At 43.0% G+C, this 128,380-nt stretch overlaps 3 protein-coding genes across 3 annotated transcripts; 2 read left to right on the top strand and 1 right to left on the bottom strand.

Moving 5' to 3' along the window:
• The first annotated feature begins 8,739 nt into the window (after window positions 1–8,739).
• BCL7B (BAF chromatin remodeling complex subunit BCL7B) lies at window positions 8,740–26,042 on the top strand. The gene is made up of 6 exons (XM_084881635.1): window positions 8,740–9,745; window positions 12,822–12,897; window positions 21,261–21,357; window positions 23,423–23,593; window positions 24,651–24,730; window positions 24,994–26,042. The coding sequence occupies exons 1-6, from the start codon at window positions 9,654–9,656 to the stop codon at window positions 25,084–25,086; spliced, it is 609 nt and encodes a 202-aa protein (XP_084737761.1). The 5' UTR covers window positions 8,740–9,653; the 3' UTR covers window positions 25,087–26,042.
• Window positions 26,043–35,738: 9,696 nt separating this feature from the next.
• Window positions 35,739–105,773, top strand: BAZ1B (bromodomain adjacent to zinc finger domain 1B). Its single transcript, XM_084881605.1, has 19 exons — window positions 35,739–36,247; window positions 46,305–46,421; window positions 48,975–49,119; window positions 55,042–55,243; window positions 57,850–57,971; window positions 61,078–61,275; window positions 71,307–73,005; window positions 77,832–77,970; window positions 78,482–78,615; window positions 82,292–82,397; window positions 83,355–83,453; window positions 88,697–88,874; window positions 90,794–90,976; window positions 95,378–95,525; window positions 96,567–96,714; window positions 98,509–98,627; window positions 101,932–102,080; window positions 103,220–103,323; window positions 103,624–105,773. Exons 1-19 carry the CDS (start codon window positions 36,141–36,143, stop codon window positions 103,979–103,981), a joined length of 4,455 nt encoding a protein of 1,484 aa, XP_084737731.1. The 5' UTR covers window positions 35,739–36,140; the 3' UTR covers window positions 103,982–105,773.
• A 4,773-nt stretch (window positions 105,774–110,546) lies between these two features.
• FZD9 (frizzled class receptor 9) lies at window positions 110,547–112,813 on the bottom strand. The gene has a single exon (XM_084882043.1). The coding sequence runs from the start codon at window positions 112,680–112,682 to the stop codon at window positions 110,892–110,894; it is 1,791 nt and encodes a 596-aa protein (XP_084738169.1). The 5' UTR covers window positions 112,683–112,813; the 3' UTR covers window positions 110,547–110,891.
• Window positions 112,814–128,380: the final 15,567 nt, after the last annotated feature.

Below are 128,380 nucleotides of genomic sequence, written 5' to 3'. Positions count from 1 at the left end.
TTTTCTGTTACCATCCTGGTCCTAGCCACTGTCACCTACTGATAATATAGCTTCCTCATTAGTCTCCCTGCTTCTTTTCTTGTTTCACTAAATCACTTTTCCACATAACAGAGTGATCTTCTGAAAATGTAAACCAGATCTCATTGTTCTCCAGTTAAAACCCTCCAAAGGCTTCCCATCGCACTTGTAATAAAATCCAAAATTCTCAACACGGTCCACTAGGTCCTATGCAATCTGGCTTTTTCCTTCCTGTGTGTTCTTTTTTTTTTTTTTTTTTTTTAATTTTTTTTTTTTTTTTTTATTTTATTTTATTTTATTTTATATTATTTTTTTTGGATTTTTTTTTTTAATAAGTTTTTATTTTTCATATTATTACAAATGTTCCTTCCCCCCGCCCCCCCACCATTGCTCTCCTCCACCAGGTTCCCACCCCACCCTCTGCCCTTTCCCCTCTCCCCATTGTCCTCATCCATAGGTGCACAGTTTATGTTCAGTCTCTTCCCACGCCCCCCTCTCCCCTTTTCCCCAAGAATCGTCAGTTCACTCCCCTTCCATACCTCTGATTCTATTATATTCAACAGTTAATATTGTTCATCAGATTTTTTTAATTTCCTTGGTTTTTAGATTCACTTGTTGATAATTATGTATTTGTTGTTCATAATTTTTATCTTTGTTTACTTTCTCTTCTGAAAGAACCCCCTTCAGCAATTCATATAATTCTGGTTTGGTGGTGATGAACTCCTTTAGCTTTTTTTTATTAGTGAAGCTCTTTATCTGGCCTTCGATTCTGAGTGATAGCTTTGCTGGGTAGCTTATTTTTGGCTGTAGGTTCTTGCTATTCATCACCTTGAATATTTCTTGCCATTCCCTTCTGGCCTGCATGGTTTCTGTTGAGAAGTCAGCTGACAATCGTATAGGTGCTCCTTTATAAGTTACTACCTTCTTTGCTCTTGCTTCTTTTAATATTCTCTTTTTATCTTTTGCTCTTGGAATTTTAATAATGATGTGTCTCGGTGTGGTCCTCTTTGGATTCCTTTTGTTTGGAGTTCTGTGCGCTTCCTGGACTTGTAAGTCAAATTCTTTCACCAGGTGGGGGAAGTTTTCTGTCACTATTTCTTTCAGTATGTTTTCGATATCTTGCTCTCTCTCATCTTCTGGAACCCCCATAATTCTGATGTTGGTTCGCTTGAAGTTGTCCCAGAGGTTTCTTACATTATCTTCAATTTTCTGGATTCTCTTGCCTTCTAGCTTCTGTGGAGGAGTGTCTTCTGGCTCTTTATGTTCCAAATCTTTGACTTGATTCTTGCGATCTTCCCTTTTGTTTTTAGGACTCTGTAAAATATGTTTTATTTCAGACAATGTATTCTTTATTTCTTGTTGTTCCCTTATCATTTCTTGATGGTCTCTTTTCATATCCTCATAGGTCTTATCCATCTTTTCTAGGAAATTCTTGAAAAACCTTATAAGCGTAGATTTGAACTCTATATCCAGACGCTTTTTGTCCTCCATTTCTTTCGTTTGTGATCTATTTTGTTGTCGCATTTCGCAGTTACAGATGGGACGGGGTTTCAGGGTGGAGCCTGCAGCTTTGGCTTCCGTCAGCCCCGCCCTATGCGGGTCCTTCAGCTGCCGGAGCCTCTGAGAGAAAGGTGCCCTCGATTTTCGCCTTCTGCCAAACAGTCTATGCTCTCCCACAATGAGCCCGGTATTGGGGTTCAGTTCAGTTGGAAGTGGAGTTGGAGGTGGCGTTCACAGCAGTCTGGAGCCCCAGTCTCCTTCCCGTCAGGGCAATCCCGCGGCACAGCCGACCGTCCCTTCTCTGGGGGCAGTGTGCGCGCCTCCGGGACCTCCTTTCTCCGCTACCCCGGGGTTCCGACTTACAGCCCAGCTCCCTATGGCTGAGCCTGGGTCCCCGGGGTCTGGCCCAGAACTGGAGTTCAGAGCAGTCAGGGGCCCAGCACAGTCGGAGTGTTTATCTCCTTTCCGCTAGGGAACGCCCGTCAGGCACTCGGCCTCCCTCCTCTCCGGCTCCGTCCTCTCCGCGCGCCGCGTGTCTCCGTACCTTGGGCTTTTACAGCTCCTCCGCGCTTCCTTCTGGTTTTCTCCTTGCTTCTCGTTGTAGGATTTCCAGTCAGTCGACTTTCCTGTAGTTCTGGGTATTGTCCATTTTATATTTTAGTTGTATTTTATTAAAATTGTTGTGTGCGGCTGCGGCTAGTTGCCTACCCGAGCAGCCATCTTGGATTCTCCCCCCTGTGTGTTCTTTATACCACTTTCTCAACCACCACAACCTTGTTGTACCTCAACTAAGCCAAATTATTTCCAGCCTTAAGGGGGACTTGAGCCTATGATGTTCCCTCTGCTTAGAAGCATTTTTCTTTTCTGTTGGTTGACTTGTTATGTTTGTCATAATTCAGGTCTCAATTTCAATTACACTTCAGAAAGACCCTCCCTAATCACCCCGTCTGAAGTAGCCCTTTCTACCAACCACATAACATCCTTCACATTAGGGTATTTTATTATTTTTTATTTCTTAGTGCTATTTGAAATTATCTTGTTTGGATATTTGTTCGCTTCAGGGGTTTCAATTGAAATGCTTATAGATGTCAAGTGGTTAATGTAGATGTAGTGTGAATTGGTGTTTTCTGGATATAAGACAGTAGGAAATAGGGACCGAAGTAATCCCTAGAGGGCATGTATTCTGGGTAAGGGACAGTGGTGGCTGCTACTTATTATTCAGGAATCCAGCAGAAATTGCCAATTTCAGAGAAGCTAGAAGTTGACAGATGATTATTTTTTTAAAAAAAATTAAGCACTGTATGGACCAAACAAAACACTAATGTGAGCCAGATGCAGCCCACCAGTCTCTTACTGGCAGCTTCTGGGTGGTTCATTAACCCACTCGAATGTGAACTCTACAAAGACAAGACTCCTTGTCTATAGATTTGCTCTATATCCCAAACACAGTACCTAGGCCAGAATAAGCTCCTCAATAAATGAACTCTAACCAGGGCAATTGACAGAAATGTCAGTATCTTCTGTAACTATCCTACCATTCCAGATTTCCACACTGGTTTTATGTTCCTAATAACAGATTTCTGATTGATAATGCTATGCATATGGGTCCTAGTGGATATTAGCTTTCTGATTGTCAGAAGAATAACACTAAAATACTCCTTTCATATCTACTTAGCTCTGATCTTACTCGTTGTCTATCCAGGAAGCAAAGTGACCATAGAATGTTGAGTTACTGAAGTCAAAAGTCTTTCTGGTTTCAGTTGGATCATTGACTGACTTCAGACCTTGAGGAGGTAGCTTATTTGGCCATTCTGCGTTTGTTTCCTCATCTGTAAAATGGGAATAAGTCCTGTCCCATGTTTCTAATGAGCTGAGTGAAAGCACTACAAAAAGTCATTATATAAGTCTATGTAATGAGGACGGGAAGCTCCTCTCACTAAAAGTGGGCCTTCTTTTCTTGTAAGCATGGAGAAGGTATCTAGATATTAATGTAGAGCAGAGGCCACTGTGTTATTTCATAGCCTTGTGTATGAAGGCAGCATTAATATTTTATTATTACTATTTCAACTTTGTGGGTTTGAAATTTTTTTAAATAAAAAGTTGGGGAATATTAAAAATGGTGGTATTGAAGTGGGAATTTGGGGGGAACATAGGCAGACTTAGGGATTTTTTAGAATTGGGGTCCATGGAAAAGCTTGGGGCTACATACTGGGAGAAGGTACATTTCCATAATGCAAGGAATCCTGGTGCAGTTACATCTCCTTAAGACAAGGAAGCAGCAAAAGGATATTTCCATAAGATAAGGGAACTGGAAGTAGCTAAGAAAGGTCTATATTTACAAAATAAAGAGAAGGAAGCCCTTCTTTCTGAAGGAGGAGAAGAAGCCAAAACCTGTTTGACTCAGTGAATAGAGTGTCGGCCTGGGGACTGAAAGGTCCCAGGTTCCTTTCGGGTCAAGGGCGTGTACCTTGGTTGCAAGCACATTCCCAGTAGGGGGTATGCAGGAGGCAGCTGATCGGATGATTCTAACTCTCTATCCCTCTCTCTTCCTCTCTGTAAAAAATCAATAAAATATATTAAAAGAGAGAGAGAGAGAGAGAGAGAAGAAGAAGAAAGCCCAGAGTGAATAGAGGAACAATGGGGAAGGAGGGGAGAACCTCAACCTTTGAGCCCAGGAGTTAATTATCCTAACCAGTTTAAGGGAATAGTGACCAGTCTAAGGGGATATCAAGGCACCAGGATCTGCAGCCTATAGAAGCCATAGGAAAAGGGAACCCAGTGGGACCCTTTCCCCCCCTCTCTACATGGGAGTTTGCACTTGTTCTTCAATAAATCTCCACCTATGCTATACCACTTTCTGTCTGTGGATTCATTCTTCGATTCTGGCGGACAAAGAATCTGGGTTCCAGTCCAAAAATTCAGTATAGAGCATATTTTTATTATCAAAAATAGAAAATATAAGCCATCAGTGTATATATAAAGGCCTATTGATAGTCTTGGTCAGTTTCCATTAAGATAATTAATTATATTCATATTTAAAGATTGTTCTATAATTGGAGATTATAGAGGCTAAGCAGGAAACACATACAAATATGAAGAGTTCTCAGTGAGGTAGGTTACTTCATATAGTGCTAGATAGACCCAACACTAACAAGTTGGCCCCATATCTAGGAACTTAATTTGGGGATTCATATACTCCCTACAAATTCCGAAAATATGGGACTTTCTAGTGAGCACAGCTTAGTTTCAGACCACAGCTCTTCAGGGTGAGGTTCATGGATGGGCACAGGTTGGCACTGCAAAAACAGCCACAGCAACTGAAAGCTTAGTTCATATACACAAAATTGTGAATGTCCTCTGAGATTGTGACTACCTTTCCAAGTCTTCATTTTAGGCTATCAACTTCCAGAGCTCAGGGCAGTTGGAAAATGAGTGTGGTTTCTACTTGCCTTCTATTCATTATACAAACCCAATTTGAGCCCATTTGCATTTTCTTGATCATGTTTGTGTTTTTGGCAGAATGCACGGGAGAACGATCAGCCAGCACTCTGAGGGAGGAAAGTTTAACCTTATTTCGCAGATCTGCTAGTCCAGGAGAATTCTGGATCCAAAGCCTGAACTCAACTTGTGGGGAGGCTCGGACTTATATACCTCCTGTGGTGGGCCCCTGAGGGTCCCCACAGCTCTGCCCAAGTCAGCTGTGGAGGGGCCCTGGGGTTAGGCTCTGCAGCGCCTCCCAAGTCAGTCAGAGTGGGGAAGTACGATTACAGTTTTAACCAGATACTGAACTAGATTGCAAGCGCCCCCCCACCCCCCATTTTCCTTTTCATTGGTATTGGCTAACAGTGCTAAGCATTTATTCCCTACCAACTTGCTACTGTTTTTGCCTCAGCTCTTCTCCTAGTAACCACATTTTTATTTGGTGAACTACCACTTCCCTGACTTGACCCATATGATTTTTAGGGGCGTAGACCCAGACACTTTATAGTGGGCATATAACCAATCAGCAGCTCCCTGGACTTCTCCAGAATTTGAGAAAAGTTCTGCTGAGATCACTTAGTAAGTTATAAGCTTATTATGTGTAGTCCTGCCTGAGAATGAAGCCAACAGGAAAGTAGGGCCAAAGATAGACCATACACTGAGGATGCTGTTTAGACTGGCAGATCGAGACACACCTGAGTTTTTCACCATTGGACTTGTCAGTTATAATTCCTGTTTATGATTAAATTCCTGTTTATGATTAAGTCAACTTGAGTCAGATACCCTGACTTGCAGCTAAAAAAGCCTTAACGGCCCTAGCTGGTTTGGCTGGGTGGATAGAGCATCGGCCTGTGGACTGAAGGGTCCCACGTTCAATTAGGATCAAGGGCACATGATCCCCAGTTGGGGGTGTGCAGGAAGCAGCCAATCAATGATTCTCTCTCATCATTCCTCTCTGAAATCAATAAAAAATACATTTAAATAAAAAGCCTTACTAATGTAAATTGTCCAAGACCCACAACTTATAAATGGCATGCCCAGATATTTACATTTAGGCCTGTCTGATACTAAGATAGGTACTTTAACAACCAGGCTCATAACCAGAGGCAAGAATAGAAATGGATGCCCATAAGCCACATCTTAATATTTAAAAGTTATAATAAACTGAGCTCAAGTATGCTCTATCCCAGTTGTCTGCAAACTCTAATCAACAGAGCCAATATCAACAGTACAACAATTGAAATTTCTTTTGAAAGCTAAATTTTTTAAACTTAAACTTCTTCCAATGCCACTTCTTCAAAATAGACTCACCCAGGCCGTGGTATTTTGTGGAAGAGCCACACTCAAGTGTCCAAAGAGTTGCATGTGGCTCGCGACATCTTGGAAGACCAAGTTTGAGTTTAGAATTCTCAGACTCAGTCTATCACAATGTGGTACCAAGGCAGCCATCCCATGGTCAAGGCTGGTTTCTCTTTTCTTCCTACCTGGTTCTTTTCCACATTGCAGGGGTTACCCCAGTGCACACCTCCAAGTGCTGTCAGATCCCTGAGAACCATCACCCCTTCACCCACTACTTGAGCAGCACTGCCTTTATAGGAATGGAGCCAGGGGAGAGGCTCATACCGGCCCTGAAAGCAGATTTGGGTCTGTGTGGGCAGGGATTCCAAGGTCTTAGGTACCTGGACTGTGGTCTGGTGGGTAAAGTGGCAACACAAGCTCTGGGTAGTACATTTCCTTGGTCCTCCAAGGTCTGTGCCTCATGGCAGTAGGAGAGCCAAAACAAGTCCTAGAAGGAGGCTTCTTGACCACATCTAACACTGTTAACCTCTGTGTTAACCACACTTTGTCCCCCTACCCCCCACTGCAGTTTCAAGTTCACTAAGCTCTCGTTAAAACATCAGAAATACAGTATTTTATTGGGAGTTCAGCCAGGTATATCTCAGAGTTCTAAAAATTCTGGACATGTGGAAGTAGTCTTGTATGTTTTTATAATTGGCATTTATGGCCCCGATTACTGGTCTCCATTCTCACCTTTAAGTTCTTCCAAATATCCCACACACCAGCTGCAGCCTGGGTAGCAGTATGGAAACAGTTCAGACCTTCATCATTCCTCCATCTCATCGCAGGACCAATATAGGGTTAAGAAGGAAGCCATGGAGAGCGGAGCATACCAGCTTTCTCTCTGATAAACCCAAAGAGCTTTCCCTCCTGCTTTCATTGTAGATGCTGTCACTACAGCAAGTGAACTCAGCTTTTTTGTGCTTAAACCTACTGGTTTGTAAATTATGCTAATTAAGTAGGGTTTTTTGTTTGTTTTTGTAAAAAATCAAATTTCCTATTGAATATCTTGTTTTAAGCCCTCACCCTCTCCTTTACTTAATTTTTTTCTTCCTTAATGACACCTTTCTGTCACAGCTGACTTCCTAAAGACTTGCTCACTCCATACAAGAACATGGAGAACTGCAGGAGGGTTTTGAGAGGCAGTTCCAGATTAAACTGATACATTCTAGGACTCAACACTTGTGCCCTGACCAGGAATGGAACCATGACCTGGTTCATAGTTAGTTCAACCACTGAGCCATGCTGGGCTCACAATGGACTTTTGATGTTTGTCACCGATCCTAGATGTTTGTCATTGATCCAGTCACTAGAATCACTACATGGGAGACAATGGCTCTGGGTGTAGCTAATTTTAAAAAATATTGATTTCAGCTAAAACCGGTTTGGCTCAGTGGTAGAGCGTCAGTCTGCGGACTGAAAGGTCCCAGGTTCGATTCCTGTCAAGGGCATGTACATTGGTTGCGGGCACATCCCTGGTAGGGGGTGCGCAAGAGGCAGCTGGTCGATGTTTCTCTCATCGACATTTCTAGCTCTCTATCCCTCTCTCCTCCTCTCTGTAAAAAGTCAATAAAATATATTTTTAAAAATTTAAAAAATAAATAAAAAATATTGATTTCAGAAAGGAAGGGAGAGAGAAACATTTATGATTAGAATCATTGATCGGCTTTCTCCTGCATCACCCCTACTGGGGATCAAGCCCACCACCCGGCATGTACCTTGACCTAAGGAATCGAACCATGACTTCCTGGTTCATAGGTCGATGCTCAGCCACTGAATCACACCTGCTGAGCTATCTCAGTATTCTAGAATCATTCCTTCCCTGCACATGGTTCACCAATTCCACTCCGCAGTCAGGCAGACACTATTCCTAGGCTTCTCACCAGCAAGACATTTGCTTATCAAACCATGATGTGTTGGTCAGTCATGAAAGGCTCAACAGTCATAGTCAGAGGCTGTGTCAAGTTCAGCGTTAGCTAGGCATTTCTCTGCGGCATATAGGAGGAAGTTTTTTTAGAGGTGAGAGAAGTAAATGCTACCAACCTATGCAAACTGTCACCTGCTTCCTTTGTCTCCTGAAACTGCTACAGGACCCTCCTTGCATACTGTAAGCATCAATAAATGCCTATCTCGTCGGATCTGCACTGTATATTCAGCATTCATCCAAACATTTATTGAGCATCTACAATGTTTGTGGACAGTTTGCTTGAGCAATTGCATCTACCCTATTTGCAGAAGTCAGCTTCAAGGTCATTTCCCCCCCAGAAGCTTCTGGAAACCTCTCAATTAGATTAGGATAGTCATGGTACCTTGTACTTCCCTTACCCTAGCATTTATAAAACGCATTTTTATTTTATTTTTATTTTTATTATTTTTTAAAATATATTTTATTGATTTTGTACAGAGAGGAAGGGAGAGAGATAGAGAGCTAGAAGCATCGATGAGAGAGAGTCATCAATCAGCTGCCTCCTGCACACCCCCCACTGGGGATATGCCCGCAACCAAGGTACATGCCCTTGACCGGAATCGAACCCGGGACCCTTCAGTCCCCAAGCCAACGCTCTATCCATTGAGCCAAACCGGTCTCGGCTAAAACGCATTTTTAATGCCTGTTTTCTGATCTGTGAGTACCATTAAACTGAAAGAAAAACCCAGATTTTGAATTAAAGACAATGAGTACAGTGCTAAGTATGAACAAGTGGAACCCCAGGATGGCAGGTAAAAGCTTCTTTGAGTTCAATGAGATGTTGGAAGAGTACCAAAGAGGTCAGATCACCAGGTGCAGAACGTGTGTACAAGGTTGTAAGGCATAGTGAAGAAAGGTGTGAAATTCGGAGACTGGAGTACAGCGGCTTATCTGGGGAGCTAAGGCGCCAGACAGGAGGGGCAGCAGGAAAGGATGATGCAGAACAGCAGTCCCCTAAAGGTCAAGTCCATAAAACAGGTAAGGGCGGCAACCCTGGCTCAAAACGAGACGCCGACCTCCAAATCCTCTGGGAAAGTCCCAGATTCCACCAGCAGTGCCTCGCATCTCGCCCTGCCCACCGCACATGCTGCCCGCTCACCCCGCACTTCCCTTCGGGCCAAGGGGTCTCCCGGGGCACCCAGGGGTCCTGGAAGCCGGGAGCGGGGCGCGCAGGCGCGCTGAGACCTGGAGTCCCAAGGGGCGGGCGAGTGCGCGCTCTTTCTCGCGCACGCGCGCACGGAGGGGGCGACGGCCGCGGTGACGCTGCTGCTGCTGCGGCAGGCGGGTGGCGGCGCGTGAAGCGCGCGATTCCCCGCGTCTTGGGAGCAGTGCCCCGGTTCTCGCCGCCGCCATGTCGGGCAGGTCAGTCAGGGCCGAGACCCGCAGCCGGGCCAAGGACGACATCAAGAAGGTGATGGCTGCCATCGAGAAAGTGCGGAAATGGTGAGGGGCCGAAGCCGGGGCCGAGGGTGCTGGCGGGGTTCGCCGGTCCAGGCCCAGAGGAACACCAGACCGGCAGGCGGGGTGCGAGTCCACTGGCGCTTAAGTGGGGGGAAGGGGGAAGTCGGAGAAGGCGGGAGGAGAGTGCGGCTCGCGTCGGCGTGAGTTCAGAGGGCGCGCCAGCCCTGGCCAATTAGCGGCTCGACCGGCTCGTGGCCACGCCCACCTGTCAGTAGGCGGTGCGTCGTCAGAGGAGATGCCGGTTTCCGGTCGCTCTGGTCTGGAAGATCTTGCTCCTCGCACCAATCCTGGTGGGCTTTTGACTCCGCGTACGCCCGCCTCTGTAGTCTTTTGCTCTGTGACCTGTCCCATATATTTACCAGCAATCTGAGCGTCCCCTCCGCCAGACTGAGCACTCTAAGATTGGTGAGAGGTACGTGGTATCTACCTGCCACAGGAACAAATTTGGTGTGGAAATCAAAACTCTACCCCCTAAATGCCCGACGCACTCTTGTGAATTGTGTAGGCATTTCCTCTTGGTGCCCTGGGAGCTCTGGGTAAAGGAGTCGAGACCTGCTCCTCGTTGAGAAACGACTCCTGTAATGTTCTTTGCAGACGCTGGTTGACTGCCTATTTTGTATCAGGAATGCCGATGTGCTATCACATTAAAATTTCACAACCAACTCATTATGCCAACTTTAAAAATATATTTTTAAAGTATATATTATAAAGTATATATTATATAAAAATATATAAAAAATATATATATTTTTAAGTATTACATAGGTTCTCCTTACCCCCCTCCCCCCCCCCCCATTAACCTCTTCCATCCCGCTCCCGTCCCTTCTCCAGCCCCCCTCCGCCCCAGGCCCTTACCACCCCATTGTCTGTGTCCACGGGTTATGCATATATACATATATGCATATAAGTTCATTGGTTGATCTCTTCCCACTCACCCTCCGCTGCCTTCACTTTGAGGTTCAACAGTCTGTTCATGCTTCTATATCTCAGGGACATAGTTATTCCACCCATCAGTTTACTTGGTTCATTAGATTCCACATATGAGTATCATGTGATACTTATCTTTCTCTGAGTTATGCCAGCTTCTGGAGTGCTTTTCTCTAGTTGAAGATTATTAATAACTTTAAAGCACCAGTAGGTGTTAACTCCCTCCAGGAAGCCTTCCCAAAGCCCTCCTGTCTTTCACTCTCCATCCCTTTTAGGGGTTTCTTAACTTCGACTTTGCATGTTTGCTCATTTCCCCACAAGATCAAGTTCTTTATTCCTCTATATCCAAAGGCTTCGAGTATAGTTGGGACCCATTATAAACATTGGTTAATCAATCATGATATTTCCTCTCAATATGTAATTCTGGGGGTTTTTTGGTGTGAAATCTAAGAGTTGGCACACCTTTCTTTCTCTTCCAGCATTCTCTGCCCCAACTATTATAGTAGCCTAAGCCAGCTGACATCCTCTCTCCCCGTGATCTCCCTGTGTCAGCTCTGCTGATTCCTTGGTCCATTGCTCACATTTCAGTCGGCATGATAATATTTTTCTCAAGTGCAAATATCAGAGTACGTCCCTGCTAAGAAAATAATGCTTTGGTGACCTCTTCTTGCTTGTAAGACCAAACCTGGTCCTGCCTGCCTGACCTGCCAGGCTCAAACTGCCCTCTTTCCCAGGATGCTGGCCATCTTTCAATTAGAGCCACACTACTATTCCAGCTGCCCGCACCCTTCCTCAAACTTACATCCCTCTTGCCTAGTTAACTCCTGGATCAGCTCAGAAGTTGGTTCCTCAAGGACACCTTTCAAGACCCCAATCTAGATCAGATCCTCTTCATAAAACTTTTTACAGTTGTATTAGGTTAAACCATAAGACATTTCTGACAAAAGTGGCAATTTGATATGGTTAACCTAATGATGAAGTGATTGACAATGAAATGAGTTGTTTGATGTCTGTTTCTAACTGGAGTGCATGCTCTGTGAGGGTAGGGACTATGCATATTGTTCCTTGTGTGCCTAGGGCCTAGTACAAGGTCTTGTATATTAAATATTTGTTAAATAAATGAGGAAATGGAGTATCTTGTCCAGGAATTAACTTTAAATAAACTCTAAATCTTCAATTCATTCTTTCTGTTATATCACAGTCTCTTTTTTATTTTCCTGTTATGTCATTTGCTGAATAACATCCTCCATAGCAAAAGAACAACAGTTGTTGCTTTTTTTATGTTATCAGATGTGGACTTGAAACTTTCAGAAGTCATTTCAGGCACCCACACTCCTACTCCCCACCCCACTCGTCCACAAGTTTCTGCCTTATTCAGGAATGTCACTTGCCTTTCCGTAGGTATGTGCCTGGGAAAAGATTAAGCTTCTCTTTTGTTTAAGGCTTACCTCAAAAGTTACTTCCTCTGGAAAATAAAACCTTAAAACACTTCTTCCATGGCTTGGCCTTCACCTCTTCCAGAAACCAGTGTAAGGCTTTGTTCTGTGGGCTGGAATCATCCTGGCCTGTGATTATTTTTAAATGGAGTGTGTGTTTCCACCCTGAGTTCCACAGGAGTCAGGAGTTCTCCCATCCATGGGAGATCCTAGTCTTACTCCGACTTTCAGCCTTCTCATCCTTGCCATCTTCATTCTTTTTCCTATCTTTTTCGTTCCGATGAGCTCCAGGTAGGAACCGTATCTTACTAGTATACATCCTTTATATCCTGGGGGGCCTTATAAGTATCTGTGAAATTGAATTATGTTTTGAAAAGAAAAGTATGCTAGAGAGACAACTGAGTTTGGAAATGTGCTGGTACTCTATATTGGTGTAGTATATGAGGGGTGGAAAGGCTTCGGTATTCTGTAAATGAGGAAAAAATGACAAGTAGAGAGTTCAGAGCCAAAGGAATTTGACATAAGTTTTTTGAAAGGGATGATTTTGCACCAAAAGTAAGGTAATTTGGCCAGAAGGAAGTTTAGAAAGCATTTAAGATTGAAGGAATGATTTGTTGAGAAGTAGGAAAGCCCAAGTTATGAACAGAAAATCTATTTTATTGTTTTATCAGTCCTAAGAAGTGTCTTTCTTTTAGGGAGAAAAAATGGGTTACTGTGGGTGACACATCCCTTAGGATATTTAAGTGGGTTCCTGTGACAGACAACAAGGAGGTAAGTGTGGAAGACAATCCCAACAAAAAAAGGTACTGTTTTCTTTCTTTGATTGCCTCTTAATGATAAAGGAGTTTATTTCCCCAGAATTGAGTTGAAAATATGTAAAGACATCCTCTGTCATTGGCCCACACAATGCTTCCCTTTATTTTTTCCCTTTTTATTCCCTTTCTTTAACCTATTTCTCTTTTCCAGGGCTTGGTGAACTATAGCCCAGGCCTACTGTGAGTGTCGGTGTAGCTTTATTGGAATTCAGCTATGCCAATTGGTTTCCTTCTGCTTTTGGGTTATAATGATAGAGTTGAATAGTTGCCATTAGACCTAATGAATGGTCTGCAAAGTCTAAAATATTTATTTTCTGGCCCTTTAAGAAAAAGCTTGCTTGTTTTATCCAGTTAGCTATTCACTGCAGTGTATTTTTATGTGTTTTATATGTATATGCCTTTTTAATTCCTCTTTCTTTTTTTTATTGATTTTTTACAGAAAGGAAGAGAGAGGGATAGAGAGTCAGAAACATCCATGAGAGAGAAACATCAATCAGCTGCCTCTTGCACACCCTCTACTGGGGATGTGTCCGCAACCAAGGTACATGCCCTTGACTGGAATCGAACCCGGGACCTTTCAGTCTGCAGGCCGATGCTCTATCCACTGAGCCAAACCAAATTCGGCATTAATTCCTCTTTCATGGATTTATTTGGATACCTGTGTATTCTTGAAAAATACATAGCATTGTTTCATGGTGGTGTTTTTAAATCTTTACATCTAAATGTAGCTTTGTGCTATAAACCTCCATTCTCCTTTGTTCAGCCTTATTTTTGAGAACTCTCCATGTTTCTATAATTGTAAATACAGTTATTACCTTTGACCCTTGCACTGTATTCTTTTATAAAGTGTTCACATTCATGTACACATTTCCTTGGTAATAAAAATATATTTTATATATCCAGTGATCAAAAGGTGGAACAACCGGTTAGTCAGTTAGAACGTTGGTCCACGCACCTGAGGGTTGCAGGTTTGATACTGTCTGTGGGAGGCAACCAATCTATGTGTCTCTCACATCTAACCAGTGATTAGAATTTGTGACCAGCCGAAACTGGTTTGGGTCAGTGGATAGAGCGTCGGCCTACGGACTGAAAGGTCCCAGGTTCGATTCTGATCAAGGGCATGTACCTTGGTTGCAAGCACATTCCTGGTGGGGGGGTGTGCAGGAGGCAACTGATCGATGTTTCTCTCTCATCGTTTTCTCTCTCATCGATGTTTCTAACTCTCTATCCCTCTCTCTTCCTCTCTGTAAAAAATCAATAAAATATATTTTTTTAAAAATCATTTTAGCCCTAGCTGGTTTGGCTCAGTGGATAGAGCATCGGCCTGCAAACTGAAAGGTCCCAGGTTCAGTTCTGGTCAAGGGCACATGCTTGGGTTGTGGGCTCGATCCCCAGTGGGGAACTTGGAGGAGGCAGCCAATAATGATTCCCTCTCATCGTGGATGTTTCCCTCTCTCTCCCTCTTCCTTCCTCTCTGAAATCAATAAAAATATAGTTTTTAAATAATCATGTTAGCTCTAGCTCGTTTGGCTCAGTGGATGGAGCATCGACCTACAGACTGAAGGGTCCTGATTTCAATTCTGGTCACGGGCACATGCCTGGGTTGTACCCTTGGTCCCCAGTAGGGGGTGTGCAGGAGGCAGCCAATTGATGATTCTCTTTCATCATTTATGTTTCTATCTCTCTCTCCCTTTCCCTTCCTCTCTGAAATCAATAAAAAATATTTCTTAAAAGTATTTTAGAGCCCTGGCTGGGTGGCTTAGTTGGGTGGAATGTTGGTTCAGTGCACCAAAAGGTTGGGGGTTTGATTCCCACTCAGGACACATACCTAGGTTTCAGGTTTCTCTCCCTCTGTTTCTCTCTCTCTCTCTCTCTCTCTCTATCTCTATCTCTATCTCTATCTCTATCTCTATCTCTGTCTTTCGTCTCTTCTTCACTCTTTAAGAAAAGCAAGGGAAACATTCTCTGGTGAGGATTAATAATAATTTTAGAGAGTAGTGACTCTATTCATTTTACTCTTTTTAATTAATTGTGGTAAAATACACGTACCATAAAATTTATCATCTTACCATTTTTTGTGTTTAGTTCAATACAGTAGTGTTACATATATTTACCTTGTTTTATAACCAATCTCCAGAACTTTTTATCTTGTAAAAAAAACTTCATACCCATTAAAGTTCCCCATTTCTCTTCTCCATTTTTAACCTATTTCAAGGTTAAGCGTTAGCCATTCACTCAGCACATTCAGGTACCAGGCAGCAGGAGGAGTGGGAAGAGGGCAAATGATATATTCAGGAGTTTAAGTAGTTTCCTAGAAGTTGCCTCAGGAAATACTGTAAGTGTTCATAATAGCTTGTGGTATATCTAGTGGCTGGGAAGACTGAGAAAATATGACCACCTAAAAATTCTATTAATATACCCTGGCTGGTGTGCTCAATGGTTGGAACATGGTCGTCATCCTCCCTCACCCCCCACCCCAGGTATGGTCGAGGGCACGTACCTGGGTTGCATGTTTAGTTCCCAGCCCTGGTCAGGATGTGTGCAGAAGGCAACTAGTCTATGTCCACCTCTCTCTATCTCCCCCTTTCCCCCCTCCCCATTCCTTTCTCCATTCCACTTTTCTCTTAAAAAAAAAAAAAAAAAAGGCAATGGAAAAAATATCCTCAGATGGGGATTAACAACAGCAACAAAAAATTCTATTAATATGGACAAAGATGTCTACCATAATATACTTGCCCTTCCCTCCACCCCCCTTTTTACCTTCTGGTGACTAGATAAATTTTCTTCTGGTGACTTGAAGTTCTTTTTTCTATTGGCTACCTCTTAACTTAAGACTTATTATATTTCCCTGTAAAGTGTATCAAAATCTGTATTTTCCCTCTGAACCTGGTAATACCCACAACATTTTCCCCATCTGTGATCTCCACCCTTCCCCCTTCCATCCTTACCTTGTCCTTAGTTGTTATTGTTTTTAATATATAAATATCTTTTCTAAGGAAATATTTTTTAATTCTTTTTTTCTAAATATATTTTTATTGATTTTAGAGAGAGAAAGGGAGAGGGGGAGAAAGAGATACAAACATCAATCAGCTGCTTCCTGCCTGCCTCCTATCAGGGGATCGAATAGAGCCTGAGAGCTGGGCATGTGCCCTGACCAGGAATCAACTGTGATCTCGTGATTCATGGGCTGATGCTCAACTACTGAGGCATACCAGCTGGGCCCTTGTTCTTAGTTTTGACTGGAATTTTAGATTATACTAGAGGCACAGTGCACAAAATTCTTGCACGGGGTGTGGCAGGGTGTCCCTCAGCCTGGCCTGTGCCCTTGGGGGATGTCCAACTGCCAGTTTAGGCCTGATCCCCCTGTCAGACATCCTTCTCGCAATCCGGGATTTTACATGCACCAGTGACCATGCTTTTCATACAGGTGAAAGGCATCCTGCTGTTGTATGGGCAGCTGTATTTTTTTTGCCCTGATTATAAAAAGGAATACAAAACATGATCCTTTTGAGGCAGTAGTACCATTTGAAGCAGAGAAAAGTTAAGTAATTGGCTTTGTCACACAGTTATAAGTGTCAGAATCAGGACTAACCACAAAATGTGCAAGCCAGAGTCCATGCATGTTATCACTGCATCATCCTGTTTTTTCAATGTTAGAGTAGCCTTGCCAGGTTTTAATTTTTAAACCTAAGAGACTGTTCCCAATATATAGGGTAGGGTCCCTAGGCCTGGTCAGCGATCAGGGCTGATCTGTGGGGTGACTGGTGGGCAGGACGATCAGGCAGCCCATGCTGGCACCCACCTTGGCTGGCGGCCTGGTGCTGCCCACTGGCCAGGCCTCCTCCTTCCCCCTCTTCCCCCAATCACTGCTGCTGCCGGTCACCTCCCTCTGGGGGGGGGGGGGGGGGAGAAGAGGGGCAGATGTTCCAAGCAGGAGCAGTTCCTGCATTGAGTGTCTGCCTCCTGGTGGTCAGTGCATGTTATAGTGACCAGTTGTTCTGTTTGGTCGATTTGCATATTAGGGTTTTATTATATAGGATATTCAGCTAATATATTTCAGTTTTTGCAGATATTTCTTGTTTTAGTCATTGCTTAATTAGCCAAAGTTAACATTACTAATTATTTACTAACCCTTTGCCACTTGTTTATTATTGTTTTCTCCTAGACTCATTTCTCTTGCTGTAATCCATCCTTCAAAATTTTTTCCAAGAGGGCTTTGTAGAACTAACTTTCTGAAAATATCTTTTTATTCCTAAAAATATCTTTGTTTTACTTTTATGTTTTGTTGATCATTTCATGTTAAATTGATATTTTTAGGAATAAAAAGAAGACCTCTTTTTATTCCTGAAAATATCTTTGTTTTACTTCCATGTTTAGTTGACCTCTATATGAAATTCTAGGTTCCAAGTTATTTTCTTTCAGCATTTTAAAATTATTACTCAGTTGTGCTTCTGTTGAGAAATCTAATGCCAGTCAGATTCTTGATTCTTTGTAGGTTATCCTCTTGTATTTCTGGGAACTTTTAGAATTTCTTCTCTCTCTGATCTTCTAGAACTTCTTTAAGAATATCCTGTAATGTTCACATCTAGCTTCTTTATTTCTGAACTTTTCTCTCATTTATTTCATCTCACTATTCTTTCCTCATTTCCCTATTCTAATTTCTCAACCCAGTTTTTGCTTATTAGTCCTTTCTTCAACTATATCTATTTCTGCTGCTAATCTTATTTACTTTTTATTTTGAACAATTATACCAATTTTCTGTTTTGATTCTTCTTCAAAACAACTTTCCAGTAACATCCTTATCTTTTGAGCAGATTCGCTATGTATTTTATTTAAATTCTTCTGTGCCATTACCATTCTGTATAGTTTGTTCTGTTTATTGTCTTTCATGGTGCTTGTTATCCTCCAATATCTGGTTAGTTTTTTCTGTACACTTATCTTTTATTCCCTTGGGACTCTACCTTGCCTTGGCTAAAATAATATGTAACTGAGGGAGTATATAAGCCTACACTCGGGTTTCCTTCCTCTAAATGACTTTAAGGGATGGAGTTAGCCTCAGGGTTCAGTCTTTTCCCTCTGATATCTTTCCCTGCCTCCCCGGGAACTCCCTAGTACCATTCTTCCATGTGCTACCTTAATATAGGAGCAGCCACCCTCCCTTGTCATTGCCAAGCCCAAGGAGTTGGAAGGTGAATGTTAGGAGGGCTACGGAGCCACTCTTTATTCTTCATACATCCCTGGCACCTGTGAGGCCATTATTGCTAGAATCAACCCCTCCATCCCGACCCCCAACTCATTTTTCCCATTTAAGTCCCTGGTCCTTTTCCTATTCAAATTCTCTGTGGGACTCAGCTCCCTTTGTCTCTCTTGAGGGCTTCTTGCAGTGTTTGTGTTGCTTTCTGAGCTGGGCCCAGAGGTCCATCAGTTTATCTGCCCGCTAATGATTCATGGTAGTGTGCCATCTTCTAAGGTACTAACATAGACCTGTTAGATTAGGAAAAATGGAAAATGATGATCAAATTTGTAAAGAAAAAACTACAAAGGATACAAGGGAGTGGGACACTCACTGCTGATGGGAGAGTTAATTGGCACAAACTTTACAGGTCATGTTGATCAAAAGAGCTTTCAATGATGGATGTATTAGTTAACTAGACTGTTGGCATCCTTTCACAAATGTATATAGTGTGTCCCCAAAAAATGTGTACACATTTTTAACAGCTGATCACTCAGTTTTGAACATAAAATTTACTAAACACTGCCTTTATAATTATTCAAAGTGTGTGTGTGTGTGTGTGTGTGTATATATATATATATATATATATATATATAATTTTTTTTTTTTGGTGCGGGGAGAACACCCTATATGTATATCAAATCACCATTATGTACACTTTAAATAACTTACAGTTTTATTTGTCATTTATAACTAACTCAGTAAAACTGAAGGGATAAAAAGTTTTTTGTTTTTTTGTGTTTTTTTTTTTTATATTTTATTGATTTTTTTTTACAGAGGAAGGGAGAGGGATAGAGAGCTAGAAACATCAATGAGAGAGAAACATCGACCAGCTGCCTCCTGCACATCCCGCAATGGGGATGTGCCTGCAACCAAGGTACATGCCCTTGACCAGAACCGGAACTGAACCCAGGACCCCTCAGTCCAGAGACCGACACTCTATCCACTGAGCCAAACTGGTTTCGGCGGGGTAAAAAGTTTTAAATAATTATTCCTTAAATCTACAAGCTTTATCTCTAGGAATTTATCCTCAGGAGATAATCATATGTATACAAGATATGCTTAAATATAACTAATGATAAAGCCAAATGTTCAGCATTATTTTATTGTTTATAGTGTTTCAAATTGCAAGCAAAATAAAGATCTTAATATAGCCCAGCCGGTGTGGTTGAGTGGTTGAGCGTGGACCATGAACCAAAAAGTCACTGGTTTGATTCCTGGTCAGGGCACATGCCTGGGTTGCAGGCGTGATCCCCAGTATGAGGCGTGCAGGAGGCAGCCGATCCATGATGTTGCTCTCTTACCAATGTTTCTATCTCTCTCTCCCTTTCCCTTCCTCTCTAAAAATCCATGAAAACATATACATATAAAAAAAGAGAACTTACTGTATAGAATTCATTAAATAAGTTATTGTGCACCTGTATTTTGTAGATCTTTGTAACCATTATAAAAAAGATGTAGCCGGGCTGGTGTGGCTCAGTGGTTGAGCCTTGACCTATGAACCAGGCGGTTACAGTTCAATTCCCGGTCAGGGCACATGCCCCAGTATAGGGTGTGCAGGAGGCAGCTGATCAATGATTCTCTCTCATCATTGATGTTTCTAAATCTTTCTCCTTCTCTCTTTCTCTCTGAAATCAATTTAAAAAAAAAGAATAAATAAGAATTTAAAAAGATGTAGAAGATTACCCAGTTGCATAGAGAAATGTTTAATGCAGTGAATGAGGAAGGGGAAGTAAGTTATATGACCCATTTTCACACAAATATGTGTAGGTTGTCTCTGGTTTGTTTCTTTTACTGTACTTCCAGAATTCCCTATAGTGAATATATATTTTACATGAACACAGAATCATTAAAATGAAGATAAAATAGAGATCAGAAAAAAATAATGATAAAGCCAAATGTTGGCATGGATGCTGTGAAACTAATACCCCAAGTATATTGCCACCATCCTTTCAGAGAGTAGTGGGGTACAGTGTATTTCAAGGAAAGTAGTATGTTTATATTTTCTGATCCAGAAGGAATATTTTTGTGTGAGTTTTATCTGAATAAAATAATCCAGGAAAAAAATAAAAGTTTAGCATTGTGGTTTTATTTCTAGTAACAACAAATAAACACAATCCTAAATAAGTTAAAGCTAAATGTCTAATTGTTGAGAAGTTAAGTGAATTATGGTATATGGAATATTATGCAGCTATTAAAAATCATGTTTATGTAGCTTATGTAGTAAAATGGTCAAGTGTAATTACACTAAAATTATGTCTGTATAGGAAAAATGAAGGGAAGGACATACATAAATTGTACAGTTGATTTGTTGCAGAGATAGGATTGAGAGTTATGAACAAAAATTATATTAGTAGTACAATGCATATACAATAAAGAGACATGTATGAGCAGTATGAATTAGTGAATTTGAAATTACCAGATTTAAACTTTGGGCTGTTGGGATGCTGGCATTTGCAAATTTCCTTTCCTGTGGGCCTGTTTGTTGCAGGCTAGTTTATCTTCCCACTGTGGTTCCCCAACATGTGCAGGGGGATGATGTATAAACAAAGATTGAAGTAAGGTGAACATTTTGAATGGATGGGGGTTTTTGGTAAGGAATAGAGCTAGCAGGGGCCCCTTTGTCCCATAAATTCTTACATTACATAAAAATGACTCCTTCCTTTTTCCAGTCAAGGTTCCATTCTTCTTTCACTTGTTTTTTTTCCTGCTGTGCTACTAAAATAGGAATCTTTTTCAAAATTAATATTTTGTGCTTCTCACCCATCCTCGTGAGGAAGGGTTGGATCGAACATTCTGATCAGGGCAGAAAGCAGAGGAGTACCACAGGGAAATCTAGTGGAAGTATATGTGTCTGTCTTTTACATTTGATTCATGATATTAGCGCTGGAAGGGTCCATTTTACAGATACAGACACTGAGACTTGCGGACACCTTGTCCAGGATTCCATTATGCCTTGGCCCCTGGATTCTCAAAACCACTGTCATTATTCCTGTTCAGTCTGTGGTGTCTCAAAAAGCACTCTTCTCTATCTCTGCGAGTCTCCTCGTTGGCTCTGTCATATCCCTCTTTTTTTCCTTTTCTAGAAAGAAAAGTCAAAATCGAATGGTTCAGCAGCCCGGGAACCTAATGGCTTTCCCTCTGATGCCTCAGCCAATTCCTCTCTCCTTCTTGAATTCCAGGGTGAGTTGCATCCATATGTCTTCTTGCAGGAAAATGAAAATTTAGATGAACCCATTCATAATAAGAATAGTTCTATGTATAATTTCAGTGCCTACTGTTTTGCTGGTATCTTGCTAGGCACTATACATAAATCTTCACTTTTATACTTCACAGGCACCCTGCAAGATAGATGATAGTATCCTTATTTTCCATTTAAGGAAACAGGCTCAGAGAGGTAAAGTTACATATATAAAGCAATATAACTAGTAAGTGATAAACCTCACATTAATTCCTGGTTTTCTGGATCAGAGGCTCTTTTCTTTAGACTGCATACTTTATGATAGTGCCTGAGAGTGGGCCACCCAAAGCTAGGGCATCTGCCTGTCCCCTGTTGGCACAAGTTCTGCTTCTTAAGTCAATGTCCTGCCTGTGTCAGGACCACATTCATGATGTTCCCTCTTACACCTACGTGGCAGTTACTGTTTGTGAAGCACTTTCACTTCAGTTTCTCATTTTTATCCTAACATCAGCCTGTGATATAAACCAGGCAGTAACCATCATCCCTAGTTAAGAAAATTGATGCTTCGAGAAAAAAAGTGTTCACCTAAGTTCAAAAGTGACAAAGCTTTATTCTTACTTTTTCTTTCTTTCTTTTTTTTTTTAGAGCTCTATTCTCTTTTTATAATAAAATGCAACTTCCATTTTAGCATAGAAGGTAGTGATCTTCGCAGAAGTAAAGACTAGAAAGGGCTTACAATTTTCTCTTTAAAATCAGTCTGGGAGCATGCCTGCCAACTTTCCCCCAACCCTCTGTTGCTGCCCCAGGGTCAGTGTGATATAGGAAGGAATACAAGAGGAAGGTTTTCTAGTTATGTGTGGGGTTTTCAATAACTATAGAACTCTTAGAGACACATATGAGGCCCCAGTTTCTCAGTCCATTTAATTCTTTTCATTCGGTGAACATTTAATGAACTCCTACTGTATGCCAGGCACTATGCACAAGAAACGCAAGGACCAGTAAGCCACAGCGCCTATCTGCACAGAGCATAACGGAAGGAAACTGGTGTGTAAAATAGTAAACTCAGGTGTGCACAGGACACTACAGGAGCATAGAAGAGAAGGTGGTCATTTTTACCCAACAGAGCCCGGGATATAGGGATATAGGTCATTATGCTTGAGCTCAGTGTTGGCCTGAAAGGCTAGAAAGAACAAGTGGTAACAGACACCTGTACATGAAGCAGCTCTTCGCTTAGGGTCCAGCTTGGTGTGGACTAACAACAGGGAGTGAGACTGCAGATCAGAAAGGACTCTGTATGTTATGATAGGGCCATCTTCTGCCTGTCCAGAGAAGCAGTGGGGTTTGAATTTTACTGTTTTGGCAGCAGGCAGCCATCGAAGGGCTTAGAAATATCATGCCGGCAGAGGTGTGAAGTAAGTGGGAGTACATGGTACTGAAGGAAGGGCAGTGGTGGCTTTTGGAGGCTAGGCCTGAACTAAGCCACCAGGAGAGGAAGCAGTGAACACAACGCCTGTGTTTTTAACTATTTCTAACTTAGGTGGTGATTTTAAGCCTTCAGACAGCTTCCCAGGTGGGACTCCATTGGTCCTTGAGGCCTCAGGTAGAACCTAGACCACTGAAGGGTCTGAGCTGAATACCTCCCAACAGATTTTTATCATTTTCTACACACCTTGTGTTGTGAGAAAGGTTGAGAGCCATACTGTCCATCTCTTCCACTGGACAATAAGAAAATGCAGGGTCTAAGCTATAACTGGTGGATAATAATTAACTGTATCCTCATCTTCCTGAAATGTACATGTTGCATAAATTTGAAAATTCTAGCTGCACCTGGTGCTTAGAATATGTCGTGAAATAGGAAATGCTTAAATTAATCAACAAAGACAGGTTCAGTGCATAGAAGCCCATGGACCTCTGCCTTGGGTTCAGAGTGCATCTGCAGCAGAGATCATTGCACCTGGTGTGTCTGTGGCTGCCTAAGAAGACACCAGGTCTTTGGCTCTATACAGAGTTACTCTTGAGGAATAATTACCACCCTCAGCCGTTGCCTTTGTCATGTTTGGTTTTCAGATGAAAACAGCAACCAGAGTTCTGTGTCTGATGTCTATCAACTGAAGGTGGACAGCAGCACCAACTCAAGCCCCAGCCCCCAGCAGAGCGAGTCCCTGAGCCCAGCACACACCTCTGACTTCCGCACAGATGACTCCCAACCCCCTACTCTGGGCCAGGAGATCCTGGAGGGTAAGTCTCGGTTGAGCCAGGACATGCATCTTGGAGGGGCCTTGCCTCTTGCCTCTCTTCTTTAGAATAATGGGATAGAAAAAATGCCACAGAGTCTGGCAGTCTCAAGCTATTTGTTAACAGTTTGGGCTACTTTGGAGAATGGTTGTATTTTCCCCTTACAGAATGAAAGAAGAAAACAAACACCACAAGTGAGTGCCAGGATCTGTGTGAGGCACTTTCAATATTTAACGCCTGGTATAATTCTCTCCCAAATCCTTGAAATAGAAGCTATTATCTCTGTTTAAAATATATATTTATAAAATATATATAAAATTGATTTTTTTACAGAGAGGAAGGGAGGATAGAGAGTTAAAAACATCCATGAGAGAAACATCAATCAGCTGCCTCCTGCACACTCCCTACTGAAGATGTGCCCACAACCAAGGTACATGCCCTTGACTGGAATCGAACCTGGGACCATTCAGTCCACAGGCCCACACTCTATCCACTGAGCCAAACTGGTCAGGGCTGTTCTTTCCATTTTATAGATGAGGAAGTTAGAGTCTTAGAACGTTTTAATTGCTCTTAAAGATCACATAGTAACTGGTAGAAGTGGGTATCTCCAATTATATTCCTTCTAACTTCAGAGTTTATTCTCTGCATTATCTCCTATGAATTTCTTCTTATATAGTGTTTCTAAAATATATGTATGTTGATTCTTTTTAAAAATATATATTTTTATTGATTTCAGAGAGGAAGGATGAGGGAGAGAGAGAGAAACATCAATGATGAGTGAGAATCATTGATCGGTTGCCTCCTGCACACTCCCCACTGAGGATTGAGCCCACAACCTGGGCATGTGTCCTTGACTGGAATCGAACCCGGGACTCTTCCAATGCTCTACCAACTGAGCCAAACCAGCTAGAACTGTATGTTGACTCCTCAGCCTGTGCTGCCTCTTCACCAAGGCACCTCTAGATAGCCTTAGGAAAGCTTCCCCAGCTTGAAGGCAGATTCTACAGGAGTCTCCCCGTCAGGAGGCCTTGCAGTTATGCTGACCATGTTGCTTTTGCAGAGCCCTCCCTGCCTGCCTCAGAAGTGGCTGATGAACCTCCCACCCTCACGAAGGAAGAACCAGTTCCACTGGAGACACAGGTAAGGAAACACTTTGGGTTTCCCAGTTTCTAAGAAAAAAGGAAGGATTTCATTGCTGTGAATTGCATATATTGTGTTGGATGTGCTATAGTGTAGTAGAGTGGAGAAGCAGCAAGGAAAACTAGAGTCTCCAGGTTATAAGGTAGGGAAATGTTTGGTTATGTACGAGAAGATGGGCATTGGGCTTCTGGGTTGTAATTAGGGATGGGGAGGTTCTGGTTCAGAGGGATGGCCCTATAATTCCATGTTCTGGCTGCTCCTAGATTGCCACGGAAGAGGAAGACTCAGGTGCCCCACCCCTGAAACGCGTCTGTGTGGACCAACCCGCAGTGCCGCAGACAGCCTCAGAAAGCTAGCAGCATCCTGGCACCCTTCACCTCCTGGCCCCTGCCTCTATTTATTGCATTCTGGTTCTGGCTGTGCTGTGTTGCTGGGCTAAGGGCAAGCACTGGGGTCCAAAGCCTGCCTATAGGAGCCTTCTGTTCTGGAAGGCTGACATAGACTTGGGGTTATAGCATCATCTTCCCTCCCTGGCACCTGTGTCTGCTTGTTCCTGAGAAGAGGAATGCTCATGTCCTCTTTGTATCCCAAGTAGGCTGGAGCATCTGCCATCCCAAGGTTTATGTGTCACCTCCAGGTAGCAATCTCTGCTCCAGAACCTCTGGACTGAGCTGCTGGCGCTTCTATAAGAGGAGAGAGATGTGGAAGGCACCCTTTGGAGAAGAGAGTGCCAAGAGTTACTTGAATTTGAGTGGCGACTGTAGATGTCTGGCCTTTCTCACAGGGCTAGGTGCCCTGGAGGCCATTATTGAATGCCTAGGTAGAGACTTTGGAGGGAAGATGCTTTTCTCCACATGAGGGCAAAAAGTCCATATAGATTTCTTGCTGCCCTGGCACTTCTGCCCATTCCTGAGGTTATGCTGCCTCTAGTGGGCTCTCTAGCTGCTGACAGTTCCCCTCCCCACCACCACGAGAAAACTAGCTCCCCCCACCCCACACATGCAGCTTTCTGTTCTCACCCGTACATTTCATTCCAGCATTCTCTGCCTCCTGCCACAGCCCCCAGCATTCATGCCACAAACTGCCCCAGCAAGAATTTGACGTCTGACCACAGTACCCATCCCCCAAAGTACTCCTTCAGCTCAGACTTTCTAGAAAGATCCCCTTTCTTTAAAATCTGCATGTTTAATTGAACTTCGTGATTTTATTTTTTGTTCCATAAAAGTTTAAGAAATGGAAATGGCTAACAGTGAGTGAAGACATATTTTAGCACTGAATAGAATATTTTTAAAATTAAACTATTTGAAATATGTCTCGCTGGTATCTGAGTGCTTCATTCTTGAAGGTTGTGGGGTTGGGGCTGGGAGTGCTTGTGAAGCCCCTGTGGACGAGGCTCTGCCCATTGTCCTACTCGCAGAGAATGACTGGGATGGAATGATTTGTCGACTCCCTTTGAGGTTCTCGTGCAGTTGGAATTCTATGACTGTTTCTGAGTATACTGAATGCAACCTATAGTTTTCCACAGCTGCTTAGGAGGCATTCATGAGTTCTTTTTTAAATTTTATTTATTATGGCAAAATATACATAACATAAAATTTATCATTTTGGCCAGTTTAAAGTATACAGTTCAGCGATACTAAGTACATACACAATATTTTGCAATTATCACTGCTCTCTACCTCCAGACTTTTCATTACTTCAAACAGACCCCCATACTTAGTAAGCAGTTGCTCCACACTTGCCCCTTCCTGGAGGCCCTGACAATCACAAATCTATTTTCTGTCCATGAGTTCCTTCTAGATTCCGAAGGAAAACTAGAGTCATGGTTGAAAAGAGTTCTATTATACATTCTACCTGTTAAAGAATTTCGTTTCAGTATTCCCTAAAGTGATTCACTTCTCTCAGGAGCTCCAGGTTTCTGGGATGAGACTAGAACCAAGTTCTGCTGCCCTGTTTTATCATCCCTAGTTTACTTTTTCTTAAAATTTTAACTTAACATGTACTATCAAGTTGCCAAATGCATGTCACAGATGCTGGAATTGTATGTGGTACATAAAATAAGTATCCTATAAAATAAAAGCCCAGTGACCTAACAGTGGAATTACCAGAATGACCGGTCCACCAGTCGCTATGACGTGCACTGACCACCAGGGGGGCAGACACTCAACGCAGGAGCTGTTACCTGATGGTCATTGCACTCCCACAGTGGGAGCACCACAGGGCTTAACAGGATGAGCAGCTGCTCCGCAGGAGGCCAATTCCCACAGGCCACGTCCCCCACCGGTGCATGAATTACAGCACTAAACGCTGGTGAGTGAAGGTCGGTACTCTCCACCAGAATCTCAGATAATCCCAGAACCCGCCTCACAGGGTTGATCTAAGGGTTTCTAGTCATAGTTGTTTTTTTTGTTTTGTTTTGTTTTGAATATATTTTTATTAATTTTTTACAGAGAGGAAGGGAGAGAGATAGAGAGCTAGAAATGTCGATGAGAGAGAAACATCGACCAGCTGCCTCTTGCACACCCCCCACCGGGGATGTGCCAGCAACCAATGTACATGCCCTTGACCGGAATCGAACCTGGGACCTTTCAGTCCGCAGACCCACGCTCTACCACTGAGCCAAACCAGTTTTAGCTCTAGTCATAGTTTTAAGAATGGAATGAGATCATCAGCTTTTAAATAGTTGAGGGAAAACACACACTACTCCTTTTTCATTCTCTTCATCCCACCTTGAACACCTACTAGCTCCAGTGGCCCTGCCCTGAGCACTGTGAGAGCTCACTGGCCCTGGGCTCTGAATGAGTCTGTAATGTTAACTTTAAAAAAACACACATTGAAACCTGTAAAGAATTTTGTGAGTTTATTTGAGCCAAACTGTCAACAAATGCTGGAAAGCAGAATCTCAATGAATTGAGATAAGGCTTTGGAGAATGGTGCCTCACATCAACATTTATACATTGCAATCAAAGGAAGGGATGTTAGAGAGGCGGGAGAAAGCAAAGGGGCGGAACCCCTGGGATTGGATAAAAAGTAAAATGGTAGACACATACTTAGGTGGGTGCAGGAACAATTAACATAACAATGAAGGAATTTGTGGTATTTGTCCTGGAGCCCAGGCACATTAGGCTGTGCCCCAAGGGCTCCAGAAAAAGCAAGTTACAAGTTACCCAGACATTTCAAGGGTATGTTGTCATAGATGCAAAAAGACAGATAGGCTCGGTTAGGATAAAGGTTGACCTTGTCAGTGAAGATACCCATCACAACTGGTTTTAGTTAAAGTGTAATTTCAGACCATCCTTTGTGGATACTTTAGGTCTCTGAGCTTGCAAGACTGCCAAGCAGGCCTTCCTGAGCTTGTCAGGTCAGCATGTGGCCCCTTTTGTCCACACTTCTAATGGCCTTTACACCTAGTGCCTGCCTTACTCAGCCTGTATCACCCACTGAGCACCCGCTGTGTCCCAGGCGGTACCCGGTGCTCGCAGAGCAGCAGGGAGCCAGCACCCTGTCCTATGGAGCGGGCGTCCAGCCAGGAGAGGACGGGGGTGCGGGGAGGAAACAGCCTTGGACAGACATGAGGTGCAGCTGTTAGAGGACATGGGCACCATGAAAACATTGGAATGAAGCCACACAGGGGCTACTCGAGGGAGGGGCAAAGGGAGGCTCACTGAGGGAAAGGATGGATGGAGGAGAGCATCGGGCAGAGGGGACAGCCCATGGAGGGGCAGCAGGATGAGCAAGAGGCCGAGTAGAAGGGGGTGGAGGCTTATGGGGGTTGGGGGAGGGAGGAGGACGCATCCTGCAGGGATCGAGGGCCGGTGAGAACCTGGCATCCCCTGAGTGCAGGGGTTGGCGCCAAGGCTGTAGGTGAGGGCCGGCTGGGCTGATGCCGTGGGGGCAGACCCTCTGGCTTCTGTGACAGGAGCAGACTAAGGGGGAAGAGGAAGCAGGGAGACAGTAGGAGGCGACAGCACCCTCACAGAGGAGGGATAAGGAGACAGTGGAAACACGACTGGGATTTGGGGGGAGGTCCCATGCTCTCCTCTGCCCCTGGGAAGGCAGGGTCTCCGGCAGCTGCTGGCGGGGGTGTCTGAGGTCAGATCCTGTCCGTTCTGAGGGTCTGACTGTAAAACCCAGACCTTAGTTTGCGCTCCACACAGGGATGTGGAATGTTCACGACCAGCCTCCCACCATGAAGTCCAGGCAGCAGGTCATTTCTGCCTCACTGCCCTACTCCCTCCATGTTCCCTCTCCTCCAGCTCTCATCAGTGATGACAAGTATTTATTGTAAACAAGCAAATGGTTTTATTTTTGGTACAAAAACAAAACAACAGCCGAAACCGGTTTGGCTCAATGGATAGAGCCTCGGCCTGCGGACTGAAAGGTCCCAGGCTTGCCAAAACCTGTTTGGCTCAGTGGTAGAGCGTGGGTCTTCGGACTGAAAGGTCCTAGGTTCAATTCCGGTCAAGGGCATGTACCTTGGTTGTGGGCACATCCCCATTGGGGCATATGCAAGAGGCAGCTGATCGATGATTCTCTCTCATGGGTGTTTCTAACTCTCTATCCCTCTCTCTTCCTCTCTGTAAAAAATTAATAAAATATATATTTTTAAAAAACAACAAAACAGAATGTACAGTAGTATGGAAAGCAAATGTTGAAAACCATGAAAATGAAGCTCCCTTGTATTATAGACACACAGATCAGCCGAGTCCAGAACCTGGGTCAGCATGACACAAAGGGCTCCGGGTCCAATGCAAAGGGCTTACCCAGGTGGTCCGACCCCAACCCCTGACTCCAGTGTCCAGGACAGAGGATCCTGCACCACAGAACAGAACGGCCTAGACCAGTAGGGGGTGCTTAGGAAGCAGCTGATCGATGATTCTCTCTCATCGATGTTTCTAACTCTATCCCTCTCTCTGCCTCTCTGTAAAAAAATCAATAAAATATATTTAAAAAAAAGAAACATCGATATGTGCCCTTAACTGGGAATTGAACCTGCGAAACTTTGGTGCAGGCTGACAATCTAACCACCGGGAAATACTGGCCATTGCCTGTTTTTCTTTTTGCTGAGTATTATTACAGGCTCGTGGATTTCCTTTATATTCAACTAGTAGATCCGGTGCATGGGTTTGTGTACACTGAAAGGAAATTAATTAGAAGGTGGCCAGCGAGGCGGAACTGGGCCTGAAAATATTAAATGAAAAATTCCAGAAGCAAATACAAGCGTTTTAAATTTCATGCCTTTTCGGAAATTGCTCTGTTTTGCTCAGGACATGAATCATCCCTTTGTTCATGGTATCCACATGGTACAAGCTTCTTACTTGACAGTCACTTAGTAGCCCTCTCAGTTACTGGCGAAGTGGCCGTGTTCAAGTAACCTTTATTTTACTTAACAATAACCCCAACGCGAATAGTATGCAGGCAATTCATATATACCAAAGAGAAGCCGTTAAAGTGTTTCCTTTAAGACAGTGAAAAGGTATGTATAGGAGGGAAAAGTGTAGGCTGTGTAAACAAAAACTTTCATGGCTGAAATCCTCTCTAAAAGAAAGGTTTAGCCAAAACCGGTTTGGCTCAGTGGATAGAGCGTCGGCTTGGGGACTGAAGGGTCCCGGGTTCGATTCCGGTCAAGGGCATGTACCTTGGTTGCGGGCATATCCCCAGTAGGGGGTGTGCAAGAGGCAGCTGATCGATGACTCTCTCTCATTGATGTTTCTAACTCTGTATCTCTCTCCCTTCCTCTCTGTACAAAAATCAATAAAATATATATTTAAAAAAAAAAAAAAAAAAAAAAAAAAGAAAGGTTTATTGAGCCAAATGTTAGCCAGAAGGACCAGGCCCCGGAGCATGAATTCTAAACCAACTGCAGCAGAGCTGGATGAAGACAGCATATTCGAAATCCTTGGGTTTAAAGGGTCTTCTAAGTAAACAGTTTGGCAAAGAAAGATGTAAACTGTTTTGAAAGAATTTACCTTGGCTGTAAAGGGGGTAATGGAAGGTGAAGTGGGGCTAGTTCAGAGTCTTGTAAGGAAGAAGCATTTGCTTCTTTGGATTGGTTGTGGGCAACTGTGGGGGACATTCAAGTGTAAACAAGTGGATTTACCTGGCAGTCATACTCAGCTATTCTCTGTAGATAATCCAGTGGAAATAGCCACTTGAAAGTTAATTCAAAGTTTTAGCATACATTCAGGAATGCAAGTAGTCTTTTGTTGATCTTGTCCTTCACTGTTAACTGTTTAACCTCTGTCTCCTCCTTCTACCCTCAGGTCTGTAAATTAATTTAGCACTTCTCAGAATTTTTTGTCTCATATAAAGGTTTGGTACTACCTGCCGTTTCAGGCATCCACTGAGGGTCTTGGAATTTTTCCCAGAGTATAAGTATCTGGTTTATCCTGTAGCTGTAGAGCTCAAGAGAGGTCAAGGCTGACCCTTTGAGGTTATGAGGAAGGTGGAGCCATTAATAGAAATAAAAAAACACCCAGACTTGGCTGGTGTGGCTCAGTTAGTTGAGCTTCATCGCATGCACCGAAAGGTCCCTGGTTCAATTCCCAGTTAAGGCACATACCCAGTTTGCAGGTTCGCAGTATGTGTGTGGGGCAACCGATCGATCCTTCTCACATTGATGTTTCTCTCAAATCAATAAAAATATACACATTAATAAAGTAAAATAAAAATGCCCAGAGAAAGCCAATGATGGAGGACAGGGAAATAATAAACTGTGGTTTTGGCCCTGGCCAATAGCTCAGTTGGTTAGAGTGTCATCCCAATGAATCAAGGTTGCAGATTCCTTCCTGGGTCAGGGCACATATAAAGAATCAAACAATGGCTCAGCTGGTGTGGCTTGGTGGATGAGCTTCAACCTATGAACCAGGACGTCACAGTTTGATTCCCAGTCAGGGCACATGCCCGGGTTGTGGGTTTCGTCCCCAGTAGGGTGTGTGCAGGAGGCAATGATTCTCATCATTGATGTTTCTATCTCTCCCTTTCCCTTCCTCTCTGAAATCAATAAAAATATTGGGAAAAACAAGAATCAACCAATGAATGCATAAATAAGTGGAACAACAAATCAGTGTTTGTCTCTCTCTTCCCCCTTCCTCTCTTCCAAATCAATAAAAAAAAAAAAAAAAAAAAAAAAAGGCCCTAGCCGGTTTGGCTCAGTAGATAGAGCGTTGGCCTGTGGACCGAAGAATCCCAGGTTTGATTCCAGTAAAGGACACATGCTTGGATTGCAGGCTTGGTCCAACATGCAGGAGGCAGCCAATCAATGATTCCCTCTTGACATTGTTTAATATTGATGTTTCTATCTCTCTCTTCCTCTCCTTTCCTCTCTTAAATAAAAATATATGTATTTAAACAAATTGAACTGTGTTTTTGGGCTGTGTTTAGTTTGAGGAACCAACAGAATGGCCAGAAGACCAGCCAGAAGCTGAAAGTGTTTAAGCATCAGTGAAGCACCAATGTGTGGCAGAGTACAGCTCCATAGGACATAGACCACAAAAACAGACCCTGCTCATTGAGCTCCTGTCAGAAAACTACCCAGTGGAGATGTGCATGGGGAAATGTGCTATACATCTGCAGACAGAGTTATGTGGTTATGTCGCCATTTCCCACTTATTTATAAAAAAAAAGTTCTGTCATTTTGACATATATGTGCTTTATGTTTTTTATTATTTATTTACCACAAGTAAAGGTCAGGAATTGTTATCTTTTAAAATTTTTTTACTGTTTCACTTCATTACTGCTGTTATGTGCTCCATGTGAGTGACATAGGTGCTTATGTAGGTGGGTTCCAGCGAAAATCGAGTTGAGTTGTAAGAACAGATCTCCAATGTAACCTGAGAACCTAGTTTGTGTGTATACACACACACACACACACACACACACACACACACACACTAATAAAAGGGTAACATGCTAATTAGATTGGGAGACCTTCCCGGATATCCTTCCGGACAAGGGGCCTAGGCAGAGGTGGTTAGGGGTGATCAGGCCAGGAGGGGAGGGCAGTTGGGGGTGGTCAAGCCAGCGGTGGGAGGGGACAGTTGGGGGTGACCAGGCTGGCAGCCAGAGTGGTTAGGGGCAATCAGGCAGATAGGCAGGCGGGCGGTTAGGAGCCAGTGGTCCCAGATTGTGTGAGGGACATCCTGTGCGATCAGGCCTACACCGGTAGTTGGATATCCTCTGATATCCAAGGAGTCCCAGATTGGAGAATGCAGGCTGGGCTGGAGGTCACGCCCACCCCCCACACAAATTTCGTGCACCGGGCCACTAGTGTGTGTATGTGTACATGTATGTATATACACAACCCTGCTATGTGCCCTTGACTGGAATCAAACCTGGGACCTTTTAGTCTGCAGGCTGAGGTACTATCCACTAATCCGAAAGGGCATGGGCTCCCTTTTTTTAAAATATATTTTTATTGATTTTGTACAGAGAGGAAGGGAGAGAAATAGAGAGTTAAAAACATCGATGAGAGAGAGTCATCGATCAGCTGCCTCTTGCACACCCCCTACTGGGGATATGCCCGCAATCAAGGTACATGCCCTTGACCGGAATCGAACCCGGGACCCTTCAGTCCCCAAGCTGACACTCTATCCATTGAGCCAAACCGGTCTCGGCGGGCTCCCTTTTTTTTTTTTTTGACATCTTCAGTACAAATGTTAAAATATTGTGTTAGTCAGTTCCATTGTTTATAAATTTGAGACATAGAAATAGAGGACATACACCAAGCAAGAGTCACATTAAAGGTTTTCTTAAAAATATTGTAAACGGCCGAAAGCAGTGTGGCTCAGTGGATAGAGCGTTGGCCTGCGGACTAAAGGGTCCCGGGTTCGATTCCCGGTCAAGGGCATGTTCCTTGGTTACAGGCACATCCCCAGTGGGGGACGTGCAGGAGGCAGCTGATGGATGTTTCTCTCTCATCAATGTTTCTCACTCTCTATCCCTCTCCCTTCCTCTCTGTAAAAAATCAATAAAATATATTTAAAAAAATATATTGTAAACGAATACATATTCACTATAGAAAACAAAAAAGAAAACCAACCATAATTACACCTCTCCAAGGTAAGCACTGTTCTTTATTTGGGGAGGCCCTTATTAACTCATTTTGGGGCTCTAGCTGATAACCCATCCTCACAAATCTGCATCTCTAGCTTCAAAAATCCCAACTGTGTTCTGGATGGCTCTCCAGTGAGCTCATTATTGAGTCTCCCTTTCTAGAGCTCTGCCAACACTAGGGCTGGCTTCCAGCCCATATTGCGCCCAGGTGCTGAAATGATTATGGTGCCCATTCTTGTGGACAATTAGATGCTGTTTTTGAAATACAAAAATTTTTCCAAATATTTGTTTTTTAATTTTTGTTTTGTTTTGTTTTTCTTAATGTTTCTGGAGTACTTACTATGTGTGTAGTCAGCTCTTAGCTATCTAGTCCTTCAAATGTCTATCCCATTAGTCATCTAGTCTGTGCCTCTCAAATCTTTCTGCCTGTCTCCACTGATCTTGTTACATTTGAGGCCCTTGGAATCACTGCCCCGAACAACTGCGGTTCTCTTCTAAGTGGCCACTCCAACCATCACATGCTGTGGCCAAGGGGATCACTTCTTTGCCACTTCCATCTCTTGGTATTTTTTGCCTCAAAACCCCTATGTTTTAGGCACATGTCCTGAATTTACCAACACTGCCCTGCTGTTCCCTCTACCTACAATGTTTCTTTCATTTCTCGGTCTAGTCAAGTGCAACTTAGCTTTTTACAATCAACTCAAATACCACATCCCCTGAGAAGAAACCTAATCCTCTCAGAAGAAATGGCTACTAAAGGAAGATGACCTTCCTTTTCTGCTAGGTGAGCAGAGAAGGCTTCACAGAAGTGGCCTCTGGTTTGATCAAGAACGTACCTTTTACTGGGGGTACTCTTCTCACCTCAAGGTGAAAACAAAAGGAGAATAAATCTGGTATTAGCATGCTGCATTCACGAACACCCAGCAGTCTATTCCTGTTGAAAAGGTTGCAAAGGATGTCTGGGGCCACTGAAGATCTTTGAACCAAGGGAGACAATTTAATAGGGAGAAAATTATAGTCAATGTGTTTCTGATTGCATTGAATACCCAAACAGACTTTGGACTATGTGGGTATAGTCTGCATGGAGAAGCAGCTTAAATGTCATTTCCAGGCAGTTATTGCTTCTTCTTACGTTGGTCAGTACTCATCACATAGAACTACAATATAATCGTATTTATCCCCTATTTTTTTCAGGAGAGTCTAACACAGGGCCCTGAACATTGTAGGTGCTAGTAATTATGATTTGAAGGAATGGGTGTCTCTTTAATAAGTATGTCCTTTAGTACATTTTTCCGAGAGATTCCATATTATCCTTTCCAGCAAGCCCCTAGAAAGTAGCACCATACCAATATCCAGATCTCAACCACATTCTCATCCAGCAGTAAACTCTGGGGTGAGCAAAGCTGGGGCTCAAGCTGTCCTTCTGGAGAACCTTTACTTGGACAAGGTCTTGGGGTTACTTCCCGCCAAACCCTCCTCCCATCTGCTCCACGCGCGCATCTCCGGGCGTGGCCGAGCGCGGCGCCTTTAAGAAGGGGGCGGAGCACAAGTGGAAAGACAAAGCCCCTGGTCGCGCGCTCCCCTTCCCCCCTCCAGCGCACCACACGGACAGTGATGCCCGGATGTCGGTGTCGCCGTCAGTGTCACAGATGGCGTAGTGTGTATACGTGTTAGGGGGCTTCTCTTGTCTCACCTCCTTGAATTTCCGACTTTTCGGTTCAAATGCTACCTCCCACTTTCAACTCCACTGCTGGAGGCCTCCGCGCCAGTCACCGGTGCTTACATAACGTGACCTTTCACCTCTTCATACTGCCCTCTAGTGCGTTGCAACCCAACTACGCAGTCGGGGAAGGGGGCTGGACCCGAGCGCAGAGCGGCAGTTCCTCTGAGCCAATAGGCTGTGAGCGCTGGCTAGCCCTCCGCCTATTGGAGCATTCGCCACCGGCGCCACAGGCGAGCAAGTTAGTGTGTGTCTCGGCCGGCGGGGGGGTGGGGAGGAGGGGAATCTCCCGCCATTTTTCAATAATTTCCTCCTGTGCAGCTAAGGAGTCGTGACTGCCGAACGCGGGGACCAGTAGCGAAGGTTGGCTGGAGGCTGCCAGCCTGCGCAGCGGTGCGCGCGGGAATTCTGCGTCCTCGCGTCCCGTTCCCGGGCCCTCCCGCGGCCGCGCCACCAGCGAGGGAGCTGATTTCTCGCCGCCCTCTCACCCCTCCCCTCCCCCACTCTACTCCCGGGATCCTGGCGCTCGCTCCGGGCCGCGGGGCCTAGTGTTGCTCCGCGAGCTCGCGGAGCAGCCGCTGTCTCCGCCGCCGCCGCTGCTGCTGCTGCTGCCGACATCACGCCGTCACCGCCGCGATGGCGCCGCTCCTGGGCCGCAAGCCCTTCCCGCTGGTGAAGCCGCTTCCCGGCGAAGAGCCGCTCTTCACCATCGCGCACACTCAGGAGGCCTTCCGCACCCGGGAGTATCCTTTTCCAGCCGCGCCGGCCTGGCCGCCCGCCCGCCCGCGGGGTGGGCAGGGGGCTCCTCGGGCCCGGGGCCCTGCAGCCCCGCGCGGGCGGCAGCTGTCAGCGTGCCGATGCCCCGGGCCTACGCCGTGAGTCCGAGCCCGCGGCTCTGGGCGGGGAGGCGGGCGGCGGGGTGAGGACCGGCGCCGGACCGGGCGCTGCGGAGCCCCGCGCCCTCCATTCCCCGGCACCGCACTTTGTCCCCGGGCCTCGCGGTGGAAGAGCGACCCCCCCCCCCCACCACACCCCTTCCCTCGGGTTGCTTTCGACCCAGGAGCCACAGGGAGCGGGATTTCCTTTGCTTTTTTTTTTTAAATTAAACCTTCAAGTGAAGTTTTTAAAATGGTACCCATGTGGCCGCGTGATCCGGCTTGTACGAGTCTCGACTGCGTTTTACCCCGGTCTCTGCGGGGGCACTTGTGCTTTTTTCCTGGTGGACTTTTAGGTGACAGAATAGTGAAGCACAAAAAAAACAAGAATAAAGTTCCAGATGTACAGGGAAAGTTACTTTGGAGGAGCTGATGTCTTTCCGTACGCATGCACAGGTTTGGAATTTTGACGATGGAGAAGATTGGTGATTGTTTTTAAGTAAAATTAAGAAAATAGATACCAAGACATCCTTAGAGTTTTTATGTTGTAGCTTAAGATCACGAGGCTGCCGGGACTGGTTTGGCTCAACGGATAAAGCGTCGGCTTGGGGACTGAAGGGTCCCGGGTTCGATTCCGGTCAAGGGCATGTACCTTGGTTGCGGGCATATCCCCAGTAGGGGGTGTGCAAGAGGCAGCTGATCGATGACTCTCTCTCATCGATGTTTCTAACTCTCTATCTCTCTCCCTTCCTCTCTGTATAAAAATCAATAAAATATATATTTAAAAAAAAAAAAAAAAAGATCACGAGGCTGATGCTTTATATACTAAGCATCCTCTCTAATCATTGTCTTCTTGAACAGGCTTAGTTTTTTGGTTAAAAGTTGTAGAACTTTTATTATTATTTTTTTAATGGATACCATTTGAGTTCTTTTGACGCTTCTGTGTAAAAAAGAAAAAGAAAAAAGATTTTTGAGTCAATCTTTGATGTACGGAAAGCTTCAAGAAGGCTAATGTAGTATTTAGTTTTGTCAGCCCTTTACTTTTGGTAGGACTTGCTTTATTGTAGTTTCTGCTTGCTTTTGTACAGAGAAGGAAGTGCCTAGGTGAGGGGTATAATTTGATTTCATTTTTTTTTTTGTTCACCCCTTTAATGTACTTAAAAAAGTCTTCACCTGAGGATATGTTTTTATTGATTTGAGAGAGAGAGAGAGAAACACTGCCTCCTGTATATGCCGGTAGGTAGTAGAGATCAACTGCAACCTAGGCTAAGTGCCTTGACCTGCATAGGAACCCCAAAACCTTTTGGTGTTCCAGAGGAACACTCCAACTACCTGAGCCACCTGGCCAGCGCTAATGTAGTAATTTGTAGGGTAATTTCATTCTTGTTTGATTGCAGTTTGTGACTATTGGGTGTTTTACGTATAAAGAAACTTGGAAAGTGAGTCCATGCTGTAGGAAGGCTCTTAAAATATAACCATAGCATCTTAGAGCTGAATGGGTCTGGGAGATGTTCAGTTCTCCTGCCTGCTTTGCCAGGTGGTCCCAGAGCGTTTAGATGGACACACACTGTAAATCAGGGGTCTTCAAACTACGGCCCGCGGGCCACATGCGGCCCGCCGAGGAGTCTGATCCGGCCTGCCAGGTTTTTTGGGCAGTGAGCGCAGCCGAGGTGTTACAGTAGGAATTAGTAGTTCATATAGTCCGGCCCTCCAGCTCTCTGAGGGACCGTGATCTGGCCCCCACTTTAAAAAGTTTGAGGACCCCTGCTGTAAATGATGAGAGTCAGGAGTAGAATCCACTGCTTTTCCTACCTCCTCCCTGTACCTAAATTAAAACCATGGAATACTTCTCCTTTATTTATTTATTTATTTAATATATATTTTTATTGATTTTGTACAGAGAGGAAGGGAGAGAGACAGAGAGTCAGAAACATCGATGAAAGAGAGTCATCAATCAGCTGCCTCTTGCACACCCCCACTGGGGATATGCCCGCAACCAAGGTACATGCCCCTGACCGGAATCGAACCTGGGACCCCTCAGTCCCCAAGCTGACGCTCTATCCACTGAGCCAAACCTGTCTCGGCTGCTTCTCCTTTTTAATGTTGTTAGTCCACGTTTGTGTCAGTTTGTGGTATAAGATCCATTTAAGGGAGGGGTGGTGATCCTAATCTGGCTCTTTTTTTTGTCCTGTTGGGATTTTAAGTATATTATTCTAAAGTTGCCCTCCTTTTATTTTATTATTTATTTATTTATTTATTTTTTAAAAAAATATATTTTATTGATTTTACACAGAGAGGAATTGAGAGGGACAGAGAGTTAGAAACGTCGATGAAAGAGAAACATCGACCAGCTGCCTCTTGCACACCCCCTACTGGGGATGTGCCCGCAACCAAGGTACATGCCCTTGACCGGAATCGAACCCAGGACCTTTCAGTCCGCAGGCCGACGCTCTACCACTGAGCCAAACCGGTCCCGGCATAAAGTTGCCCTCCTTTTAAAAAAAACAACATTCCAAACATTGATAGAGTGAAAAATTACTTGTCGGAATCTGTTATATCAAATGTCATTCAAATGTCATCTTTTGAGTAGTTGATTCCTCACACAAACATATTATCAGATGTTAATTTTTCAGGTATGATTCTAAAGGAGTATAAGAAACATGATAGAGAAGAGATAAACTATAAGTCCTTTAAGTACTGAGCCATATAAAAGTGGCTGTAGCTAGCTAATTTAGAACTGGCAGCTCAGGCTTTTTCATATAATTTACTAAAATCTTTGAAATATGATATATATGAAGTGTTCCTCTTAATAATGACAGTTGAAAACTGAAGCCTGGAACTTATAAAGTGGCATGTGTTTAATAAAAAATTCCCATGCCAGTATTTGTAGAACCTTTTTAACAAAGGAATTCATAAATTGTGTTACATATTGGGTATATTGCCCACTTGGGAGTGTCTACAAGTGGAAGCACTTTAGGAGGGTTTTTAAACTATTGTATTTTGTGTTTATCAGGTTGGCATATTTTTTATTAGACTATTAGGGATTTCATAGAGGAGAACAAGTAGATGGTTGGGTTTCAACTGCGTTTGAAATACTGTTACTTCCAGATATATATTATATATATATATGTGTATATATATATATATATATTATTCAACTGTGTTTGAAATACTGTTATTTCCAGATATATATTATATATATATATATATATATATATATATATATATATTTATTATTATTATTATTATTATTTTTTTTTTTTACAGAGGATAGAGTTAGAAATATCCATGAGAGAGAAACATACATCACCTGCCTCCTGCACACCCCCTACTGGGGATGTGCCTGCAACCTAGGTACATGCCCTTGACTGGAATCGAACCTGGGACCCTTCAGTCCCCAGACTGATGCTCTATCCACTGAGCCAAACTGGTTAGGGGTTAATTTATATTTATAATTATGTTTTTAATAGGATTTGAGTAGTTCCCTTCTAAGTACTACCTTTTAATTGCATGTATATTTTGTAACAAATTTATATGATGTTTTATTGACTTAAAGTGGTATGTTGTTATGTTCTTAAAAACGTTATTCATCATCGTTAAATTTACAGCGGTAGTAGTGAATGATGCACACACTTAATGACTGGGTGTTATATATTGATGATTACGTATTTGTACAGTGTCTGAATCTGTTCTACATTAACTCCCTACTATAGTACTTCAGGCAGGACAGTAGATCTTAGTTGGGAAAATTCACTTTATCAGAACACTTTTAGTTAATTTACTTATTGATTTGAAAAAATATTTTTTATTTTTTCTATTCTTATTATTATTTAAGGTGTGCAATTCTATAATACATCATCTCTATATTGTATTGTGTGTTCACCACCCAACTCATGTCTTTTCCCATCACCATTTCATTTGATTCTTTTTTTTATAAATATCTATGTTTTTTTTTTTTTTTTAATTTTTACAGAGAGGAAGGGAGAGGGATAGATAGCTAGAAACATTGATGAGAGAGAAACATCGATCAGCTGCCTCCTGCACACCTCCCACTGGGGATGTGCCCGTAACCAAAGTACATGCCCTTGACCGGAATCGAACCTGGGACCTTTCAATCCACAGGCCGACGCTCTATCCACTGAGCCAAACCGGTTAGGCTCTATGATCTTTTTTTTTTCTTCTAAATATATATTTTATTGATTTTCCACAGAGAGGAAGGAAGAGGAATAGAGATCTAGAACCGTTGATGAGAGAGAAACATTGACCAGCTGCCTCCTGCACACCTCCTGCCGGGGATGTGCCCGCAACCAATGTACATACCCTTGACTGGAATTGAACCTGGGACCTTTCAGTCTGCAGACAGACACTCTATCCACTGAGCTAAACCAGTTTCGGCTCATTTGATTCTTGTATGTGCTCTGACAGGATGGAACCAGCAACCTTGGCTTATAGGGATGATGCTTTACACTAGGGGTGTCAAACTCAATCAGAGAAGGGGCCAAAATCTAAAATTCTGCCTAAATCGCGGGCCGAATGGTTTACTGAACAGTCATAAACTGACAATGTCATAAACTGATAGCGGAGTGCAGTTATGACAGCGCAGTGCGGGCCACATTGCAAGGCCTGGCGGGCTGGATTTGGCCCGCGGGCCTTGTGTTTGACACATGTGCTTTACACACTGAGCTACCCAGCCAGGGTCTATCAGAATCAATTCTACAAGGTGTTGGTGTTATAGTGGTGAGCATAGCTGCCTTCCAGAATCAATTCTTGATGTGATTATTTGACAATAGTATGTTATATTGACTGTATTTAAATCAAGGTGGGTTTTTTTAAGGAGAAACTGAACCTATAAGCAGCCTATTGTAGGTTAATATTTTTGTTGTATTGCTTTAACTATCTTAGTTTCTAAAGCCTAGAAACAACTGGTTATTCATTTTTGGCTACATCAATATATGAGAACTTTTAGCTGGTGTAATGAGGAAGGGCTATTAGAATATGGCCAGAATAACTTGCTTGCTTAGAAAACCATGACTAGAGCAGGTTGCGTTTTTTATTTTCAGAGAGAGGGAAGGAGAGAGGAAGAGAAGGGTAGAAACACCTATGATGAGAGAGAATCTTCCTGCACGCCCCCTAGTGGGGATTGAGCCTGCAACCTGGGCATGTGCCTTGACTGGGAATCAAACCAGTTACCTCCTTGGTTACCAGTCTACTCTCAACCACTGAGCCACGCAGCCAGGCATTCTATTGACTTTTTAGAGAGAGTGGAAGAGGGGGAGGGAGAGAATGAGGGAGATATCTGTTGGTTGTCTCCCACACTGTTGGGTCTGGGCATTGAGCCTGTGACCCTTTGGTGCTTGGGCAGAAACTCTACAGTCTAACCACTGAGCACCACTGGCTAGAGTTATTTTTAACTTAAGGACAAACTGGTCCAAAGAGAAAAAAATAGGATGAAAGCAAATCTTGTTATCAGGGTTGGTACTTAGAGCTCAGGGTTATAGTTGGGCTTACTTAACCTCCATACTTTTCTGGGTCACTTCCTTTTAGGCTATCAAGGCCCTCTCTTCCTCCCTTCCTTCCTTCCCTCAATTTTTTAATTTTAACTCTCACCTGAGGATATTTTTCCCATTGATTTCTAGAGAGAATGGAAAGTTGGGGACATATCAACTGGCTGCCTCCCAAAAGCACCCCTGCCGGGGCTGGGGAACCTGCAACCAATGTATGTTCTCTTAACCAGGAATTGAACCCAAGACCCTTTGTGGGCTGAGGCTTAAACCACTAAGCTAAACTAAAATTGAGATAAACAATTCTTACAAGGCAAAAGAGGACAAAGAAGCAGTATATTGTAGGGAGGGGTATTCCTTGAATTCATGAAAAGTAGATGCATAATGAGATAGTCTAGGACTTGAAAAGATCTTATTATTTATAGTTTATACAACCTTTGGAGAATTGCTTTGACATTTTCTCTGCAATTATATGTGCAACAGTAGCTGGAACATAAAAAACATCAATTGGCATTTGCTCTGAATGGTTAGTTGAGAGAGAATGAAATCTGAAATAGGATTTAGAGGCAGCTGTCTCAATATCCTCTAGTCAAGCTTTTCTTTCATTTTCATTTTTTTCTCTTGCTTTCTTTAAACAGAGTAATAACCAGAATAAAATTACATAAACTTAAAAAATACCCAGTGTTAAGGGATATTTTAGGAATTTCAGTTTTAGTCTTTTTAAAAAAATTGATTTTAGATTCTTCTCTCCGAAACCAGTAAGCACATATGTTTAAAAAATGGAGCTAGAGAAAGGGGGAGGATGAGAAAGAAACATCAGTTTGTTGCACTTACTTCTGTATTCACTGGTTGATTCTTACATGTGCCCTCACCATCGAACCACAACTTTGGGGTATCGGGATGATACTAGAACCAACTTAGTTTTTAAAGTAATCAGAAGAAAGGGGTTAAAAACAAACAAGGCTGAGAAAAAAGGAAGTTAGGTGAGAAGCACAAAGCACCAGAAGATTATCAGTGTGGCCAATTAAAATATTTTGCCTGGGTCAGAAACAGATCAGAGGCTGAATTTATTAATGGCTCTGTTTGCTGTTGGCGAGAACTGACTTGAGAAATGTGTAAGTGGCTGTAGTTGGGGACTGTAGAAATGAGGATTTCTGATTAGTGCACGAGGGCCATTCAGTGAGACTGGAAATATCTGATAAAGTAGCAAGTGCAGGAGGATGAGGTGGGGTAATAAGAATTTAGATTAGAAACAGTTGGGTTTGAGATATTACTGAGGTGCCTAGGCCTGTGGTCGGCAAACTGCGGTTCGTGAGCCACATGTGGCTCTTTGGCCCCTTGAGTGTGGCTCTTCCACAAAACACCACGGCCTGGGCGAGTCTCTTTTGAAGAAGTGGCATTAGAAAAAGTTTAAGTTAAAAATTTGGCTCTCAAAAAAAATTTCAATCATTGTAATGTTGGTATTTGGCTCTGTTGACTAATGAGTTTCTGACCACTGGTCTAGGCAATACTAATATGTTGTTGACAATATGGGTCTTGATCAGGAGGGCCATTTGTATATTGATAACATTCACAGACCGTACAAAATTATCAACTTAAAAATTAGCTTGTAATATTTAGTCAAACTTTTTTTTTTTTTTTTGCATGTACAAAGCTGTTATTTTATTCAGCCGCAAAGTTGGGGAAAGGCTTCCAGTGAAACAGGTCATAATCTTTAAGTCCTGGCTGCTTAAGAAAAAAAGGGGTCCTCATGTAGGCAAGCTGATTTTTTTAGCTTGGTCTCAACTGGCCATGATACTGTGAAGAGTCACTTGTGTCCTTTGTTTTGTTGTCAGGGATATTATATCTAATTGGTAATGAAAAGAAGCTCATTGGTTGGGTTTATTGTCTGCTCGTGCAGCAAATTTTCTGCAGGGGACGATGGGATGAGTTGTCAAGGGAATCTGGTGCGCATGGATCTAACGTTTTCCATAAGTGGTGCAAATGCCCTTGGAAACTAGTGATTTAGCTATTGGACTGTCTGGAAAGGTAGCCTTAACCTATAAGTGAGAAGACCAAGGAGAACATATAAGGGTAGGATCCCTAGGCCTGGCTGGCAATTAGGGCCGATTTGTGGGGCAACTGGTGGGCAGGAAGATCGGGCAGCCCCTGCTGGCACCTGCGTTGGCTGGCAGCCTGGTGCTGCCCGCTGGCTGGCCCCATCCCCTGATCGCGGCTGCCAGTTGCCTCCCTCGGGGAGCAGATGCTCAATGCAGGGCCATCTGTGGGGTGACTGGTGGGTGGGGTGATCGGGCGGCCCCCGTTTGGAACCTGCCTTGACTGGCAGTCTAGTGCCACCCTACATCGAGCATCTGCCCTTTGTGGTCAGTGTGCGTCATAGAGATCAGTTCTGCTGTTTGGTAGATTTGCATATTAGGGTTTTATTATATAGGATAGAAGTCTGACTTGTGGTTTTCAGTGTTACTGTATTTTGTGTAATCCTTTAAATACTAGAGGCCTGGTGCACAAAATTTGTGCATAGGGTAGGATGGGTCTCTCAGCCTGACCTGTACCCTCTCCAATCTGGGAGCCCTCAGGGGATGTCCTACTGACTGCTTAGGCCTGTTCCCTGTGGTTCTCTGCTTTCTGCAGACCTGCCTGCTCAACACTGCTGCAGGCCCTGGTGTCTGCTCTCTGCAGGGGCCTGCTTATCCCTCACCGCAGAGAGGGTAAAAGGGTTACGGAGGGTAGGGGAGATACCAGTGGGGCTGAGGGGACTGGGCGCCGCCATCTTGTGGCTATGGGCACCATCATCTTTGTGACAGAGTGATGGTCAATTTGCACATTCCCTCTTTATTAGATAGGATTAGCACCATCCCCAGAGAGGGAAATAGATTTGTTGCTTCATTTTTTTCAGATCTGGAGGTGGTGCTTTTACTATGGGTTAAAACTATTGTTTTGGATTCTCTGTGGTTTTGTCCCTGTTTGTCTTGTTATTGATCATAACCCTAGAAAACCAAGAATTTCAAATATTAAAAAGGAAATTACTTGTTGTGAATTAATATCACATAGGGAGCTTTTTGAAAACTTTTATTTCAATTGCTATAAAATAAAGTAACTTGGAAAGTACAGAGATTGGCAGCAAATTCTTTATTTCTGTCAATTTATTTGCTAGCTTAGCATCTGTTGCTGTGCATAAAAGTAAATTAGCCATAACTGGTTTGGCTCAGTGGATAGAGTGTCGGCCTGTGGACTCAAGGGTCCCAGGTTCGATTCTGGTCAAGGGCATGTACCTTGTTTGTAAGCACATCCCCAGTAAGCAGGAGGCAGCTGATTGATATTTCTCTCACATCAGTGTTTCTAACTCTGTCTCCCTCTCGTTTCCTCTCTGTAAAAAAATCAATAAAATATTTTTTTAAAAAGTGAATTAGCTGTATTTTGAATTTGAACATAGCTGACTGATAATGAATTCCTGTTGGAATATTGTAGAAAGTTATATACATGGTACTAACTTGTGAAGTCCTTTTCATCTTATAAAGACTGAACAGTGAATGTATTGTTATTGTAAGTAACATAAAGATGTTATAGATGTTAAAATTATTTTTAGGATTTTTATGGAATTTTTAAATTCTAAGAATCAACAGGTGTTCCTATGGTACTAAAATCTTCCAGTCTTTTAGTAAATGGGTCATTAGATGCACAAAGTTATTCCAAACTATCTGTAAGACTGGTATAGTAATCTTATCCTCCTATGAAACTGAGTCTTAAACTTGATGACCATCTAAATCTATATGCATAAAAGCCTAAGTGCTCGAATGACCAGTCAGTATAATGTGCACTGACCACCAGGGGGAAGACGCTCAGAGAAGGAGCTGCTCCCTGGTGGTCAGTGTGCCACCACAGCCAACCTGCAGCCCATCCACCCAACCATCCTCCCTCTGTCCCGATGGATCCTGATCACCCGCCAGGCCGAGGGACCCCACCTGTGCACGAATTCGTGCACTGGGCCTCTAGTTGTGTAATAATTCCACAGACCTTAAATTCTTATTTCTTATGACTTTTTGTCTTATTTTGCCCCACCCCCCCCTTTTTTTTTTACAATGCTCAAATCTTTATTTTTCTCTCAATAAATTGGAAATTTTGTTTTTTTGCCTTTATTTTTTCTTATGCATTTTTAGTACTGTTTCAGTCTTGGGAATTTAAGAAATCACATTTGTAATAAAGTATTCATGTTTTATTTGCAAAGCACGACAAACTATTCTGATCATACTTAGCCTTACTTGTTTGGATTCACCAATTGAAAATTAACTTCAATTTTATCTTCTCAATATGTATATCATAAAAAGGATACTGTGGGTTTTTTTCTATATGTTAAAAGTATTTTATGGATATGGATTAGTTGTCTCTGTTGCTTGAATATTGTTTTCCTGAGCCACTGCTAACAGAGAATATGAAGCCCGCTTGGAAAGATACAGTGAGCGCATTTGGACATGTAAGAGTACCGGAAGTAGTCAGCTAACACATAAGGAGGCCTGGGAGGAGGAACAGGAAGTTGCTGAACTGTGAGTAATATAAGCATTGGTTTTCTAGTACCATTTTCACATTATTAGGAAAGGGTGGATAGAGAGTAATGCAATATTTTTTTTTAAGTATATCTGCTTTTTTTTTTCTTTTTAATATACTTTATTGATTTTTTACATAGCGGAAGAGAGAGAGATAGAGAGCTAGAAACATGAGTGAGAGTCATCTATCAGCTGCCTCCTGTACATCCCCCATTGGGGATGTGCCCGCAACCAAAGTACATGCCCTTGACCGGAATCGAACCCGGGACCTTTCAGTCCGCAGGCTGACGCTCTATCCACTGAGCCAAACCGGTTTTGGCATAGTGAGACTAATGCAATATTTATATTAAAGTTTATGGGGCAAAAACTGGAATTTATATTCTATTAGTGTCTAAGTGCCCTGGCCTAGTGGAATTTTGCTAGTAACAAAGTGTGTGGAATACATGGTTTTTTAGGTAGTTATCAGGCTTTTGAATATTCTTGCTCTATACTACTTTTATCCTGTAAATATTTTGAAAATGGTGGTTCTAAACAATGGATACAAATATGATCTAGAAGTAATATAGAGGTAGCAAATAAGTGGAAAGATTTTTTAAATTTTGTGGTCATTTGAAATTTAAGATAGTATTTACAGCAACTACCAAAAATAAATACAATTTAAAAACCATTTATCTAAGTGAAGTAGTTGAATGAGGAGTCTGTTTTTAAAGAAAAAAATATGTTCTTACTAATTTTTAGAGAGGGAGAGAGAGAAATATCAATCAGCTGCCTCCTACACTACCCCTATTGGGGATTGAGCCTGCAACCCTGGCAGTGCCCTGATCAGGAATTGAACATGTGACCTTTTGTGACAGTGCTCAACCAACTGAGCCACACCGGACAGGGCTGAATGAGGAGTCTTTAAAATTCCTTTCAGTATTCAAAGTGCCTACTTGTTTTGGTATTCTCTCAAAGAAAACACTCAGAATTGGGCATTAGGAACATAAAAGATAAATAGAAACTAGGGATGTCAATTACTCTTGGGAATTTGGAATATAAGTTTTTACTGTGGACTTCTCATTGACTTTTCCTGATAACCCATAAGCAGAGAGCATATAATTCTGTTCTTTTGCTGGTGTAACAACACTGGGTTTAGTTGAGGTCTGGGTTCTCGTTGAGGTCTTTGCCTTAGCTATTTAATTCTGAGGTTGTATAGTAAAAATATCCATAGTTAATAATACATAATTGAACGGGAGTGACTGTGTTCAATGAGACACATTGATTGGCTGCCTCCCGAATGCCCTGAAGCACACAACCCAGGCATATGCCTGACTGGAAATCGAACCTGGGACCTCTTGGTCCATGAGATGACACTCAATCCACTGAGCTACATCAGCCGGACTCAAACTGTTTTTTCTTGGCGCTTTTCTGTTCCAAGCTCTAGGATCACAGATCCAGGACATAGTCTCCATTTTAATTTTATTTTTTAAAATATATTTTACTGATTTTAAGGAGAAAGGGAGAGAGAGGGAGAGAGAGAGAAACATCAATGATGAGAGAGAATCATTGATTGGCTGCCTCCTGCATGCCCCCTACTGGGGATCGAGTCTGCAAACCAGGCATGTGCCTTTGGTTGGAATCGAACCTGGGACCCTTCAGTCCACAGGTGGACGTTCTATCCATTGAGCCAAACCAGCTGGGGTTCAAACTGCTTTTTAAAAGAGTTGAAACGTAGGCTATCAGCAGTATATGAGTATTACTTGGCATTATTTATATGCCCATATTGAGTATGATAATTAAAATTTTTTTATTAGGTTAATAAGTGAAAAGTGGTACATCATGGTTTTACTTTGCCAGGGCATTGGAGTTTAAATCATGGTTCCATCATGTTAACTTCCTGATTTATTTTCCTTATCCATGAAATGAAAATTCTAGAGAACTAAATGAATGAAAGCATATTATTGGTTTAGACATAATACAAACACAAGCGTTATGATGTCCTAACTAAAAGATGGGAAAAGGCCGAAACCGGTTTGGCTCAGTGGTAGAGCGTCGGTTTGTGGACTGAAAGGTCCCAGGTTCGATTCCGGTCAAGGGCATGTACATTGGTTGCGGGCACATCCCTGGTGGGGGGTGTGCAAGAGGCAGCTGGTCGATGTTTCTCTCTCACCGACGTTTCTAGCTTTCTCTCTCTCCCCCTTCCTTCTCTCTGTAAAATATCAATAAAATATATTTAAAAAAAAAAAAAAAAAAAAAAAGATGGGAAAAGGCTATGAATAAATAATGCACACCTAAAACAGGAAGTCTACTGCAAAAACAAATTAATGGGAAAATGACCACCTTACTAATGATGTGCATATTATTTTTACTTTACGTATGAAAAAATTAATCTGGAAAGGTCAGTCTGACAAAGATATTTATAAGTTATTTTTCCTGTGTACTTCATGGTTTTTAATCTTTGTATTCCCCAGTGCCTTGCATATATTTGCTAAAGAAATGTTTGAATTGACATGAATTAAAGCTGTGGAAAGGCTTTCCTATATTTTCTTGGTAATTAATAACATATTTGTTTAGTTTGAAGGAAGAGTTTCCTGCCTGGTATGAGAAACTTGTTCTGGAAATGGTTCACCATAACACAGCCTCCTTAGAGAAGTTAGTAGATACTGCTTGGTTGGAGATCATGACCAAATATGCTGTGGGAGAAGAGTGTGACTTTGAGGTAAGTGCCTATATTCTTTAAAAAATGAGATTTGACTCTAACCATATATCAGGATTTGAGCATAGAGTACAGAATGCATATCTGTGTGTATAAAATTGTGTTATATGAAGTCTCTACTTAGTATTAAATATAAAGACCAAATTTTAGAATACTGGGCTAGTCATTTTACATGTCTTACAGATTCTGCACAGAAATGTTGAGGTATTAAACAGGCTCAGATAATTAAATAGGTTTGTTTACATTGTTGTATCAATTATGAGTGATTTTAACTATATATAATGAAATATCTAACAATGGCTAGTACTTCTCAAACTTTAGCTTAAATAAAATCACTTATTCTTAAACTATTTAAAAATATTGAAGAGGCCCTAGCTGGTTTGGCTCAGTGGATAGAGTGTTGGCCTGCAGACTGAAAGGTCCCTGGTTCCATTCCCAAGGGCACATGCCAAGGTTTTGGGCTCAATTCCCAGTAAAGGGGCTTGCAGGAGGCATCTGATCAATAATTCATCATTATCTCTCCCTCTCCCTTTCTCTCTGAAATCAATAAAAATATATTAATATACATATATACATACATACATACATACATACATATATACATATATACATATATATGGAAGGAATGTTTCCAAACTCATTTTATGAAGCCAGCATTACCTTGATACTAAAACCAGATAAAGACATTACAAATAAAGGAAAACTTACAGGCCAATATTGTTGATGAATATAGATGCAAAAATTTTCAGTAAAATATTAGCAAACTGGATTCAGTAATGCATTAAAAGAATTATATACTATGACGAAATGGAATTTATCTCAGGGATGCAAGGCTAGTTCAACATCCATAACTCAATCAGCGTAATACATTACAATAATAAAGTATAAAAACATACAACCATCTCAATAGATGGAGAAAAAGATTTGACAGAATTTAACATCCTTTTATGGAAAAAATATCCTCGTGAAGATTAACAAATGAAAAAAGGAATAGAATAGGGAGCCAAGAAATAAGTCTTTGCTTATTTGGTCAATTAAGCTACAAAAAAGAGGCATCAATAGACAGATAATGCAAAAAAATGAAATTGGACTACTTTCTTATACCACATATAAAATAAACTCATGTGGCCATTATTGCTAAGTAGTTGAGCACCGAACCAAGGTCACCAGTTTGATTCCCAGTAGGACACATGCCTGGGTTTCAGACTCGATCCCAAATAGGGGGCATGCAGAAGGCAGCTGATCAATGTTTCTCTCCCTTTCCATTCCTCTTTCTCTAAAAATCAATAAAAACATTTAAAATAAAAACATAAAACACCTCAAAATAGGTTAAAGATTTAAATGTTAGACCTGAACCCATAAAACTCCTGAATGAAAACATAGACAATAAACTCTTTGATATTGCTCTTCACAGTGTCTTTTTGGATACCTGTTCTTTTTATAAAATTGATTTTAGAGAGAGGGAGCGAGAGAGGGAAAGAAACATTAATTTGTTCCACTTATTTATGCATTCATTGGTTGATTCCTATATGTACCTTAACTAGGGATCAAACTCGTAATCCTGGCACATCCAGATAATTCGACCAACTGAAAGACTCCTGGCCAGGGCTGGAAATATTTTCTCAAGAGAGGGAAACAAAAAACCAAAAACAAATGGGACTACATCAAACTAAAAAGAGTTTGCAAAGCAAAGGAAATCATTAACAAAATGGAGCCGAAACCAATTTGGCTCATTGGGTAGAGCAACAGCCTGCGGACTGAAAGGTCCCAGGTTCGATTCCGGTCAAGAGCATTTACCTTGGTTGTGGGCACATCCCCAGTAAGGGGTGTGCAAGAGGCAGCTGAACGATGTTTCTCTCTCATTGATGTTTCTAACTCTATCCCTCTCTCTTCTCTGTAAAAAAATCAATAAAATATATATATTTTTAAAAATGGAAAGACAGCCTGTTGAATGGGAGAAGATACTCGCAAATGATACATCCGTAAGGATTAATATTCAAACTATAAAAGGAACTTATACAACTTAACACCAAAAAACAAGCAATCCAATTTAAGAAATAGGCAGAAGACTTTAACAGACATTTCTGTTACAGGACATACAGCCCTAGCCGGTTTGGTTCAGTGGATAGAATGTCGCATCTGCAGACTGATGGGTCTCAGGTTAGATTCCGGTTAAGGGCATGTACTAGGTTGCAGGCTCCTCCCTGGCCCAGGCCCTGCTCAGGGCTCATGCAGGAGGCAACCAATCAATGTGTTTCTCTCACATTTATATTTCTATCTGCCTTTCCCTCTTTCTTCCACTCTCTCTCAAAATCAATGGAAAAATATTATTGGATGAAGCTTAAAAGTAAATAAATAAATAATAAAAATAAAATATGTTTTAAAACACACAAAAGAACATACAGATGGCCAACAGACATTAAAGTATGCTCAACATCACTAATCATCAGTGAAATACAAGTTAAAACAAGATACTGCCTCACACATGTTAGAATGGCTGTCATCAATAAATCACAAGTGCTGGCAAGGATGTGGAGAAAAGGGAACCCTCATATACTATTGGTGGGATTGGAAATCAGTGCAGCTACTATGGAAAACAGTATGGAGATTCCTCAAAAATTAAAAATAGAGTTGCCATATGATCCAGCAATTCTACTTTTGGGTGTTTATCTTAAGAAAAAACACTAGGCCGAAACCGGTTTGGCTCAATGGATAGAGTGTCGGCTTGGGGACTGAAAGGTCCCGGGTTCGATTCCGGTCAAGGGCATGTACCTTAGTTGCGGGCATATCCCCAGTGGGGGGTGTGCAGGAGGCAGCTGATCGATGACTCTCTCATCGATGTTTCAAACTGTCTCTCTCCCTTCCTCTCTGTACAAAATCAATAAAATATATTAAAAAAAAAGAAAGAAAACAAAACACTAAATGTATATATACCCCTATGTTTGATGCAGGATTACTAGTAATAGCCAAAAGCAACCTAGAGTAGATGAATGGATAAAGATGATCTAATATATACAATGGAATAATATTATTTAGCAACAAAAAATAATGAAATCTTGCCATTTGAGACAATATAGATAGACCTAGAGGGTATTATCCTAAATCAAATAAATCAGAGAAAAACGTCACTTATATGTGGAATCTAAAGAAACAAAGGAATGAACAACAGAAATAGACCCATGGATTCAGAGAACAAGCTGATAGTTGCTAATGAGGTCGGAATTAAGAAAAAGGAGAGTGCAAAACAAATGAGTTCTTTAGAAAAGTATACTGTATACTGTTTTCCTAATTTGAATAAGAATTTTGTTCCCAAGTTTGATATGATCATCATAGGTTGACAAGGAATCTCAGACATACACATATACACATAGACATGGACATACTTAACTAATAGGTATGAGCCCACCAAATGAAAACAAGAGGCAGAGAGAAAAAATAGACACACATAGACTTGAGGATAGATAGATAAATGAGAGACATGTACACAGATACAAGGATGCTTTCCTTACACACCTATCATCCTGTTCAATCTGCCTTTCTTGGGAAATAATAGCTGGCTCAGCTGAACAGGAAGCAGCTGAATAATTGATCTTGAAAGATTTTTTGAACAGAAGGCTTTAATATATGACCATTACTATAGGCAAGGAGATGATAAAGCCTCATGTCAGATGCCAACTTGGGGGTCCAGTTAATCATTGGCTTTAGAAAAGGGACAAAATCTGCTGAAACTGGTTTGGCTCAGTGGTAGAGCGTCGGTCTGCGGACTGAAAGGTCCCAGGTTCGATTCCAGTCAAGGGCATGAATCTGAGTTGCTGGCCCATCCCCAGTAGGGGATGTGCAAGAGGCAGCTGGTCGATGTTTCTCATTGACGTTTCTAGCTCTCTATATCTCTTCCCTCTTTGTAAAAAATCAATAAAATATATTTTTAAAAAAGGGACAAAATCTTATTAACCTGGTCTATCAATCCTCTATGCTTCCCCATTTAAAAAAACAAACAAAACTAAAGGGCTTAAGAATATACATTCTTGAGTCCTATCCCCTTAGATGTGGTTCAGAAAGTTTTGGATAAGTTTAAAATTTTGCAGTTTCACCAACTCCACTTATATGTGATGATGCTAAGACTCTGGAAACAATGATTTTCATTGATGTTTCTATTTCTCTCCCTCTCACTTTCTCTCTGAAATCAATAAAAAAAATATTCTAGAAGTAATAAGTGGCAGGATACAAGATAAATATACAAACACCAATTTGTATTTATATGTACGGTAGGTGTTAGCAAAAACAATTTGAAATTTAATAAAGCAATATTTCAATATCAAAAACTATGAAGTACTATAGGAGTAAACCTGACAAAAGATACGCATGACCTATACCTAAAAATTATAAAACATTGCTAAGAGAAATTAAAGAAGACCTTAAATGATGGAGAGGTGTATCTTGTTCATTTCTTCCCAAGTTGATAATGTAGATGCAACACAATTGCAATAAAATTCCAACAGTTTTTTGTGGGAATTGCAAAGCTGATTGTAAAATTCACTTCAAAATGCGAAGCAAAACAAACAAACAAACAAAAATCCCAGCTAACTAAAACAACTTTGCAGAAGCACAACAAAGTTAAGCTAATATTGACTGATTTTGAGCCTTCAAATTTTAAATTATTGATATAGTGTGAAGTTGATATAAGGATAGCAAATAGATGTGGAACAGTATAGCATCCAGAAGTAGACACACACACAGACATTTGATTTTTAAAAATATGTATTTTATTGATTTTTCTAAAGAGAGGAAGGATGAGGAATAAAGAGTTAGAAACATCAATGAGAGAATATCAATCAGCTGCCTCTTGCACTCTCCCCACTGGTGATGTGCCCGCAACCAAGGTGCATGCCCTTGACCGGAATCAAACCTGGGACCTTTCAGTCCGCAGGCCGACGCTCTATCCACTGAGCCATACCAGTTTTGGTGATAATTTTATTTTTTAAGATGTCATATTTTACTGGGTGAAAAGGTGAAGGGCTTAAGTACAAAATGACAGTTACAGAATGATGGATGTAAAGGACAGCAAAGGGAATATAGTCAATAATAAAAACTATGGTGTCCGGTGGGTACAGTACTTACCTTGGAATCACTTTGTTAATTATGTAAATGTCTAATCACAATGCTGTGTAAACCTGCAACTAATATGATATTGAATGTTAACTTTAATTGAAAAATAAAGAAACACGTAAGTATTGTAGAAAAAGAATGAAGAAATGAAGTCAGGGGGCGAAATATGCCATTAAAAAATATAGGTTTTTATTGATTTCAGAGAGGAAGGGAGAGGGAAAGAGAGAGAGAAACATCAATGATGAGAGAGAATCATTGATCAGCTGTCTCCTGCATGCCCCCAACTGGGGATCAAACCTGCAACCGGGCATGTTTTTCTTTTTTTTTCTTTTTTAAATATATTTTATTGATTTTTTACAGAGAGGAAGAGAGAGGGATAGAGTTAGAAACATTGATGAGAGAGAATAATCAATCAGCTGCCTCTGCACACCCCCTACTGGGGATGTGCCCACAACCAAGGTACATGCCCTTGACCAGAATCAAACCTGGGACTTTTCAGTCGGCAGGCCAACACTCTATCCACTGAGCCAAACCGGTTTCGGCCCGGGCATGTTCTTGACCGGGATTGACCCCTGGACTCTTCAGTCTACTCTGTCCACTGAGCCAAAACAGCTAGAATGTAATATGTCATTTTTTAACAGAAGTTTGAGAAGTAAAATTGGAAAAAAATCACTGTACTTGGTTAGTACTTTAGAGGTTTAGTGAATTTTTATTAGGTGTGGGATGAAATGTTTATTAGCTATTATATTCTAAACATTATCTTTAGATTTTCTAGTTTTTATTTATTATCTCATATTCTCATTCCTGTCTCTTTTATAGGTTGGGAAAGAAAAAATGCTCAAGGTGAGGATTGTGAAGATTCATCCTTTGGAGAAAGTGGAGGAAGAAGCCACTGAAAAGAAACCTGATGGTGCTTGTGATTCTCCCTCAAGTGACAAAGAGAATTCTAGCCAAATTGCTCAAGAGCACCAGAAGAAGGAGACAGTTGTAAAAGAGGATGAAGGAAGGAGAGAGAATATTAGTATGTATGATGCTAGCTTTCCTCTGTGACTCTTATTATACACAAATCTTTTTGAGTTCTCTAACAAGTAATTTGTGATTTGTAAATGAGTTTTGTAGGTAGATATGCCTTTCTTTTGTGCTAACAACTAAAATACAAAGAGCCTTGGCTGGTGTGCTCAGTGTTTAGAGCATTGCCCCATGTACCAAAAGTTCTTGGGTTCCATTCTAGTCAAGGACATGACCTGGGTTGTAGGTTCAATCCCTGGCTATAGTCAGGGTGTGTGCAGTAACTGGTCTATGTCTGTCTGTCTGTTTGTCTCTCTTTCCCTTTCCCCTTCTTACCCTGCCTCTGTCCCTCTCTTCCTAGCTCCCTTTCACTCTCTTTAAAAAAAAAAAAAAGTCAATGGAAAAAATATCCGTGGGTGAGGATTAACCAAAAAGAAAAAGGGGAAAAAAATCCAAATAAAGAATTAAGTCTTCCTTGGAAAGGCATTTCTTCTTAAAAATATATGTGCACACACCTAGCTATTCAAGATGGCAAAGGATACGTATGGTATGTCTGTGTGTGGAGAAGCGGGTTTAGAATAAAGGGCAAATTCTAATCTCCATTTCTCCTCACCGTGCAAGCCAGTTTGGGTAATTTTAAGTTACTTCCTTTTATCTAAATCCTGTAACGTAAGTCCCTCCCACATGGGAGCTGCCAACATTTTGAAACATTATGATGTCTAAAAGTAATTTTTTGGGACTTGGCGATTTTAACAATACTGTTTGAAAAATTGAAGAATTGAGATTTTGCCCATTGGGAAAATTATTCAGCCTCTGAAACCTTCATTTGAAAAAAAAAAAAGTGTAAATAAAAGAATTTGACTGGAAGAGATTACTTCTGTCTTAAAATATGAGTTCTCGAAGGATTTGTGTATATTGATCCCCCTCCCCATGACTGTTAGAGGATCAAATAATCTTAACCTTTTATTTAAGTGTTACCTACACAGTTTGAATTAGAATGTCATATTAGAGTGCTGTGCTCTCTGTTTTCCATTCTATTTTATCTTTCCAGATATTTTGGATATGTGCAGATGTGTTTTAGAGAGACTTCCTTATCTAGTCCCAGGGATAATTAAAATTTCCCCAAGGATACTTAACTGTTGTAGCTGGTTCACCCCAGTTGTTGATACTTCAGTTTTGTTTTCCACTCTGGATTATGAATGCTAATGTTTTTCAGTTTCTCTCTTCTTTTTGGTACTGAACTTTTCTAATATGTTCATTACTTAATATTCCCGTGACTTAATGTTAATAAATTTTTTGGTTAGACGTTGCCTGATAATATGTCTTCTAACACTTCTTCTGGAAACAGATCCTTGAACTACTAACAGTATGTTAACAATTGTTAATTTTATGACTTTGGCATCATGTACAAGGGAACTTCTAGTTTTAGGCTTTGTTTTTTTTATGAGTATTATATGCCTTAATTTAGTTTTTAATTATTGTAATATATATAATACTATTGCTAGTATGTGGAAAGGGTGGTGGACAGGCTGAAGAATTAATGTTATGATGTCTACTGAGTTTTCAGGGGAAAAATTGATTAAACTTTCCAGAGAAATGATAGGCAAATTCCAGTATACTAAATCTTTTCTCACTAGGTGACCTTTCTTTCTACTTTATGGGGGGAAATGTATTAGACAAAAACTTTCAGCTTGTTCTTAACCTCCCTGTTTTAAATTTCTATATTCTTCCATAGAGTTAACTTTTATTATTCTACTCTACAGTGTTTTTTAACCCTCTCTCTAATGTGTTGGGGTTTTTTCAAAAATGAAGCCCCATTTTCTAAAAACAACATATCCTCCCTTGATTCTGTTATTTCATTTCTGTCTTATTCATTCAAACCAAGATTATGAGATGGTGTCTCCACTTATTGTGCTATTATAATTTAACTTCTGCTTCTTTACTACTCCTGACGTTGTTGCTAATAAGATGTTAGGTAACCCCCTACTCGCTAATTCCACTGATTTCATATATGCTTTGCTTTTCTGTTACATATGACACTGCTGGTCACAGTCATACCTTTAACTTAGTTGATACCACAGTTTCCCTTAACCATGCCCCTAACCCTAATCCTTATCCATCTTTTTTGCCATCTTTAGAAAATATGCATCTGTTTTCTTAGACCAAAAATTCTGTTTCCCAAGAGCTCACAAGATAAATTCCAATTTCTTTAAATAGTATACAGTTTCTTTATAGTTTGCCCTCCTTCTTTAGTCTGATTTTTTACTGTAGTCCCAATTATATTTACCCAGACCTCATTATTTGGAGTCTCTGAACAAGTCATGTTCTTTCTAGGCCCTTTCTGCCTATCTTCCTAAGTTTAACATTGCTGCTCTCTCATATTATTTTTGTGTACCCACCTCTTTAATAGTATTTACCACATTGTATTATAATTATTGTTGACTGTGCCCATAGACTTTAGCTAGTTCAGGTAGGGATTTTATGAATCATCTTGGTGCCCCATCATTCAGTGCCTGATACAGAGTAGGTGTCAATAAGAGATTTATGAATGAATGAATGAATGAATGAATAGAATTAAAAGAATTCTTATTTTCACTAATTTTCTAATGATTTGACTAGATGACAGAGCACGTAGATCTCCACGAAAACTCCCTACTTCATTAAAGAAAGGAGAAAGGAAATGGGTTCCTCCAAAATTTCTGCCTCACAAATATGATGTGAAACTACAAAATGAAGATAAGGTTAGTTGGTACTTTATATTAACTCTATAACATATAATAGATGTTGTTTAAGAAAATATCATAGGGCTGGCTTTCTTAGAGAAAATGTGCTAAAGAAAAATGTAAATGAATGTGTTTCTGCAACGAATTCTGAGTGGTTTTCTAGTTCTTTAGTCTTAGTTGTTACTCATATTATTGTTGAATGTAAATTGTTTTGTTCACATGTAGTAAATACTGTTCATAGGAAGCTGGAAAATAAAAATAAGAAAAAAGACATCTTGAATCACAGATGATGATAATTGAATATAGTTGTGATTAATGGTGCTTTTAAGTGACTTTTGAAAGTAGGAATATTTGCCCTGACTGTATGATTCAGAGTTTGAGTGTCAACCCATGAGCCAGGGGTCAGAGTTTGATTTCTGGTCAGGGCATATGCCCAGGTGGCAGGCCTGATACCCAGAAGCAGCCAATTGATGATTCTCTCTTGACATTGATGTTTCTATCTCCCTCTATGAAATAATTAAAAAAAAATTATAAAAAGAATTAAAAGTAGGAATAATTTATACATACTATTTTGTAGCTTTTTCCATTTTTCTCTCTGGTAACTATCTGTAATGTTATAACATTCTTTGAAAACAGTATTTTCAAGTTGTGGTGTATATGATAGTCACTAAGAGAGTTTATGAAAAAAGTAGTAGCTCTTTCCAAAAGCAGCCAGATCACTTGACCCAGAAACCCACAGAATCATGCAAATCAGGAAGTTCAAATTTTTAAGTTCACTTTAAGAATATGTGAAACTGCCGAGGCCATTGAGGGCATGCATATTTGAAAAATCACCAAGTATCTGAAGGATATCAATTTACAGAAGTAATATGTGCCATTCCATTGTTACAATGGTGAATGGGTGAATGTGTCCAGTCCAAACAGTGAGGCCGGACACGGGGTCTGTGGCCCAAAAAGTGCCGAATTTTCACTGCACATGTTTAAAAATGCAGAGAATAATGCTGAACTTTAGGGTTTAGGTGTAGATTCTCTGGGCATGGACACATCCAGGTGAACAAAGCTCCCAAGAGGTGGTGCAGAACTTACAGAACTCTTTTGTGGATTAACATGTTAAGCGCCATGTCAGTCACCGGTGACTGAAATGGGAAGGAAGACAAAACAGGCTTGGCGTTTAACATGTTTAACTATAAATGAGCTCTCCCTGCCACATTGAGATGATCCTCACTGTGAAAGAGCAGATGGTTCCTAAACCAGAAGAGGAATTGGCAAGAAGAAAAGGAAACCCTGGAAAAAACTTAATGGTCCAAGAGTATTCAGTATAAAATCTTCTATATACATAAAAGCCAAGCTACCAGAACCATGGACTGACTGGTTGCTATGACAACCAGTTGCTATGACGTATGCATTGTAGCAGCCAACCTCCCTTAGGCACCCCCTGTTCCCATCCTCCCCATTGTGGGCAGGGCCAGTCAGCCAAATGCCTGTGGCCCCTCTCCTGGGCCAGCCCTGCACCAGATCAGCCCCCCACCCATGCATGAATTTGTGCTCTAGTCCTCTAGAACAGCGTTTTTCAACCGCTGTTCCGCGGCACACTAGTGTGCCTGGTGTGCCGTAGGTGCAGACAAGACAAGAATTTTATAATTTTTCACTATTTTGTTTACTTAATATTTCATAATAAAGTAATTATAAAATACTTTCTTTGTGTGTATTTGATTCCTATTCAAGAGAATTACTTTATATATAGTCAATATAGGCACAGAGTTAAATTTTTTAACATTTTCTAATGGTGGTGTGCCTCGTGATTTTTTTCATGAAACAAGTGTGCCTTTGCCCAAAAAAGGTTGAAAAACACTGCTCTAGTAAGTAATAAAAGTAAAACATAAGAAAAAAAAAAAAGTGGATACTTTTGCTCTACTGCCAGACATTTTATTTTTAAATACATATTATTGATTTTTTACAGACAAGGAAGGGAGAGGGATAGAGAGGTAGAAACATTGATGAGAAAGAAACATCAATCAGCTGCCTCCTGCACATACTCTACTGGGGATGTGCCCAAAACAAAGGTACATGCTCTTGACCAGAATCAAATCTGGGACCCTTCAGTCCACAGGCTAATACCAAACCAGTTAGGGCTACTGCCAGACATTTTAAAAGTATGTTTGTATTGATTTTTAGAGAGAGGAAGGGACACAGAACCACTGATAGTGTTGTGAGAGAGAAACATTGACCAAACACACCCTTACACACCCCAACCAGAGATCAAACCTGCAACCTCAGCATGTGCCCTGACCAGGAATCAAATTAGCATCCTTTTAGTGCATGGAATGATGCTCAGCCAACTGAGCCACACTGGCCAGTGCTAGCATATGCATTTTAATAGCTCCCTAGATAAGCAGTTGTCAACCTTTTGGTCCTCACAGACCATCAGTGGTCTGTAGACCACTGGTTGGCGACCACTTCCGTAGATGATTCTGATAAGTTTGCCTTGATTGAGAAAAGTATTCTCCCACATGGCTGCAGGGTGTTCTTTATGGATGTATTTTAATCTTAAAAATGAATCCTTTATGGAAGATATTTATTTTATTATTATTTTTTAATATATTTTACTGATTTTTAACAGAGAGAAAGGGAGATAGAGAGCTAGAAACCTCGATGAGAAAAACATCGGCCAGCTGCCTCTTGCACACCCCCTACCGGGGATGTGCCAGCAACCAATGTACATGCCCTTGACCGGAATCGAACCTGGGACCTTTCAGTCCGCAGACCGGCGCTCTACCACTGAGCCAAACCAGCTCCGGCTATGGAAGATATTTAGGCAGTTCTCCCACCCTTTTTTCTGCTTTTATAAGCAGTTGATGACTGGTTCATTTATTTTCAAATTTTTTAATATGAGAATTTGTTGATTCAGTGAGTATATATATTTTTAGGACTTTGATACATATGGACAGATTGTCTGGGGATTAATTAACATTCTGTCTCTGACAATTATTCTTTTTCTTCCTGGTTTTATAGCTTTATTTTATGGATGGAATTATGATTTTTCTGGAGAGAACATAAATCTTTGTTCTCATTGCTTAATTGTTCTTTCATTATAGTGATGTGTTGTTTATATTTGTTAACCTAGATCATCAGTAATGTGCCAGCAGACAGCTTGATTCGTACAGAACGCCCACCAAATAAGGAGATACTTCGATACTTTATACGGCATAATGCCTTACGGGCTGGCACTGGTGAAAATGCACCTTGGGTGGTAGAAGATGAATTGGTGAAGAAATATTCCCTCCCTAGCAAGTTCAGTGACTTTTTACTTGATCCATACAAGGTAAGGTCACTTAATTTTTGGACAGCAGGATAAAACACTATTAAATGAGTTTGTTTTCCCAGATGGGTCCAATAGCAGATTTTGAGCTTGAACATCAGATTAGGAATTCAGAAATTTTCAGATATCTATTTCATATAGGTTGTGATCTAAGGGGCTGGTGGGAAGAAGTAACATTGAGTATTTCCCCTACTTCAATTTATTTTTTACTTAACTAAGAAGCAAATTACATACATGTACTTTTTAACCTCAGACCCTTCTTGTAATGAGGTATGGTGTAAACACAAAGTTTGCAAATTTAATCCTAAAAATGAAAACTAATTTTATACATCAGAAAAGATAATCAAATATACTGGTAGCCTTGAAAAAGGACTTGTAATTACTTTGTATGTCAGGTGAGTAGAAAATTTAGGATTTTCCTCTTGAGAACATGGTTTTTTCATTTCAATTGATCTTCAGAACATTATTATGAAGTTGTATAGTATGTAAAAATATCTTAATCTTATTTTCCAGATGGGGAAACAGAGGCTAGTCTAATTAGAAGGAATATAAAGTGAATAACAAAAGCCAACACATTGTCCTTCAATTTCTGGTTATCTTTTCCATCCTAAAGTTTCTCCAATGCTATTATAATGTAGTTTGTGAGGTTTTTTTATGTAGGTTATGATAGTATTTATGCTTCTTGTGTTGGTAAATTTACTTATTTATTTGCATACTGATGTTTTCATCTTCGACTCTGGGCCAGAAGGGGAAGGAGAGCCCCTTGTCCTTTAAAATAAAGTCTGAGTTCTAGGATTTCTCTCCCCACCTTATTTATTTATTAATTTTTTGGTAAGAGAACATTTACTGGGTAAATTACAGATGTAGAAATAGTAATTCCTGGAAGAAATGGGCTTAGAAAACAAGTTTACGGAGGTAACGGAAGGGCCGTTGGAATTTGGGAGTGAGGAAGCTAATGATAACAAGCCAGGAATCTAGGGCAGAAAGAGGTTGGGGGAGGGAAGGGAAAAGAAGGAAAAGGCATGGGCATACTTTCAGGAGGGAGAGCACCCCCTTCCTTTTAAAAAATGTATATTTTTATTGATTTCAGAGAGGAAGGGAGAGGGAGATAGAAAGAAACATCAATAATGAGAGAGAATCATTGATTGACTGCCTCTGCACGATCCCCACTGGGGATCAAGTCTGCAAACCTGACCATGTGCCCTGGTCATAGGTCAGTGGTCAACCACTGAGGCTTCCTCGTTTGTTTGATGGTTTGTTTTTAATGTACTTTTTATTGTTGATAGTATTATAGCTATCTCCCATTTCCCCCTTTCCTCCCCTTTCTCATTTCCCTCTTAACCCAATCCCCCACCCCCACACATACACCAAAGTCTTCACTACCCTATTGCTCATGTCCATGGCTATGCATATAAGTATATATGTTTTTTGGTTTTATCTCATCTTGTTCCTCCAACCCCACATCAAGGTGTGTCAGTCTGTTCCATGTCCTCCTTGTTTTTTTTTTCTTTTAAATTTTATTTTTTTTATTAAATTATTATCTGTGTACATATTTTACCAGTGCCCCCCCTCCCATACATCCTCCTTGTTTTTAAAAAAATATATTTTATTAATTTTTTTGTACAGAGAGGAAGAGAGAGAGAGCTAGAAATATTGATCAGTTGCCTCCTACTGGGGATGTGCCTGCAACCAAGGTACATGCCCTTGACCAAAATCAAACCTGGGACCCTTGAGTCCGCAGGCCGGCACTCTATCCACTGAGCAAAACTGGTTAGGAGTATGTGAATAAAATGAAAGGACTGAGTATTTATGGGTAAAATGGTCTTTGGAGTTTACTAAATGAAAAAGTTAGATGCGGGGGGGAATAGTAAGATATGTACACAGATAATAATTTAATTTTAAAAAAGAGTTAGATCCACTCTCTAAAAATGTATTTTTTAAAATATATTTGTTATTATTGATGCCTCCCTTGTTTTTAATTGTGAAAAACTAAGGATATCTCTAGTCATGTAACTAAATTATTGCAATTATCTTAGGTTGATTTTGTTGACAAAAGTATATTGAGAAATAAATAAATTTATTTATTTATTTATATACATTTATTTATTTAAACATTGATAGAAACCTCTAACCGTAATTGAGCATTTAGCATGTTTTCTTATTCTAGACCAGCATGATTAAGTATTATCTACCATTATGCTCTTTAAATTTTTTTTTTTTTTTAATCGATCCTGGGACCCTTCAGTCTGCGGGCAGACTCTCTATCCACTGATCCAAACCGGTCTCGGCTATTTTATTGATTTTTTACAGAGAGGAAGGGAGAAGGATAGAGAGCCAGAAACATCAACGAGAGAGAAATATTGATCAGCTGCCTCCTGCACACCCCCTACTGGGGATGTGCCTGCAACCAAGATACATGCCCTTGACATGGAATCGAACCTGGGGCCTTTCAGTCCGCAGACTGACGCTCTATCCACTGAGCCAAACCGGTTTCGGCTGACCATATTTGTTATTTTCTCTTAATACATACATACATACATACATACACACAAAAATTTTTCTTTTCTGAGACATTTGTGAAGTAGGTTATAAAATAGGATTATTATTTTTTGTTAATCCTCTCCTGAGGATTATTATTTTTTGTTAATCCTTACCTGAGGATATTTTTTCCATTGCTTTTTGGAGAGAGTAAAAAAGAGGGAGGTAGGGTAGGGGAAGGAGGGAGAGATACACACACAGAGACATCAATGTGAGAGATATACCTTAACTGGTTGGCTCTTGTACATGCCCTGGAGGGACAGGAATTGAACCCAAGATCCTTCAATGCATGAGCTGATGCTCTAACCACTGACCCACACTGGCCAGGGTGACAGGATCCCCTTTTAAAAGTACTTGAATATGTGTTTCCTAAAAACAAGGGTGACTTCTAATATAACTCTAGTATAATTATCAAATCAATAAATTAACTTGATCTACAGTTTTTACTCAAAATTTGCCATTTATCCTATTATTGTCCTTTTAGCCTCCCCTCCACTCTTCAGTTTTGTTTTGGTTTCAGTAGGATCCATTTACATGTTACTTATTATGTCTTTTTAATCTCTAATCCAGAACAATCCCTCAACTTTTCTTTGTCTTTTAACAACCTAATTATTATGCTCTTCAATATGGATTTATTTTCTCATGAGTAGATTTAGTCTATGAATTTTTGGTAGGAATGCCACAAAAATAATGTTGTATTCTTCTCAGTGAGTTGTATGAGAAGGCACATGATGTAATCTTGTCACATTACTAGTGATATTAATTATGTATTTTAAAAGATGTTTCTTATCTCTCCTAATAACTAATGTTTCAAGTAAGTGTTCATAGCCCCAAGATTTTTCTTTAAATTTTAGCTCTTAAAGTTTGTTTATGAAGTGGAGGCTAGAGCAGAAGTATTTAAAATAAATTATATTATTTTTCAAAGCACTTAAAATATTTTATAGTAACACATTTCACAAATTTGCTGATAGAGGCATCTAGAGATTGAGATAAGCCCATTATATGAATGTTATCTTGAAATTCCTAATAATGGTTCCTGAGGTGAATGAGAAGAATAAAATAAGGATCAGAATATACAGTGCCAACATTTTCTAATTTATGATTTTTGCTCTTTACTAGTATGTTAAATTTAGCATCTGAATGAACTTCTCTAAATAAAGGTTCTTTATTTTTATCTTATTAGATTTTCTTATTTGTGGTAGTGGTTTGTTTGTGATGACAGGGAACAAGTATGGAATTGTATACACTATTTTTCTTAACAGCCTCTCATGTTTTGAGACAGAAATATTTTTTCTTGTTTAGCAATTAGGAAGAGTCTTTGCCCCAAACTGTAGTAATACAATCCAGACATCTATTTACTTTTCTCCCTTTCTATACACTACTCTAGTAGATTACTTTTGCTGAATGGGGGCTAGGGGAGACCCTTAGCACATAAGTGGTTTTATACTTTTTCAGATTCCCCTGAGTCCAGCCATGCCGGCTCCCATTTGGCTGTGACTGCCCACCCAGCATGCCCTGTGCTGAGATGATCCAGTTACTGAAGGACTACTCACTCGGGGAGCTGGCCTGTTGGGAGGGGGTTGGGTGAGTTAATTTCTTTCCTTTTTTTTTAAATCCTCACCCAAGAATAAGTTTTTATGGTTTTTAGAAAGGGGGTGGGGGGGAGAAACATTGATGTGAGAGAAAAACATCAATTGGTTGCCTCCAGCACCAGCCCTGACCAAACTGGCCACCTTTTGATTTAAGGGACAACGCTCCAAACCAATGAGCCACCGGGCCAGGGCTTCTTTCACTTTTAAGAGAAAAAAATTAAGTCGTGTATATTGGCAAAACTACATCTTATACATAAAAATGGGTAGCTGGACCCTTGCATGGTTAAGCTACCCCAGCCTTTTCTTGCATTATTTCTGCATTAACACAATGCTTCTAAGTAGAAAAAATTTAAAGAAACTTAGGCTAAATTTGACTTTTAAAATTTTTTAATTTTTTTGACTTTTTAAATAGAAAGAAATACAACCAATAAATTTGGAAGAGAGATCTAATTATAAAAGGTCCTCTTAAAAATATCTTACTTAAAATACTAAAAATGATACATAGACTCATTAGTCTTCTTTTTAGTGATAAGTTTCATTTTAGAATGACTTTAAATAAAAGCTGTCATTCTGATCATTAGAAAAAGTGGCAATCTATTTTGTTTGTACTCTGAAGATTTTCCAAGGCTTGCTGAAGAGGATGGTTAACTCTTGGGAGTAATATATTTGTCTTTAATTTCTGACAAGGTTGTGTTTAGTCTGACTCTGACATCCATTTCCACTGTTGTGCCATGGCACACTGCAAGAGGTGCTGTAAGGGTTTTTAAAACATGCAACATGCAATACCTGACTGTTTAATCAGGGGCACTGACCTTTTCCCTTAGATTGCCAAAAAAATGACAGCAGTCAACACAACTGCTGTAACATGAAAGTACTGATATTTATGGGTAAATAAAAATTATGCCAATTTTTCTTTGGTCAGATTTCATTTTTACTATTTTAAGTAAGATATTTTTAAGAGGACCTTTTATAATTAGATCTCTCTTCCAAATTTATTGGTTGTATTTCTATCTATATTATTTGGTGTGCTGCAGAATATATTTTTTTGTTTACTCCTAACCATGCCATGAGATGTAAAAGGTTGAAAATCACTGCTTATGATTTGTAGAATAGTCTTAAAATGTGGTTCTCTTTGGAGTATTGTTGTTAACACTGTCCATGAGGAAAATGCAGTCTTACATTATTTATTCTTTTTATTATTATTATTATTATTTATAAATCGTTTCAGGTTATTACAATTGTTCCTTTTTTCCCCCCCAAAGCTTCCCTCCACCCGGTTCCCACCCCACCTTCTGCCCTTCCCCCACTGTCCTCATCCATAGGTGTACGATTTTTTTCTAGTCTCTTCCTGACTTTTGCATTCTTCCTGAACACCACCATCCCCCCCCCCCCCCCCCCCGAGAATTGTCAGTCCACTTAATTTCTTTGCCCCTGATTATTCTTTTTTAATGTTTTGAAATTTATTTCTGGGGAGGAAGAACTGGGAAATTCTATTTCTGTGAAAAGTATCCCCTGAAGCACTGATAGTGTTTCTTTTTATGTTAAGTATGAAACCATTCTGTCATTTTATACTGAGGCTAATAATTGAAACCAATTTTTAAAAATATATATATTTTATTGATTTTTTACAGAGAGGAAGAGAGAGGGATAGAGAGTTAGAAACATCGATGAGAGAGAATCATCGATCAGCTGCCTCTTGCACACCCCTACTGGGGATGTGCGCTCAACCAAGGTATATGCCCTTGACCGGAATCGAACCTGGGACCTTTTAGTTCGCAGGCTGGTGCTCTATCCACTGAGCCAACCGGTTTCGGCTGAAACCAATTTTTTAGTCAGGCAACTAAAACAGCCAGCTAGAGGAATAGTAACCTACAGTTGCCTGTAATTCTTAAAAGGCAGTTTGGCCTTTAAAGTTAAAGAACTTGGCCAGAAGAAGTATAAGGCCATTTATTTGTTGCAGACTGTATTTATGTCTCTTTGCTTATGAGCTTGTTTCTCTGATTATATTCTTGTTTACTTCTTTTTGGCATTATAGTATACCTTATTAAATTTTACTCTGCCTGCTTGTTTACTCCTAACGAGCATAGGTGATTCTCTGGGATTTTATCTGGGATTTATTTCACCATAGCCATTTTCCTATAGCTTTTTTAAAGGGGTCATAATTTAATATTCAATAGTCTGTAAGTGTTTCCTTGCCTATAGTCTGATTTCACACTAACCTATCTTACTGACTGCCTCTAGACTGCTTTCCTGCTATGTATGTATGTATGTATTTACTTATTTAGATCTGTTGTTCCACTCATCTTTGCATTCACTGGTTGTTTCTGACTGAGGATCAAATCCACAACCTTGGCATATTGGGACAATGTTCTAATCAACTGAGCTATCCAGCCAAGGCCAGACTGTTTCTTTTATTAAATATATTTTTACTAGAGGCCTGGTGCATGGATTTGTGCACTGGGGGTGGGAGGTGTCCCTCAGCCCAGCCTGTGCCCTCTTGTAGTCTGGAATCTTTCAGGGGATGTCCACCAGCTGGCTTAGGCAGTTAGACATCCCTCTCACAGTCCGGGACCCCTTGCTCCTCATTGCCAGCCTGCATCGGAGGTGGGAGACTCCTGCCATCACTGCTTCACTTGCCAGCCTTGAGCACATTCACCACCAGGGGGAGACTTCTGCGTTATCTGCCCCCGGTGGTCAGTGCTCATCATAGGTTGTTCCTCCATTCAGTTGATTTGCATATTAGGGTTTTATTATATAGGATAGGATTGATTTCAGAGAGGAAGGGAGAGGGATAGACAGAAACATCAATGATGAGAGAAAATCTTATATCAGCTGCCTCCTGCACACCCTCTACTGGGATCTAGCCCGCAACCCAGGCATGTGCCCTTCACCAGGACCTAGGACCTTTCAGTCCACAGGCTGACACTATGCACTGAGCCAAACAGGCTAGGGCCAGACTGTTTCTTTACATGTAGCTCTTATCAAATTAGGCCCTTCCACTAAAAAACTTGAAGTGTTTTAGAATTTAAGTATTCTAGATGTTATCTAGTCTTTTTTTTTTTTTAAATATATTTTATTGATTTTTTACAGAGAGGAAGGGAGAGAGATAGAGAGGTAGAAACGTCGATGAGAGAGAAACATTGACCAGCTGCCTCCTGCACACCCCCCACCGGGGATGTGCCCGCAACCAACGTACATGCCCCTGACCGGAATCGAACCTGGGACCTTCCAGTCCAAAGATCGACGCTCTACCACTGAGCCAAACCGGTTTCGGCTGTTATCTAGTCTTTCTTCTGATCACTTGAAACAGTATTTCTTGTGAAATTGGCTGTACCTTTTCATTGCTGGTTATTTCACTTAATTTATGTTTTAGCTGCTAGGTTTTTCCCTTTATAATTATATTCTTTAAAACATAGAACTCAAGTGTTTTATTTTTAAGTATACAGAAACAATGGTTATGACAAGTTGATTAGTTCTAACCTATGAACAAATTCTGTATGGAAAGGGATAAGATAGAGGTTTGAAAACACAGGAAAAGATGTATACCTAGAAATATGGGAAAGTGAATGGACTAAGGGGGAGGCATTCAGCACCCATATGAAGTATCACATGTCATTGTATCTTTTATTCTAGTAGTCATGTTTCTTTTTTAAAATTTTATTTATTGATTTGAGAGAGAGAGAGATTTGTTGTTTCACTTATTCATGCATTCATTGGTTGGTTCTTGTATGTGCCTCACTGGAGATTGAACTGAAACCTTGGCTTATTGGGATGATGCTCTAATTAACTGAGCTACCCGGCCAGGGCTGTTTTAGTCATGTTTTAACTGAACATGTGCAGGTCAAGAGTGATTAGATATAATAGAGCAAGCAAGACAAAAGAATTTAATCTGGGTTAGAAGGGTAGGGAAGTGTGAACCCGGTGAAAATGATAAAATTAACAGATTTGAGGGCTTGGTGGGATTGAAGGATTACAGAGTTGGGGTACTAGAGGAAGTGAACTGGAAAGATGTGAGAGGATGAACAAAAAGAATGAAATGAAATTGAGGATTTAGAGGGCTTATAGTTACTAATATATTCAAGGGAATGAGTTCTTAAGGTATGGAGAAAAGTCAAAAGGGAGTTTGAAGACTTATGCTGTCAGGGTCATGAGAACACTGTCTTTATTGTTAGTATACTCATTGATACTTAAAAAATAAAAAATTCCTGATCTCAGGTTATTTTTTCCATTGGTTTTTAGAGGGGGAAAACTGGGAAAATGGAGAGAGAGAAATATTGATGTAAGAAAGCCACATTGATTGGTTGTTCCCGCATGCACCCCAATTAGGGCCAGGGAATAAACGTGCAACCTATACATGCTCTTGACTGGGAATAGAATCCATGACTTTTTGGTGTGTAGGCCAACGCTCTACCACTGAGCAACACCGGCCAGAGCCTCACTGATAACTTTAATAAGAAAATAGACTTTTGTATTTTAGACAAAAATACTTACTGGTAAACTTTAAATGTAAACTTTTAAGAGCATAGAATATTCCCAGTTGGAACAAAGGCTTAAAGGATAACCAGTCCTGTCTCAAAAGCAATACTTTAGCCCTAGCTGGTTTGGCTCAGTGGATAAAGCATTGGCCTGTGGACGGAAGAGTCCCACATTCGATTGTAACTAAGAGCACATGCCCAGGTTTCAGGCTCGATCCCCAGTAGTCAGCATGCAGGAGGCAGCCAATGGATGATTCTATCTTGTTGTTGATGTTTCTATCTCTCCCTCTCCCCTCCTCTCTGAAATCAATAATAATAATAAAAAGAGCAATACTTTTACATTTTCTCACATGTTCCCCTTATCTATATCAGATACTTTGTTAATCCTTTGTTAATAACCCAAGGATATCTTTTTTTTAATACATTTTTAAAAATTGATTTCAGAAAGGAAGGGAGATGGGGAGAGAGATAGTTACATCAATGATGAGAGAGAATCATTGATTGGCTGCCTCCTTCACGTCCCCTGCTGGGGATTAAGCCTGCAACCCTGGACATGTGCCCTTGACCGGAATCAAACACAGGACCCTTTGGTCTGCAGGCTGACGCTCTATCCACTGAGCCAAACCAGCTAGGGCCCAAGGATATTTTTCCGTTGATTTTTAGAGAGAGTGGAAGGGAGGGGGAGAGACCCAGAGAGAGAAAAACACCAATGTGAGAGAAACACTTTGATTGATGCCTCCCATTCGTGCCCAACTAGGGTTGGGTATTGAGCTTGCAGCTGAGGCGTGCCTTGGGCTGGAATTGAATCTGGGACCCTTCAGTCTGCAGGCTGATGCTTTATATACTGAGCCAAACTGGCTAGGGCTAGATCAGGTATTCCTTTTTTTTTTTTTTTTTAATATATATATTAATGATGAGAGATAATCATTGATCTGCTGCCTCCTGCATGCCCCTTACTGGGGATGAGCCCGCAACTTGAGCATATGCCCTTGATATGCTAGAATCGAACCTGGGACCCTTCAGTCCACAGGCTGACACTATGCACTGAGCCAGACTGGTTAGGGCTAAATCAGGTTATTCTTAACCTGGGATTAATGGATGGACTTGGAAATTGTTTGCATAATTTTTATATGTCTTTTCTGGGGAAGTGGTCCACAGTTCATTCAAGTATTTAAGAACTGCTAATCTGTATATAAACAGAAAGCTAGTTGCATAGCAAAAATGTCTAATATTAGAGTATAGCTTTTTAAGCCTATGTATCAAGAGAATTTTGTATTGATATGGCTAAAACATTTGTTTTTTCAGGAACATAAAGAGAATAAATTTGTAGTTTTTCTGAATAGCGGAAAAGAGGGCCTTTCAGATACTTAAATATTGCTTCTTTAAATTAGTTTTTAAAATTAATTTTGCTTCTCTTCTTAAATTCTAGTATATGACTCTCAACCCTTCTACTAAGAGGAAGAATACTGGATCCCCAGACAGGAAGCCTTCAAAGAAATCCAAGACAGATAACTCTTCCTTGAGTTCACCACTAAATCCTAAGTTATGGTGTCATGTACACTTGAAGAAATCCTTGAATGGCTCACCACTCAAGGTGAAGAACTCAAAGAATTCCAAATCTCCAGAAGAACAGCTGGAAGAAGTGATGAAGATGATGTCAACCAACAAATTACATGCTAACTTTCACATTCCTAAGAAAGGCCCATCTGCCAAGAAACCAGGGAAGCATAATGACAAACCTTTGAAAACAAAGGGCAGAAGCAAAGGCATCCTGAATGGACAGAAATCCACAGGAAATTCCAGGTCTCCGAAAAAGGGCCTGAAGACTCCTAAAACCAAAATGAAGCAGATGACTTTGTTGGATATGGCCAAAGGCACTCAGAAGATGACACGAGCCCCCCGGAATTCTGGGGGTACACCCAGATCCTCTAGTAAACCTCATAAGCATCTGCCTCCCGCTGCCCTGCACCTTATTGCCTACTACAAAGAAAACAAAGACAGGGAGGACAAGAAGACTGCCCTGTCTTGTGTTATCTCTAAAACAGCTCGTCTTCTTTCTAATGAAGATAGAGCACGTCTCCCAGAAGAATTGCGGAATATTGTTCAAAAACGCTTTGAGCTTCTAGAGCACAAAAAAAGGTGGGCCTCTATGTCTGAAGAGCAACGCAAAGACTATTTGAAAAAGAAACGAGAGGAGTTGAGAGAAAAGTTGAAGGAGAAAGCCAAAGAGCGTAGAGAGAAAGAAATGCTTGAAAAACTAGAAAAACAGAAACGATACGAGGACCAAGAATTACCTGGCAAACATCTTCCAGCATTTAGATTGGTGGATACCCCTGAAGGGCTGCCCAACACACTCTTTGGAGATGTGGCCATGGTGGTGGAATTTTTGAGCTGTTATTCTGGACTACTCTTGCCAGATGCTCAGTATCCTATTACTGCTGTGTCCCTTATGGAAGCCTTAAGTGCAGAAAAAGGTGGCTTTTTATACCTGAATAGAGTCTTGGTCATCCTTTTACAGACTTTATTACAAGATGAAATAGCAGAAGACTATGGTGAGCTGGGAATGAAGCTTTCAGAAATCCCCCTGACTCTGCATTCTGTTTCAGAGCTGGTGCGGCTCTGCTTGCGCAAGTCTGATGTTCAGGAAGAAAGTGAGGGCTCAGACACAGATGACAATAAAGATTCAGCACCATTTGAGGACAATGAAGTACAAGATGAGTTCTTAGAGAAGCTGGAAACCTCTGAATTTTTTGAGCTAACATCAGAAGAGAAGCTACAGATCTTGGCAGCACTCTGCCACCGGATTCTCATGACATATTCAGTGCAAGACCACATGGAAACAAGACAGCAGATGTCTGCAGAGTTGTGGAAGGAACGGCTTGCTGTATTAAAGGAAGAAAATGATAAGAAGAGAGCTGAGAAACAGAAACGGAAAGAAATGGAAGCCAGAAATAAAGAAAATGGAAAAGAAGAGAATGGGTTAGGCAAAATCGATAGGAAAAAAGTTGTGAAGTTTGAGCCCCAGGTAGATACAGAAGCTGTTGACATTATTAGTACTGTGAAGAGCAGACGGCTGCTGGCCATTCAGGCCAAAAAGGAGCGGGAAATCCAGGAGAGAGAAATGAAAGGTAAAATCTTATGATGAGAGAAAAGAGGAAGCCCTTTTAGTACAGGGGTGGGGAACATCTAGCCAGCAGGCCCTGTAAGGCCCAAAAATCTGTCCTGGCCCTGCCAAGGCATTAAGGGTGAGTTCATGAAATGCTTGACCAAATATAACAGGCTAATTATTAAGTTGATAATTTTGTGTGGCCTACAGATGATGTTATAAATATGCAAATGGCCCTTGGCAGAAAAGTGGTTCCCTACCCCTGCTTTAGAAGATAGTAAAAGTAAGGAAATTACTGAGGTAATGGTAAAATCTCTATTTGTCATAACTATTTAGTTATTTTTGTATATAATAACTCAGGCCCTACTATGTATATAATATTCCAACAGAAGTGTTCAGTATGGCCTTCGGTAGTTAATGATAATTTGACATAGATAATATGATGTTGACATCTTTTCTGAGTTTCCTAGTTTAGACCAAATCCACAAATAGGTACAGTGGAAATAACATATGACTAGAGAATTGCTGATATGGGTTCAAACTCTACCACTGACTTAGCTATATTCTTTGGTCAATTTATCTATGCCTCAGTTTCCTTGTATGATTGTAAAGATTGTTGTAACAATTGATAAAGATTGTTGTAACAATTGAATAATAAAGTACTTGAAGCCCTCTGCACAGTTGCCCTTAAGATATAAGAACATAAAAATTTGGGGTTTTGATAGCACCATTAAATCTGAACTTTTTAAAAAATATATATTTTTATTGATTTCAGAGTGGAAGGTAGAGAGAAATAGAAACATCCATGATGAGAGAGAATCATCGATCGGCTACCTCCTACAGGTCCTACGCAGGATCAAGCCCACAACCTGGGCATGTGCCCTTGACTGGAATCAAACCTGACGCTCTATCCACTGAGCCAAAACAGTTAGGGCTGAACTTTTTTTTTTTTTTTTTTAATTGATTTCAGAGAGGAAGTGGGGGGGTGGGGAGAGAGAGAAAAACATCAGTTGGCTGCCACTCCTGCATGCCCCCCACTGGGGATCAAGCCTGCAACCTGGGCATCTGCCCTTGACCAGAATCGAACCCGGGACTTTTCAGTCCTCAGGCCGAAGCTCTGTCCACTGAGCCAAACCAGCCAGGGCTAAATCCGAACTTTTTTTTATTTTAAAGCATTTTATTTTATATTTTAAAAATATATTTCGATTGTTTACAGAGAGGAAGGGAGATGGATAGAGAGTTAGGAACTACAATGAGAGAGAAACATCGATCAGCTGCTTCCTGCACACCCCTTACTGGGGATGTACCTATAACCAAGGTACATGCCCTTGACCGGAATTGAACCTAGGACCCTTGAGTCCACAGGCCTATGCTCTATCCACTGAGTTAAATCAGTTAGGGCTAAATCTGAACTTTTATATAAATAGCTTTATTAGTAAACTAGAGGCCAGATGCAGGAAATTCGTGCAAGAGTACCCCTTCTCCCCTCTTGCTGCCAACACTGACTCCCAATGGCACCTGAGACCCAGACTTCCCTCTGGCTGCCAGCAGGCATCCGGCACCCGGGACCTGGGCTTCCCTTATAGCCCTGGCTTCGTCTGGAAGGTGGTCCTGAAGGATGTCCAGTCTAATTAGCATATTATGCTTTTATTATTATAGTTAATTCATATCATGCAGTTCTTCCATTGATATTGTACAATTCAGTATTTTAAAAAAATATATTTTATTGATTTTTACAGAGAGGAAGAGAGAGGGATAGAGAGTTAGAAACATTGATGAGGGAGAATCATCGATCAGCTGCCTCTTGCACACCCCTACTAGGCATGTGCCCGCAACCAAGGTACTTGCCCTTGACCGGAATCGAACCTGGGACCTTTCAGTCTGCAGGCCGACACTCTATCCACTGAGCCAAACCGGTTCCAGCTGTACTTTTTTTGTTAAATTTATTCCAAATTAATCTCGACATCCCTCAGGGGTTCTGTTTTGCCTTCCTCATTCTATATTTGCATCTTTTTTTTTTTCTTTTTTCTTTTTTTTTTTATGAGACCCCTGGCATCTATTAATATCAACATGTTGTTTTTTTAATTGAATTTATTGGGGTGACACTGCTCAGAACTATATATGGGTTTCAGATACACAACTCCACAACACCATCCATACAGTGCACTGTGTGTTCAACACCCGAAGTCAAGTCCTTCTCCCCCCGACCCATGATCATCACACTGTCATTCACATCCAAGTTTTTTCTTTTTTGCTCAGCTATCAGCCCCTCTATCTATAGTAATATCAATATTTACTTATTTGATCAGTCTCACAATGTTCACAAATTATCCATAATAAACTAAGTTTATTAGTTTCTTTTCTTTTAAGACTAAACTATTTTGATCACTGTTACAGTTTTAAACCTTTTGAAAGTTGCCAGCTTATGAAATGAAGATAGTAAAAAACACCTTATTTGTAAAAGTTGTATGCCAAGAATTGGGTAGATAGATACCTAGAAATAGTCTTAAATTATGTGTGAGAGCCCGGCTGACATGGCTCAGTGGTTATGTGTTGACCTGTGAACCAGGAGCTCTCAGTCTTATTCATGGTCAGGGCACATGTGTGGGTCGCGGGCTCAATTCCCATTGTAGGACAGGCAGGAGGCAGCCAGTCAATGATTCTCATCATCGTTGTTTCTATCTCTCCCTCTCATTCCTCTCTGAAATCAATTAAAAAATATTTTTTTAAATTATGTGAGAATTTTACAGTAAGTCAAACAACTTTGTTACTTTATTAGTTTTTTCATTAGGAAATATGAAATATTTAATTTAAAATAGGTTTTAATTTATACCAGTTAAGGCCATTGAAATGTTTTTATATTTTATATGCATATTGTGAGTTTGTGCATATACACATTTTTCCAGTTTGAAAGAGTATAATTGCATTCCATATAAAACAGCATGTAGATAAATTTTATGTCACATTTCAGTGTGTTTTATCTGAAACAATGATTTCTTGAGTTTCTGAAGTGTTACTCTGTTATATTTATCTTAACCTAGGAGAAAGGCTAGGAAGATGATATTCTATAATTGATAGAGGGAAACAGCGTACAAAAAATATGAATATATTGCCATGGTCAATATTTGAATTGTAGAATTAGGTCTTTCAATATGTATTCAGTGTTGTAACTTCTGAAAATCAATTTGGTTGTCTTTTGGTGACTTGCCCTAGATTTTTTTTTGTAGCCGCAGGAGGAGGAGCTTTTCCTTTGTTGTGATTTGGCCATTACTCTTTATCATTTACCTTTGTAATGACCTCTGCTGAGTCATTGTTGCCAACATACTTCCATTCAGGCTAAAAAACTTGATTAAAGATAACATGCCATGTTGGTTTCAAATAAATGAGATTGATGCATTTTCCAAATTCTCACCATATTGAAGATATTATAACCTATAGAAGATGAGTGTTAAAAGTTCTGGCATTGTAAATAGTAATGCATTTGATACTTACAGTATCAAAATTTGTGATGATTGTGGAAAAACTTAAAAGGCAAGATTACTGGGCTGCTTTTGTTAAGGGGAATTTCTATCTGGGTAGAATAAACCCATATAATCAATGATCAGAAATAAATTGATTAAAACCTTTACAGTGCTAACTAAAAAAATAGTTGATTTTTTTTTTGGTCGCTAAGGCTAATAAGGTATACTATCAAATTCCTCAAAGCAAAAATTTGTTTTATTTTGAAATACTATTCTGGTTTTATCACAATCATTATGAGGATCCTATAATGGTCCTGTCATAAAATTTTCAATTCCATTTAAGAACTGTTTTAAGGTTACATTTTAAATTATTAATAAAATAAAATCAACTTAATTATTAAAATTAATAAGTTAAACTTGGGAGAGAAAGATTTTTATGATGGCTGAGGCATCACCAAAATTCAAAGAACATAGGAGGGCCTGATAGAAATTGCTTCCTTTAAATGTCCTTTTTTTTTTCTTTTTCTTTTTTTTTTTATTTCGAGAGAGAAGGAGGGAGAGGGAGAGAAGGGTAGAAATATCAATGAGGAGAGATAATTAGATTGTTGACCTCCTAGACTCACCCCACTGAGGATCGAGCCCACATCCTGGGCATGTGATCTAACGGAATGGAACCATGATATCCTGGTTCATAGGACAATGCTAAACCACAGAGCAGTACTGGCTGGGCTACATGTCATTTTTAAAATATATATATATATTTTATTGATTTTTTTACAGAGAGGAAGGGAGAGGGATAGAGAGTTGGAAACATTGATGAGAGAAACATCTATCAGCTGCCTCCTGCATGCCCCTTACTGGGAATGTGCTCACAACCAAGGTACGTGTCCTTGACCAGAATCTGGAACCTTTCAGTCCGCAGGCCGACGCTCTATCCACTGAGCCAAACCGGTTTCGGTCATGTCATTTCTTATAACATCCTAGAATTAGAAGGAAACTTAAGGTTTGATGAAAATATATTTTATACCAGGCACACTTCACTGCATATGTGATTTATTTATTTTAATCCTCACTTGAATATATGTTTTCCATTGATTTTTAGAGAGAGTGGGAGTTGAGGGGGAGAGGGCTAGAGAGAGAAACATCAACGTGAGAAAGACACATGGATTGGTTGCCCCTGGCACTCGTCCCACCTTGGGTCTAGGGATTAAACCTGCAACTGAGATACATGTCCTTGACTAGAAGTTGAACCTGTAACCCTTCTGTTGGAGGCTGACTCTCCAACCACTAAGTCATACTGGCTAGAGCTTCATATGTGATTTAATTTGTAAGAGTTGAATTTATTAGGGGGAAAAAAAGTCTAGTTGGCTCTTTTTTTCTTTAACAGTGAGACTAGAACGAGAAGCTGAAGAAGAACGAATACGAAAACACAAAGCAGCTGCTGAGAAGGCATTCCAGGAGGGAATTGCCAAGGCAAAATTAGTCATGCGTAGGACTCCTATTGGTACAGATCGGAACCATAATAGGTAAATTACTAAACTTAATTTTTTTGTCATCTTGTTAGAGCCTTTACTAGTTATAAAACTGTCAAAAGTACTAAAAATAGTAAGCTTTGCTATTCATGGATTTTGGAAACAATTCATCACACATTCATTGAGTATTTATTGAATATATGCCAAATACTAGGGTTACAAAGTTAAATAAAGACATGACCTTGTTCTTAATATATCACAAATATGGAGCTTAAAGTATGATAGGTGACATGTGATCCAAATAGAGGGCTTTAAAAAAAAATCGTATTTTAAATGCTGTATACATTGTATGGAGTATAAAGTCAAGACATATTAGAAGTTATAAAAATTACAGATTTTAGAGAAGTCTCGAATTCTGAACATTTTGGTATTCTTTGTCTTACTTTATAATTTGTATAGTATTTCTGAATGTTTAGTAATATTCTTTAATCATCTTTCCCAACAATAAAGTCATCTTGTGCTCATGCCTGTCATTATCTTATTAATATGTGGTTGTGATTTATAGATACTGGCTCTTCTCAGATGAAGTTCCAGGATTGTTCATTGAAAAAGGCTGGGTACATGACAGCATTGACTACCGATTCAGACATCATCGCAAAGACCATGCTGACTCACCTGATGAGGATTACTGTCCCCGTAGTATGTATATCTGTTAGTTATTTTACCCTTCCCAAGTATGGTAAATATTAAGAACTGTTTGTTCTCTGTCATCTTTTTTGTTGTTGTTAATCCTCACTGGAGGATATTTTTCCATTGATTTTTAGAGAGAGTAAAGGGAGTAGAGATAGAAAGAAACATCTATTGAGAAAGACACTGATTGCTTGCCTCCCTCACATGCCCCAACCAGGGCTGGGATGGAGCCTGCAACCAAGGTGCGTGCCCTGGGCCAGAATCAAACGGGACTCTTCAGTTCATGGGCTGATGCTATGTGCAGTGAGCCAAATTGAGTAGGGCTGTAAGATTTTTTTTACTGCTTTCTTAGGTAGGTCTATTTGAGTGGGGTGGGAGAATGTGAAATGCACAAAAAGGGAGGAAACACATTTGATTACCAATTTTATTCCAGGCATTGTGTGGAAAGATAGTTTGAAAACTACTCGTATAAAATCTACACAAGTATAACATCTTGTTTAGGTATTAAATTTTATATGAGTAGTTTTCAAACTTGGTTCTTTAAATTTTAAAAAAAATATATATTTTATTGATTTTTCACAGAGAGGAAGGGAGAGAGATAGAGAGCTAGAAACGTCGATGAGAGAGAAACATCGACCAGCTGCCTCCTGCACACCCCCTATCAGGGATGTGCCCGCAACCAACGTACATGCCCCTGACCGGAATCGAACCTGGGACCTTCCAGTCCACAGACTGATGCTCTACCACTGAGCCAAACCGATTTTGGCTCAAACTTGGTCTTTAGAAAGCTTTTTCTAGGTACTGGAAAGGTTAGATGTGCCTACCAATTTTTCATGTGCTGTGGTACAAGGTAACAAATAAGATAATGTTTTTTTTCTTGTCTGGGTTCTGGTTATATTCACTTGGCAAAATAAATAGATAAATGTACTTTTCTAAATATTTTCTAATTTTTTTTTTCTTGAAAAGTGTCTGTATGTGTGTGTGTGTATACACACACACACACACATCCTATATAATAAAAGCCTTATATGCAAATTGTCCCCTTGGGAATTGGACTGAGAGTTCGATTGCTTGCTGTGATATGCACTGATCACCAGGGGGCAGCATGGAACATGGCGGTCAACCATCAGCAGCATCAGAGCGCTGAGGGAGCAAGGGAAGGAGGAGGCAGGGAACCTGATGGGCCGTAATCGCCTGCCAAGCCTCGGGGCCCTACCTGTGCACAAATTTTGTGCACCTGGCTTCGTGTGTGTGTGTGTGTGTGTGTGTGTGTGTGTGTTGGGGGGATGGGAGCTCAGCCCGCCCTGCACCCTCTTACAGACTGGGAGCCCTCAGGGGATGTCAAACTGATGGACCTTCTTAGCACTGCTGCTGCACTTGCCAGTTCTGAGCCTTGCTAGGGCTTCTGATTGAGTGGCGCTCCCCCTGTGGGTATGCACTGACCACCAGGGGGCAGTTCCTGCACTGAGTGTCTGCCCCTGGGTGGTTGGTGCGGATCATAGTGACCAGTTGCCATTTGGTCAATTTGCATATTAGCCTTTTATAATATGGGATTATTATATAGGATGTGTGTGTGTGTATGTGGGGAGAGAGATAAATTAGAGCTGGGAGCTTGTGAATCATTTAACCCAGTGGTTCAACAGGAAGTCATGTTGCCTCCCAAGGGACATTTACAATGTCCAGACACATATTTGGTTGTCACTTTTGACACTGATGGTTGAGTCCAGGGATGCCACTAAATACTCTTCAATGCGTAAATAACACCGCCACCCCCCACTACAAAGAATTATATAGCTTAAAATGTCAGTAATGCTGAAATTGAGAAAGCCTGACCTGATCTAACCTAACCATCTGAATTTTTCATTTTATTATTTATTTATTATTTTAGAGAGGAAGAGGGGGAGAGAGAGAAACATCAGTGATTATAGAGAATCATTGATTGGCTGCCTCCTTCATACCCCACATTGGGTATTCAAACCACAACCCAAGATGTGCCCTGACTGGGAATCGAACCATGACCTCCTGGTTCATAGGTCGGCGCTCAATCACTGAGCCACACGGGCCAGGGCCAGCTCTACTTTCTATAACTTAATAAAATTTGCTTCTGAAATGTTAGATTATATGTGTGTGTGTTTTGAGAAATCTCTTAATTTTTTTAAAGTAGTTTTTTTCTTTTAATAATACCATAATCTAAACTATATACTCACAGAATAGATAAATAAGGAAATTAATATATAGCCCAAACTTCAAATTTTCCTGTTAAATTATATTAAGTGCCAAATTGTAGTACTAGTAGAAAAATCTAGTTCTGGTAGACTGTAAATACCCAGGTGAGGGCAATTAATGTTTGAGAGCAGTAAATGTGAGGTCAGGATCTTCAGACATAGGACAGTTTCTAGTGGACTGAGAGGCTGTGAATGTGTTTAGTGGCTGTCCTTAGAAGTTGGGCCTACACAATTAGAATTTTTTTTTAATACATTTTATTGAGTTTTTACAGAGAGGAAGAGAGAGAGAGAGAGAAAGCTAGAAACATCGATGAGAGAGAAACATCGATCAGCTGCCTCTTGCACACCCCCTACTGGAGATATGCCCACAACCAAGGTACATGCCCCTGACCGGAATCGAACCTGGGACCTTTCAGTCCACAGGCCAACGCTCTATCCACTGAGCCAAACCGGTTTCAGCAGAATTTTCTGTTTGAAGGTTGGCATCCAAATCCTTTCACTTCTAGAGCATCCTGGTGTTTTTGCTTCTTTTTAAAAATATATATTTTTATTGATTTTAGAGAAGGAGGGAGATAGAAACATCAATGATGAGAGAGGATCATTGATTGGCTGCCTCCTGTATACCCTCTACTGGGGATTGAGCCTGCAACCTGGGCATGAGCCTTTGCCCGGAATTGAACCTGGGACCCTTCAGTCTGTAGGCCGACACTCTATCCATTGAGTCAAACTATTGTTGCTTCTTGAACTCTAGTTCCAGCATGGCAGGCTCTTTTCAAAATTACCTGACTGAAAAGATTTAAAAAAAAACAACAAGGAGAGATTGTTTGTATTGTAGGAGGGAGAATAGTAGCAGGGGAACAAACCAATTGTAGTATGAGGTAAGGCTTCAAATACTGGCTTAAGATCTATATATTAATGTCACATATTAGTATATAAGAATTGGTTATTTGCTTTGATATAAAAGTTATCTCTCTTCATTCTAAGTTGTAAAACTTTTTTTTTTAATATATTTTATTGATTTTGTACAGAGAGGAAGGGAGAGAGATAGAGAGTTAGAAACATCGATGAGAGAGAATCATCGATCAGCTGCCTCTTGCACACCCCCTACTGGGATGTGCCTGCGACCAAGGTACATGCCCTTTACCGGAATTGAACCCGGGACCTTTTAGTCCCCAAGCCGACGCTCTTATCCATTGAGCCAAACCAGTTTTGGCTAAGTTGTAAAACTCTTAAACTTCGAACTGTACAGCTATTCAACTATATAGAGAACAAATATATAATGTGCTTTATGTAAAATACTTAAGAAGAAGTTAGCATCTATTGTGCATGTGGATATATTTAATAGGCAACATCTGTTTTTAGTTATTAGATTTGGTGCTGTGTTTTACTGCTTAGATTTGAAACAATAAGAATTGGATATTTACTATATTCAACCTAATTAATGTATTAATTTTTCTTAGATAAGAAAGCAAATCTAGGCAAAAATACAAGCGTGAACACACAACATGGAACAGCAACAGAAATTGCTGTAGAGACCACCATACCCAAGCAAGGACAGAATCTATGGTAATGTGAGCATTCATCTGGCTGCTCTTTTTCCTTTCAATGTTAAGAAACTATTTACTATATTAACACCAGTGACTTAGTGATTACCCATTCAGATAATTTTGTGTTACTTTGATTTCTTGGATATGTAAACTCATTGCTTTAAAAGCAGAGTTGATTTTTTTTTTTTTTAATCCTCACTTGAGGATATCTTTTTATTTTTATTGATGTTAGAGAAGAAGGGAGAGAAGGAGACATCGATGTGAGAGACACATTGATTTGGTTGCCTCCAGACAGTGGATGGAACCCGCAAACCTAGGTATGTGCCCTGACCAGGAATTGAACCCATAACCCTTTGGTGTACAAGACAACTCTTCAACCAACTGACCTGGCTGGGGCAAAGCAGACTTGATTTTTTGATGAATATTTATTTGCTCTTAATTTTGGAATTACATACCCCCCCCCCCCCCCAAATGTAACCTTGTATATGATAGATCTTATATAGCATTGGAAGCGCTTTTCAGTCCATTTGCAAGTAGAAATATTTAGCATTTTCATCTTCATTAATTAAAAAATAAACAACTGTGTACATAGTCATTAATTTTTCCTTTTTGTTGATTCTGCTTTTAGGCAGGGAGCTAGGTTCTGAAAGAGCTCTTTGATTACAATTCACTGCTTTAGCTTTAACAACCTTTGGTTTAATGACCATTTATCTTTTTTAATATCCAACTTTACTCTTTGAAGGTGTGTGAACAAATATGCTTATAGCTTGATAAAATTTGTCTCATATTTTAGTAGGAATTATTGTCTCCAATATCCATGGATAAAGTCAACATTAGGCATGGAAATAGTAAATTAGTTCTTCTTGTGAGCAAGTTTGGAATTCTGCTTTCCTAATTCCCACCACCAACCCTAGACACCTTTCTTAGTGTTTGACTTTTGACACCCCCACTTATTCAGGCCTGTTTTGCCCTACAGGTTTCTATGTGATAGTCAGAAGGAACTGGATGAGTTGTTAAATTGCCTTCACCCTCAGGGAATAAGAGAAAGTCAGCTTAAAGAAAGACTAGAGAAGAGGTAAGGATTTTCATCTTTCTCTTCACATCTTAATTTTCTTCAGCATTAGATATTATAAATGTCTTAGAAGTGTGTGTTTTTTGTTTTGTTGTTGTTTTTTTATCCATTAAAAACTATTATTTTTTAAAACATCTAACTTTTATATTTCTTTTGCTTGGTATTTTCTTGGTACATCATACTTATTTAGAAAAATATGATTTAAACCATGTATATTCAGGGTAACAGGATTAGTCATTGAATAATGCATGCCATGCACCACACTGAAATCCTCTTTGTTGTTAGGCAGTGGTCAAAAGTATTCTGTCAGTATTCAAAATAGCCAAAAAATGAAAACAGTCTAGTTGTCCATCAACTGATGGATACATGTTGTTCTTAGATCCATAAATTCAGCCATAAAAAGGAACAAAGTGCTGATATATGCAACAACCTGGTTGAACCAAGAAAATATGCTGAGTCAAAAGCCAGATGCAATAGACCGCATATTTTATGATTCCATTTATATGAGACTTCCAAAATAAGTAAATCCACAGAAAGTAGATTTGCCAGGGAATGGAAGATGGGGAGAACTGGGAGTGACTGCTAACAACTATGGGATTTTTTATGGGGTGATAAAAATATGTTGGAATTTAGGTAGTTTGGATAGTTCCATAACATAAAAACCACTAAATATTTATACTTTTTAAAATGGTGAGTTTAATGTTACGTTACTTACATCTCAAAAAAACAAACAAATATAAAACCCCAAACACCCCAAATCCCAAACAAGAGCTGTGCTATCTACAAAATTAGCGTCAACTCCATCAAGATTTGTTAGTGTACTTCCTTTTCTAGGGCATTGTTTCTATCAAAGCTAGGACAAAGTTTTGGTTTAAGACTACCTTTAATTTCTGACTGCATGCTTTCATGGTTGAATTTAAGTTTGATTGAGAGAAGGAAAATAAAAGACTTTTGTAAGTGGTTGTGGATACATCATATTTGGTTTAGCCCACTGCTTAATGTGAAAAATTAGAATTATATTCAGAATCATGCTGTATTAATGCATATGTGATTAGGAAAATTAAGAAAGTCAAGGGAAAATGTCAGTACATAGAACCACAAAGGAATATAGTTTTATGATGAATCTTATTAAAATATAGTCAACCCTCAGTTCTCAAATGAACAATTTTGGTTTCAACTAAGTTGTTCAAAGAAAAAATCTTGGTTGGTGAACAAATTTCAATTCCAGGCCTGAAACCCTTTCATGCTGATATAAATCAGCATGACAAAAGTATCTCAGGAAATAATGCCGTAAATGTACATGTAATTTTTGCTTTTGTTGCTGGTGAAATGGACAATTAGCACAATTTTAAAACATAAAAAGGCCATCAAGAGTGCTAATGTTGCTAAGGGTATGAAAGAAACAGTGATCACGGACAATTGAAGAGGTAGAGAGTTTGTTCATTTGTATAAATGAAAAGCAGTTAGCTGATGACTGCAAGCAAAGATGCTGTGCGCTGACCTGAAAGATATTCCTTGAATGAGTATTGAAAGTGATTTGTTTAAGACAAGAAGTATTTGTCTATAGATTAAACAGTACATTAAACATGTGCTGTATATAAGAAAGGTTAAAACGGAATCATTTGGGTGTCCAGAACGAATTAATTTATATTATGTCTAATGGGAAAAAATTATTTGATTTTTAAATAAATTGCTTCTTGAACAGCCTTCTGGAATGAATGAAGTTTAGAGGGAAGGTTCTATCGTGTTTGCTAGGCACATGCATAGGATTTTTAAAATATATATATTTTTTTATTGATTTCAGAGAGAGGGAGAAGAGAGAAACATCACTGATGAGAGAATCATTATTTGGCTGCCTCCTGCACAACCTCAACTGGGGATCAAGTCTGCAACAGGGCATGTGCCCTTGACTGGAATCGAACCTGGGACCTTTCAGTCCGCAGGGCAATGCTCTATCCACTGAACAAAACCAACTAGGGCACATGCATAGGATTTAAAGAACTTACTCGGTTCACTAAAAATGAACAGATCGCCAAAGCCGGTTTAGCTCAGTGGATAGAGCGCTGGCCTGCAGACTGAAGGGTACCAGGTTCGATTCCAGTCAAGGGCATGTACATTGGTTGCGGGCACATCCCTGGTGGGGGGTGTGCAGGAGGCAGCTGGTCGATGTTTCTCATCGATGTTTCTAGCTCTCTATGCCTCTCCTTTCCTCTGTAAAAAAACAATAAAATATATTTTTAAAAAATGAACAGATCAATTCTTCCATTCAAAGGTTAGAGATTTTCAGGATTAAAAACAAAATTTATACTTTTTTGTTTTGTTGAACATTAAAAAATGTTCACCTTGTATTGTTTTGCTTGGTTTTGAACTTTTAAAAAAGTTGTCAAGCAGTATATATAGTCTTTGGGGCTTACTGCTTTTTACTTGGCACTAAAGAGCCTTCTTTCTTTTATTTAATTATTTTTTAAATAACCAAACTCCATTTTCCTTTATATTATTCCATGACTCTAATATTTGTGACTCTGCCCCAATTTATTTATCTGTTCTCTCGGTGGTGGTTATTTGAGTTAATTCCCTGGGGGGTAGTGAAGGTGATGAGTTAATACATCACAAACCATTTGAGGTTCAGATTTATTAAAAATATACAGGGTATCCCCACAAAATGTATAAACACTTTGAATAATTATAAAGGCAATGTTTATTAAAATACATTTCATTTTCAAAATGTAAGAGTCTGCATGTGCGCGCACACGCGTGCATACACACACACACACACACACACACACACACACACACACTAGAGGTCTGGTGCACAAAATTCGTGCAAGGGGGGGTGTCCTTCAGCCTAGCCTGTACCCTCTCCAATCTGGGACATCCCTCTCACAATCCAGTACTGCTGGCTCCCAACCACTCACTTGCCTGCCAGCCTGATAGATGGCCTAACTGCTCCATTGCTGGCCCAATTGCACCTAACTGCCCTCTCTTGCCAGCCTGGTCCCCCCCAACTGCCCTCTGCTGGCCCAATCATCCATAACTGCCCTCGCCTGTAGGCCTGATCACCCCCAACTGCTCTCCCCTGCAGGCTTGGGTCCCCCACAAATGTCCTCCCCTGCAGGCTTGGTCCCTCCCAACTGCCCTCCCCTACAGGCCTGGTCCCTCCCAACTGCCCTCTTCTGTCGGCCTGGTCATCCCTAACTGCCCTTCCTCTGCAGGCCTGATCGCTCCCAACTGCACACCCCTGCAGATCTGGTCCCCCCCAACTGCCCTCTCCTCCAGGCCTGGTTCCCCCCTCCCCCAATTGCCCTCCCCTGTAGGCCTGGTCCCTCCCAACTGCCCTCCTCTGCCGACCCTGTCACCCCTAACTGCCCTCCCCTGCTGGCCATCTTGTGGTGGCCATCTTTTGACTTGGAGTGATGGTCAATTTGCATATTACTATTTTATTAGATAGGAGGTATATATATATGCTCTTTATTAGAAAATATGTAAAATGGATATAAATTAAAAGGTATACAGTCAGTTATAGCTCAATAAAAAAAAAAATTAAAAAAAAAAAAGTATACCAAAGGATACTAGGCTATTTGGAAACAAAGTAGTAAATTTTTTTGTTATATCAATGAACATTTATATACATAGCCTCAGAAACAAACGCAACAAATTAAAAAAGTAGAAGAAAGCTTCAGGATACATTCATCAGATTGCAATAAAATTAGAAATAAATTATTTAAAGATGATAAAAAAGATCTTAACTGGTAGTAAGTTAAATATATTCCTAGGTAACAATTAGGTCAAACAAGAAAATAAAGGGAAATTATATTGTACATGGAAGACAATAAAAGAATCCTTTATTTAAAATTTTTTAAAAATACATTTTTATTTATTTCAAAGAGGGAGGGAGGGAGGGAGGGAGGGAGGGGGAGAGAGAGAGAGAGAGAGAGAGAGAGAGAGAGAGAGAGAGAGAGAGAGAGAGAGAGAGATGAATGATGAGAGAGAATCATTGATCTGCTCCTCCTGCATGCCCCACAATGGGATCAAGCCTGCAACCTAGGCATGTACCCTTGACGGAATCAAACCTGGGACCCTTCAATCTACAAGCTGACACTATCCATTGAGCCAAACCTGCTAGGGCTGAAAGAATTCTCCCTATATAATAAAAGGCTAATGTGCAAATTGTCCCCTCCACCGGGAGTTTGACTAAGGGGTGAAGCCGGCTGGCCAGCTGCCTTTGTGCCCTTCCCCAGCATGAATTTGTGCACCAGGCTTCTAGTTCTTTATAAAAACACCAGTAACAACGAAGTTGTATTCAGGAAAATAATATTAAAAACTCATATTATTAAGAAAGAATAGGGAACTTAGTACTCAGATGACCTTAAGCTTTAGGTTTCATTTTCGTATAGGAAGCCAGCAGTGAAGCTAATAAGTTGGCCCTGTCCAAGGTAGAGAGTCCTATTTTAGTGCTGCTTTGCGGGGACCTCTTAAGTGGTTAATCATTAGTGGAAAAGTGAGTGTGAAGGTCCTTATGTAGGTTTTCAGTTGGAATCATTTTTCTTTTGTGTTGTGAAGAATGTAAGCAGATACTTTAAAGTTATCTCTGGTTGGTAGCAATTTTTGGCAACTGACATAAGCAAGTATACTTTCTCTCTGGAGGAGCACAGCTTTAAACCAGGCCTCAAAGAATTCCCACAAGCTTGGATACAATTCCAATAAAAGTTTAAAAATATACAAACTAGGTATCATGAATAAGAGCTAGGAAAAGCAACCCACTTCAGATACTGATATTTATCAAATAGAATAAAATAAGATTTTTTTTGTTTTTAAAAAAATATATTTTATTGATTTTTTTTTTTTTTTATAAAGAGGAAGGGAGAGGGATAGAGAGCTAGAAACATTGATGAGAGAGAAACATTGGCCAGCTGCCTCCTGCACATCCCCTACTGGGGATGTGCCCACAACCAATGTACATGCCCTTGACTGGAATTAAACCTGGGACCTTTCAGTCTGCAGACCGACGCTCTATCCACTGAGCCAAACCTGTTTCGGCAAAATAAGTTTGTTTTTAAAATGAATCAAGAATAAGAGAAATTTGAAATTTTATGCAAGAAACATTAGACTACTAAAAATTACCAAGAAGAGATGAAAAATCTAAAGATGTCTTATAGAAATAAAACATGTTTTTCAAGTAATTGAAATTTATGAACCTTCTTCAAAAGTTCCTTTATTTTCCCTCCTGCTTACCCCAACTTTTCTAGGTACCAGGACATTGTTCACTCTATTCACCTGGCCCGGAAGCCAAATTTGGGCCTAAAATCCTGTGATGGCAACCAGGAGCTCTTAAACTTTCTTCGTAGTGATCTCATTGAAGTTGCAACAAGGTTACAAAAGGGAGGTCTTGGTTATGTGGAAGAAACATCGGAATTTGAAGCACGAGTAAGAACATATAAAAACACTCTTTGAAATCTGTTATTGTGAAAACCCAAGTTGGAATTGTCCCCTGATACTGTTGTTGACTTCCCTGGTGATCCTGGAAATCATATGTTTGGGTTTATCTTGAAAGACACATGGGACTGAAAATTCTCTATATACATAAAATATTTTTCCTTTGTCTTTTGCTGGTATCCCCAAAAATCTAATAGTTGGCTCAGAGCCTTTGTTCAAAAGAGGTTTTCTATTAAGTTGATTGAAAACTGGTACTGGAGCCCTAGCCCTGTAACATTATTTAACATGTTTATTAGCATGTGATGCCTGTGCTTTAAGGTCTGAAATACATTTGTTGTGCTCTGATTTTATGCATTCTTTTTTTTTTTTAATGCATTTTTATTGATTTCAGAGAGGAAAGGAGAGGGAGAGAGAGATAGAAACATCAATGATGGAAATCATTGATTGGCCATTCCTCACACACACACACACACACCCCACCTCGCCTCTCGGGAATTGAGCCCACAACCCAGTCAGGTACCCTTGACCAGAATTGAAACCAGGACCCTTCAGTGCCCAGGCTGATGTTCTATCCACTGAGCCAAATTGGCTAGGGCTAATTTTATGCATTCTTTACACTAGATTAACTCAGGAGAGTTATGCTTATATTGGATAGTACTCATACTGTTAGATTGGTAAATACTATCCATCAATTATTATAAAATATTTTTTACTGATTTAAAATAATAAAGTCCATATTAACTCTAAACAATATTTGTGGGTCCTTTCAAACTATTTATGTGTATTATAGCATGTGTATTTTTGTTGTAACATTTTTAATTTTTTTCAATTACACTTAACATACGATATAGTAGTTTCAGGTGTAATTGTATAATTTTTATTTTATTTATTTATTTATTAAATTATTATCTGTGTACATATTTTAACATTGCCGCCCCCTCCCATACATACCCTCCCTCCCCAGAGTGTTATATAATTTTTATGAGCAGTTACATCTTTCTCAGAAATGTCCTTTGTCTTCATTTATAAACTTTCTATTTTAGTTTTTGTTTTTTTCTTTTAGTTTTTATATCACTTCAAGGTCATAATAACACATGGAGTTAATAGTATTTCATTTTCTTTGCTATTAGAATTAGCAAATTATAAATGCATCTCATATGCTACTTTTTCTTTTTAATCTGTTTATGAATTCTTGTTACATTTCCTAGGGAAAATGATTTAAATATCTTTATGTTTTTTAATTTTTTAAAAGAATTATTCAACCCAAAGTAACTTTGCCATTTTCAAATATTACATTTACTCTTATTTATTTAGAAAATATTTACCAAGTGCCTACTTTGTGTCAGACCATATTGTACTAGCATTGGGTTATCATCATTCTTTGTTTCTCTTTGCGGTTATAAAATGGCATCTTTTAATTGTGTGTCTTGTGTGACTAAAGAAAGTAGTGTTTGGTATTTAAGAACATGATTTGGGTCCAGATGATTTAGCTTCTATTCCTCATTCATTAAAAAAAAAATGTGAGGCTTAGATGAAGTCACATATGTAAAGCATATTATTTAGTTTATAGCTTGTAAGCTAGTAGGTCAGACAACTTTAGTTTTCCTTCCTAGTTTTTCTTTGCCTTTGGACTATGGTTTACACATAATAGGCACTCAGGTTACTGAGTGAAAGAATTGAGCAGATAACTTAAGTAGAGCTAGTTTCAGCATTTTGTGGATCCCTTCACTGGGGAAATGGAAGTAGTCAGCTACTTTTAAATGTATAAGCCATCCATTGAACTGAGGAACCCAGTTAAACTAATGTTATGTGACCCATTGGTGTCTAGGTTGATTTGAATATAGTCAAGGATAGTCTCCTTTCATCTTTCAGCCTTTCTCTTAACCTGGTTTTTAAATCAATTCCTGTAGGTGATCTCTTTGGAGAAACTGAAGGATTTTGGTGAGTGTGTAATTGCCCTTCAAGCCAGTGTCATAAAGAAATTTCTTCAAGGCTTCATGGCTCCCAAGCAAAAGAGAAGAAAACTCCAGAGTGAAGATTCATCAAAAACTGAAGAAGTGGATGAAGAGAAAAAAATGGCAGAGGAAGCAAAGGTATCTAGTTAATGAAGATGTAATTTTATGATTGTGTAAAGTGATTTGGTTTTAAATAGTCTAAACCTATGATTTTTAGCTACTGTAAACACTACTTACTCTCTGAGCCATTTTTGTCACTTTCACTGAAGTTTGTGGTTTTCAAGCTTGTCTGTGGAACACAGCCCTATCTCTAGGACTGGGTAATGGGTCAGAATGCCCTTCCCCTTTCCCAGAACTGATTTTTTAAAAGATGGTAAAGGTTTTTAAATTCTTAAGAATTGTGGTAAAATAGACAATACAGTGTACAGATGATGTGTTGTAGAATTGTGCACCTGAAACCTAGGTACATAGTTTTGTTAACCAGTGTCACCCCCAATAAATTCAGTTAAAAAAGTAAAAATGAAAAAAATTGTGGTAAAATATATATATATTACAGGCAATTTACAATTTAACTATTTTTCACATGTGCAGTTCTGTCATTAAGCATATTCACATTGTTCTTTAACTGTTATTATCATCTACCTCCAGAAGTTTTCATCTTCCTGAACTGAAACTATTCATTTCAAACACTAAACTACTCATTACACACTCCACCCCAACCCCTGGCAACCACCATTTTCTTTTTCTTTTTTTTCCTTTTTTTTTTTTTAAAGAATTTTGTGAGTTTATTTGAGCCAAACTGTCATATGCTGGGAAGCATAGGCTGAACTTGGCCTTTTACAGCTGTCCTCTCAGTTTACATAGAATAAGTCTATTGTATAAAGCTCCTCAGATATTTGAACATAGTTGTCATGTACCCCCTTAGTTTCTTCCTGGGGCCATAGGTAATACCAGTATGTGATCATTTCGGGGAAGAGGGTAAGCAGAACAGAGAACTAAGATTCAGTTAAATAAAGGTTGAACAATGTATTTGTGACTTAGGCTTAGAGACTTCACATAATGTCATTATTGTACTACGATTTGTTCTCACCTTCCTGTTTCTTTTTAATGATTATATGGCCTCCAGGTCACCTAGATGAAGTTTAAGACATTAGATAGTTAATAGTCTCTTTTGTTGAATACTACATGGATTTTGTTTTTAACTCAGTTTTATACAGAAGAGTCTCTTTCTTGATATCTTTCTTTGCTATTTATTTACCTGTAATGTTTTCTTATTGAGAACTAGATGTAGATTTCTTATATTTTTATTTTTAATGCTTATCCCTATGGTGAAGTAACCTTTTCTTAGCTTGTCATATGAGACTTGATTCTTAGCTTGACTGGGAAAGAAAATATGAGCACTTTGCAAGTTTAACCTTGGGGCCCAGACGTGTATTACACAAATGGAAAGCATGGAAGAGTTTGATGGAAAATGAATTAGGTAGCCTACTGAGTAGTTCAACAATGTTCTCCATTAAAAGTGCACTATGTCCTTCAGTTCCCCACCAAAGGTCAACTTTGACACAGCTCCGAAATTTTCCACTGTCCTTTGCTTTGACGTTTTCCACTTAGCATAGGTCAGGGTTTTTTTAGTTGGTACTAGGTTGTTGCATGAGCTAATATCAGTCTCTAATCTGGGCTTCAGTTTCCTTATTATAAAATATTATCTCTCAAATATGTTCTTTGTAATAGTTATTGACTTTGAATATTTAATGTTTATTTAATTTTCTTGTACTAAATGGGAAAGACATGGTATAATTTGGCAAAATCCTGGATTCTGTTAGGCTCTCTGCTTAGTTTGGCTCCTTTTGTCCTAACAACCTGATTATCTGTTTTTACACTTTATACACTCTTTGTGAAAAATATGGTGTGAAGCCTCATTATATTTTAGCCAAGATATACTATACTGCCTTTTTACTTTTAGGGGAGGGACTTGCATATAAATTGGCTTTTTCTTGGTTCTATTATACTCACTTCTGTCTAGGGACCAACTTTATTTAAACATGCTAGAGAATTTGAAATTTTCATCAGAGAGTATTTACTGGATGCGTTGAATGTCAAAATTTATATTTTGCTGTTCTTGATCTGTTTTTAAAAACACTTTTGCCCGGCCAGTGTGGTTCAGTTGTTTGAGCATCATCCCATGCACCAGGAGGTCACAAGTTTGATTCCCAGTCAGGGCACATGCCCAGGTTTCATGCTTGATATCCCCTGTAGGAGGGGTATGCAGGAGGCAGCCAGTCAATGTTTCTCATTGGTTTCTATCACTTACTTTCTGTGAGGTCAGTAAAACATTTTAAAACAAAACAAAAAAATCTCACACTGTTTTGACTATGATAGGGTTTTTTATTTTAAAATATATATTTTATTGATTTTTTTGTTTTTACAGAGAGGAAGGGAGAGGGATAAAGTGTTAGAAACATCAATGAAAGAGAAGCATTGACTAGCTTCCTCCTGCACACCCCCATTGGGGATGTGCCTGCAAGCAAGGTACATGCCTTGACTGGAATCGAACCTGGGACCTTTCAATCCCCAGGCTGACGCTCTATCCACTGAGCCAAACCGGTCAGGGCTTGTTTTGTTTTTTAATGTACTGGACTGTTTAGAATTTTGTGCAGTGCGATAAGACCAGGATGCTCTTTCAAATCTTGAGTGCATAATCTTTTTGCCCTCAAAATTAGAGACTGGTTGGAGTCTAGGCTGTCTATGGATAACTCTGTGGATATAACAGGACACTTACGATTAGTATGTAAAATAATGCCAAGAACAGTGGATCTGGATAAACTGGCCCTAAGTTGTTAGGAGACCTTGGGTAAGATTTCTTTCCATAAAAAATAATAAATGAATATTAACTAAATATGCACAAACAGTTCATAGCAACATTATTCAGAATAGCCAAAAAATTGAAATGATCCAAATGTTTATTGACTGATTATTGGATAAACAAAGTGTGATATATCCATACAATGGATATTATTCGGCAGTTTAACTGGAATGAAGTGCTGCTGATACATGCTATGATGTATCATATGCATGCTCAGTAAAGAAGCCAGTCATAGAAGGCCAGATATTATATGAAATGTCCAGAATAGATAAATCTATAGACCACAAGTAGGTTAATGGTTACTTTCCGGCTGGGTAAATGTGGTGGGATAGCGTAGGGAATGAATGCTAATGGGTACAAGGTTTCTTTTGGGGATGATGAATGTTTTAAAATTAAGATTATTTTCAAGATCCCTAGCAGTGTTTTTGTTAATCCTCACTGGGGGATATTTTTTTTAATCGATTTTTAGAGAGTAGAAATGAAAGGGAGAGATAGAAACATCAATGTGAGAGACACATCTATTGGTTGTCTTTCACACACACACCCTTACCAGCCTGCAACCAAGCTATAATGCCCTTGACCAGAATCTAATCTGTGACCTTTCAGCTTGCAGGCTGACACTCCTATCCACTGAGCCAAACCGGCTAGGGCTGAGTTTTTTAATTTAGAGGCCAAATGAGCTATTGAGTACTCAAATTTATAATCTATAAGCTATAATTTAAGGAAGTAAAAAAGCATAACTATATGCTAAGACATTTTCTTGAATGCAGTGTGCATCTGACTATCCACTAGAGGACAGCAAAGCCCATTTTAGCCATTTTCTCTCTGTTTTTAATAGCACTCGTTTAAAGAAAAGTGTGTGGTACTATATGTTAGCTCTCCATTACAACAGGGAAGAAAACCAGCAGCTGTCATAATGGACCCCATGTTTTACTGAGGAGCTCTAAAGAGGGAAGGAAGGAAATTGTGCTGTACAGTATTTTGAAGGCAGATGTTGAAATATCTGCAGTTGGTGATTGGAATAAAGAATGAGTCTCTTTCCCCTAGAACATTAGCAGCCTCTTAAATAGATTTTTTTTGTGTGTGTTTAAATGATCCTTGCTATTCATAAATGTATACCTGTGAAGTGCTCTTTGGTTCTTTATTTCTGTAGGAAAGAGAAAGGACATTATTTTTTCATTGATTTTTTACAGAAATTTTTTACAAAAATCAATAAAATATATATATATTTTATTGATTTTTTACAGAGAGGAAGGGAGAGAGAGAGCTAGAAACGTCGATGAGAGAGAGTAACATCGACCAGCTGCCTCTTGCACACCCCCCACCGGGGACGTGCCCGCAACCAAGGTACATGCCCTTGACCGGAATCGAACCCGGGACCCTTCAGTCCGCAGACCGCTCTACCACTGAGCCAAACCAGTTTTGGCATTTTCCCTCCCTTAATTCTTTATGTGACTTTGGCAAGTATTTCACCCCATCTTTAGAGCCTTGATTTCTTCTATAAGATTTATAAATGAGTTAGACAGGAGGAGTTGCAGGAGGTAAATGTGTTCAGAATTCTCTGGTATCTACCTATTCCTAGTCCTCTTCCACTGTATACTCTGTCAGTATTATGTGAAAAATCCATATCTTTGAGGTCCCTGTAGTAATACTGGCCTGATTTGGTCTCTGTTTAGGTTGCATCTGCTCTGGAAAAATGGAAGACAGCCATCCGTGAAGCTCAGACCTTTTCCAGAATGCATGTTCTACTTGGGATGCTTGATGCCTGTATTAAGTGGGATATGTCAGCAGAAAATGCTAGGTGCAAAGTTTGTCGAAAGAAAGGTAGGTATATATTTAGGTCAGTGCTGCTCATTTGAATATATCAGAAATTGTAACTTGTTGACCCAGATCTTTTCTCCCCTAAAGAGTTTTGCATACACAGCTTTTAAATGTGGTGTGAGATATTACCTGCTATAATAAAGTTCTATAATAAAATGCTAATCTGAAATCACATGTCCACAAATCAGAGTAGGCCCTTGGTTCCCCAATATTGTGTATAAAATAAGAGCAGTTGCTCTCCAATCTAGAAATTTTATACAGAGAAGAAAATTAGTTAACCTAAACATTGTCTCTGAATTTTAGTCATCTGTAAAGTAGGACAGGTGCTACCACCAGAGGGCAGCACTTGTGCATTGTGAAGAATACTCAGTTTTGGGTTTTCCAGCAAGAATTCTACACAGCAAGTCATTTGGGAACCGTTTAATGCTGAAGCTTTCAAAGTCCATGTGTGTAAAAGGAATTTCATGACTAAAAGCCTCCCTCAGTGATTCACTTTTCAGTGGCTAAAGTTCTTTTGTGAATTTGGCTAGAATTTAATTGCTCTAAGAACTGATTTAGAATGAAGGTTGGAGAGGGGAAATGACCATGTTAGTTGGTTCAGTGCATTTTCAAACGTAGGGAAATTTAAGTGTTTTAAGAGAGTCATACCAGATATGAGTTGGGAAGTATTTAGGGGGTCCAGAAGGAAGAAGGGCAGAAAATGTAATACTTAATAGGGGATTTATTTCTTAGTGGGAAAGGAGCAGCAAAATTTCCTGCTATCACTGTTTTTTGTTGCCTCTTAATAAAGGTTAACTGCCCTGTCCTAGCCCTGGGTAGATTTTGGGATATAAATCAGAAGACCTAAGCCCTAAATTACTTACAGACTAATATGTGCTACATTTCTTTTCAGAAAATGTCTGCCTTTAAAAAAACAATGTAGTAGCATTGTATTAGAATCTTTGTTCCTTCTGTAGTGTTAATTGAGGGTGAATGGCTCTTTCTTCCAACTCCTTGACTGTTGCCATGTTCCCGACAATGCCATACAAGTTTATCTTCTTGCAGGTGAGGATGACAAACTGATCTTGTGTGATGAGTGTAATAAAGCCTTCCACCTGTTTTGTCTGAGGCCGGCCCTCTATGAAGTACCAGATGGTGAGTGGCAATGCCCAGCTTGCCAGCCTGCTACTGCCAGGCGCAACTCCCGTGGCAGGTGAGAATTCTTCTTCTAAAAACAAATGAATAAATAGCTGTTATAATTAGGCTTCAGGTATTCAAACTGAATGACTTTGAGGAGCTTTAATTTAAGTTCATCTATTGGATATGGAGCCTGATCATTTAAGGTACAATAGGAACTCAAAGGGCTCTGATTTAATTTTAGCTTAACGTTGACATTTCTAGTTTCATTACCAGCTATGTTCTCTATCTTCTTGACCATGCCTGCTAAAGTGACAGTAAATCTCCTTCTGCCCCTTGATTTCACCTTGCCCATTTCTTAGTTGGTGATTATGTCTGTAACCACCAAATCCTGAAACTCATTACTTTCCCTACCCAGACCTTTCTTATCATGATTAGAATTTGGGTGTCAACTTGGACATCTTCCTCTCTTTCGTCTTCCATAGTCATTCATTTGCTAGATGTTATTAAGTCAGTGTCCAGATGTCTTACGAATCAAGCTGCTGTCCATTCTTCGACGTCCCTATTGCCACTGGCCCTCCTACATCTCTAGCCTGGGCTCTTTCAGTGGTTTCTCAACTCCTTACCTCATGTCTTTCACCCTCTTATCTTTCCAGCTTTCGTGGTGAACCAAAACAGATTATAAAAGGCAAAGACCTGCTTATGTCACTTTACTATTCAAAAACATCAGTCTTTACATTTCCTCTTTAATAAAGTCCAAACTCCCTAGCCTAACTTTTGAGACTCCTATTGTACAATACTGGCATATGTTTTTATGATCCCTCCTTCCCATATTTGTACGCTTGTTACAACCTGTTCATTGTGCATTCTTGCCTCTTGTGCTTTCCTCCCAACTGGGAATGTTTTCTCTTCCAAGAACTCCCTCATTTTACTGAGTATAAACTATCAAAAATTTCTCTTTCAAGTGTCCTTACATCCTTAGAATTAATTGTTCCTCTTTGTGTTTCAACTGGGTGTTCGATATCTAAAACAGCATTTTGGTGCATTTGACTGTCTTCCCTTGAGATTGTGAGTGCCCTGAGAGTAGAGGTGGTGCTTTGTTCTTCACCCTAATTTCAATAAGGCCAAACATAGAGCTTTGTAAAAAGGAGGCCATTATATATATAATATAACTTATATTTGCCAAGTTAATACAATTGTTTTCCACATTGAAATTTGAGGCTGTAAAAGGACAGCTTATAGGCACTTTGGCTTGGTCTCTCTTTGAAAGGGCAGAGCTGTTTGATCCTGACCTCACCTAACAGTATCACTCAGTTATTTCTCACTCCATTCCAGCTACACTTAAGAGAGATGAGGCATGCTGTTCTGAAATGGTGGGGCTTTGGACCAGCTGTTCTGAGCTGGGATTACCATTGCTTTGATGTTATGGTCATCTGCAAGCTGTTTCAGCTCCTGGAAAGGGGCCATCAAGGTGGAGTAACACCTGTCTGGGCTTTTATTCTTTCAGTCCACCCCAGAGTTGGGGACACATTTTAATACCTTAAATGTTACATTATCTGGCTGTTTTGTGAGATAAAAGGAATAAAATTTTGAATTGTTTTGAGGGGGAAAGGGTTACATTTTGGTCTTGATTTCTGTTGCCATTGGTATCTTATCCAAAGCATTTGGGGACTGGTCAGGGAGATATGCTGTTGAAGCTTAGGTTTTCATTCTACTTCCTGTGCCCTGGCCTGGATTCAGTTTACCTTCCCTCATCAAATCTGTCTAGTGTGTGAAGAGGGAGAAGTTGCTGGGATCCGTATGGGACTTTATCCCCCTAGGAACATTTTGGCTTAGAACCAGGTTCCCTACATGCTTTTTCACTTCACAGGAATTATACTGAAGAGTCTGCCTCTGAGGACAGCCAAGATAATGAGAGCAGTGAAGAGGAAGAGGAGGAGGAGGAGGAGGAAGAGGAAGAGGAAGATTATGAGGTGGCTGGTTTGCGATGTAAGTATTCAGTTTGCTCTCATAGTTAATCTCATAGTCTTTTAAGCTGACTTGGAAAGACTAGGTTGGCAGGCAAAAGACAGTTTGCAATCATGCCATCTTCCTTTTCTCACATATTATGGCTGTTGGGTGACTTCGTGGTCATGGTTTTAAATGGGTTTTCAAGGTGCCATTTAACCACCTTCCTATTAGGAGGTTGGGTAGCTTGGTCTCAAGAACATTAATTTATGGTAGATGCACTTGATCCACGATTTAGTGGAGTTCAAGGTACCAAGTATGTTTATGACAAGCCTTCTGGTTCTGAACCCCTCAATGTCTGGGGACAATGAATAAAGAAGGTCCAGTTCCATTGCCCTCTCCTAACAGTTCTTTTGCCTTTGTTATAGTTCTGTTTTCAAAGAAGTAATTTTTCCTTTGTTTTGTACTTCCCTATAGTGTGCAGGGCATAGTTTTGCTAGTTTGAAAAAGAATACCGTTTTTTTTTCATAGCTTAAGCATAAAGTTGTTAGGAAGGTTCATATATGTTTCACACTAGATGCCAGTAGGGAGAGAAAAGGGCCTCATCGTTTACCCTTACCTTGCTGACTATTTTTTGTTACTATTTAAGAATCTTGTTGTTTTCATGGTTAAGCCTGAAGTTCTATAATTTACCCTTAGACTCCCTCTTTTCAAAACATATCCTTCTTTGTAGGTTAGTAGAAAAGAGACACAGATCAAGATTTTGATGAGCTCTTGAAACGATGATATAATTCCCAAGATCATAGTACTCTGAATGATCAGCGTTAGTATAAGGAGAGAGAAGATGCTTGGCATGATCAGTCTTTTTAGTAGTGCCGCCAAACCTGATGGCTGGTGCTTACACCTGCTCCCATCTCTCCAGTCCTGCAGGCTTTTATTTTTTTAATTTTTTAAAATATATTTTATTGATTTTTTTACAGAGAGGAAGGGAGAGAGATAGAGAGCTAGAAACGTCGATGAGAGAGAAACATCGACCAGCTGCCTCTTGCCCGCAACCAACGTACATGCCCTTGACCGGAATCGAACCTGGGACCTTTCATGTTGCAAGCACCTCTGAGAGAAAGGTGCCCTCGATTTTCGCCTGCTACCAAACAGTGTAGGCTCTCCTGCAATGGGCCCGAAACTGGGGTTCAGTTCAGTTGGAAGTGGAGTTGGAGGTGGCGTTCAGAGCAGTCTGGAGCCCCTGTCTCTTTCCCGCCAGGGCAGTCCTACGGCACAGCCGGCCGTCCCTTCTCTGCGCGCTATGTGCGCGCCTCTGGGACCTCCTTTCGCTGCTTCCCCGGGTACCGCCTTACAGCCCAGCTCCCTCTGGATGAGCCTGGGTCCCCAGGGTCTGGCCTAGAACGGGGGTTCAGAGCAGTTGGGGGCCCAGCACAGTCGGAGTGTTTATCTCCTTCCCGCTTGGGACCGCCAGCCAGGCACTCGGCCTCCCTCCTCTCCGGCTCCGTCCTCTCCGCGCCGCGTGTCTCTGTACCTTGGGCTTTTACAGCTCCTCCACTGTTCCTTCTGGTTTTCTCCTTGCTTCTCGTTGTAGAATTTCCAGTCAGTTGACTTTCCTGTAGTTCTGGGTAATGTCCATTTTATATTTTAGTTGTATTTTATTGAAATTGTTGCGTGCGGCTGCGGCTAGGTGCCTACCCGAGCAGCCATCTTGGATTCTCCGAACCTGGGACCTTTCAGTCCACAGACCGATGCTCTACTGCTGAGCCAAACCGGTTTCAGCAGGCTTTTAATTCAGGACACCTCAGTTTCACTCATTTCTTTTTCTTTTTTTTTTCTTTTTTTTAATATATTTTATTGATTTTTCACAGAGAGGAAGAGAGAGATAGAGAGTTAGAAACATCGATGAGAGAGAATCATCGATCAGCTGCCTCTTGCACACCCCCTACTGGGGATGTGCCCGCAACCAAGGTACATGCCCTTGCCCGGAATCGAACCCGGGACCTTTCAGTCCGCAGGCCGACGCTCTACCGCTGAGCCAAACCGGTCCCGGCAGTTACACTCATTTCTACTGGCATGATTTTTCAGGTACCCAGGGTAGGAGACAAGCAGTCCATTAACCTTGCATCACACAGAGACCAGCATCTACTGCTGAGAGTTGTGATTCAGATGCATGTTAATCTGGAAACAGATGATGAATATAGCAGTGTACTAATGGTTTGTTTTCAAACTAGTGATTACTTTCTACTTCTGAGTTGTTACTCTCTTTCCAAGGAATTGTTTCCTTTCCAGGTTTCAAGGCTATTTCTGTCAAAAGGATGTAGGATATATTTAGAACATTTTGTCTACTCTGCCTTTTAGACCACCAAAGATGTGGTTCTCTAGTTCAACTCAAGTCTGTGTTTGGGGTCTGTACCTAACATCCCAAAGTAGCATCGGCTGCTTACTCTCTGTTCCTAGCCAGGTCTTGAGCTTGAGACCCTGGAATAACCAATGAAGGGTTAACATTATTTATTCCTCTGGATGCCCCTATCTCTGCCCAAATGTCACCTTCCCACTTTCCAGGGAATTTTGTTTAGTAGAGAAACCTTGAGCTAATCCTTCTGGAGCATGAGCATGAGATATTGAGAAATGTTGGTTTGTGTGACATTAAGCACATGTTGTAAACCTGAGACACAAGTGGTCTTGGGTGCCCTTGTATTCTTTGCTCTCTCTTTGGGAATCTTGGGCAGCTTTTTATGGAAGTGACCTGGATGACTATCTATGGTTATCAGAAATGCAAGAGAGCAGGACTGATGCTACCCCTAAATTGTATTCAGTGAGGAAGACTTTACAGAAATACTTTACATACGTATCAGCTTTTCTCTAAAATCATTGTGATGTGAGTTTACGATAACTGGGAATTAATAAAACTATAGGATCTCTCCTATAGTCAAGTTTCATCTCACATGTAAATGTGTTACACTCTTTCCAGCTGAGTGTGGGCTGTAGGAGTTTCAGGCAGACCTGTAGCAAATGGCCTCTCCTTCTGAGTGAGTCACTTACAATTGACTCCTTCAAGAGCCTCATTCCCAGGAGTAAGTGAACAGGGTGGGGCCAGAGGATAGAAGCACTGAAGGAACTCACCTGAGGAGGCTCTTAAAAAGGTCTTTGGCAGTTGATGAAAGCTATTTATTCTTTATCTACTACTGCTACCTTCACAATGTTAGATAGGACAGGAGATAGCAAAGAGCACTCTGTAACCCAAGGAAGCCATTGCTTTGCTTGTCCAAATTATCTCCTCGCTCCATAACATGCTTCCTTTATCCTCAGTTGTTCTCCTCTCAGTCTGTATTTTTTATTTCAGTGAGACCTCGAAAAACTGTCCGGGGCAAGCCGGGTGTCATCCCCCCTGTGGCAAGGCCAGGCCGACGACCAGCTAAGAAGCCACATCCTATCACCAGGAGGTCTCAGCCCAAGGCACCACCTGTAGATGATACTGAGGTTGATGAGCTGGTAAGAATTGTTTATCATCCTGCCTCTAAGCAGGGGTCTTCAAACTACGGCCCGCGGGCCACATGCGGCCCGCAGAGGAGTCTGATCCGGCCCGCCAGGCTTTTTGGGCAGTGAGCACAGCTGAGGTGTTACAGTAGGAATTAGTAGTTCATATAGTCCGGCCCTCCAGCTCTCTGAGGGACCGTGATCTGGCCCCCACTTTAAAAAGTTTGAGGACCCCTGCTCTAATGTTTCTGCTTCTTATCCCCCACTCCAGCATTAGGAATTCATCAGCAACAGGTGGGAGCCTCCCCCCCCCTCCCTCCTCCCTAAATTTGGAGGCTGATGGGAGGGCCTATAGACAGACAAGGCAGCAGGCCCTCCAGGAACAGCTATGTCCGGCATTCTGCTGTAGCCTGCAGACATTGTCTCCTTTAGTTAACAGGCAGCCTGCAACTTGTTCAGGATTTTAAAATAGTATCCATGTGTCTCCAGTGGCTCAGCGGGGCTGGGTCTCCATTGTGGGAATGTCAGCAATGCTGGAGCTTCATTTACTCTCTGGTCTTTTACTGACAGTTGTTATGGGAGGGACATTACCCTCCCCTCTGCTCCTCCATTGTGAATATAGTGGTTTTGCTTTAGACTTCACTAGAGCTTTAAAGAACAAAAAGAGGCCCTTGAAAACTTGATTGTTTTGACAGATCAAATTGGGGTTGGGATGGACTGAGGGCATAAAGCAAACCATTAGGGAGCTCAAAGAGCAATGAGAGATCCTCCTACTTGCCCAGTCCTAACCTCTTCAACTCTGTGGTGCTCCTTCTCCGAGTCACAGCATTTTAATGGCTACTGGAAAAAAGGCCCCACTTTTTTTCTTCTTAGTCACTTCAGCGGGAGAACATGGGAAAGGAACTGTGCCTCTTCCCTTTCTTCACCGAGACTCCCTACTCCCACAGAATTGTCTGTCAGGGGCTCCCATAACCGGTCTGGTTTTCCGCAATTGCTTGCCTTATATACAACACTGTTACCATAATCCCAGGTCCATCTGCTCTAAAAAAAATGGTTGAGCTCTTTCTCTTTTTTAAAGCAGATGTATACATTTTCTGTTTTGTCCACTTTTCCTCTCTTGGACCTATAATAGTGTCTTCTTCCATTGGCACCAGGTGCTTCAGACCAAACGGAGCTCCCGGAGGCAAAGCCTGGAGTTGCAGAAGTGTGAAGAGATCCTCAACAAGATTGTGAAGTACCGCTCCAGCTGGCCCTTCAGGTAACACGCTTTGTTCTCAAGCACAGAGGAGTAGACCAACCTGGCAGCTGAGGGAGTGCCCATTTGAACCCCTAGCAACTAATCTGATCCCTTCCTTTCAAGACATGTCTCAGTGGCAGGGGATTGGTGCTCCAAACTGGTGGAGACAGCTCTTAGTGCAAGGTGAACACACCTTCACTGTGCCTACCAATTGGCTGATCTCAGCAGGGGTGGGCCTTCTGAGGCTAATGGTTTAATAGCAAAGTTTCTGTCGGTTGTATCAAAGCTGTGCTGATATCGCCATTTGGTGTTTCTCCACAGGGAGCCTGTGACCAGAGATGAGGCTGAGGACTACTATGATGTGATCACCCACCCCATGGATTTCCAGACAATGCAGAACAAATGTTCCTGTGGGAGCTACCGCTCTGTGCAAGAGTTTCTTACCGACATGAAGCAGGTGTTTACCAACGCTGAGCTTTACAACTGCCGAGGCAGCCATGTGCTGAACTGCATGGTGAAGACAGAACAGTGTCTGGTGGCTTTGCTGCATAAACACCTTCCTGGCCACCCGTATGTCCGTAGGAAACGCAAGAAGTTTCCTGACCAGTTCACTGAAGATGAAGGGGACAGTGAGCCAGAGACCATTGGACAGTCTAGGGGACGAAGACAGAAGAAATAGAGAGGGGGGGCCCTGGTAAGGGAGAGGGAGCTGAGGTTCGGGAAATGGAGGTGAGAGCAAGGGAAGGAAGGGTGGGATGGAGAACATGGAAGGGAGGACACCACACGGAGTCCTGAAATGCCTGTTGTCCCAAGCTTGTGCTGTTTTTCTAAAACTCCATAGAACCTTAATCAAGCAGAGCTGTTATATTGGGTTGGTCTCTGCCCAGAAATATGGTGGTAGACCTTAACCTAACCTTTCTGAGAATCTCCATGAAGAGCCCAAGGGTATGAACCCAATTCCTTTTCTTTCCTACCCAAGGTCCCCTCCACTTTGGCCACCACAATAGTGCCAAGCCCTCTGGTCTCCAGGGGTGGGATTACTGTTTAATACAGAAGGATCAAGTATAACCAGGCCAGTTAGAGAGGTGGTGTGGCTTTTTAAAAATCTATATTTATATACAGCCTTGTTTCTTTAAGCCCATGTCTCTTCCCCCCTTCTCCCTCTCAGGTGACGGTATTAGTGAGTGCCATACAGAATTCTGTATTCACCAGCATCATGAAACAGTTGTGCTCTTTTTGAGTTGATCTTGGCAGAGTAAAGGGACATGTCCTAGAGCCATTCCTCAGTACCCTTCCCCTTTGTGACAGTTCTCTCCCCACTTCCACCTCACCTCACCCTTCGGAAAACAAACAAACAAAAACAAACTAAGGCACTTCACATAGAGACTGGAGTCCTGCTTATAATCATGCATATAATCTTTAGTTTGATGGATCTGGCCAGAGGGGTGTTGGAGCCCAGCCCACCCACATACCAGATAAGCTCTTAGGGGAGCAGAAGAAAAGCAGGAAGGATTGAAATGTTTAATTTTTTTAAATTGACTTTTCTAGTTATTAAAGATCGCTTGTTTTAGCAGTGATATTGTATAAAAAACATCTTGTAAAATATTTCTGTCATCTTGCTTTGGCACATGTACAGTACAATTTATATGATAATGTGTTTGCTTTCCTTTGCCCCATCTCCCCCCTCAGCCCATCCTCTCTCCTTCAGAGAAGTGGGTTGGAGGCTTATCACAGCAATCAGTGTGACCTGGGGGGCGGAGGGGCGCCCCCTGCCTGCCCCTGTGGCTGTTTCTCCCTTCTCCGTTTCCATGTCATCCCCCTCCTCCCATGCCTTTTCTCTGCTCCCTGAGAACCTGGATCTTTCAGTGGGAGGAGAGATGGGAGGAGAAGCTAGGCAGCCCCTTCCCACAATGACTAGCACTAGTGGTTATATTTAGGCAAAAGTTTGTAGTCTTCTTTCCCTTTTATGGAAGATTTTGATAAAAATGCAAAACAGGGTTTAATTTTTTTTTTTTTTCCTATCACTTTTGAATTGGAAAACTTGGATCACCTACGTTCTTCTGTACTTAAATGAAGTGAAAAGAATTCCACCAAGGGGATTGCAATTTATAGAATTTGGGAATAAAGCCTCTTAGTATTAAACTTCAAGGTGTGGTCCCTGCTTCTCCCCTGGGGACTTTGGGGATTTGCTCCGGTGGCTGGTGGATAGGTTTACTGTCCCCTTTCCACAGGCTTGGAATTAGCACTGACATTACAATTTCATAATCCCAACACCAACACCTCCTGCCTCTTACCCTAGAGCCAGTCTGTTCTTGTTAACAGTAAGAATCCTGTGTTCCCACTTCAGTGATACCTGAATTTGTTGTTTTTTAATTGTCTTTAAGGAGGAAGGGCCCCATTGAGGGGAAAACTTGTAATAAATTGGAATTTCAAATAAACATTATGTACTTGTGTTTATAAAGAAAAAACAATGCTGGTGACTTCTTTGTGCTCTTTGGGGGTGCTAGTGGAAAGTGGATAGTCCTGAGTCCTCTGTTTTCCCACTGAGTCTTGGAACCAGTTATTCCTCAGCATTGAGAGCACCTCTGACTTAGTCTTTTTTTTTTTTTTTTAATGTTTTTATTTATTTGGGAGAGTGAGAGAGGGATGGAAACATCAATGATGAGAGAATCATTGATCTGCTGCCTCCTGCATGCCCCCTACTGGGGATCGAGCCTAGAACCCTGGGCATGTGCCCTGACTGGGAATCAACACCTGGTTCATGGGTCAACCCTTAACCACTGAGCCACACTGGCCAAGCTGAGTTAGCCTTTTTAACCACAGGTTATAGCCAGCTTCTCGTTTCCTTGTTTCCAGGAGACATTTCTCGTGCTCCAGGTACAAAGTAAGACCTTCGTTTTCCCTGGCCTTGTCTCTGTTGGGAAACCCCCAACATTTTATTTGAAATTTCTAAGAATTAGAAGAAAGTGTTTTTTAAGTCTTCACTGTAGAAATTTATGTAGTTCTTTAGTTAATTTTGGGGAAACTCCTGACATTTTAAAAACTTTCTGGGAGTCCTGGTCATTGTTACTAAGTGGTTAGAGTAGGGGTGTCGAACTCAATCAGAGAAGGGGCCAAAATCTAAAATCCAGCCTAAATCGCGGGCCGAATGGTTTACTGAACAGTCATAAACTGACAATGTCATAAACTGACAGCGGAGTGCAGTGATGACAGCGCGGTGCGGGCCACATTGCAAGGCCTGGCGGGCTGGATTTGGCCCACGGGCCTTGTGTTTGACACATGTGGGTTAGAGCATCGGCCTGTGCACGGAAGGGATGTGGGTTTGATTCCCGATCAAGGGCACATACCTGGGTTGTGGGCTCGCTCCCCACCCTCAGTCAAGGCATGTGTAGGAGGCAACCAGTCCATGTGTCTCTTTCACATTGATGTTTCTTTCCCTCCTTCCCTCCATTCTCTGGAAAGCATTGGGAAAAAATATCCTCGGTGAGGGTTTAAAAAAAAAAAAATTCAAACAAAAAGAGTGAATATGTAATGGATTCGCATATACTCAGCTTTAACAATTCTACCATGTAGCCAATTTTGAGGTTTTGTTTTTTGTATTTTTTTCTTTATGCTGGAAGTTTTATAAAGTCCAAGTGGTTGATTCAAATAGTCACTGCTAGGTGGCAGCTTACCTACGCAGAGCCACTGCCTGCTCCCATTTATTGAGAAAAGAAACCACCAATTCCTGACCAACTGAACCAGGGGTGGCATATGGTAAAACAGCAAGAAGTGTGAGGAGGAACCCAAGCCCTTCGTGTGGGTTCTGCTGCTGACTTGTGTGGCCTTGTTGAATTTGTGGACTTGGAGCCAGGCCTGCACTTGGGGGTTTTCAGTCCTGCAGGGGAGGAAGCAGTTTGCCCCAAGGTCAAATTGATCCACCCTCAGACTCTGGAGAAGGGAGCTGTTACCTATGAGCATTTTCACACACAGTTGGACTCCCACCCCGTGTGTGCAGGTCTATCCCTCAGGGTAGGTTCCTTAGGCCACGGTAGGATGGTGCTATTGCGACCATGTGACTTCATCTCTAGGGTCTGTAACCTGGCCCTGCCCAACCTCCAGAAGCACCATTTCTCCCTACTTCAGGGGTATGACCTCAGGGGAGCCACCCATTTTGCTTAGGTACTATAAATAGGGACAAAAACTTTTATCCTTTGTTGTTGTTAATCCTCACATGATATTTTTCCCATTGCTTTTCAGAGAGTGGAAGGGAGAGTCGAGAGAGAAACATCAATGTGAGAGTGAGTGGTGGCTACAGTCAGGGAGGAAGTTTTATTCGTCACTGGTTGCCTCCTACATGTGCTCCGCCCCAGGTCAGGGAGGGAACCGGGAATCTAAGTACATGCTCTTGACCCAGAATTGAATCCTAGGGCCCTTCTGTGCACCAGCCAAAGCTCCAACACTGAGCCACACCAGCCAGGGTGAGAACTTTCATTCTGGAAGATGGGTATGAATCTTTACTTCTGAAAACCAACTAAGCCTCCCCTCATCCTAACTTCTTTTTCCTCCAACCCTGTGTCTTGGGTGGCAGTGAGGTGGGGTCTGGATTCCAGAGCCACCACTTGGCAGTGCGTGTCTCCAACTTGCCAGGGAGCCAGGGTCTCCTTGGCAGGGGTGAGAAAACTCAGGTGAGGCAGAAAGAGGTTTGCCCTGCTATTACAGCTTCCATTCTTGCCCAGGGCCTTCAGGCCTTTTTACACCCAGGACTGCTCAGGCACGCTGGGACTTTCCCTTTCAGAGTGAAACTGATAGCAGCCCCTGACCCCCAAGGCAGGTCTATCTGACCTGCATCAAGATCACCCTTGTTGACTCCTGAGAACTGACCTAAGAAATTCCCTTAACTCGGGCTCTCCCAGTCACTAGTTCAGACTGGACAGATGTGTGCACACTGACGTGCTGTGGTGCTCTGAAGACTCACCTGCTGGGCGAGCACGGGGTGATTTCTGAGGCATCTGGGGGGCTCTGGAATTGTGTTGGGGTATGGGAAGACCCTGCTTTGGGAGGGGCTTCTCTGGACAAAGCCACCCCAGGTTACAACATCTGCTGTTCCCCTGGGGCGTGATGGTGGTGGTGGAGGAAGTCACAAAAGTTCTGGAGGCTGCAGACCACCTACCTGGCTGTGTGATGAACCAGCCAAGTCCTCCACTTTCCCCTTCCCTCTTTGGGAGAGAAGGGCCAAATGAGGACTTCTGTAAAAGGTCTTTAATAAATGTTTCCTTCTTTTCCTCTAGGGTCTGGGACATTTCTAAAGTGTCTTCCAGTGCCGAGAAGCCTTGGATGGCAATGTCCATCCTCCCTCCCTCCCAAGTACTGGCCCATGTGAACCATCTCAGCCTCAAAGCAGCCAGAGTCCCCTTGGGGCTGGTCCTGACTACACCTCCCCCAGTCCCCACCCGCCTCCCAGTTCTGGAAGCCAGTCTGGTTTCCGCTGAGTGAAACATAGCCAAAGACCCCCTCTCCCTTGTCCAATGACTGGCAAGGAATAGGGTGAACTGGTGCCATTTTAAAGCTAATCCTTCCCTTCACCCCTCACACTTGCCTTTTTCTTCCCATCTCGGGAATGCTCTCCTTTTACTCCAGCTGCCCCTGGCCCGTGCAGGCCTTTAAGCAGCCTCAGCTCCACCCACTCCCTGCAGACCTGGCCTATAAGCCCAGCTTGGTGCAGCCCTGCCCCTCCCACTCTGAACGTGGGCCCCTGTCACTTTCAATAAGCTCATCCCGTCTCACTCCAGGACCCTCCCAGGGAGAGTTACAAGGTGTTATGGTCATTTGGCTTCATTGATCAAAGAAGGCACAGGGGCCTACTGTGTGCTCTGTGAGAAGGGAAGGATTAAGGTGAGGAAGGCATTCCCACATGTAAGAAACACAGAAGCAAAAAGGCAGAAGGGTTGCAAAATTCCCCCAGAGGTCAGTGCTGCTCTATGTGATGAGGGGCAGCCCCAAACCCATCTCAACTCCTGATGGAGCTGTCGTTGGTTTTCATCTGGTTTCTCTCTTGTCCTGGGAGATGGGTGGTTGGTGCAGGGCAAGAACTATGCCCTGAGAGGCCCTGGGTTTGGGGGCTGAGCCCTACCACTGAAATGAAGCTGTTGACCTTGGGCCTCCCCTTGGCTCCAAAGGGAGGCCGGCAGCGGAACTGGATCCGTGGGGCCTCCCGGCGGCGACAATGCATGCCACTGTGCCATGCACCCAGGGACAGTAACCAAGACCATCACATTGTTCAAGGTGAGGGTCCCAGTGGCCATGATGGGCCATTTAACCACCTAAGCTGATGGGGGTCCCTGGGACCTGGCATCCAGACACACATGGACCTTTTCCCAGCCCCTGGCATCCATGCATACCGCCTTGTACCTGCCCCATTTCTTACTGCTGCTCCCGTACCTCAAATCTTTTCACAGCTTCTTAGGAGCTGAAGGCCCAGTTCCCACTATACTCGGGCTCCCATCTCTATGTCCATGTCTGATACCAAGATGCCCATATACCAGTCTAGTCCCAGCTCTGCTCCACCCAGAGAGAGCCCCAGGGCCCCAACCAGTGAAGTGGGTGCACTGGCAATCTTCAAAGGCAATAACAGTGGCCAGAAACTCAACAATAAATTACATCATTAAATAAACTCCTTGCTGGACCATGCCCCTTTCTGCCCCTTCTCCCATACTCCACATACACCAGCCTCAGGCCCCAGGGAGGAGACAGCAGGCTGGCCTACAGGAGGCGGTAGGAGCAGGGCCTGGAGCTCTGAGAACCTTTGAGATAAGCCGATGCCCTCATTTTCTATACAAATGAGGAAAGCAGTCTGCGAAAAGGAAGACTTACTAAACACAACCCCCAAATAGGCTAGATTCTCCAGGCCCAGAGATGAGGATGCCATCCTGGGGGGTTCCCTGAGTATCCCAGCAGGCAGGCATCCCAGTCTCACTTTGGGAAGCAGGAACCCAGGCCTCAGAAATAGGCAAGCGGGTTGCCAAAAAGGAGCAAAGACAGGCAGAAGGGAAACACACACACACACACACACACACACACACACAGAATCTGAGACTCTTGCAAAACACAGCTGTTCCGTGGGGGACATTCTCCTGATTGGTGGGGAGCCAGAGAACAGGGGCAGGGACCCACCCCGGCTCTGCTCACAAAGATTCCTGCAGAGCCTCCCTCCCCCCCCCCCCCCCCCACCTTTCCCGGCCCAGAGAGGACTCAGGGGTGCCACATGGGGGTTTATTCCAGTCACAGCTTCCAGAGAAACTCAACAATAAATTACATCATTAAATAAACTCCCTGCTGGACCATGCCCCTTTCTGCCCCTTCTCCCCATACTCCCTGGGGACCCTGTGGGGACTCAGGCAGGCCCACCCCCTGCTCTAGGCCACAGGGGCGTGAGCCTCACTGGGTCCTCACACGTGAGGGTGAAGGAGAGTCTCCCTGCCCTGGTCCTCAGCCCCCTTGCACTCACTTGCCTGACCTTGACAGCTGGGCAGCTGCTAGTCAGCTGTCTCCTCCACAGGGGAGGGCGGGTAGAGGAGGGGGCAACAGCCGCCCTGAGTAGGCCTGTGTACCTAGAGGTGTGTGGGGTTCTCCAGAGAGGGGTCCGTCTTAGTCATGTGCAAGACCACGGTGGGAGCTTTGTAGTGGCAGTGGGTGCCACGGCCATAGCCTCCTGGGGCCCGGCAGGCCTTCGCCCGGGCCCGGCCAGCTGCCATCTTGCGGTGACACAGGCTCTGCCAGGTCTGGAAAGTCTTGGAGCTCCAGACCCAGACGCCGCTGGTTATGCCCACCACCAGCGACATGAAGATTTTGAGCATGAAGACGGCCACGGTGGGCACCGAGCCCCCCTGCAGCGAGCAGTCCCTCCGGCCGCCTGGCACGCTGGCTGGGGAGCACAGCTGCTCCGTTGCCCGCAGGCGCCAGAAGTCCATGTTGAGGCGCTCGTAGACGTAGCACACGATGACGCAGGTGGCAGGCACCGTGTACAGGATGGAGAAGACCCCGATCTTGACCATGAGCTTCTCCAGCTTCTCCGTGTTGGTGCCGCCCGTCTTCATGATCTTGCGGATGTGGAAGAGGGCCACGAAGCCGGTCAGGAGGAAGCTGGTGCCCAGCACCAAGTAGCAGGACAGGGGCACCAGCACGAAGCCCGTGAGCGCGGCCGCGTCCATGCTGGCCACGTAGCAGAGCCCGGTGAGCTCGTCCCCGGCCACCTTGCGCAGCGTCAGGATGACGATGGTCTTCAGGGCCGGCAGCCCCCACGCCGCCAGGTGGAAGTAGCTGCCGTGGGCCTCGATGGCCTCGTGGCCCCACTTCTTGCCGGCCGCCAGGAACCAGGTGAGCGTCAGCACGACCCACCACAGCGAGCTGGCCATGCCGAAGTAGTAGAGCAGCAAGAAGACGAGCGTGCAGCCCGTGTTCTCCAGGCCCTCCTGGATCACGTAGAGCGCGCCGCCCGCCTCCTGGTCGCAGGCCACGCTCTGGGCGCCGGCCACGGCGCGGATAAGGAAGGCCAGCGAGTAGACGTTGTAGCACATGGAGAGGAAGATGATGGGGCGCTCGGGGTACTGGAAGCGGTGCGGCTCCAGCAGGAAGGTGAGCACGGTGAAGGCGGTGGAGAAGAAGCACAGCGCGGACCACACGGCCATCCAGACGAGCGCGAAGTCCTTGTCCCGCCGCGACCAGAACACCTCGACCCCCGGGCCGCAGCGCGGCGCGCAGGAGCGGCTCTTCTCCACGTACTGGAACTTGTCCGGGTTCTCGCAGGTGCCGCTGCCGCCCGGGCCCGGGCCCGGGGCCGCCTCCTCCCCGGGGGGCCGCGCGGGCCGCGGCGCCACGGGCAGCATGCCCAGGCCCTTGTGCGGCTCCGCGGGGCCGGCCGTGGCGTTCTCGGGCGCCTCCATGCAGAGCGCGTGCGGGTCGTTGCGCGTGGGCAGCCGGGCGCAGTCGAGCGAGTCGGGCCAGCCGAAGTTGAACTGCTCCATGATGGGCGCGCAGCGCAGCCGCGCCTGCTCGCACATGGGCCGGCAGGCGGGGATGGGCGTGGAGACCTGGTCGGTGCACATGGGCGCGTAGAGCGAGCACAGGAAGAAGCGCAGGTGGCCGTGGCAGCCGTACTGCACGAGCGGCGCGAACTCGGCGAGCTCGGCGGCCGCCTCGCCCTGCGACGTGTGGCCCAGCAGGTTGGGCATGCGGGTGAGGTTGTAGCCGATGCCGTGGCACATGGGGATCTCCACCGCCTGGCACGGCGGCGGCCCGCGCCCGCGCTCCGGGTCGAAGCGGCCGATCTCCAGCGCCGTGCCGCCCGCCGCCGCCAGCAGCTGCCACAGCAGCAGCGCCCGGCGGATCGGCGGCACGGCCATCCCGGGCTGCCCCGGCCGGAGGCGGGAGGTCGGCCCCGGCTCACTCGGGCCGCGCCGTCCGGCGCCCCGGTGCGCGCCCGCCCGGCCCCGGAGCGCGGGCCATCGCCGGGCCGCCCGCGTGTGTCCCGGCGCGGCTGCGGGGCGCGCGGGGCAGCGCGCAGGAGAGCCGCCCGCGGGAGAGAGGCGCCGAGGAGCCACCGCCGCTGCCACCCCGGCGGCCGCGGAGCCTGAGCCGGCGCCGCCTCCCGCGGCCGCGGCTACAAGCCTCGGGGCGGGGCGCCGGGCGGACAGGCCCAGAGGCGGGCCCTTCGCGCGCCGGGTCCGCCCCCGCCAGGGCTTTAAAGGCGCCGCGGCCCCGTCCCGCAGCCACCCCGGCGGTGGGAGGTGCGGACCTGTGGGACGGGTTGAAGTACGACATGGTCTGCCCGCTCACAGCTCACACTCCGTTTTTTGTTTTTTGGTTGTTTTTTTTTTTTTTTTAATATATGTTATTGATTTTTTACAGAGAGGAAGGGAAAGGGATAGAGAGTTCGAAACATCAGTCAGCTGCCTCCTGCATGCCTCCTACTGGGGATGTGCCCGCAACCAAGGTACATGCCCTTGACCGGAATCAAACCTGGGACCTTTCAGTCCGCAGGCTGACGCCCTCTCCACTGAGTCAAACCGGTTATGGCTCACACTCCGTTATTTCCTTTCACTACACTATCAGGGTGATATTGTGGGTGATCACTCCCCCTGCTTCCGTGGGCCTCACTCCCATTGCGGAGATGGGGAGAACTGTCCCTCCTGTGGCACAGAGGGAACCTCCAAGGCAGGACACAATGCAGGAACGGTGAAGCCCTAAGGGTATGGCTCAGTCTGTCGGTGACAGATGACAATGAGTGAAGGAGATCTGAGACTGAGACCCCTTCCTGCCCACCCCACCCACGTGTACACCCCCGGGGTGGCTTGGGAAGGTGTTTCTGAGGGGCCGGGTGGTGGGGATCCCTAGGGTCCCAGAGCACCTCAGTCCTCCCACTTCTGCTCAGCCAGGTACCCTCCACTGCTCCTGGGTAGCTCTGAGGGTGAAAGCCAAGGGCATCCAGCAAACCACCCAAGGGGCCCTGCTCTGGTTTAGGACTCACGCTGAGACTGCTGTCCCCCCCTTTGCCCACCTCCCATCTGCCCTCTCCCCCTAAGAGTATCTGGAAGACTCAGACTCAACATGTGTGCTCAGCACCAGTTCAGTCACCCTAGCAGCTGGTCAGGGTGCTTAGAGGATGAATGACAAAGGGACCGGCCTGCAGGAGGGGTAGGAGACTGACTGAGGGCCTACGGAAAGCCAAGCAGCCCCACGCCGGGCATTTTAAACTCTCATAGTCCTGCAAGGAACTCTGTGCCCATTTTACAGATGAGAAATCAAGGCCCAGAAAACTTGAGCTCTTTGCCCCAGATTATAGAACTCACAAAGCCTGTCATTCAGGCTCTTCCACTCCATCAGGCTGCCTGTCGCCAGCAGAGGAAGGGCTCCTGCCCAGGCCAGCTGACCCAGCTCACCCTCCTGTAGAGCTTGGCATGTGGTGGGGGCTCCAGAAGGAGCCAGGCAGTGGCTGTAATTAGTGCTCACCCCGGCTAAGAGCTGAGCTAGAATGAGGAAGAGAGAAGGAGAGAAAGACACTCTGTTGCAGGCGTGCATCCAGCCTCTTGTTCTTTGCGGGCACATGAGAGACTGGGCATCCCAGGAGATGCAGCCAGCACTGTGCCCAGTGCGTAGGGTGTGCTTGGCTCCCCTGAGCCAAGAGAGGTGCTGCTGCAAGATCCTGAACTTCCTTCCCAAGGAGGCCGCGCAGGAGGGAGGCACCTTTGGGAAAAGGATGTGACTTTGATCACCTGGTCAAGGGTAACAGGCTCATCACCGAAATGCCAGGGGCAGTTTCCCATTACACAGGGTGACGGCTCTGCTCATGGAGATGGCAGCATAACTTCCCCACTTGCCTCTTCATTTTCTGCCAACCCCCTCCCCGTATTTCAACTCCTTCCGAAAACATCGTGCCACCTCTGTCTTGCATCCAATCTCCCCGGCTCAGAGGCCCTTCTCTGCTGCTCTGGCTTCCAGCATCGCCTCCCACCGGCAGCCCCCTCTCCGGATGGAGGCTCTGCCCTGTGGGCCCAGGATCCTTGCCCCTGACTGTCCACCTACTGTGCACCCACACACGCCATCCATTCCCCCTCTGCTTCAACACCAGCAGCTGCTCTAGGACCAAGGGGCTGTTTTATTTTTCTCTGTGTCTTGCCCTAAGGAGGGACAGTTGCATGGATGACAGTGGAGCATGATCCTGCCTCCTGAGCCCCTGCGTTATGGTGTCGGTGGGAGGAGGGGGCTCCAGAGCTGTCTGTCCCCTTCGCTGGCAGCCAGACTGGGAAGCTCAGCCTGGTGGAGGCTTCCCATTGTTAGGACTGGCTTGGGAACCAGGTTTTTTTGTGCCCAACCCCCCTAACCCCCTCCCCTCCTTCCCACCGCCCACTCCCCTTGTGTAGAGGAATCAGGGGCCCTTCCTCTGGCAGTGTATGGGAAGGGCGCCCCAGGAGCCAGGGGATGCCAGGCCTGTCACCATGGTAACAGCTGCTCTGGGAAGTCAGAGGTGGGGAGGGGTTAGGGAACAGCCCCTCCCCCATGCAGATGCTGCCTGGGAGAGAAGAGGCCTCTTGGGCCGCCCGCCCACCCACCCGGCTTTGTCACTCGATCCCCCTCTTTACAAAGGCGGAACAATACCCCAGGCGCTCACTGAAAGGGAGACTATGAGGAGGACCGGAGGGGACTGGGAAGAGGGAGATTGCCATCAGTGCCCACCCCCATTTCTGCTCGACCGGGCAGAGCGGGCCAGAGCGGCAGGCGAGGTGGGAATGGAGTCCCTTTCCTGGGGGAGACACATCCCTTCCTGGGGCCCCTGCATACGTGGGAAGGGATACCTTCCTGACCTCTGTCCCCCTCCCACCACCCCAGTCCCCCTGAGGTCCCCACTCATAGGCCCTTCCGGCCACATCCTCCCTGATTGCAGCCACCGCTCACCTCCACCGGACACCTGCTGGTCCTTCCCCCCAAACTCAGTTCTGCTATTGCCATTTACAGCACAACCCCACCTGGTGCCCGCCTCTGTGCCTGCACCACCCGCCTGAGCTGTCTCCCCACAAGCCTGGGAGCTCCTGGCAGCTTGTCGCATGGTTGGAAGAGTCTCTCGTCAATGTTGGTTGTATGAAAAGCATGTAAATGAGGAGGAGGCCATAGATCCTTCTGGAAGAGGCCGACTACAAGTGGGGCCTGAGATTAGGAAAGGGATGTTGATTGGACTCTTGGGGACAGAGGTGTCTGTGAATAAACTGAACCTGAAGGAGGGCGGGTCCTGTATCTCTTCCAGGTGCCAGGAATGCCCCTCAGGGGGCACGATTGGTGATGGAGGAGCCGGTAGGTACATGGACACACCTGCTCCTGGGCAGGGGCGGAGTGTGGAGAGTCACTACAGCCTGGGAGACAGAGGTGGGCTTTGGCACCTGTGTGTGCTGTGTGTGGGACGTGAAAGGTGAATTAAGTGTGTGTGTACACTCAAGGACATACAGGGGCTCGGTTATTCCTGTGTGTGCATGCCCCGTGCCGTGGGCGGGGCTGGGTGAGCCCACCTCCCTGAAGCTTAGCCCTGGTTCTCAGTCAGTTCCCTTTAAGGAGATGTCAAGGGCTGGATTAGACTTTCATTTTTACTAAAGAAGTGCTTTAAAATTTTCTTCTTAGGGCTTTACACTTTTCACAACTAATTCAACATTAGAGATGAGCAGAGAAATAACACAGTCGTTTCTTCCTCTTCTTACATACAATGCCAGCACTCAGCTAATCAATATCGAGCTCAAACATCTCATCCTGCCTGTCGCTCAGTTGGTTGGAGCGCTGCCCTATACACCGACAGGCTGCAGGTTTTTCCCAGGCCAGGGTGCCTCCGGGAGGCAACCGATCCATGTCTCTCCTCTGAAGTCAATAAACATATATCTATGGGTGAGGATTAAAAAAAATAAAAAAGGTTCAGGAATCTCTCTAGATACTTTTTTCTAGACTTTACAAACTCTTGTGCTAAAATGAAATTAATATAGTACATTTTATGCCTCATTTTTTCACCTAATAATCTATCATGAATCAATGGATTAATAAATATATGGAAAAAAAGATAAGTAAAATGTTAATGGTGAAATCTAGGTAGTGGTCATTCAGGTTCTCACTACAAATTTTGTTAAACTTTTCTGTATATTTAAAAATTTTCATAATAAAAGTATTTTTAATTACTATCATAAATGTCTTTCCTTATCAACACACACACGGGGCCCAACCATTTTTTAAAAATAGTCTCTCTGATCTTCACAGAGAGGATTTATTATGAATTATTTAGCTAATCCCCTTTGGATAGACATCTAAGTGGCTTGTTCTGATCTAGACCAGCCAAGCAGATACAGGAGTACGTGTAACTGGGTTCTGCAAACTGTGGTCCACAAGCCAAATCCAGCCCACTGGATTAAATAAAGTTTTATTGAAACACAGCCATGCTCACTGGTTCAGAATCTACGGTTCCTTTTGAGCTACGATGACAGAGTTGAGTAATTTTCACAGAGACAATATGGCCCCCAAAGCTGAACCTGTTTACTATTTGGTCCTTCACAGAAAACATTTGCCGACCCTGAGGGGCTTGTACTTTTATTTCTATAGTGTAGAGTCTGTGAATTTTTATAGCATTATTAGCAATATAACGTTATTGATGTATAATAAATGTGCACATATTTGAAGTATACAATTTTTAAAAAAAAACATATTTAATGATTTTTTACAGAGAGGAAGGGAGAAGGATAGAGAGTTAGAAACATCGATGAGAGAGAATCATCGATCAGCTGCCTCTTGCCCACCCCCTATTGGGGATATGTCTGCAACCAAGGTACATGCCTTTGACCAGAATCGAACCTGGGACCTTTCAGTCCGCAGGCAGACGCTCTATCCACTGAGCCAAACAGGTTTCGGCTAAAGTATACAATTTAACATATGGATATACTTGTGAAATTTTACCACAATTGATCCAGAGAATATCTTCCAGTTAAAATGCAAATATCTTACTGGGAAATAGTACATTAAAAAGTTAATAACTGGTATATATAATAACTGGTCAATATAAGGTGAAATGAGCTTAAAAATAACTACCATTTATTAAGTATTAATTTAAATCTCATTCAATCCTCAAATACCCTATGAGGTGATTATTATTTATTCTAACTTTTAGAAGAGGGAACAAGCTTAAAGAGAGTTGAAACATGAGGTTGATCAATTACATCTGTAATACTTCAACAAAAAAGATTAAAAAGAGAGTTGAAACAACTTGCCTAAAGGCAAGCCATAGCACGAGGATTAAAAAATACTAATAATATATTCTTTACCCACCAAAAGTTTTCTTGTGCTCTTCCTTCCCCTGTCAGGTGACCACTGAACTGCTGACACTATAGATTAGCTTGCATTTAGTTTATATAAATGGGACGTCTGTGTGATTTTATGGGAATTGTGGGTAGCACACATTAATTGAGCACCTACCTTGCACCCTACACAGCACATGGCCGGACTGGGCTGGGTGCCGGGGACACAGATGAACAAGACAGGCACCCATCCTCTGGCTGCTCCTGGTCCGCTGGAGTCACAGACAGACAGTGACCACTCTGGTGTCAGCTGACATTTGCGTTTAGAGAAGGAACCTGGGGGTGGGCTCACAGAAGGTGACACATGAGCAGATTATTATTATTTTTTAAAATATATTTTATTGATTTTTTAGAGAGAGAAAGAGAGAGGGATAGTTAGAAATATCCATGAGAGAGAAATATTGATCAGCTGCCTCCTGCACACCTCCCACTGGGGATGTGCCAGCAACCAAGGTACATGCCCTTGACCGGAATCGAACCTGGGACCCTTTAGTCCTCAGGCTGATGCTCTATCCACTGAGCAAAACTGGCCAGGGCACAAGCAGATTCCTAAACCCAACGGGGAGCCAGATAACAGAGGGAAGAGTGTTCTCGCAGAGGGAGCATTAGAGAGGAAATGGAAGCAGCCGCCAGGGCCCTAGTGCGGCTGGAGAGCCAGGACTCGCCCTTGGCCAATGGGGAGCATGGGAAGGTTTAAGAGAGGGAGTGTTTTACGTGGTCTCTTTTGGGGGTCGGCTGGGACCAGTAGAAGTGACAGGTTTGTGAGTCCTGGAGAGGGAGGCGCTTTAAGAGCAGAGAGGGAAGGAGGGCAGAGCTAATGGCAGGAAGCAGGCCCTTTCAGAGCAGCTGCTGGTTGGGGGGGGCGGGGGTGGGGGTGGTGGTGGGGAGGGGAGGCTGCTGGGAAGGACACTGTGACTGCGTTATGTGGGGGCAGAGGGTCCCCCACCTCCAGAGCCCCGTCTGTGTCCAGCCCCATCCCGCCAGGGCCGCTGCGGCCACCCTGTGGCCAGGACGCCCAGAGGCGCCTGCCCCGCTGAAAGCCGCTTTTGTGCGGCAGCTCCAGCTCCTGTTTCGTTGACGTTGGACCTGCCGCTTATTGATCCAGCGCGAAGGGAAATTCGGCAGTGGCCGAGGGGAAAAAACAACCTCAGCTGCCGAGCGAGGAGGAAAGAGGCCCCAGCGCGGGCCCCGCTGCCCTCCCACCACCGGCCCAGCCCGGAGAGGGCCTCACGCTGCCTCCCCTCCGGCCTGGGACCCACCTCCCTGAGGCCGCTGGCTCTCCGTGAGGCCCCCCCCCCTCTGTGGCTTCTCTCAGGGCAAGTCTCCTGCCTTCCAGGCAAGCTGGTTCTCAACCCCCCCAAACCCTCCCCCTGTCCCACCCACCACCCAACACACACCTGAGGAGGCTCCAGGCGGATGGTCCCTAGTGTGTTCTGAGCCATTCTCCTGCCTGCCCACCCCTGCCCGCCCACCACTGCAGCCAAGCCAGGAGCCTGAGCTCGGCCACCCCGGCCTCTCAAGGTGTGAGGGCCAAAGCCCAAAAAAGCTGTCAGATCGGAGGAGGCTTGCCCTTCAGCCACCCCAGAGGATTCCTCACTCACCAGCGGGAGGGGGCCAGCGGGGAGGCAGGAGATGGTGTGAACATGGCCCCCAGGCCCCACCTCACCGGGAGGGGCTCCCAGCTCTCCCCAGCACAGACCACCTCCCCTTCTCCCATCAGCACTTTCAGGTTACAGCCGGTCCGTCCTGGGGTTCGTGTGTCTGTGAGGCCCTTTCCCACCCAGGACTCCGATGGCCCCCGTTTGATGAGGAGGCTGAGGCTGAGGGACAGAGCGGAACCCCCCGGCCTCCTGACTCCAGGCCTGTGCCCTCCCTGCTTAATTCTCTGCCTCAGGCCATCGCACCCTCCAGGCCCACTGCTTCCATGGCCGGGCCAGCAGGTCTGAAACCTTGTCTCTTGCCCACGAAGATCTGCCCCAGGAGCTCCCACGGGCAAGGAGCCTGTCCCTCCATCTTGGCGTAGCCCAGCCCCGGCCTTTCCTAGGGATGGTGGGAAGGAGGCGGTATCCCATGTGAAGGGCAGAAGGCCCCCCTTCCCCAACTACCTTTCCGCAGGTCCCCGCTCACACGGGACCACCTCCCGGCTTTCTTGGAGGCGTTTGGGCCCTGGGCGGCAATGGCAAGGGATGAGCAGAGCACGGTTTGGGTTCAGTGCCTGGACTGAAACTGTGCCTGCAGCTGTCGTCTTAGACCCGCAGTGTCTCCGGGCTGCCGCTCTCAGCAGGTAAAGGACCTGGTGGGACCAGCGTCCCAGGGGAGCTGAGGACCTGCAGTGACAGCTCAGCACTGAACCTTCACACCTGACCCCCCACACACACTCCCCCTTCTCCCTCTCTCTCTCTCTTTCTCTCTCTCTCTCTCTTCCTCTCTCTCTCTCTCTCTCTCTCTCTCTCTCTCTCTCTCTCTCTCTTCCTCTCTCTCTCTCTCTCTTCCTCTCTCTCTCTCTTCCTCTCTCTCTCTCTCTCTCTTCCTCTCTCTTCCTCTCTCTCTCTCTCTCTCTCTCTCTCTCTCTCTCTCTCTCACACACACACACACACACACACACGCACACACGTCCTTCAGCCTTTCCCAGACTCGGGTAAACCCGTCCTTTGAAGCCCCGTTGTCACAGGGCTGCATTTTTACTTTCCTGGTCCTTAGACACTTCTGCTTCCCTGGCCCCTTTTTCCACTAAAACAAAATACTAAAAAATCAAATTTTATGACTATATGAGCTATATTTTATGATTACATTACACTTTATAAATATATTAATATTATATATAAAAACACTTTTTGACCTAATCATTTTTTTCACCTGTTTGTAAAGGAAGGCATTTTGGTGGGCCCTGGCACGGTGCCCACGGAGCCCCGGGGGAGCCGGCCCTGGCTGCTGACCCGCCCGTCCCACCTCCTCCCGGGGACAGCGTGCAGGAACAGTGCTCACTGACAGGGCCGTGGGCTCCTCCTCTCGCCTGGAGCTCCTTCCTTCTCCTCTGTGCCTGTTCCTCCCGGGAAGGTGGGAGGTGGCCCAGGGGAGCTCAGAGGGCCTCGCACAGCCTCTGTAGAGGAGAAAAATCCACAATTCCAGGCTCCTTCCTGTCCACATGGGTTGGGCCAGCCGGTGGGCGCCTCCAGCCTCGGTCGCTGCTGCCTCCTCCTCTGTCTTCCGACCCCAAGTGGTTTCCCTCTATCAGAGGCCACATCTTCCTGACGCACCTCATCTGCTCTGCCCCAAGGCCTTCCTGGGCCCCCACCTTCTGTAAGGCCAGGCCCCAAAGGTCCGTCTGGCAATCCAGGCCTCACTCTCAGCTCACCGTCAGCCCTCCTGACTGGAGACCACCCCCCACTTACCAGGTGTGCCCATTACTAATGCGGGTTTTGTTCAATAGATGGAGTTACACGTGTGTTGATACATATGCGATTTGATATGGCTGTAAGGCCAAACCGCTTCGGAAAGAAGACAATGCTCTGCGTTTGGTGGGATCAGGAAGGTGTGGTATGTTATGAGCTTCTAAAACCAGGTGAAACCGTTAATACTGATCGCTACCGACAACAAGCAATCAATTTGAACCAGGCTTTGATCTTGAAATGACCAGAATGGGCCAGAAGACACGGCAAAGTAATTTTGCTTCATGATGACGCACCATCACACGCTTCAAAACCAGTTAAAGACACGTTAAAAGATCTTGCCTGGGAAGTATTAACCCACATTAATCTGTATTCCCCAGACCTTGCTCCTTCAGATTACCACTTGTTCCCATCCATGGCACATGCACTTTCTGAGCAGCACTTCAAAACATACGAAGAAGTGGAAAATTGGGTCTCTGAATGGTTTGCCTCAAAACAAGAAAAGTTCTATTGGGACGGTATTCACAAATTACCTGAAAGATGGGGGGAATGTGTATATATATATATATATAATTTATAACCATATATACTTTAAATAGTAACTAATATGTGCCGTGCCAACCCTAGACCATACGTGGGTTTAAGAGTGAAAATCCACTCTCTGAGCACCCACCTTGCCCCACTCTGCAAGGGGCCTCTGTTGGCGTGGATAGTGCATCTTTCACAGACACGAACTCGTATGCCTACTTACAAGTGAATGAAATTGGGAGGCTTTTAGTTATTTACAATTAATTCTGTAATTCAAGTAATACATGTATATATAGTTTTTAAAAATTGAGAAATAATTTAAATTTTTATTTAAAGTATACATTATAAATTATACATATAATATACATTAAAATGCACAACTCTTGAGCATTCGGCTTGATACGTTATTAACAAAGTGAACACCCAGTGTAAATGCCCCCCCATAGACGCAGAGCCTGCCCTCACCGAGGAGGCTTGTTTGTATCCCTTCCAGCAGCGCGTTCCACTGCCCTCACTGCCCCATCTCAGCTCAGCTGCACCTGTTCCTCAACGCTGTCTACGTGGAGTCACTCAGGACTGTCTGCTCTTTTGTGCCGGCTTTGTCTGCTCAGCATATTGTCTGTGTAGCTCCTCTCTGCTGGTGGCAGGGAGCTGTACTTGGTCATTCTCATGGCTGAGTAGTGCTCCATTGTATGGGCACAGTCAGTTTCTTTTTTCATTCTCCCGATGATGGATATTTGGTTGGGTTGTTTCCAGTGTGGGGCTTGGACCCTGCCCCCAAATAAAATTCCTGTGTTGAAGCTAAAGCCTCACGGTGATGGCATTAGGAAGTGGGCCTTTGGGGGATGATTTGGTCAGGACAGTGGAGCCCTCGGGAATGGGATTAGTGCCTTTATTTATTTATTTATTTATTTTAAGGCTGCGGAAGCTCTTAGCCTTTCACCATGAAAGACATAGGGAGCAGATGGTCATCTACGAACCAGAGATGGGCTCTCAGCAGACAGCAAATCTGCTGGCACCTGGACCTTTCTAAACGTTTCTTAATTTTTAAAAATATATTTTTTATTGATTCCAGAGAGGAAGGGAGAGGGAAGAGAGATAGAAACATCAATGTTGAGAGAGAATCATTGATTGGCTGCCTCCTGCACCCGCCCCCCCGCCCCCCACTGGGGATCGAGCCTGCAACCTGGACATGTGCTTTTGACCAGAATCGAACCTGGGACCCTTCAGTCCTCAGGCTGATGCTCTATCCACCGAGCCAAACTTGCTAGGGCACCTTGCCTTTCTTACATCATCGTGCTCTTGTTTCGTTATAAAAAATGTTTAGGTACACCTAGTAAGAATCTGTGGAGCAATGAAAACGCATGAATGATAGCTTTGTACATCAACGTGGTGAGTCTTTAAATCATAGGGTTGAATGAGAGAATCCAGGCCTAACAGAATACAGACTGTTCATTTATATAAAGTTTAGAAAGAGGTTAAATGAAACTAGATTGACGTTTATGATAAACGTTCAAGAAGTGAAAGAGGTGAACATCAAAATTGTTGGCAGGATGTGGCAGTCTGGGTGGGGACGGGGAGCTGGTTAGGTTTGGGAAGGGCAGACAGGTGGCTTCTGAGGGCTGACAGTGTCCTACTTTTTGACTGGGTGAGGCCACAAAAGTGTTCATTTGATGTTTTAATGTGAACACATAAGTTTGGGGCACTTTCCTGTGTGTTACATTTTACTATTTAAGAAGGAAAAAGTGCCTGGTCAGTGTGGCTCAGTGGTTGAGCGTCAACCCATGAACCAAGAGGTCCTAGGTTCAGTTCCAGTGGGGATGCGCAGAGGGCAGCCAATCGATGTTTCTCTTTCATCAGTGCTCCCATCTCTCTATCCCTCTCCCTTCCTCTCGCTCTAAAAAATCAATAATATATATATATTTAAAAAATGGAAGAAAAGGGTGCATGAAGTATCTGAAGTAAAGAGCAAAGTCCCCCCTCCTTTCCTTTCTGCTGAGGCAGCACCATGGGCCTCATGTGGTTTCCTTTCAGACACTCTTCTCTGCACTTACATCCCTGTATACACATGTACACGTGAGTGTGTTTTTGTTTCTTTCTCTTACGTGGTATGTGTATAATTCTATAACTTGTTTTCACTTGATGAATTTTGGACCTATTTATAAGCTCAGTCCACCTTCTTTTTACAGCAGAGTCATAGCATATAGGGCAATATTAATGCATTGCAGCTGGACTGAATTAGTAATAGTACCTTCTGCATAGGGTTGCTGTGAGGAGATCAGATGCCAAGTGCTTAGAACAGGGCCTGAGCCAGGTCAGGCCAGCCTCAAGCCATGACTTGACTCAGCGCGTCAGTTTCCTGAGCTGTGAAGTGGGATTCGCCTGCGGGTCAGATGGTTCGGGCGGGAGGAGCTGCTCCTGACAGTGCGGGCGCTGTGAGCACGGCTGAGGCAGCGGAGGGCAGGTGCCGCTCGCTTAGTTATTGTGAACTGCAATTTGCTTCCGTACCCCGGAGGGCAGGCTCCCCGCCTTTGCTCCTTTTCTTTGTTTTGGCCCTTCTTTCCAGTTTTCTCTTCTGGATGGACTTTGTCATCTACCGGTAGTTTCATAAATAATCCTATTGGGTTTAGAGATTAATTGATTGAAGTTATAGATTAATTTGGGGAGAACTGACATCTTTACAATGTAGTAAACTCTTGATTGTGCTGACCTCGATTTAACGGAGTTTGGATTTAATGGGACAAAATTTCTCATCTGTATGTCACCTTTAAAATGTTAACTTTAAAGTGCTTTAAATAAATGTTAATTTTAAAGCGCTTTTAACCAAGATTTACTTATAATTAGATAAGCAGGGCTTTTTTGTTATTAATTCACTGTTATTATTTTTTAAAAATATATTTTATTGATTTTTAAAGAGTTAGAAACATCGATGAGAGAATCATCGATCAGCCACCTCTTGCACACCCTCTACTGGGGATGTGCCCACAACTAAGGTACATGCCCTTGATCGGAATGGAACCTGGGACCTTTCAGTCCCAAGCCGACGCTCTATCCACTGAGCCAAACCGGTTTCGGCTAATTCACTGTTATTTTTAACAAATGGGCCATCTGTTGGAAAAAACAAACAAACAAACAAACAAACTAGTAGTTTTACTGACACAAATCAATATTACATATTATAACTATAGTCTCCACATCTACATCCAAGGTTACTGCTCGTAAACGACGTTCAGCTAATGATCAGCACGTGACATGGCGTGCTTCCTGCAGCTGTTTTAACGCCCGTAGGCTGGCACACCTCCCAGACCTGTTCAGCATAAACGTAAAATCACTGTACTACATAGAGAAACCTTTTCTGTGAAACTCAACTTTTCATACATACCTAATTTTACTTACACAAACGTGTCCACATACATAAATCCAGGTAAACGAATTTGTCAATTTTTTAACATATACATTCAGAAAATCTACTCATTGGCTTTATCAGACACCCCCTCGCCCTGATTAGGCAGGTCATCTCCCTTTTAAGTCTAGTCCCTTCCTTTCCTGCTGCCTTCCTCCCATCCCATGGATTGAGCACCTCCTGCACAGCGAAGGAGACAGACCTGGTGCCTGCTGGTGAGCTGATGATCTGGGAGGGGGGGGGGGGGAGAGGGGGGGAGAAACACCAGGTGAACCCTGTGTGATCAGGTCCAGCTGTGAGGAAAGCAGGGGTGAGGGCAGAGAGTGATGCCCTGAGTGGGGTGGGAGAGGGATGACCTAGCAGTGTTTCCCAAACTTTTGACACATGTGTGCCCCTTCTATAATTTCCGTAACGCTGAGTACCCCTCGTACTCATGAGAACGTAGAATTAGGCGCAGCTAAGCACGGGGCAGTGCATATCCCCACCAAACTCCGGTGCAACGCGTACCCCCACCGGACTCTTCCCGTACCCCTGGGCGTACGCGTATGGGAAACACTGGCCTAGAGCAAGCATGTCAGATCCGCACCTGGCGGGCTGCATTCAGACGAGGCGTGCCGCACACCGGCTGCGAGTTAGACATACTCGATGTGGAGGCTCCAGCCAGGCGACAGCCGCGTACATGTCTGGTCCCAGGTCTTCATCCCAGTTCTGGATCCCTTGGACTCTCTTCCGGCAGAAGGACCTGTCCATCCTACAGCGCCTCCTGGGTGCTGGGTAGGAGAAATCCATCTCACTTCTGACCCTGCCCCACCCACGCCCCCTTTACCTGCGTTTATCCCCCGGCCACGGGCGTTCTGGGACCTGAAGGCAGTTGGGGCTGAGCTCACAGGGTCCGTGAGCGTCGTCACCCAGAAGGCAGTCGGAAGCCATGCGTTCCTGTAGACACGGGATCGGATCCGCATTTCTCCGCGCTCTGGGCACAGGGGAGGGGGGCTTGGCCACTGTTGCCTTAACTCGGAGTGACAGCAAGAGAGACGAAGGGTGTGTGTGTGTGTGTCCAACAGACAGGGGCCCAGGTAATGAATGAGTGAGTGAGTGAGTGAGTGAGTGAACAAATGATCAGCCTGTAGGGACACCAGCATGTTGGTAAGCAAGATGCAGGGTTGGAGAGGGGTCAGCCCTCCCCACGTACCACCATGATGACATCAGGCCCCACGCCAGCCTGGACCACGCCAGCCTGGGCCTCGTCAGCCAGGGCAGGGCTCTGACCACAGGCCTCGCCAGCCTCGCTCCCTCCGGGGCAGGGAGGCTTGAGGTCAGGTGAGCTGCCTGTCGGGAGCTGGAACCCGGGAGGGGAGGCTGAGGGCAGGATGTTCCACGGCTGAGGGGTGGCATCTGCCCACGAGAAGCTGGGGGTGCCAGGGCCCGGCGACTCCGAGGTCTCTCTCCGCCCCCCTGGGCTGGCAGGCCAGTGCCAGGAGGGCTCTCGATGGCCACGAGGGGCCACCCCCCGCTGGGTGCCTGCCTCATCCGCTGCCACGGCCCCCGCACAGAAGGCCTTTCATAGGCGGGCTGGCGGGGAGTGCTGGCTGCCCCTCAGCCCCAGCCTCCTTCCTGCCCGGCCCCCTCGCAGATCCCCCTCTTCGGGCTCCGCAGCAGGCCCAGGTTGGGGAGCGCCCGGCGAGGAGCACAATGTGGCTCCTTGTTCCCCAGCCCGGCCGAGCCTCCTGGAATTGGCCCATTTCCTGCCGAGGCCATGGGGCCTTTTCCAAGGTAAATAAACAAATACAGAGAAGTTGGGGCCTGGGGTGGAAAGCGGGGTGTTGGGGTTTTCTTTCCCCTCACTCCAACCCCCGAGCCATCGCTGCTGTGTGACCACTGGGGCGGGAGGGGAGGCTGAGCTCACCGCCCCCGCCGGCTGATTCCTAGGAGATCAGAACCCACTGAGGATGTGGGCGGCTCTGTTCCTCTCATCCCCACCCTCATCCAGGGGCTGCCCCCAGACAGGAAAGCAGGAGCGAGGGACCCTGACAGGGACCCCCAGCAGGGGCGACGGCAGCTGACAGCGGTGGAAGGGGCTCTGGGCTTCCCTGAGCTGGGCCCCCTTCCCAGCTGTGCCTCCTGGAGGACCGTGTCCTCTGGGAAGGGAACTCCCTTCAGCTGTGGAAGGGCTCTGGAGGGGCTGCCTGCCTGGAGGCCAGGGCCCCCCGCGGCCTGATCTGGACCAGTCACGCAAGCTCTCTGTGCCTTAGTTTCCTCGGCTTTAACACGAGGACATCATCACCTTCTCACAGGCGTGTGGTGCTCCTTGCGTTGGGGAGCAGGAGGCTCTGAGCCGGTCCCGGTTCCCTTCCTAAGAAATGAGTGATCCTCTGCTCCCTCCAGGGCTGATCTCAGACTGAGCCGCCTCTGCCCAGGCTCCTTCCACCATCCAGGTCCCCGCTGACCCACCCTAGACTGCCGGTCGGAGAGGGCACAGAGCAGGGAATGGGAGAGCCACCAACCTCCCCTGGCACTCGGCATCTCCCTGTCTTCCGGCTGCTCCCGTTCCCAGCACAGCCACCTCACAGCCTTCAGAGAGAGGCACTTTCCGAACGGATACTTTGCCACTGACTCCACAAATCCTCCCTTTCTTCACTCACTCAGTCAACAGAATTTGTTAACCGCTTGTGCTGTGCGGGGCCATGTATACTGGTGGGGGGCGGGGTGGGGTGGGGTTGGGCTGGGGATAGTTTGCTGTGTGGGTGCTTGTTTCCGGTGATGTCTCTCTCTCTCTCAAAACAGGGCCTGAGGATGTATTTGCAGAGATCAAATTCCTTGAGAACTGACATTTTTAGTTTTCACTTCAATGATAATTTTAAGGGTCATTTTATCACCCTGGCCAGGTAGCTCAGTTGGTTAGAGCA

The sequence above is a fragment of the Pipistrellus hanaki genome (assembly GCF_964339955.1).
Source record: "Pipistrellus hanaki genome assembly, chromosome: 4".
NCBI lineage: Eukaryota > Metazoa > Chordata > Mammalia > Chiroptera > Vespertilionidae > Pipistrellus > Pipistrellus hanaki.
Note: the sequence above shows the minus strand (reverse complement) of the source record. Positions and strands in the feature narration are given on the sequence as shown.

Excerpts from the sequence above, each read along its gene's own strand:
- BCL7B (XM_084881635.1), top strand. The coding sequence starts at position 9,654 with ATGTCGGGCAGGTCAGTCAGGGCCGAGACCCGCAGCCGGGCCAAGGAC. Across the intron at positions 21,358-23,422 it reads TCTCCTTCTTGAATTCCAGG|ATGAAAACAGCAACCAGAGT; the intron begins GTGAGTTGCATC and ends TTTGGTTTTCAG. Across the intron at positions 24,731-24,993 it reads CAGTTCCACTGGAGACACAG|ATTGCCACGGAAGAGGAAGA; the intron begins GTAAGGAAACAC and ends GGCTGCTCCTAG.
- BAZ1B (XM_084881605.1), top strand. The coding sequence starts at position 36,141 with ATGGCGCCGCTCCTGGGCCGCAAGCCCTTCCCGCTGGTGAAGCCGCTT. Across the intron at positions 49,120-55,041 it reads GAGAAGAGTGTGACTTTGAG|GTTGGGAAAGAAAAAATGCT; the intron begins GTAAGTGCCTAT and ends TCTCTTTTATAG. Across the intron at positions 82,398-83,354 it reads AAGCAAGGACAGAATCTATG|GTTTCTATGTGATAGTCAGA; the intron begins GTAATGTGAGCA and ends TTTGCCCTACAG.
- FZD9 (XM_084882043.1), bottom strand. The coding sequence starts at position 112,682 with ATGGCCGTGCCGCCGATCCGCCGGGCGCTGCTGCTGTGGCAGCTGCTG.